The sequence below is a fragment of the Gracilinanus agilis genome, chromosome 4 (assembly GCF_016433145.1).
Source record: "Gracilinanus agilis isolate LMUSP501 chromosome 4, AgileGrace, whole genome shotgun sequence".
Taxonomy (NCBI): domain Eukaryota; kingdom Metazoa; phylum Chordata; class Mammalia; order Didelphimorphia; family Didelphidae; genus Gracilinanus; species Gracilinanus agilis.
In genome coordinates this window covers 388354664-388493619 of record NC_058133.1, presented here as the reverse complement: position 1 = coordinate 388493619, position 138956 = coordinate 388354664, and the positions used below count along the sequence as shown (strand labels likewise).

General features: G+C 35.7%; 2 protein-coding genes across 9 annotated transcripts; one reads left to right on the top strand and one right to left on the bottom strand.

Annotated features, from left to right (window-relative positions):
• The first annotated feature begins 21701 nt into the window (after positions 1–21701).
• Positions 21702–87810, top strand: MED23 (mediator complex subunit 23). 7 transcript variants are annotated; one of them, XM_044676984.1, is made up of 30 exons: positions 21702–21936; positions 23746–23777; positions 23966–24053; positions 27571–27695; positions 29301–29412; positions 35253–35351; positions 36064–36165; positions 37780–37849; positions 39426–39538; positions 40260–40355; positions 40985–41002; positions 46326–46367; positions 47275–47418; positions 49749–49894; positions 50540–50785; positions 51911–52053; positions 54665–54839; positions 55499–55662; positions 56952–57076; positions 57880–58085; positions 58173–58353; positions 61273–61443; positions 62051–62267; positions 62976–63212; positions 64000–64165; positions 64571–64643; positions 77183–77397; positions 78994–79114; positions 80309–80440; positions 85871–87810. In XM_044676984.1, the coding sequence occupies exons 1-30, from the start codon at positions 21889–21891 to the stop codon at positions 86042–86044; spliced, it is 3981 nt and encodes a 1326-aa protein (XP_044532919.1). In that variant the 5' UTR covers positions 21702–21888; the 3' UTR covers positions 86045–87810. The 7 variants fall into 7 exon arrangements, with proteins under 7 accessions (XP_044532919.1, XP_044532917.1, XP_044532918.1 ...); XM_044676982.1 differs by having other exon boundaries at positions 46167–46367; XM_044676983.1 differs by lacking the exon at positions 40985–41002 and having other exon boundaries at positions 46167–46367; positions 61273–61305.
• Positions 87811–87915: 105 nt separating this feature from the next.
• ARG1 (arginase 1) lies at positions 87916–106286 on the bottom strand. Of its 2 annotated transcripts, none has more exons than XM_044676989.1 (8): positions 106181–106286; positions 96768–96840; positions 94305–94479; positions 91230–91389; positions 90179–90273; positions 89358–89462; positions 88994–89130; positions 87916–88704 (listed from the first exon to the last, which is right to left on the bottom strand). In XM_044676989.1, exons 1-8 carry the CDS (start codon positions 106235–106237, stop codon positions 88559–88561), a joined length of 948 nt encoding a protein of 315 aa, XP_044532924.1. In that variant the 5' UTR covers positions 106238–106286; the 3' UTR covers positions 87916–88558. The 2 variants fall into 2 exon arrangements, with proteins under 2 accessions (XP_044532924.1, XP_044532925.1); XM_044676990.1 differs by lacking the exon at positions 106181–106286 and adding an exon at positions 105087–105307.
• Between the last annotated feature and the right edge of the window lie 32670 nt (positions 106287–138956).

Below are 138956 nucleotides of genomic sequence, written 5' to 3'. Positions count from 1 at the left end.
TGGTTTCTGAGCCTCACTTTCCAATTGCAAGATTCTACCTTTTAAACAGTTATTTTCTTGCCAGATCTCTTCCATTTTCCTCAAAATCTCAGTTTTGAACTCTTCCATAGCTTGTGAGGAGTTTTCCTTATTTGAGGAGGGTCCGGATACTTGTTTGTTCTCCTCCTCTGTTTGCTCGGTTGTCTGGATTTTTTCTGTGTAAAAGTTGTCAAGTGTTAAAGACTTCTTTTTCTTGTTGTTAATCTTTCTCTTCTTAACTTCCTGAGACTGGGTAGCCATCGTTAGCCCAGCAGCTTCTCAGGTTTATCCTCGAGCTCAGGGTCAGTCCATGGTCAAGCCCCCTGGTGGACCCCCTTGCTTGATCCTCTGCCAGAGGTTTCTTTACAAGTCTCAGGGTGCTGTTTTCACAGTCGTATACCCGTCTGCACTGGTTCCCCACTCAGGGTTTCAGAGCTTTAGCTCCTGGCTGTGTCTGCCTGCACCCAGGCCTCCGCCCATGCCTGTGCTCTCAGCCCGTACTCTGTGTCCTGCGTCCGCTCTTGGCGTCCTGCTCCCACGCTCAAATTTTGTGTGCGTTTGTTAGCTTTTTGGGGTCCTAAATCTTGCTGCTCTCAGGAACAGGCCCCGGAGCTGTCAATGACTCGATGGGTGCCCCAAACTTGCTCTATTTATTTTTAGCTGGCTTCGGCGCTATAGGTGTTGTGTGTGGAGGGGTTGGGGGTGGGGTGGTTGCTCAGCCCGCTATTTAGTGAGAGCTGTTTCACCCCTTTATAGCATGGAAATGCCTCGATTCCACATACCTTCCACGCTGTGTCCTGTTGTGGGGTTCCTCCATTCGTCTGGACTTGTTTTTATGTCCCCTTGAGGAGTTTTGTGTGTTTCGGTCAGGAGAGGTTAAGAGCTGCTTCTTACTCTGCCGCCATCTTAACCTGGAACCAGTCACCAGAATTTCTATTGTTTTTGCTGAGCCCCCAAAATGTGTCATTGTGCTCATTATTTCTCTGTAAGGGAAGAAACTGGTACTACTGATTATCTCCTAAGCTTCTATAGCTTGGGTATCTAGAGGGATAGAGGCTCAGTTTGGTGCATGGATGAGTACAAAATATAGCTTTGGGGTAGCAAGATAGAGTCCCTGGACACCAATATGATGCTGCTGTGGAAGACTGTGAAAAGGGAAGTCTACTCTAGAATAGCCATAGGGCTACCTATTTGATTTAATTATTCTTTTAATTTACACAATAGGCTACATAGGCCCAGGTATTAGGATACCCTTCTCCTCCACCACCACCAGCAGCACCACCACCACTACTCCCCATTTAGCCCTCCTATCTTTTCCTTTATATCTACCTCTCCTTGGAAGCATAGAGCTCTACTTTAATAACAATTAATATCTCAGCAGGTTTCAAAGACTGTTATTTATACATATATATATATATACATATATATATAAAACTTATTTATATACATATATATTACCTTATTTTATCCTCAACACCATGAGGTAAGTCTTTTTATTATCCCCATTTTACAGGTGAGAATGCTGAGACTCAGAGACTTTAACTGACTTGCCCAGAGTCATGGTGTATGAGTCATAATTCTAAGTCAAGTCTTCCTGACTTCAAATCCAGCATGTAGTTCATTATACCATGATCCCTTACTTGGGAAAGGTACGAGGTTCTTCCACTATATTGAGAAAACTTAGTAGATGGTTTACTAGGTTCTCAAGGTCTATTGCTCATATAGCCCCAGCCTCCTACATAAGACCAACAATGCTCCAAAATGGATGGGGGGCTAGGAGTGGGGCAGAAGCGCCAGTACCAAAAGACTTCACCCTAACAACTTATAGGGAGAAAGGCTGGGGGACGAATTGAACAGGACATATATCTCACATAAGGATCTCAGCTACCATAAGTTCCTACTCACCTCTACATCATGAAGAACATACTCTTACTCCCTTAAAAGCCTAGTTTCACAGAGGGGAAAGAGAGAAGTTTTTCCTGAGAGCACCTAATTTGTAGAGTACTATATTTCAGGCTTCTATTGAAATGGATGTACTCCCAGGATCCAGCTACAGGTCCACGTATAGAAGAGTCAAGAAGTCTTGTTCAGAATCTCTAGAAATATTTCTATCTCCTCTTCTTCCTCCTCCAGTTAAACCTGATTTTTTAAAGTATCAAAAAATAAAATATTTTGAAATCCCATTTCTTATGAGATATATGTGTGTTTATATAAATATTTATATATATAAAACACAAATCAATTGCTAGTATCACAACACTACTTTTATTGCAAATATATAATGCTTCTTTCACATTATGTCAAAAAAATTTAAATGGGTTAACATAGGAAATTATTTTAGCTTTCTTTTCTCTTTTTTTTTAAACCCTTACCTTATGTCTTCTTAGAATCGATACGAAGTATCAGTTCCAAGTCAGAAAAGTATTGAGAGCTAGGCAGTTGAGGTTAAGTGACTTGTCATGGGTCACACAGCTAGAAAGTGTCTCAGGTCATATTTGAACCCAAGACCTCCTATCTCTAAGCCTGGCTTCTATCCACTGAGCCACCTACCTTCCCCTTTATCTTAGCTTTCTAATTCAAAGTTTCAATGGGAAATATATTCGAAATCAAAACTACCAAATGTAAAAACTAGTCTTTTGGGAAAAAAAATATCTCATTTTAAAGTTGAAGGTTTCAAAATCATTTAGTCTTTAACCAATAAACACTCCTTCTGATCCTTTGGTAATCATTTAAAATAACTCTTGGAAAGTCTAAAATAATTATGTATGTATCTTTCCCTTTATCTAAAACTTTATATAGCCTATCAAATAACTTTAACAGATTAATCAGAATTGACTTCTCCTTTCAGAAATTATGTTCATCAGTCTCATTGGTTCAAGCCTCTTTAGGCACCAAGAGAGATGTTTGAGCAATAATCACAGCATTTTTTTTTCCGTCTTGGAGTCAATACTGTGTATTGGTTCCAAGGCAGAAGAGTGGTAAGGGTAGGCAATGGGGGTCAAGTGACTTGCCCAGGGTCACACAGCCGGGAAGTGTCTGAGGCCAGATTTGAACCTAGGCCTGGCTCTCAATCCACTGAGCTACCCAGCTGCCCCCTCACAGCATTTTTTCTGATCTGAGTTGTTTAACCATAATTTTCTGTACCTCACCTACTATATTCTCACCTTGCTTACCATTCCTTGGTTCTTCAGCTATGCGACTTATGAAAACACGGAGACTATGGGGAGGGCATGTATGCATTTGTTCCCCATATTTTGGAATATTCCAACAAAGAGGCAACATTTTAAGATTACAAGTACTTTTAGTGTAAACAAAAGTACTATTTTATCTAATATTTATTACACTAAGAGAATTATCGTTAGTGATTTTTTTTGAGACTAGGTCTTCCTATTCTACCCAGACTGGAACTGCAGTAAACACTGATGGGCCAAATTTCAATATTATTTAATCTTTAACCTGACCTGTTTTCCCACCTGAGGCAATTTCACCAACAAGGAGCCCAGTGGCTCTCTTCTCTCAGGGATTCATCATACTGATGCCAGACTTAGTGAGGATACCCCATCAGCTTTTAGCTCTTCTACAGCTCAGATCTCCTAAACTCAAGTGATCCACCAGCTTCAGTTTCACCCACAGTAGGAACTACAGGTACATGTACTACCACTCCACACCAGGCCACTAATGATACAAAGTAAAAATGTAAATAGATTCTAAAACTATTCAGACAAATTCTTGGATAGTGCTAACTACATAATATATTAATATTTTAATGCTTCAAGCATTTGTCATTATGTCTCCTCCAACCTCAATTTGCCTTCAGATCAGCCATCTTTATGAATTGCTGTGGTCAATACAGCACATAAAATTTATTTAGAATCTTCCTCAAATTACAACTACAGATTTTCTTACTAGGCTTATACTCAAAGATATTCCAGCTTGGAAGGATTTGCCAGAACTTGAACTCCACTGACAAAATTACACTGTACTCCCTCAGATTTTCCTATTTCTTGTGGGGGCACCACCAATATTACTCACTTAAGATGACCCAAGAGCCATTTTTGACTCTTCTTTCTTCTTCATGACTTCTTCCCCATGTGTATTTAGTTGTCAGACCCTATCAGTTCTACCATTCCTTTCTCTCCTCTCCTTTATCCCACTATTATTGTTAAGGTCTTTATCTTCTCCCTCATGCTATATTTCTAAATTATTCTCCTGCTTCCAGGTTTCCCCTCTATTTACCATCAAACTCTAGTCAGTGGAGTGCCAAACTAATATTTCTAAGTCACAAGTCAGATTATGTCTTTTACCTACTCAGAAAATCTTCAGTAGTTGCCTGCTACCTCTGAGATAAACCCAGGGCCATAACTAGAACATCTGGCACCTTTGGGAAACATTATGAAATATGGCTCTATGCAAGGATCATGAAAGATACTATCAAATTGGCTTTCCAAGACAAAGTATAATTGAATATGAGAGAGAAAGGAAACATGGGGGGGCAAAGTAGGGGTAAGGGGAACCTTTAGACAAAAAGCCCTATTTTGAGAGATACCCAGAGAGGTAATCCCATAGAGAGGGACCCTGAGAAATCATAAGGAAACTGCTGGTGAGGCCCCATTAAAGGGGAGAAAGTAAGATAAGGTTAGAAAAGACCTTACCTGGAATATAGTCTGAGAAGCTGAGAAAGAAAAAAAGGAAACTTTTCATCTGGAAGGTCAAGGAGACTAATGGTAAATATTAAACTGTTTATGGGGAGAAGAACATACAATACACTTTTCAGGTTAATCTGCATCATTAACATTTTCTTCATCACTTTCTTAAGCCTAGACAATCAAAGAAACAATAAATTAAGTTCTGTTTTGTAGTGTTTGCCAATTTCTGAAGGTTAAGTGGTCATACTGAAATTTTAAATTTACTTTAAATTATAATTTCTTTCAAGCAGGTATTACTGGCGTCAGCATGCCATTGGATAGGTTTCTACCTAGTTACTAAAGATATTTGTTTCTACTTGAAAAGGGGACACAAGTACTGTTAACATCCTTTAACATTTGGCAGCCTGGTTCAAAGCCCTTATCACACCACACCAGTTACGATTTTGGATAAAACAGAACAAAAAAAACCACACTCATCATAACATTTAAAACCCTCCATAATCTGATTCTGGCCTATTTTTTTAGATTTTTTTCATACAGTTCACCCTTCTCATACTCTACATTCTAAACAAAAATTGTATACTATTATTCACAGAGCTTAACATATCACTTCAAGACTCTATGCTTTTGCATAAATTAATGCCAATATCTAGAATGCACTCCCTTTTCATCTCCTCTTCTTAGAATACCTGGGTCCTAAGTTCTCCCAAAGCTCCTCTGAAAAAAATCTTCATTAATTTTCTTCTTCTTTTCTCTCCATAAGTTTCTAATATTGTTTCTCCTTCTAACTATCATGGCTATGCATTTCTGCTTACATGTTGTTTTTCCCTTCGAAAATATTAAGCTCCTTGAGAGAAAGGGCAAGTTCTTGTTTTGTATCCCCAATCAAGCACAGCCTAAAGCAGATACAATAAATATTTGTTTAATTGAACAACTTCTAGGGACAACACCTTGTCATAATGGAGTTTCATAGTAGTTGCTTTGAAATACTTATTAAGTGATTAATCCATGGCCCACTAGGGAAGCTAGTAACATATTTACAGAATGCCCTTAACCATCATCATAGGCTCCAAAAAATGTCTCTTAGTGTCACTGAAGGGAATAGAATAATGGGCTAAGTATTTTGTGATTTGATACAAAATGACAATTTTGAGGTAATATTTTTACTAACTTAGAAACTATCCAAAATAAATACTTAGTATCTAGAGCAACAATAACTAGTTTTTTTACAACAAATGTCAGCCTAATGGCATGTGATACATTTTTAGGCACCATATATACCTTCACTTAGCTGTTAGTTCTTTAAATGGAGACTTTTGTCCAATTACCAATAAGAGGCTGTACTACTGAAAGATGTCCTAGACTTTATCAATCTTGAAATCCCAATAAGTGAAACCAGAAGTAATAAATACATCAGAGTTAAATGGAATGGTAGATGTCATATGGGAATCATTTCTGAATCATCTAACTATGTGTAGTCAGAACATTAAATCAAAAGTCAAAATCAATAACAAATTAGAAGAAAGAATTAAGAAAAGGAGACATTATATATAGTTCCAACATGATCTACTTAAATAAACTATAAAAACTGAAAATTGGAAATCAGAAAAGAAAAAAGACATTGATGCTCTTTACCACCATTTCCTACACAGTTTAATCAATATAAATGACTTACCAATACAAGGAGGTTAAAAGAGATTAGAAACTCTCCATCAATAAATACTTTATCTTATTCCCAAATAGAGCCATTGTGATCAAGATTAATTCTACATAGACATAGAAATATTTCCATACCTATATATGCATATATATACATATATACACATATCATATGTTTAAAGGTAACTTGGTATTGTAGACGATAGATTGATGGACTTGTAATCAGAAAAAATTGTATTCAAATCCAATCTCAGATATTTATTAGCTATCACTTGCCCATTGTCTGCCTCCATTTCCTCAACTGTAAAATAGGGTGGATAATAGTACCTATCTTACAGCATCATTGTGAGGATATGGAAAATATTTGTAAAGCATTTAAAATAGTGCCTGACCCGTAATAAATGCTTAGACTCTCTTCTTCCTTTCCTCCCTCCCCTCTCTTTGCTTCAGTTTCCTCATCTATAAATTAGGAATAGTAATAGCAATTCCTTCATAAGTTAAGGAAGATCAAGTAAGATGATATATGTAAAATATTTTGTAAATTTTAAAGTATTCTTCAATCTTATTTATGAATATCTAGAGATATCTTTCCATAGTGTAGATTCTATAAACATAAATATATTCCTATACATGTATATATCCAACCTATAATTATATATACATAATTTATGTATGTAAGTTTATATATGGTGTGTATACATGCCTATACACACAGAAATGTATGTATGTATGCACACATGTGTTATGTGCATGTATATGATGCCCGTATCATCTGCATGCATGTATGTATATACATCACACATCTGACCTTTGTATTTCAGAATTCAGCTCAGCTCTACATAATAACTGAAATCACAAGTGATAAGAACTATTTCATTTCTATAAGAAACTCCCATATGAAGAGTCTTCAGCCAATGAAAGTTGGACCCTCTAAAACTGACAGTTTTCTTACTGACTTGCCCAGGGATAACTAGAGATGGTTGTCTCTCATTTCTCTATTTAAGCCAATGACTATAGTGATATTCTTATTTGTCAAATATAATATAGCAGGATGTAAGATTATAAGCAGTATTACCTCCTAAAACTTCAAAGAACAGAAGAGAGGAGAATAAGCCTAGAGTTTGTTTTTAATTAAAATCTGGTGGGTGCAGCTGGGTAGCTCAGTGGATTGATACCCAGGCCTAGAGATGAGAGGTCCTAGGTTCAAATCCGGCCTCAGACACTTCCCCCCTGTGTTACCCTGGGCAAGTCACTTGACCCCCATTGCCCACCCTTACCACTTTTCCACCTATGAACCAATACACAGAAGTTAAGGGTTTAAAAAAAAATAAAATAAAAATCTGGTCATAGACTTAATGAATTTATTATGAGTTATGGATAGATAGGAGAAGGAAGGGAAGAAAAGAGAGAGAGATAATTTCCTAATCTAGTTTCCCCATTTCAGCTGATTCTTCTCCAGCAGCTCCTTGGGCAGCAACTGCACACTGAAGTAAGTACAGAGAGTGCACCTACTTCCTCTTCCATCATTCATATACTCCCCTTGATCCCTGCCCTCCATACAGGCCTTCACTCTAACATCTCTGTTGAGGGGATGTTGCTAAGGAATGATGTCACATTTGCGACACCACAGGGGGAGGGTAAATTTCCTTCACACAAGTTGGACATGAGACCTATCTAGGCTCAGTTATTCTAAGAGTATAAAACTAAGAGGAAGACAGAAACTAGACCCTAAATGGAATTAATGTACTAGTGTTTCTGTATTCGTCCATTTGCATCTTCTGTGGCATTCAAATCACTATGTTTGGACTCAAAACTTAATACTTGATATGCAACAAGAGGAATCAAAAATGGAACTTAAGAAAATAAAGTAAAAAGGACCAGACCAAGTATACACAGAAGAAATTTATCTTGCAGTTGATAAAGCTTTGATAAGATTTTTGAGGGACCAATTTACAAGGTATTTGTCAAGGGGAAGATAATGGCAGGAAGGTTGAAAAGGATCACAGAAGGTATCATGACTAAAAAATGGAGAATGAAGAGGCATCAAAAATTATCAGTCCATGAGGACATGATTGGGGATGTAGACTAGAAACGACCACACCAATGCAACTATCAATAATATGGAAATAAGTCTTGATAAATGACACATGTTAAAACTAGTAGAAATGTGCATTGGCTATGGGGGGGGGAGAGAAGGGGGGCTGAAGGGGAAAGTAAAAACATGAATCATGGAACCATGGAAAATTTTTCTAAAAAATAAAATTAAAAAAAATTATCAGCCCATATACTTACTTTCTTATCAGCACATGATCGCTATGAAAATTATCAATATATACATTCTTCTTGGTAGGAATATAAAGGAGATTTATACTTTACATAAAAGTTAGACTAGATTGCTAAGTCCCTTCCAATTCTTGAATTCAATGATTTTATAAGACTTTTTAAAAATAATAGTTGTTTCACTTTATTATTGCTCATTATATAAATTCTCTTTCAGTCTTCAATCCTATGACTATAAAGAGAAATTAGAAACTCAGAAAAAAAAGCTTTTTTTTACATGTCAACATGAAATATTATACATTTATATCAGTAGCGATTTTACAAGAAAAGGACGTAATATCAGTGGAACACAATAAATAGCAAATTCAATAATAGTTTGGAGGCTCTTTTCAATCTCTAAATTCACCATAAGATATCTTTACCAAAATTTCACATTGCCGAACCATGGCTCAGTCCACGTTCCAAAATAAGATCTCATAGTTAAGGGTTTAAAAAGATGATTTAAACCAAATTTTTCATTCAGCAAATATTTACCAGGTCCATATCATATTTAAAATAATGTGCAGGGGCAGCTGGTAGCTCAGTGGATTGAGAGCCAAGCCTAGAGACGGGAGGTCCTAGGTTCAAATCCAGCCTCAGCCACTTCCCAGCTGTGTGACCCTGGGCAAGTCACTTGACCCCCATTGCCCACCCTTACCACTCTTCCACCAAGGAGCCAATACACAGAAGTTAAGGGTTTAAAAAAAATTAAAAAAAATTAAATAATGTAAAAGAGGCTTTGGAAGTTACAAAATAAAATACAGTCCCTTCTATTTAGTAACATGTAGTCTCAACCAGACTGCACTCCTGTAGCTGTCTTCCTTCAAAAGAGGGTCTTTGATACAGCCTGCACCTCTACAATCCAATTAGCCGGTACATAACCAAAATATATATAATACCAGACTGAGATAAAAACCTTGTAGCATTTTTAGCCTATTGAAGCATAATTATCACATAACCTAAAACAGAAATGCCCTTCTCTATTAATGTCCTCCCAAGAAATCACTTTATATATCAACAAAAGCAGAATACTTAATAAAATCATAACTTACCCTGGAGTCATGTCTTGCTGACCATTCCCAAGCACACCAGACAGATTCATAAGCTTAGAGGAAACTCCATTGTCTGCAAGCATAAAAAAGGAATATATATTGGCCACATTCCAAGTACGGAAAAATTCTTCATTGTTTGCTTTCCTAGATTATAGCAATGTGACACATACCCTGACTCTCTTGCTGCTCATGATTTTCTATATCTGGCAAGGAAATAATGTAAACATTATATATTATTATGATATTCTCTTATAATGTTATAAGATATAAAATGTCAAGATGAGTGATTTGCAATCCAAAGACTCCCCAGTCTAAATTACTATGATATGAACAGAGTGAATGCATTAGAACAACATAGTTCCCTACTGAAGTTAGAGACCTCTATTTTTCTGATTTCTGTATAAAACTGTGGGGCAATAGTTGGAGAATGGAATGGAAGCTATTCCTGAATAACTGAGTTAAAGTGTTTTTTTTTTAATTTCGTATGTGATTGGAAATAAAAAATGAATATTCTCTTTCAACTCCCTTAGCTAAAAATAAAAAAAAAATTAAAATTTTCCTTTTAGTCTCAGTCAGCATATTTAGTATTCTCTTGAATTCTACATTCTCCAGCTACTTAATAAATATTCATTATTGATTTTTAATTTTTGCCCCCATAATCACCATAAGGGGCTCCTATCTTTCTAGTAAGCATTATTATACCCTCTCTTTTCAAGGGTTTTAAGCACAGGGCACTATTTCTTCTTAAATATTAATATCATTATTATGATTTCCATAATAATGACTTTATCAATACCAACTATACATATCCTTTCTCTCTTCCTCATCCACAGTCCTTTCAAGGCTGGGAACTTTTCCCTCACACACAAAATCTACCAAAAGTTCTAATGACAACAGTGTCTCAATACTGAAAGAATCTTTAAGTTTTTACTTAAGTCATAAAATTCAAACATTTTAGAAGTGGAAAGTACCTTTTAGTTCATCTACTCTAACTCCTTCATTTTACAAATAATAAAAATTTGACCCAGAAATGTTCAATATTTGCTCGATTACATAGTTAGTAATAGAACTAGGATTAAATTATAGGCCTCCTGATTTTTCCCTCAGTAAAACAAAACAAAACTTTTAATGGCTCCTCATTCACTACGAGGTAAAGTTGAAATTCCTCATTTGAGCACTCAAGGGCCTCCTAACACTATCTATCCTTATACACCCCCCTACAGGAAATATATATGATAGCAAAAATTGTGGAAATAACTTCTCTCTGAGAGCCCTAGAAGAGTCTCAAATAATATATGACCAGAAAGAAGTCTGTCTAATTTTTTTAATGGAATAACAAGATATATAGAACCACATTCCCTGGCTTAACTGAATAATTTGCTCTGTGAATCTCCACTTCCTCTTGTTATTAAATGCTTTATCAACAATTTGTTTTATTCTTTTTCTCCCTTTTATCAAAACCCAAAATAGACTTCTTTCTTTTGTGGGAACCTGAATCATTCCTCCTTTTTCTTTTCCTATGACCTGACAAAGCAATGGAATACTCTGTGTGTCATCCTCTGTTAGAATGCTACCTCATCAAGTTTTTGGTAAATCATGCTAAAGCATTATAGATTATAGAACTAGAAAGGATCTTGGAAATAACCTAAGGATCACTTTACTTTAAATAAACCAGACTGCAAAAGATTAAATAGCTTGCTCATCATTATGCAGGAAGTAAATGATAGAGTTGACTACTGACTCACTTTTGATATCTATTGATTCACTTCTAAGAAAGGATTAGACACTTTACAATGAAATAACTTCTATAATCCAAATATGCTAATATCAGCAATTCCATTCAGGTCCTCAGGACCTAGCTATCTGTTGTTCTTATGCCATATTACCTCATGGACCCAGTTACAGTGTGAGTATGCTGTAGAACAGTGATGTAAAGCTCAAAAAGAAAAGGGGATTACTATCTGTACTTAAGGATCCCTGTGGACCACATATTGACAGTTTTAAAATGTAATGTTATCAATGATTTATTGTATTTTTATTTATGTTGTTAAATATTTCCTGATTACATTTTAATCCTTCCTTAAACATTTAAGGAAGACCTCTTCCTTTCCATGTGTTTGGCACCTCTCTATGTAGAAAGTGGGATATGGGATGTTTGTACTATATAATCTGTTATATGACCCCTTGATATCAGTTCCAAAAATGCCCAAGAAAATTTTGAAATCCCTATACTCAATTCATTACAATCTCTTTACAATCTCTAGAATAGGCCATATGCATTCCTTCCTCCAGATTTCTCTCAACTCAGAATGTCCTTCCCCTACTTCCCTTTACAATTGAAAACTAAAATTCTTTGAAATTTATCTCAATTTCTATACCATCTAAGAAGCTAACAAAAAACTCTGGCCCATATTGATCTCTAACCATCTTTAATCATGCTTAATGATTTTTTTATTGGACATTCTACCACTTGACTATACTTCATGCTTTTTGCCCAGTGTTTTGAGTGGGCAATTCTTGTTTGCCTGATAAGATTAAGAGCTAAAGTCCACAATAGGAATGATTCGCTAGAAGCAAGGACCATAAAACATGTGTCGGGGAAGCAGTGTGAAGTGCATCCTTAATTGCAAAGTAGAGCTAAAAAGGTATACTACGTGACCTTTAGAGATTAGATCTAGACTGTGACACCATTGGTCACCACTGACACCACTGGGCACACACACTTTGTGAGGATCAGAGCAAAGCAGGAAAGGACCTCATCTCATATCATCAAGTGGCTTCCAATTTTAACTAATTAATCTTCCTAACTAGTTGCTAAAAGCCTAATGGTTTTGCCCCCCACCCCCATGCTGAGGAAGTGCTATCAGTATCCTCTAAATTGAGAGATAGCTCCAGATACCCCAGTCTGTTTACAGCTAGGTTGTAGATTTTTTGAGAAAAAGAACAATATTCTTATACTTCTTTTTATCTAAAGCAGCATTTTAAGCAACACTGGATAAATAGTACACGTTTAATTAGTATTTATTTAAATAGATTGGATTCAACTAAGGAAAGGATACAGTTCTTCATGATGTTCCAGAAGGAAGGAGATGGATAAAGCCAAATAATATGGTTATTCTGGTATTCTGAAAAATTCTGATTAGTGTACAATGAAGCTAAAAAGGGAGAGTACAAATAGGACTCTTGCTTACTGTAATTACAAAATTTATAAAGTCTTCTTGATGGCTTATTCCACAGGTTCTATAAAAAATAACCTACACCATGATGAGAGGTATAGTGACCTGGAAGAAGCTAGTGTCCTCATTTGGGGACACTATAAAATACTGTGGGCAAATTATCCAACTCTGTAGCTTGCTCTTTGGCAAGCCAAAATCAGAGACTTACCACATTCTCAGACCAAGGCAGAAAAGTTTTGCCACAGTATATGCTTCATTAAATGTACGTCGTTAATAGATTAATATTCTATCTGTTGTTCTCACAAATCATTGTGTTTTTCTACTCATTAAGCTACCTTTAGCTAGAACTTTTATTATGATAAAGTAATCAGGCCACAAGATAACAAGTTTACATCAAAATCCAAATGCCATCATTGACACAAAATTCTTGCTTTTCAATCTTCTCTCGGGACATATTTTATCTATGTTGCAACAACGGCACATAGTGGTTATTGGTGGATATTACAGTCATAAAGGAAATACATTTACTTGTATTAAAAATAACCTCAAATTACTTGATGATTTCTTCAACAAAAAATGAATTTCAGTTTTGGAAGGGATTTTATAGGTAGTCTAGTTCAACCCATATTTGACAAGGAACCTATACTACAAAATTCCCTATAAGTGGTTATCTGGTTTCTACAAAAGACTTTTAAGGTAGGCAAATCCACTATTTTCCAAGGTAACCCATTCCATTTTGGATAACAGTAATTATTAGGAAGTTTTCCCTTACCTGGAGCCTAAATATTGCAATTTCCATTCACAAATCCTAATTCTGACCTCTAGAATGAAGGAGAACAGTCTAATTCTTCTTCCATATAACAGTCCGTCATATATTTGAAAACAACAGTTGTGCTCCCTTTAACTTCTCTCTTCTCTCTGCTTGACCTCTCCATGTCCTTCAACTGATTCACATACAGTATATGTGGAATTCAAACTCTAGGCCTTTCTTATTTTGTTGCGTCTCTAATGAGATTGACATCATTTCAAAAAAAGCCTGTGCGTAAACTAGATACTACTAACATGGGAAAGAATGCTGTCTCCGGTCAGGACAATAAAAAGCACTTTGCCCAGTTTTCCGAACTTGCACAGAGAATGTTACAATCACAATTCAGGTCACTGGGACCTACTATCTATTCATCATCAATCTCTCAATGTTGTACTTCCCTCTCCCACTATTGTACTATTAACTATTCAATGTGTAACTTTTACTTACTCCATTTTAGTCTTTGTCTTCCAAACCCAATTATAAGATAATAAATTAATGCAACTTGGTTGCAATAAAAAGTAGTGAAACAAATAACTGTAAGACCAGATTGTGTTTTCATGGTCTGATCCTCCTCTTATGTATACTCGCTAAAACAAAAAGAAAAAAATGCCTTTAATAAGGCACAAAAATGCAAAGTACAAAATTTTCAGTTATGGTCAAAGTAGTGATTTATTTGTTTTTATTTGTTGGAAAAAAGGGGGCAGTTAGGAGAGAATTATTGGGAAATAATAGTCTTGTAAAACAATTATCTTATTATTAAAAATAATATTTTCAAAAAGTGATATGTTATGGTCATGTATTAATGGCCAGCAAATAAAGTCCAGAAACCTCTCTTTCTACCCATAGACTTACAGTTCTCCTCCCTCCAGTACAATCATCAGAAAAAAGGGGGGCCCACTCATTTAGTAAGTGCCTATTGTAAACATTCTTGGTTCTATCTTGACAGCTATTCAAAAGGTTCATCTTCCTTCCATGATAAGTAGATTAGATATATATTTATTTGGATGTTCCAAATATCACTTTGGAGATTGCATTGGACAAACCTCCAGGAGTATGCTCATGAAGACTGGGCCCTCAGTACACGAATAAATTCTAAGTGTAGACAGTAATTTCAAGGAGGAAAGAGTATCAGGAGCAGCTGGGTAGCTCAATGGATTAAGAGCCAGGCCTAGAGATAGGAGGTCCTAGGTTCAAATCTGGCCTCAGACATTTCCTAGATTGTGACCCTGGGCAGTCACTTAACCCCCATTGCCTAACTTTTACAACTCTTTTGCCTTGGAACTAGTGCATAGTATTGATTCTAAGACATAAGGTAAGGGTTAAAAAAAAGAAGGAAAGAGTATAAAAAACTGATGGGATCCAGAAAAGCCTCATGTAGGAGCTATTATCTTCTGTATCTTCTTTGAGGATAGATAGAATTTCTCCTATGGGGAGATGAGTTAATGAATTCTATTGTGCAAAGGCAGGAATGGAAGGAGATTGAATGTTGAGTACTCAAAACATTTAGCAGACCATTTTGACTGTGACAGAGAAGAAAAGGACTTTAAGTACCAGGCTAATGTTTTAAGTTTTATTCCTGTGGCAATAAGGAGATATTAAAATTTTTTTGAGAACTTAAGTAATATGTCAAGATATCAAATTGACAGCTGTGTGAAGGATAAATTAGAGTATCAGAGCCTGAAGGAAAGGAATCCAATTTAGGGGACTAATTGCAACCATCTAAGTGAGAGGTGATGGAGGAATAAATAAAGTACTCAAATCTGTGTGAGTAGAAAGAAGGGGACTGACACAAGGGATTCTGTAAAGGTGGAACTGGCAAGACTTGACAACTGTTTGCATGTAATGGTTGAGAGAGAAAGAACACAAGATGACCCCCATGTTGTAAAGTTGGGTGACTGGAAAAATTATAGTACCTTCAATATGTAACAAGGGTTGCACAAAACATGTGCCAAACTTCCCTTCCTGATTCTAGTTGATCACTATCTCAGATGTGCTATCTCAGAGAATGAATGATTTAGGGATGATTAAAAAAAAAAAAAAAAGCAAAAATGGTTGCTTCTGGCCTGTGTAACTCTGTACTTTGAGATAAAACAATCCCCTTGTTAGCCTCCAAACAGGAAGAATCATAACTCATGACTATTTTATCATTTTATTTATTTTCAATTCCAAATTCTTTCCCTCTCCCTCACTCTTCCTCCATCCACTGAGAGGGTAAAAAAAACTTAAAGCCATTCTAAATATGTACAGTAATCCAAAACAAATTTGTACATTTTCATGTTCTTAAAAAAAGACAAGAAAAGAGATAAAAGAAAATATGCTTCAATCTATACTTTGAGGCAATCATTTCTCTATCCCCTTTTTATTCCTACCATGGAGATGGATAGCATGTTTCATAATGAGTTCTTTGAAATTGTGATTGGTCGTTATGTTGATCAGAGTTCCCAAGATTTCCAAACTTGTTTGTCTTTACAACATTGTTATCAATGTATATATTTTCAACTGCTTCTCCTCACTTTACTTTGTATCAATTCATACAAGTCTTCCAGGTTTTTCTGATATCATCCCTTTCATCATTTCTTAGAACACAATAGTTTTCTGTCACAATTATATGCCATAATTTATCCATTTCCCAGATGATGGACATCCTTTCCACTTCCAATTCTTTGCCTCCACAAAAAGAGCTGCTATAAATATTTTTTGTACATTAGGGTTCTTTTCCTCTTTTTTTCCATCTCTTTAGGATATAGACCTAGTGGCGGTATCACTCCATTGTCAAATGCTTGTCATCAGAAGGGATTATCTGACCACACTGGTCCCATGGTCAGAGCAGGCCCTGTGGTATCTCTAAAAATGTCCTGTTCTATACCTGGAACCCTTGGAGCCACTATTCGGACCAGATGTCTCCACTCCTGAGTCTTTTGGTTATTTTGCAAAACAACTTAATCTTCCTATTGTTGCTCTTCTTGAACACTCTTCCCTTTTGAAGTTGTGCTGCCTGCCTTATCTCCCACTATTTCCTCTATTCTGCGTATTTAAACTCTAACCTCTGCTTCTCCTGAGCACTTCTGTACTTTAGTGCTGTATGATACTAGGGATTGTATTCTCCTTGCCTCTATTAAAGACCTTCATTATTGCTTCTTTGGTAGTCCTCTTGAATTCAAGTGGACAGGGTATTAGTTTATTATTATTAGTTTATTATTATTACAGTTTAGCAGCTTTGTGATCATAATTCCAAAATGCTTTCCAGAATGGTTGGACTAGTTCACAGGATGTATTTTTCCACATCTCCTCCAGCATTTGTCATTTTCCCCTTTATCCACCTCTAAGATTCATGAAAGATTCAATGGATATTTAAAGTAAGTGTTGTTCAGTCATTTCAATTATAGCTGACTCTTTGAGATCCCATTTTGGCATTTCTGTGGAATGATTTCCCATTTCCTTCTCTAGCTCATTTTACAGAAAAGGAACTGAAGTAGGACTTGCCCAGTGACAAACAACTAGGAAGGTTCTGAAAACACATTTGAACTCAAGAAATTGAATATTCCTGACTTCAGGCCTGGCATTCTTTCCACTTTGTCATCTAGCAGCCGGTTAATGGAAGGGACCAGCCCTCAATTTCTAAGGATGAAGAATGAGTGTAGAAAGAAAGAAAGCAATTGAAGGATAGTAGCCTGCCATTTAAGAGAATAATTTAAGAGTTCTGGATCACAGAAGTAGATTAATTATTGGTGTTAGAACATCAACATAGCTTATATTTATGTTACTTTAAGGTTTGCAAAATACTTTACATATATTACCACATGTGATCCTCATAACAGCTTTTGTACTATTATCCCCACTTTACAGATAAAACAATTGAGTTTGAGAAGATTAAAGTGACTTGCCCAGAATCAATTAATCTAATTAAGTTCCTACTAAGGACCAGGTACTATGCTAGGCACAAGGGATAAAAAAAAAAATGAGACACTTCCCACTATCAAGGAGCTTACATTAGAAAGGAGATAAAACATACATAAATATATGTATTATAAAATGAAGAGAAATACAAAGTATTTAAATATAAGGTTGTTTAAAAATGAGGTCATACAGCTCACATTTGAATCAGGATTCAAGCTTAGTTCTAAAATTCTAGCCCTCTGTCCACCAGGAAACCTCTTCCCCCTATCAAAGCAACAGCCTCAGGACTCATTTCCCCAGGCTATTAGGAAAGGTGTGATAGTCTACTATAGAGATCAAACTCTCCCCTCACCTCCTTCTGAATCTCTCAGATGTAAGAGTAGAAAGAAAGCTTCCTAGGTGAAAACTCCATTTCTTTGATAGTCTATTGTTATTCAACGCAGCAGAATGCCTTGCATTCTGCATTTCCCTTCCTTTGTATCCTTAAGAAACCTGTTCTATTTTATAACAAACTGCAGGTGGTATTAGACCTCTTTCCATCTCCCACAGGCTTCTTACAATCAGAAAAATCTGCCTCCCTGGGAAAACACTGCCTCCAATATGTTTGGAGTACTTTAAAAGTTTGAAAAATTCTCTTGTGAATCTATTATGATCAGAATTTGTTTTTCTTTGGTAGTTTCTTTACAGCTAGTTGTATTTATTTTTCTGAGGTTGGATTACTTAAAATGTTTATTTGGTTTTTGGTTATTTGAGACATTATATGCATATGTACATATATAGTTGAAGGTAGCCTTCTATTTCTTTCGTTTCCTCAGTTTTGTTAGTTTATAACTGTGCAATAGGTTCTGATTATTTCACTTTATCTACATTTGCTCTTTTGTTATGATTTTAGGTCTGCATTCTTTTAATTGACTTTTTTTTCTATATTCAGAAATTATAGGCAATTTTTCTTTTTTATAATGTCTTGCAATTATAATGTTTGGGTTTTTTGACTCGTGTTCTCCTTAGGTTGTCTCTATACATCTTGTCTTTGAAATCAATGTTTTGCTTGAATATAGAGCATTCTTTTAATGTTATTATTTCTCATTGAATGTTTTTATTGTTATTGAATGTCTTTCACTTCTGTGTATTTACTTTCCCAATTCATTGTCTTCTTTGGTGAGAATTGCCATCATAGATTCAAGTTTTTCTGTTTTGTCAATTATTTCTGCTCTGTAGGTCATAAATTCTTCTCTCAAAATTCTCATTTCTTTTTTAAAACCACTGGAGGGAGGGGGAGTCAGCTGAGTGGCTCAGTAGAGTGAGAATCAGGCCTAGAGATAAGAGGTCCTAGGTTCAGATCTAGCCTCAGACACTTCCTAGCTGTGTGACCCTGAGCAAGTTACTTAACCCCCATTGTCTAGCCTTTACCACCCTTCAGCATTGGAACAATATTGATTCTGAGATAGAAGGTAAGGGTTTAAAAAAAAAAACAATCCAATAAATAAATAAATAAATGGAAACCACTGTCAGGGCAATGTGTTGTGGTTTTATGATCTACTTAAAATCCACCAGGTCTTCTATCTTATCAAGTGTTGAATCTTTTCTACTTTGTTTGGTGGTATTTATTCATAGATGTCATAACACTTTAACTAGATCTGGAGGCCATAATTCTTTCTGCTATAAATGTTTTCCCTATTTATTTTTCTGCCTTTACTCAAGGTCTTTGAGTTTTCTTCCTCAAGAGATCTTTGATAATTTCAATCTTTTTTTCCCTCTTGATTTCCACTGTTGCTCTCTGCTTTTCCTCTAATGGTGGTTTCCCTGAGATCTGAATATCAAAATGAGTAATTCACAGTTCACCAGCCTAGGTCTCTGCCTCAAGTGACTTTTAGAAGGCAGACCTGAGCCCAGGTGGAAACTAGGCTCTTTTCCTCAGACTTAATGGGTTGTCACACAGATCCCAAACATAGTGTCCTGTCCTGTTCTCTCTCAGTTCTCTGGCCCAGCATTGTCTTTTTTTTTTTTTTTAATTATTTTAAACCCTTAACTTCTGTGTTTTGGCTCCTAGTTAGAAGAGTGGTGAGGTAGGCTATGGGGGTCAAGTGACTTTCCCAGGGTCACACAGCTGGGAAGTGTCTGAGGCCAGATTTAAACCTAGGACCTCCCTTCCCTAGGCTTCTCAATCCACTGAGCTACCTAGCTGCCCCTTCAGCATTGTCTTTGAAGCCCAGACTGATATCTGTCATCTGGAATTTGGATCTCTAGGGAATCTGGGAGGAGTTAGGAAGAGGGGGGAAAGGTCAGATGTGGGATTGAGCTTCTATTTCAAGCCTAGACATGTGTCCTGCCCATTTTCCTTTTGGAGGAAATTTGGAGATGTGCTCTCCAGAGCCCTGGAAAGAGGGAGGTGGGACCAAGTGTGAGTTGCTTTTTGTTGCAAGCCTATGGATTAGTCATCTAATGCAACTTGTTGCCAGTAAGGAGGTGGGTTGTGAGGGAGTTCTCAGTAAGCTCTATTTAGGTATTACTTCAAGGAGTTTTTTAACCTTATTTTGTATTCCTGGTATCCTAGACCATAGAGAGAGCTAAAGTTTAACTTTGACACCTTATTTGTCTTGCAGAGATTTAGTAGGTAGTGAAGATCAGAGCAAATATCTAATCTTCCATTTTGTTGGTTGTGTGACCCAGAAGTAACTATTTTAATGTCATTACTTTTTGCTTCTTTTCTTCCAGGTTGTCCTTCATTTATTTATTTGACTTCTAAGTTATCTTCCCTCCCGCCCCCCTCCCTCCTTTGGTGAGCCTTGCTACAGTAGATTCAAGTGTCCCTATTCTGCCAAATTCATTGTGCTCTGTAGTCCATAAATTTGCTTTCAGAATTCTCATTTCTCTTTTAAACTATACAGAAGATTCATGCCCTCTTTTTAGAATCCACTGTGTCCTCTGTCTGCCTCAAGAGGGGCTAATTTCTTTCCCTTGTTTTTTAATACTCATTCATTGGTGACTGAACTCATTCACTAGATCTGGAAACTATATTTCCTACTGCTATTAATAAATTACCTATTGCTTAATTAATCTGCATGGGCTCATGGTCTTGAAATTTTCTCCTTTCTGAGATCTTTGATGATTTCTTTCTCTTTTTGTCCCTTATTTTCCCCTATTGCTCACTTTTGCAATATAGAATTTTTAATACTTTCTAACTCCCTCTCCTCTGAGGGTGGCTTCCATGGGGGCTGTTTCTCAAAGTGTCTTTGGTTTCTTCCACATAGGTTTACAGCCTTGGTCTCTGCCTCAAATGACTTCTGGAAGAACAGAACTGACTGAATCTGAATGCTGGGCTCTTTCTTTTAGACTTAGTTGAATGTCACTTAGACAGACAAACACATACACACACACCTCCCATGTCCATTTCTTTTACTCTTCAGCAACAGAGAGAGCTGCCATGCTATTATTGAGGACTGAGCAGATTTCTATCATTAGGTATTTGGGTCTTCTTGGCATTGAAAGGAAGAAATGAGGTTTGTAGCATTTAGTTCTTTTATAAGCACAGATATGTATCTTCCTTTGCCCACAGGCCACACTGTTAAATTTCTGCCATTTGGAGTTAGGATCTGGAAGAAACAACTGAACAACAAATTCCTACCTGAAGGCCCAGTGCGCTATTCGCTGTGCCCAATATCAACTAAAAAAATAAATAAATAAAATAAAATTCATTTTGAAAATTAACATCACACAAAGGTGCATTACAAACAATGAAACAACAGAAATGACAATCAACAAACACTTTTTATGCCCTTACTGTGTGCCAGACACAGTGCTAAGCGTTGGAGATACAAAGAAAATGTGCGAACTGTTTTCCATTCTCTAAAATAGAATGAAAACTATTCTACAGGAGATTGTGGTTGGGGTGGACACGATCTATAAAGAGACCAGGGAGGAAGGGTTTCACAGAAAGAAGGCAAGTTACGAAGCACAACTGAGCTGTAGAAAGGCAGAGGCTCTTGGGGGCGGGGTGGAGAAGCCTCTGCGTGATTGGCTAGGAGCGCTCACCGCGCCTCTCCCTCGCCTCCCGGAAGTGCCCGGTCGTTGGCTCACGGCTCCGCCCGGCGTTTCCGGGAAGAGAGCGAGCAAGCTGTCCCTTCCGAGGCGCGCTGGGTACCCGGCTGTGCAGGGTCTCACCCAGCGTTCGGCGCCGAGGGAGGGGCCCAGGCGCGCGGCGCCGCGAGCTTGGCGGCGTCCACGCTCCAGCCGGACCTCCCGGGGCTGCCACTGCGGAGCCCGACCCGCGATCCGAAAAAGAGTGCTGTGGGCCTGTCGCCCTGGCCGCCGCCATGGTGCAGATGGAGACGCAGCTGCAGAGCATTTTCGAGGAGGTCGTGGTGAGTCCGGAGCCGGTGCCCAGCAGCTATATGGGAGTAGGGAGAAGGGAATAGAAGGTGCTGTTCTCTCCTTTGGCATCGAGCAGGGGCTTCTGGGCTCCTGGCCTGATAGTCCACAAGCATCAATTAAGCGCTTACTGTGTGCCAGGCACTGGGATACAAAGAAAAGCAAAACCCGGCCCTGTCCTCAAGGAAGCCACACTCTCTTGGGGGAGTCAGCATGCAAACCACCACCCACAAGCAAGATATCCTGGCCAAATGATAGGGAATCACCGAAGGAAGTTGCTAGCAGTAATAGAGAACAGGAAAGGCTTCTTGCAAAAGGTAGAATTTGAGCTGAATCTTAAAGGAAACCAGGAGGCCAGAGGAAGAAGGGAGAGCATGCCATTCATGGGGTATAGCCGTGGCAAAGGCATGGAATCTGGAGATAGAATATCCTTTGTGAGAACTAGCAAGAAGCCCAGTGTCTCCAAATTAAAGTAGAAAGGGAATAACATCTAATAAGACTGGAAAGAGGAAGGGACAGAATTGTGAAGGGTTTGTTTTCTTTTCTTTTTTTTTTTTCATGACAACCATAAGATTTTATATTTGATCCTAGACTTCTAGGTGGGAATGAGATTCATCATGTCAAACTAAGTTATTGCAGTTCATTTTAATGTCTTCAAAGCTAGACAATAGCTTCTGGGTAAAACTTTGGAAGACCAGAGGCAATTTGTTTGGGAACCACTAGTTTATTGAGTTGAGAGATGATATAGTTAAATCTTCTTGGTGCCTAGAACTGAGGACCATACTCCAGACTTATAAGAGGTTTGAGAAGAACAGAGTTGGATGGGATTTTCACCTCCTTTTGAAAGCTTAGTCCCTCTTAATACAATCCAAAATCCCATAAGCCTTTTTGGCTTCCACTCACTGTTAACTCATCGCATTGGGCTCATAGTTTACCAAAACCTCTAGACTATTTTTTGGAACAAAAGTTGAAGCAATCCCAGTTGAAGCTGAGAACAGCTGAGGGGTCAAACTGATGACAGGTATTTGGAACTGTCAAGCATGCTCTGAACCAAGGTTGCTGAGCCGCAATGGGAGCTTTCACTGCTTTTACTTAACAACACTAAGAGATAAGGTCTTCCCTTCTGGGGGAAAAGTCAGTATACCACATTCTGGATCATAGCTTAGGAAACAAATCCCTGGCCTTTCCACCAACCTCAGACACTAAGAGTTCTTCATTCTCAGATGATCTCCCTACTCCCCTCTACCTCTTCAATTCCTAGTCCTTCAAAGCTCAGCTCAAGTGCCACATCCTATATAAGGCCTTACCTGTTCTTTTCAGTTATTGGTATTAACTGTCCTCCCAAGTTACTTTGTATTTGTTCATATTTTTCATGTAATCATGTTCATAGAGTGAGAAGGAACTTTTGAGACATCTAGTCAAGGCCTCTTATTTTATAGATAAGAAACTGAGTCCCATCAAAGGTAACTGACTTGCCTGAGGTCACAATGCTGTTTCCTCTGATAGAATAGAATATAAACAAATTGAGAACTGATACTGTTTCATTTATTTCTTTGTATACTTAGTATACTTGACTAAAAATGTAGTAGGTGCATAATAAATGCTTGTTGATTATTCACCCCAAACTAGTTTTTGCCCTTTATTTTTTTTTAAAGATTCAATTTCACCGAATCTGACAGAAGTTAAGAACTGTAGTTTGTAGAAGGTCTCGCAACAAATAAGAGTATAAGATCTCAGACAAACTTGGAATACATTTGAGTCCACTTAAGATTTAATGGAGTATTTGCTTGTTTATTTTACAGAAAACAGAAATAATAGAAGAGGCATTTCCAGGGTAAGTATAATGGAAGATAAATCCTTTATGTGGTATCTAGTTGTTGTTGTTTTTTCCTTCTCTAGTTTCATGCTACCCTGAATATACTTTAGTCAGCATTGTTTTTGGTAGATAATGAGGAACCTGTCTAAGGATACTTTTGATTATGATGGTGGCCATTGGATGATGACAATATTTTCTTTCTTTAGCATGTTTATGGATACACCAGAAGATGAAAAAACAAAACTTATAAGCTGCTTGGGAGCTTTCAGACAGTTTTGGGGTAGCCTTTCTCAGGTGAGCACTGAAGTTAAAATAACATCTCATATGTAATATTGTGATTTAAAATATTTTCACATGTGCAAGCTTTTTGATTCTTACAAGCACTATGAGAATGAAGTGAATAGGATGAGGATTTTCTTTTAAACTTCATTTAGCAGATGAGAAAGCAGTCCCAGAAAGGTAAAGTTACTTGTTCAGAATGAAGAAGACAGGACTAAAATTCCTATACATTTCATAATATTGTTATAATATAACCAGCTCTCCATACTGTTTTTAAAGAGTCCAGGGAATGGGGTTTCTATAGCCCATTCTTGTATTTAAACATGTTTTGGTGATAATAAGTAGGAATAAGATTCATCATTTCAAACTAAACAATTGCAACTCATTTTAATGACTTCCAAATCTGTACAGTACTTTTCCTATAAAACTTTGGAAGACCAGAGAGGCAGTTTACAATTTATAGCATAGAAGCCAAGCATCGTTTTCATTTCCTTGCATTCAGAAACATCCGGAGTCAACAGTGTCATGAGTAAGGATATTTGTACCAAGAATACAAAAGATAGTAAAGACTCTTTTAGTTGGAAAATGAGGGAAGACAGGAGGAACACTGATGGATGTAGAATCAGGGGTTCACCCCTATGAATTATCTACAGAATCATATCCATCTTAAAAGGTAGGAGATTTGGCTTCTAATCCTAGCTTTGCCTTGTGTTAGCTGTATGACCTTGGGTAAATCACTTGTTCCCTCCAAACCTCAGTTTCATCTTTAAAATAATAGGATTGGATTGGATCAGGGTTTGTTAGCCTAGAGCCTGTGAACTTGTCTTTGAAGAAAATATTTTGATATATATTCTTTGTAATTTTAATGTATTTTATTTTATGTATAAAACATTATTTGGAAGGGGAATGCCAGGGGCTTTACTAGACTGCCAGAGGGGTTCGTGACACAAAAAAATTAAGACTTTAAGACCTGGAATAGACAATTTCTAATATCTGTTTGTCACTCCTAACATTCTGTCTGCTTAGCCACTGATTTCCCCTACTATATATGTATGCATATAAATTTAACTAATTTTTTTCCCAATAAGAACTTAGCAGTGATAATGGATTGTATTTATGAAAAAGAGAAAACAAGAATTAGCAAGGTATATCATGAGACAGGATAGTATATGGGAAATAGTAGCAAACCCAAGTTTTATTTCTTATACTCCCAAATGGCTCATAAATACTTGTGTAACTTGGATAAACCATTAGTCTCTTTGTGTCTTAGGTTCCTTCTCTGTAAAACTGGGCCTGACAAACTTCTTCCTATCTACCTTCTTGTTAAAACTATAACCAATACATAGCAAAGGCTCTTTGTCCTAGATACAGCCAATTACAGAGGTCAACAGATTGATGCTATAGCCATAGGGTTATTCCACTAAAGATGACAATGTAGAGGACTAGGAAGAAATAGTTTTCATCTACTACTGCCCTCCCACTAAGGAACTCCTGGGCAAACATCCTCATCCTACAATTTGACATGATTCCAAAAAACTAGTTGTTTTCCTCCCAAGCTGAGGCCAGGAGTAGGTACTCAATCTTTAAAGGATAGGATCGTGTGGGCAAATCTATGGCATACATGCTGGAGGGGGCTGCTCCCTTCCCCTCTCCATGCATGTCTGAGGACATTTCTCACATAACCCACCCTTCTGCCCAGCAACCCAATGGAAGTACTTTTTTCCTCTCCTATCTGGGATAAGGTTCAGGGCTCACATGTAGCATGAAGGTTACAGCTTGGGCACTTGGTCTCTAAAAGTTTGCCATCACTGGGTTAGGATGTTACCTTACCAATAAGTAGCAGGCTTGAGATTGGAGAATTAAGGTTGAGGAAAAAGACAAGAAGACCTGTAAATCAGTGACATCCTAGTGCCTGACTGCCTATGGGATATAGGGTCAAGAATCCTCTCATCAGACAGGATTATCTATTGTAATGCCCTATTCCTACAGTGATACCCTCCCCTCTGTCAATATAGAGGTGAGGCAAAACTATTTAACCTAGGTCTTTTGTTAGGGAGAGCTGTAACAGGAAAGTGTGCATTTGGGGAAGAGACAAGAAATGCATCCCCATCTGGGTGGGATGAGACTCAGTGAAATTAATTGCATTTGGAATCTGAGTGCTCACCACTATCTATCAGTAGTTAGCAACTAATTCAACAAGCATCTATTAAGCACATACAAAGACATAACAAAAAACAGCCAAAGACACTAAAGATTATTGAAACTATAAAACATCCTCTTGTCCCCGTCCTTTTCTGTGATGAAAATTGTTGAAAGCTATCCAACATCTCCAGATAATCTGATAAGAATGGCTTAGTTGATAAGAAAGTATCAGGACATGGAAGATCTTTCTGTTAGCTCATAGCTGCTTCTACTAAGTGCCATTGAATCACAAATTTATTATATACTATTTTCACACAAAGAAAAATTTTACAGCTACATAGAGGTTACAAATTATAAAAAACAAACAAACAAACAAACAAACAAACAAAAACCTTTGAGGCTTCAAAGTAGAGATAGAACAGGGTCCAAGGCCAAACTCTAGCCACCTGGCTATCAGAAAGCTAATTCTGCGAATAGTAACTATATTCTATAGATATCATAAATGAATTGAGTCTTGTACTTTTTATTGGGAGGACCGCACCTGGTTGAAGAGGTCTTGTCTAGCTTTGGCCTTGGCTGTCTTAGGAATATTTTTAGAGTTCAGGCATCTTAATTTTCTTGGAGATAAGTCGTTAACTCAGTAACTGCTGGTTTGCTAAGAACTTAAAGCTTTCCAATAAGACTACAATGTTTTTTCAATAAGAAAAGGTGTGGATCTGAAAAGGAGTCAAAAGAGGAGTCTCAGATTTTTATCTATTTGAGACTCTAATTTCTCTTATTGGCCTCCCACATATTCCCGCTATTCTTTTAAATTAAAGTGATTTATTACACAGCAAAACCTTTATTAATGAAAAGAGTCATAGAATAGTTACAACCATCAGATATAGCTGGATCTGATGGGATTCACCATTTAAGTTATTTCTCTATGTCTCACAACAGAAAATAATTTTGTATTTGCAGGGAAAGTTTAGCCTGATCACTGTTATGTCTTTTGCCCAACTTTAAAGTAGTAATTATCCTCAACTCTATTTATCTTTCCTTCTTAAACATAACATAAACTCTCAAAGAATCCATCAAAATAGCACACCATGAAAAAAAATCCTTATTTTAAGAAGAAAAGGGATGGTTGTAGTATGTGCATAACACACCTCTTTGCTTTACTCAGCTCCAAGTATTTCTTTTTCTTTGTTAGTTTTCAACAGAAAAACTAAATGAAGACCCTGTCTCCCACAGTCCAAGAGTATTGGTCCTATGTAGTTTATTATAATTGAATCTTCTAATACCTTAATAATTAAAATTTTTTATCTTGATTAATTTTTTAATCCTTAGAGATGAATATTTCATGGACCATTAGCAAATTATAATTGTAAATATTTGTTTTCTTTTCCAGGAATCTCATGAACAGTGCATTCAGTGGATTGTTCGGTTCATTCATAGCCAGCATAGCCCTAAGAGAATATCTTTTCTCTATGACTGCCTAGCAATGGCAGTGGAAACTGGTCTTCTTCCACCCAGGTCTGTCTAATACTAAGAAAGAACAATCCAGGATGCCTTTGCCTATATTGACACTTATTATTGATGACATAGTATAAAGGATTTGGGTGGGAAATTTTCAAAAAATGAATGTTGTGTTCTCTGCACACTGATGAAAGTAAAACCCAGTTACTAGAGGAAAGACACCATGAAGAAAAGCTTTCATCTAGGGCCACAGTTAGTCATGACACAGCCGTCCCAGTTTCTTCATATAGAGTTCAATTTCACTGCTAGCAGACATTGCTCAGTGTCCTAAAAACAGTGACTCTTATCCACATAAGGGATATCACTCTAAAATTTCCTTAGCAGAAGGGATTTATTTCTACTTCAGTGATGCTAATTACTTTATAGGACACCAACATTCAGTTTTCAGGTGTCATCATTTTTATAATTGGAGTTTTGGTAAATTCTTATAATTAAAATCTTAAAGTTCTAGTCTACATTTATATGAGGGCAAAATGTTTTATAGAAATTGTTTTATAGAAACCTTTAAACAGCTACATTCATTCAATTAAGTTAAAGCACTTTGTAAAAAGTAATTACTAAATTTTAAATTTTAAAAATTTTCATAAGTATACCATTAAATTAGAGCTGCTCACTTTAGCAGTTGGAATGAGAGCTCTCTGAATTCTAGGAGTTTAAAAATGAGAGGGAAACTTCATCAGTTTCTCCCAAACATTTCAGTTCCTTTATTTAGCGCATAACCTCTAGAAAAGAGTGATTATGTAATCAGATGGCCACACTGGTGAAGGGAAATTAAAGAAAACTCAAAACAGATTCTTTATAGCTGGTTCAAGGCAAAAGTGGGATTCTGTGGGCTTTCACGTCTCCATTTAATCAGTGGTGGAGTGGATCCTTGGATTTAATCCTTGGATTTAAGTAGTGATGTGTTAGCTTTCTCTTTTTGTCAATCAATAAATGTTTATTAAATACTTGATCTTAAGCTCACAATCTGATTTATATTTGGGATATCCTGTTTTTGAAGAGTTCCAAGGTGATGATTGATGGATGCAAAGTATAATTGTACTACCAGATCTCTTTGCTTTTTGGAATCTTTTAGAAGAATGGTAATTTGAGATTGGGAATATTTCCTTATTTATTCAATGTGAGCTAACAAAAAGAGTTAGAGAAGTTCTTATCTATGACCTGGGCTTGAATTTTCCTAAGGATTTTTGCCTTTTAAATTGCCTAGAGTTGCTTTAGGTTGTTCTCTCAAGTAAGAAATCAAATTTAGATTTTTTTCATCTTTGAGTTCCTACTGATTCCACAGGGAGAACAAACTTCCAACATATAAAGATTGTCTAATAAGGGGGAGAAAGTTTTTTATAAATGCTTGTATGCATGAAAATATTTTGTGACAAATAATAAAATGATGCAATTACATTTCCTTCGAGGGAAGACAGTTCTTGTAGTTTACAATTCTAGGGAGCAAACATATTCCTGTACACATAAGAAGAATAGATTATAGAAATGAACAGTAGTAGTCATGATAGACCTTACAACATCTATAGCCTTGCTTTATTTTAGATATGTCTTGTATCTTAAAATATATAAATTTGTCTTAAAACTGGAACTTCTTTTCTATAGGATGGTTTGCGAATCCCTGATAAACTCTGACACACTTGAATGGGAAAGAACCCAACTTTGGGCACTGACATTTAAACTGGTTCGGAAAATAATTGGTGGTGTGGATTATAAGGTAACATAACTTTAAGGTAGTTTTTAGATAAAGTGATTTTTAAAGTGATTATTGCTTTTTGATAAGCAATTTTTAATGTGGATATTTCATTCTCAGTGACCTAAAACTTATAAGGTAGTTTATTTTCTAATTTCCTTAAGGGGGCTCTAAAAATAAATTTTAAAACTGAGTGCAAAAGCATATTCTGATTGTTGTGCCTTGTGATTTTTTAGACCAGTAGAGAGTACACAAATCTATAATGCCTTTTATGCTCTCACTGTCTTTGATCTTATGGTCTACAATTTTCACAATTCTGGAAAGGGGTCTGGCACCTTAGAATATTCAACAGAGTATGCATTGATATTTTTGTTAATTTAGTGTAATGTAGAGGATGGCAGCATGGAATTCCTGCAAAATACAGGGACCCACCCTGGAGAACTTTGGGTGAGGCTTGACCCTGTATTTTGCAGGAATTCCATGCTGCCATCCTCTACATTACACTTAGTTATATAAAAATGCATCCTAATACATAGAAAAGTGTTTGAGTTCTTTTTGTGCCAACCTGCTTTAATACTGTCAATTCATCATCAAGCATTTATTCACTGCTTTCTTTATGCCAGACACTGTGATAGTCACTGAATGATAAAAAGACAAAAATAAAATAAACCCTGCATTTTAAGGAGTTTATGGTGATTTGGAGCAGAAAATAAGTTTTTAAATAAGTATGTTGAGAATATATACAAAACACTAGGTGGATTTTGGAGGAAGACATTAAGAGCTGGGTTGATCAAGAAAGGCTTAATGTAGAAAATGATAGTTGAACTGTGTCTTAAAAAGCAAGAGATTCCAAGAGTGGACATAACAGGGGAATGCATTCCAGGACTAGGAGACAGCCAGTATGGAGGCATGTAGAGAGGAGATGTTCTGTTTGAGTATTTGCAAAAAGGCCAATTTGGCTAAAATTTAGAATGTGGAAAGAGGAATAATGTAAAATAAAATTAGTCTTATGGGGTCAGGGCTCAATTGTGAAGGGCTTCAAATGCCAAAAATGGTGTGTTCATACTTGATCTTAGAAGCTATAGGAAGTGTCTGGAGTTTATTGGGTGGCAGAGTGACATGGTCAGACCTGTACTTTAGGAAAACCTCTTTGGCAGCTTTGTGGAGAATGATTAATCACTGAGAGATGGGGGGTGGGAGGGAATGGATAAATGAATCAGGAGACCTGTCAAGAAATTTTGCAGTAGTGAAGAGGGCCTGACCTATGACTATGAGTAGAGGAAATGGATAAGAAAGGAAGAAAAAGGGAGAAATTATTAAGTGTCTACTATGTGCCACTGTTAAATAACTTGCCCAGAGTCACACAGCTAGTAAGTGTCTAAGGCTGGACTTGAACTCAAGTCTTCCTATTTCTAGGTCCAGAACTATACCACCTAGCTGGATGTGAAAGATATTGTGGAGATAGAAATAACAAATACTTGATAATTGAATGGATATGTAAGGTGAGGGAAAATGAAGAGTTGGGGTTCATTTCAAGATTTCAAGCCTGATTGACTTGAAGGATGGCAATGCCCTTGACAGAAAAAGGAAGTGTGAAACTAAAGTGTGTTTGAAATAAAAGATAATGAATTTTGACTTGGACATGGTGAATTTGAGGTGTTTACAAGGCATCTTTTTTGAAATACAATACCTAGTTTTGTTGATGCAAGACTAGAGCTCAAGAGAAAAACTAGAGTTGGATAAATAATTCTGAGAGTCATAGGAATAGTTATTACATTAAACCTATGTGAGCTAATTAGGTCAACAAGTGAAAAGTATAGAAAGAGAAAAAAAAAAGATCTTGAACAGAATCTTAGGAACTCTGTACTGTGCTTTGGGGAAGTTTTATGAAGAAAAGTCCTGCTTATAATTGAGTTTGTATAATTGAAGAAAGACAATAGGCTTGAATCAATCTAAGAGCAATTACAGAGCAAATGAACAAGCACAAACTGTGATTAAAACCAAAAATCTGATATTCTTTTAACTTCTTTATTCTAGTTTCTCTCAAAATACTTTCTGTCCTTAGATAATTAGAGAGAAAGAGTAAATAAAGTAAGTAGGGCTAGTCAGAAAAAGTTTCTTTTAGGTAAATTTTGTACCAAGTCATCATTTATTAAGTGCCTCGCATATCATGGGCAAGGAATGAAATATGAGTTCAAAGAGGGAGAAGAGGATTTCATGTGAGGAGAATAGAGTAGGCAAAAGCAATGAAGGAGAAAACTCAAATTTGTTCAGAGGACGAAAATAAGTTAACTTTGTTATAGTAGAAAGGATTATTAACGGAGGAATTCAATATGCTTGAAACTTTTTTTTCCAATTTCATTTTTTTCCCCCTTAAATCCTTATCTTCTGTCTGTCTTAGAATGGATATTAAGTGTTGGTTCCAAGGTAGAAGAGTGGTAAGGACTAGGCACCTGGGGGTAATTGATTTGCATAGGGTCAGACAGGTAGGAAGTGTCTAAGGCCAATTTTGAACCTAGGACTCCTGTTTCAGGACTGGTACTCTATCCATCGAGCCACCTAGCTAACTGCTCTCTTAATTTAATTTTTTTAGATATCATCATTTAGATACCAGCCAACTCAAATCTTGCCATATATATATATTCCTTTTAACACTCCTCAAATAATAATAAAGCTATTAGAAGTTACAAATATCTTTCCATGGAAGAATGTAAACAAGTAACCTTTTTGAAGCCCTTTGGATTTCTCTTTTCTTTTTATATTTTTATGTTGTTCCTGAGTCTTATGTTTGAATGTAAGATTTTCTATTCAGTTCTGATTTTTTTTTTTTCATCAGGAATGCTTGAAAGTCTTCTATTTCATTTCTTACTTTTTTTTAAACCCTTAATTTCTGTGTATTGGCTCTTAGGTGGAAGAGTGGTAAGGGTGGGCAATGGGGGTCAAGTGACTTGCCCAGGGTCACATACCTGGGAAGTGTTTGAGGCCGCATTTGAATGTAGGACTTCCCATCTCTAGGCCTGACTCTCAATCCACTGAGCTACCCACCTGCCCCATTTTTTACTTTCTTCTGAAAGATTATACTCATTTTTGTTAGGTGATTTTTCAGTTGTAATCCTAGCTCCTTTGCTCTCTGGAATATCATATTCAAAGCCCTCTAATCCTTTAATAGAGAAACTGCTAAATCTTGTGTTACTCTGACTGTAGCACTGTGATGTTTGAATAATTTTTGTTGGTTCCTCTTTTTTTTTCCTTGATCTGGGAGCTCTGGAACTTGGCTTTAAGATTCCTGGGAATTTTCATTTTGGGATCTCTTTCAGAAGGTGATTGGTAGATTTTTTCAATTTCTACTTTGCCCTTTGGTTTTAGGATATCAGGGAAGTTTTTTCCTTGATAATTTCTTGAAAGAGGATGTCTAGGCTCTTTTTGTTTATCATGTCTTTAAGATAATCAAATAATTCTTAAATTATTTCTCCTTGATCTGTTTTCTAGTTCTTTGTTTTTCTAGTGAGATATTTCATTTTCATTCTTTTGATTTGATTTTATTGTTTCTTGATGTGTGATGGAGTCATTAGCTCCTATATATCCAGTTCTAAATTTTTAAAGAATTATTTCTTCAGTGAGCTTTTGTACCTCCTTTTTCATTTGGCCAATTCTATTTTTTAAGGAGTTCTTTGGTGAATTTTTGTAATCTTTTTCTATTTGGTCAGTTCTGCTTTTTTTAAGTTCTTCTCTTTTTGTGTCTTTTACCATTTGATCTATTCTGTTTTTAAGATATTATTTTCATCAGTATTTTAAATAACCTTCTTTGCCAAGTTGTTGACTCTTTTTTCCTTGATTTTCTTGCATAATTTTCATTTCTTTTCCAAATCTCTTTTATATTTTATTTTTAAAGCCTTTTTGAGCTCTCTAGGAGTTCATTTTGGGCCTGAGGCCAATTCATATCTTTCTTTTGAGGCTTTGAATACAGCAGTTTTGATTTTGTTGTCTTCTGAGTTTGTGTTTTGGTCTTCTTTGTCACCATAGTAATTTTTCTAGGGTCAGATTATTTTTGTTGTTGTTTGTTCATTTTCCCAGTCTATTTCTTGATTGTTAACTTTGTGTTAAAGTTGGGCTCTGCTTTAAGAGTGGATGGGCACTGTCGTAAGCTTCAGATTTTTCATGTTGCTGTTTTCAGAGTTAGTTCTTCAACTTTATAAATTTTCAATTCTTCCTAGGTTGTATGATCTAAAGATAGATGTGGTCACTGTTCTCCTGGCCTGTGCTATACAAGCACTCTTTTCTACTCTGGATTTATGACCAGTTCCCATTCTTCTGTGATTGAAGGCTCTAATGTGGTAGTGTTTCTCCTGTCCCCTGAGACTGTGACCTAGAACTGCATATGAGCAGTACAATAGAATATTGAACTCAGTGCCAGTAAAGGGTCACTTACGTAGTTTCCCAACCAGTTGTCTTACTCCCTTGTCTGTGGACTGAGTTTCAGAAGCCACTGCTGCCAATTCATTTGCCCCCACAGCCTGCTGCTGGCTTTTTGGGGCTCAGCCTGCATTTTGCTCTGACTTTAGTGAGACAGACCTTTCCTGCCAACCTTTTAAGTTTTGTTGAGCTAGAAATTTTTTCACCCTATTCTTTTGTTGGTTCTGCCTCTCTAGAATTTTTTTAATTTTATGGTTTTTTTTTTATTTTTAAAAATTTTCCATGGTTTCATAATTCATGTTTTCTCCATCCCCCCTTCCGGAGTTGACAAGCAATTCTACTGGGTGTATATATATATATATATATATATATATACACATTATCGCTCAAACACATTTCCATGTTATTCATTTTTGTAAAAGAGCAGTCCTTTAAAACCAAAACCTTAAATTACATACTCATGTAGGCAAGAGTCCCACAGTTCTTTCTCTAGATGTGAATAGCATTCTTTCTCATAAGTTCCTCAGAATTGTCCTGGATTGTCACATTGCTTTTAGGAGCAAAGTCAATCACATTTGATCATCCCACAATGTTTCAGTCTCTGTATATGATGTTTTCCTGGTTCTGCTTATTTCACTGTGAATCTGTTCATATAGGGCTTTCCAGTTCTTAAAGAAATCCATCAATTCATCATTCCTTATAGCACAATAGTATTCTGTCACTATCATATACCATAGTTTGTTCAGCAATTCCCCAATCAAGGGACATGCCCTCTTAAAAAGTTGTTTTGAGTGCAGTTTGGGAGAGCTCAGAGGAGTCCCTTCCTTTACTCTGTCACCTTGGTTCTGCCTGGTTTTGTTCTTTCTTAAGCATGAAACTTTTAAGGCATATTCAAATATATTCCATTTTTTCAACAAAAGTTTTTTTGTAGAAATTTTTTTTCTCCTAGATTCTTTAAAATTCTTTATTCTCTGCAATATTATCAGATCAGCAACTCAGTTCTTTCTAACTGGCTTGAACTTAAAATATAATCCTTTTATAAATTGCAAATACTAGGACTGGGTCTAGCATTTCAGAGTAGTTCTTTAATATAATATATAATATATAATATATAATAACTATATAGTTTCCATGAACCTGTCTACTTCTATTTCGTTTCTCAGTAAACTTGTTCTTGTACTTAACAAATATTGGATTATTTTTGTTGTACTGTACATATCTTCTTGAATTTGGATAGGCCTCAGTTTAAATCATTAATGTCCAACTGGGTTTAGAAAAACATCAACTGAGAGGTAGTTTCTGATTTTGAAGACTATGAAATGAAAAGCAGCTTCTGTGTTAGTAGAAATTTTCTGTACTTTTTTTTCTTTTAAAAGACTGAGTATAGATTTCTCAGCTTTAATCTGGTTCTTTTTTCCTCCCCCCCTGTATTTCCTTCCCATAACCATCAGGGTGTACGAGATCTCTTAAAAGTGATTTTGGAGAAAATCTTAACAATACCCAATACAGTGAGTTCTGCTGTGGTACAGCAGCTTCTAGCAGCAAGAGAGGTAACTATACACATGAACTTGATTTTTATTTCTAATTATCATTCCAAGGAACCCTCCGATCTATTCAGTCCACTCTAGACTCAATGGAATACTGGAACCAAAAAAAAAAAAAAATCTCACATACTACTTTTCTGTTTTCTTTTTACTTATCACAAAAAAAGATAGAGGGAGGAAAAAAAGCCTCATTAATACTTACATAATTGAATTACTCTAAAAATCATTCAGTAATCATTATTATGTAATCCAGTGATTTATTGATTCTTGTCATTCTTATAATAGTATTAATTTGATAAAGGCAAGCATAGATATTGGCATATTATAAGAGGCTTAAGAACCTTGACTACTTTTGTAGACTCTTTGCTGTGCAGACTTAACTCTTTGAGAACCAGTAATCTCTCTCTGCTTACATCATTGGCCCTATTTTATTCTTATTTTTTGTTTTTAAATTTTTGTTTATTTTGAGACTGAGTATCCTTATCTTTTTCAGTCTGGAAGTACACCAAGAAATCAGTTTGTCAATAACCTGTTCCAGTATTTTAATAATTCTCATTATATGGAGACTGCTTCTTTGTAGCTAAACTAAATTCTTTGTGCACAAATTAATTTAATGTTGCTAGTTATGTCTATTAAAATCTTGGACAGTGATATGACAATGAAAATTTTGTTAAGGAGTATTTAATTCAGCTTGAGTCAAATTTGTATCTTGTCACAGGTTATAGCTTACATTTTGGAACGAAATGCCTGTTTACTACCAGCTTATTTTGCAGTTACAGAGATCAGAAAATTATATCCTGAGGGAAAACTTCCACACTGGGTAAGTTTTATTAGTTCCATGATTAAGGTTTTTATTGAACTTGCTGTTGAGTCGTTTTTCAGTTGTGTTCAACTCTTTGTCAGATTCCTCCCTATTTAGAATTTCCTTCTCAGATATACTAGAGTGGTTGCCATTTCCTTCTCCAACTCCTTTTACTGATAAGAAAACTAAAGCAAACAGGAGAAAGTAATTTGCCCAGGATTATGTACGAATATAAAAATTTAGGTTTTCATGCTAATATTAAAGTTCTAAAGTAATATTGTGGTCACTGATTTTTAAAATATAGCTTAAGTCAAAATGACTTTTAATAGCTTTATTTACAAAGAGGTAGAAAGAGTGAAAGTAGAGAAATATAAGAAGAGGGTAGAGAAATTTTTAGCCTTTCACCCTAAGTGTTGCTCCAGTGTCTGGCTCAGCCCTGCCAGGGCTCAGTAACCTTCAACCAGAGGACCGGGTGGTGTCTTCAGCAAGGGTTCCACCAACAACGTAGCCTCCTTGAGGAAAGGAAGGCCTCTCCAGAACCATCTCTCCAGAAGCCAGGAAAGGTAGGCCAGCTACTCACCCACCAAGCCAACACAGGATTCAGGGAAAGAGACTTCTCCCTTAGTCTAGCTCACTGACAGAGAGTCTCCCAAGACAAACTCCAAAAGAAATGACTGAAGGCGAGATCCAAAAAGGCAAAACCCAAAAGCAAGGTCATCCTCCTCCAAAGAAGTCCAAAGGAAAAGGTCCCCGGGCAGGAAGTTCAGGAGTTTTTATAGTACTTTTTCCATGTCACTTCCTGTCTCTTCTTCCACTTTGCAAGAACCAATTGCAGTCTTTCAATTTGCCTAGCACTGCCCAGGGGTAGGGCAGTGGCCTCTGGAGTTGTCACCCACTTTAGCAAGTGATGTGAGAACTCTCTTACTTAGTGTTAAGTAGGGGCACTTAAGTTTTTGGTTGATTAATTTAAAAGTTGCTGATTGATAGACAAAGTTTAATTCACTCTTCACAGTGACACAACTAGTAAGTGTGAGGCCAGATAATTAACTCATGAAGATGAGTCTTCCTGAGTCCAGGCCTACACCTTGTCAATTAGTTGCCCTCTTTGGTTAGGTTTTAATATCTAGTTCTGGTATTGTCATACTAATTTATGTTACTAAATATTAACCATAAAAATACTACTTTCCATCACTCTTCTCATACTTTTTCTTCTCATGCCCATAGAGGATAGAAAGTGCATTTAATTTTGTTTGTTGATTTTTGAGAGCCTTTCATTTGCCACAAGATTGTCTGTATATATTCTTATTTTTCTTTTTTATATCAAATAGTTAGAAATGTGGGATGTTATAGGGGATAGAGAGTCTCCAAACTAGGAAGTACTGGGTTAAAGTCCTTCCTTTGATGTGTATTGGCTTTGTGATTCTGTGCTCTAGGCCATCTCATTAGTGGTGGGATTTTCCTTACCTGGAAATTTCCCATGACAATGAAATAACAAGGTCTCATCCCTGTCCTAATATACATATGGATGCCATAGATTTATGCACTTCAAAGTGATGAGTAAATTTTAAGTAAATGCTCTTTGAGATTGAACCTTGCATGCCACATCTGCCTTATTTGTATTTTCTTTTTAAGTTATTAGGCAACCTTGTGTCAGACTTTGTGGATACCTTCAGGCCCACAGCAAGGATAAACTCCATTTGTGGTAAGACTAAATTAAAAGGTAAAATGTTACCATCTCTATTGGTTTTCAGATTTATTGTGTAGCTGTTAAATTGTAGCAGAAGGAAATGTCTTTCTCTAAGTATTTGCATTTTGGTAGTGATATTTTAGTATCTTCCAAAGCATAGGAACATTAGTTTAATATAGGGTTTACATTGGGTTGTAGAGAATACTGTTATAGAGCAAGTAAGAGAAAGAGAAGAAAGAAATCAGCTGTCTACAGTGGATCTTTGTTGTTAGCTTCAGTTTAAAAACATGTTGGGAGATTTTGTTCCCAGTGATAGAGAAACAAAGTTGTTTATAAGACTTACAGAGAATCCCAAAACATAGGGTAAGTTCCTGGGAGTCTGCAATCCATTCTAAGTGAAACTTGTTCTTTCTCTGATTCTTCTAATTCAGTGGTTCCCAAACTTTTTTGGCCTACCTCTCCCTTTCCAGAAAAATTATTACTTAGCCCCCTGAAAATTAATTTTTTTTAAATTTTAATAGCAATTAATAGGAAAGATAAATGCACCTGTGGCCATCACTGCTCACCTAGATCGCTGCAGCCCCCACCAAGGGGTGGTAGCACCCACTTTGGGAATCACTGTTCTAATTTGACAGTCTGTTGGGTGTCTTATATATTCTGGAGGAATGTAATGTAATTTTCCAATTTGTACCTATATACATTTTTAGAGATTACATTATCTTCAGAAATGGCTTAGATTCTTCACATATAGGCCAATAGTCTTCCAAATATCCAAGAAATTAAGAAATGGCATGGCTGCCTCTAGGCCCTATCACTCAGGAGCTCATAAGTATTTATTAGGATGCAGAGGAGGGCTAAAATGTCAGTGATATACTTCTTCCATTCCAAAATGGGTCTCATTCCTTTCTACCTTCATAAGGGTAGAACTAGAGTAGTAGAAAGGCAGTAGGTGTAAATTGATAGGTGAAATGGTAGTTGTGTCAGAAGAGTAGTCTGTCATTGACAGGTGAAAATCATGAAGGCAACTAACTGTATTTGTACATTCATAGTTTTAAGACTATGCAATCTAATTATTCATTTTTTATTTGAGAGTTAAGATTCGAGAATTAGAATTTAAAATTAATATGCTTTGACTTTGGAAGAGAAATTTTTTAAAAATTCCATTCATTTTGTTTTTTCCTTAACTTTTTACACATGGAAGAACAGAACAGAATCAGAATCTTTTTCTTAGCTCATTTTTTATTACGAGATTCTTTGATTCTGAATTTTCAAACCTTTTGTAGCTTCTCTCTGCTTGAGCAGTTCAATTTGACTTGAAATTCCTTCCTCATCCTTTATTTGACGTGCTATTTTTCTTTTATCAAGTAAGACATCCCTACGGTGTCACCTGGACAAGTATGAGTGGTCAAGGAATATAACTTTGAAATACTCCCACGACTTCTCTTAGGTTTTATTTGATGGTTTTCAAGTAAATAAATCATCATTTGAGGTTAAAAATAACAAGATTCAATTTTTTGGCCTTCAGAGGTGAGGCACCATGCATTTGCCAAGCATTACATTTACTCACATGCATTTTGTGTAATACATGCAGGGCGCTGTAGTCTCCTGCCAGTGGTAAATAACTCTGGTGCCATTTGTAATTCCTGGAAATTGGATCCTACAACACTTCGTTTTCCTTTGAAAGGCCTTTTACCATATGATAAGGTATGTTGTTACCATAAGGAATTGAATTTAATCAAACTTTTGGTCCATAAAGTAAGCTTTAGTTATAAAAGATGTTCTGTACAATTGCCATCTCCATTAAGCATATAGCTAAAAATAGTCATAAGTCATAATCAGATTGGTAATCTCTGATACCATTACTCAAAAGATGCTCAAATAATTTATGGTATTTTTGCCTCTGTGCCAGTGACCCTTTTCTGGCAGGGCATTTTCAGGTAGAAGGTTAGCATTCCTTTTAGAGGCCATTTAGGCAAAACTGGCAGGCCAAATGATAGGGATTAAGAAAACCAGATACTATCTTAAAAAAACTTTTCACAAGATGATTTAGCATTTCAGTCATTCTAGATGAGAAAGGAACATCAATTTTTTTGATGTGTCAGAGAGAAAAGTCCATTAAGAATAAACTAACCATGTGGCCAATAGTCTATACTTGTAAAACTATTGGTTAGAGTTGACATGCTTTCTTATTTTTAATCTATTCTCGTGCAAAAATTATAAATACAGAGAGATAAAGATACTTGTCAAAGAACACATAGCATGTTAAAAATAAAACAGTATTATCTTTCTCAATCTGGTTTACTTTCTACTAAGCATTACTCAGAAGTAATGAAAATGCCCATCAGACTAGTTAACCTTTTTTCAAATCATTTAAAGTTAAAACTAATTTTGATCTTGAAGCAACAATTTTCTTTATTTTTTAAAGGATCTGTTCGAACCTCAGACTGCTTTGTTGAGATATGTGTTGGAGCAACCTTATTCCAGGGATATGGTCTGCAATATGCTAGGTTTAAATAAGCAGGTACTGTACTATGCTGTAAACCTAGTAAATTCTGCATAGAGTCTGCACTATTCTTTTCTCTTTCTTTGCTATAGCTAACTGAGCAAAACAGTTTAGGACCATTCAGTGATTCTCTTTTTATTTAAAGTAACATTAGGTTTATTGAACACTATATTGTTCCTATCGTTTATTATTGCTTTGGAGATGTTTAAATTGAAAAGTAGATATTTCGAAAGTTGATTTTTTTTGCATTGCTTTTTTTTCTATAAGGCCAGCCTCAAGAGTACCTTCTGCCAGATAAACCTACACATGACTTAACCATAATATTTTGTTCTTAAAGTTTTTCATTCTGTTGTAATGTTGTGGTTCTTGTTTTTTTCCCCTATTGTTCTGGTCTCTAGTTTTTTGCAGGCTTATTTATACCTTTGTCATTTTTCAGTATTACATCATTGGAAAGTTGAATTTTCTTGGTTCCCTTTTCTTTTTTTTAGTTGTTTTGTTTATTTAAAAGTAGCTTGACATGTGGGAGGGCTTGTTCTGACTCTGGGTTTCTTGAGGCTGGCCTCATAGTCACTGTTTTGTCTTTTCTTTTTTTCTTCCTTTATTTTTGTTCTGTCCTGTCTTGTCCTGCCCATCCTCCAATGCTCTAGACCTTGAACATTGCTCAGGTATGTTCACAACCTTACTGTTGTATTGTGACTAACGATACGCTGGCCGCTTTGTAGCCACTGATTCCATTTAGAGAATACGTGTATGGTCGGGGCTTGAAATTGGCAGGACCATGCTGAGACCAGGGCCACTAAAAAAATTTCTTCTTGGGATGTGAGAGTTGTTTTTTATAGCTTTGGTTTTTGGTGGTTTTTTTTTCCTTTTTGGTGTTTAATTTTTTCTTTTTTTTTCTTTTTTTAATAAGAATATAGTCATTACTCATTAAAACCTGTCATTTTTGGATGGGTTGTTTTCCCTTCCCACTCCATCTTGTTTTTCAAACTCTAAGGCTGAGCTAAGGTTTTAGCTAGCCTAGTGGAAAGATTTGTGGTGGCCTTCATCTTTCCTGACAATTGAAAAAGTCATACCCCAAAACAAAGTATATCTTTCTGCTGCTTTATTAAATGAAACACTTTAATAGAGAAATGCTATCTTTAAAGCTGGAGTGGTTAAACTGCTACAGTGAAGGATTTTTTGGAAACACGGGGCTTCACTAAGAAAGGTAATATTCTTAGGTAGCCCCCCACTTACTTGGCCACTATTCTTCTGTGTCAGTCTTTGCCAAAAGTGGCCTCCTTCAAGAGTGAGTTCCTCTGTACATCAAAGCTGACCTGTCATGGGGGAAAACACACTATGGCCGAACTCTATAACAAAACTCTTATGCTGTCCCAAGTCTATTTCCAGGACTTTTCACCTTTGACATTTTAAGGAAAATAGTGGTTCCAATTGTTTTTGTTTAAAAATTTTGAGCCCAACATATTAAAGTAGACCAGTGAAAAACCTACTTTTTTATTTTAAAAAGACATTATTGTCTAGGTTATATAAAATAGCGTTGCTGTTTGCAATACTATAGTGAAGGTTGTGCCAGTGCTTCCATTTATAAAACCCTATTTTTAAGGACATATAGCTTGGCCATAAAACTTGCTAAGTGTTGAAACTTTGCATGCCAAACCTCACCCTAGTAGCAGTATCTTTTTTTATTATTTTAATTTTTTTATTCTTAGTAAAATTTTACCAAGTTTCCTCTTTTGGACAAGCTTTTGTACACATGTAACTCAAATGATTTCACACTACCATATATAATAGTTAACTGATTGTATATTCCCATTTAACATTTTAAACACCAAACTTTCCCTTGAGCAGAGGTAAGTATTTATTGAACCTTAAAAAGATGGTCAAAAAAATGCCTAAATCCCAGTTTTTTGTGGTAGGCCTTTCACCTCCTTTTTCATAGTTTCCTGGATATTATACATATAATACATATGATAGTTAAACTGCATGAGATTTTCCTCAAGTAAATCACCTATACTAGCCTTTTCCTTTGGGAGAACAGCTTTTCTCAAACCAGAAGTTACCTGATACAGTTCCAAAAATGTTGGTTAAACAAGTGTAAAATCTGGGGCTGATGATTTCAGTACCAAGTTTCAACCTAAAAAAATTTTATGACTAAGAAATAATTCCATAAAAAATAAAGTTTATAATGGAAATGCTGACAGAACATTTACCACATCAATCCTACTGTAATTTATGCATCATCAAAATTTTATACTTCATCAATAATTGCTTTGTAGAAACTATAAGTAGACTGAAACAAACATGCTAACTTGATTTTTAATAGTATATTTTTACCCGTTGGAAAGTAGAATAGAAATAAGAATGTACACATTCAGGTGACTTAAAACATTTACTAGGTTCATTAGTGTCCTCTTTTTAGTTATATAGCACTATGTACTATACTATACTTTCTTGTTCTTTTTCTGCTCTTACATAAATATACCTAATGCTTAAATATCTTTCAAGAGCTATCTTTTTTACATTTTCCAGTAGGAATTAGGCTGATTTTTTTTTTAAATAAATGTTTCACATGATATCCTAAAGGTTAGTAATATAGAATCCAGCTATTAGCATCCAGTTGAAGGACAAGACTTATAAGTGAAAGGATAATCTATACTAAATAGACTTGCATAAACCAGATAGATGCCTCTCTGTTATTAGAGATTTTCATAAAAATAGCTCAGAATCCTATGATTTGTGATTTTTAGAGTACTTGCTTTAAAACATGGATATAGTTAGTGTAAAAGTCTCCATTATAGATCTATATCAAGAAGTTGAGGCTTAGAGAGACTAAGTGATTTCCTCTTAGTAATAGAACTAGTAATTAATAATCTCCTAAAACCCAGGTCTTCTGACTCCCAGGTACAGTGCTTTTTCTGCCACACCATAGCACTTAAATTGTAGCACTTTCTAAAAGTGAACAGACAGTGCTTAACTGCTTTACTCAACACAATCATAAATAGCAGCCAAGTACCTTTTTTAATGGCCAATAAACCATATATTATATGCATAGAATATTGAATTAGTGCCTAGTTTCAAAATGGATCTTGGGATTTTTTTTAAGGTCACCCAATTCACAGAGTAAAGTTGGGTTTTTTGTTTTGTTTTGTTTTAATGTTTTGTGACATGATTTTCTAAACTAAAGGTCTAAAAATAAATATCCTGAAATTTAAACTGTTAAAAGTAGAAGTTAAAATGGTTTAACTCAAAGTAAAAATCCACTTCAAAATAAAATATGCTAAAATATACAGATATATACTTTGTAAAATCTAACATTGAATGAAGATGATTTAAGTTTCTTGGTAGCATGGCATCTCCTTATTTCTAGTACCTGCAGGGTGATTTGCACATAATAGGCATTTAATAAATATTTTTAAGTTCCAGTCTTGCTAAGGCCTTCAGAAATTTCGAAATGATTAGCTACAGAAATGAAATTTAAAAGTAAGGTGCCTCTTTTCAATGAATCTTTTAGAGTTGTCTTAGCATAATGATAAATAACATTTATTCAGAGATTTCTAAATGTTTTCTTAAATGGTAATTTGTTATACTTCTCAAGATTTTCTGCAGTGTGGTGAGGTGATGTGTTAATATTCCAATTTTATAGTGAAATTTAATGGCTAAACAGTTTTATATTAGTTATCCTGTGATTAGAGACAAATTAGGTAAATTTAGTATTTGATTCATAGTCACTTGCTTAACTCCTGGACAATATGTATAGTCTTTTGCTCTCTGTATGTTGAAGTTTTATAGAATAACAAAACAACATACTTAAGCTTTTTGAAACACTTGCAGTCTGAACCAATTAAAACTGGGAAATTTAGAGCTCATATTAATTGATGTTCTCCTCTAAAAATACTAGTATTAAGTTCTTAGGGAATCACAAGTACTTTGACCTCATGGCTGAAAGGTAGATATGATTTGCTTTATTCTAGATTCACTAGCTGGATGACCAATGTTGGCTTCCCTTCACATTTCCTAGTATTTCTCACTTTGTTAGAATCCTATTATTCACAGTAATAATGAACATTTTGGCTTTCCTCTTTAAATCATTCTACTGATCATAACTATTTTACCACCACAACCCTTCTGAGAAATAGGTAGGTAAGTATATCCTGATTTTTTTTTAACAGATAATAGATATTTAAAGAGAAGCTTGAGAAGATTGAGGTTTTCAAAATAGATTTCATTTAGTCTGTTCATTTATTGAAATAAGTTGGGGTGGGGGGAGAACCCATCATTTGGGAGGGAGGAATAGATCACTAATTGGTCTCTTTCTAAACTCCCTAAGCAAATACTAATTACTAGTGACAAATTCCTACTGGAAATCCTGGCTTCACTTCTTTTCACAAAATTTTCTGACTCTTATACTTGGAATGACTTCACTCTAAATTCGTGTTGTCTTGATACCCTTCTTGGGTTGTTGGTGGTTAGCAGAACTAGTGAATTTCAAGCCCTGTACACAGTAGTTTTGCATGCTGAATTACAAAATAGTCTGTAGTGTTGTCTGTTGCACTTTGCTCTGCTTCATAATGATTAGTTTTGGAGGAAAAAGTACCGTATTTTCAATTGGTGGTGTTAATATTGCTATTTGTAAACCTGTAATGTGGTTGAACTGTGATCATGGCATTGTGTTTTTGGAGAGAACATGAAACAGCAGTTGATGCTTACTGTTTTGGTTAATTGTTCTGTTTTTGCATGCCTTAAGAAAGTGCAGCTAGATTTGTAGCTTTACAAGTTTTGAGCTGGCAAAAAGCATGCAAAAGAGGATATGCTGTTCATTGTATATTATTCAAATTTGTCCCCATTTTTGTACTTTTCTCCTTAATTCAAATAAATTATATCCCTTTTTCATGGCAAAAGGCAAATAATAGCTTCTTTAAAATGTAGTGAAAAAGCATCTCTCCTTTAACAATTCTATTTACTAAAAAAGGCTGTCATGTCAACTGCCTGGCTACTAAGACATAACTTGTTTGTTAAGAAAATGCAAGAACAACTAAACAAATTTTGTGGATGTGTGGGTGTATTTTTTTTAATGAGTATGTTTTCAAAAGACAATTTGAAAAAACAAAGCACAAATCTTTTTGCCTCTAGAAAGGGAATTTGCATTTTCATTTTTAGTGTTTAAGCTCAGTTCTTTTCTTTTAAAAAAATAGTTTTTTGCTTTGTTTTATAATTAAAGCTGCATTATGTTTGAGTTGTAAGAGGAAAGTATACATTTAATTGTTTTCTGACCAAATTTTTGTACACATGGGTCAGAGATGTGGTTAATTCAACATATAGAAAATATCTTTGTCCCATAAAATTAGGTAGTTTGTTCAAAAAGACGTGACCTATCTAAATGACTGTGCATACAAAGGTTTAGACAAAAAATAAAAGACTTATTAACTTTAAAGCAAAGCAGTTGGTTTACTGTCCTATCATCATTAACCATCCTAGGTCTTTGAAATCCTAGATTTTTATGTAAATTCTGATTCCTCTGAATAAACAAGAATCTCCAGATAATTTTGAACAGAAACAATAATCAGGTTAAAAATAAGTTTTTCCACTTGGATTTAAATTAGAAGTTTAGTGGGAGGTGGTGTGGAAGGTTATAGAGCTTTTTATTGAAAAGAAGTTGTCTTCTTGACATAACATGGTGCAGCTTTAATAAACCAGCCTAACTTTAACTTCCTAAGTTCAGACTTCATTTCATGCTTCCCAGCCTCTTGTTTAATATTGTCTGTTACCTGATTACTTCTAAAGCTAACAAAGAGGTTTTTTGGAATACTGTATCTAATCTCTGCCCCACAGCACAAACAGCGCTGCCCAGTGCTGGAGGACCAGTTGGTGGATCTGGTGGTTTATGCCATGGAACGCTCAGAGACTGAGGAGAAATTTGATGATGGGGGAACCAGTCAGCTTCTGTGGCAGCACCTCTCAAGCCAGCTTATTTTTTTTGTACTTTTCCAGTTTGCAAGTTTTCCTCATATGGTCTTATCTCTCCATCAAAAGGTATGTATTAGGCCTCTTTTTCAGTGGGAACTACTAATTTAAGCCAGTGATGGGCAAACTTTTTAAAGAGGGCACCAAAGGAAAGGAAATGCTCATCTGTCAGTCTGTTTCTGAGGCAACTCTTTCCAAGTTTCATCGTATTGTATCCTACTCATTGTATTCATCAGATTAGGAATAATGTTGAGTGGGCCGTAGTTTGCCCATCACTGATTTAGGCTTTTGTTTTCTATTTTTAAAAAGCCTGCTGTAATTTCAAAGAGCATAAATTAATGATATAGTTTTAGCATTCACAAATTCTGAGACTAAATTTCATCTCCAATATGTTCTTTGGCAGATTATTTAACCTGATAAGGTGGGTTAAAAATTCTGCCTCTCAGATGATAGTTCAATAATATAATAAACTCTATCATTGTTGCACATATAATTTTTATTTTGGAATGGATATATTCCAGCAAAAAGGATTGTTAGTGTAGATTTTTGTAAACTCCCTTTCCAGAAAGTTGGCTGCCAGAGGACACCAGGTTTTTTTTAACCATAACACCTCATGGAATGGACATGGGAATGGATCTTCAAGTCCCTGAAATTATGAATCTTTGAAGTATTTAAATATTTCACAAATATTAGATACTTTTCTAGCTGTGTGACCCTGGACAAGTTACTGGACCCCAACCACCTACCCCTTACCACTCTTCTGCCTTCAAACCATTACTTAGTATTGAGTCCAAGGTGGAAAGTAAAGGTTTAAAATAACAAACAAATACTAAATTTAGATCATGAGCTTTCTCAGAGTAGAAATTATATTCCACTGATTTCTGCAATCCAAATTATTCTGTTTTGTAATGGACACTCCCATCACTTGTTAATAAACTGAGAACTAATGATCTGTGCTTTCAAACATCTTTTACAGTTAGCAGGACGAGGTCTTATTAAAGGCAGAGACCACCTAATGTGGGTACTGCTACAGTTCATTTCTGGAAGTATCCAGAAAAATGCATTAGCTGATTTTCTCCCTGTGATGAAACTCTTTGATCTTCTTTATCCAGAAAAAGAAGTAAGTTTGATTATTCAATGAAAAGCAATTGAATTTACATTAATAGAGTGCAAGGGAGGTGGCATTGCAATAATGGAAAGAACACAGACTGGAAGTCAGATGCCCTGGATTCTGGTCCTAATCATGACTAGCTGTGCAACTCTGGGCTTCTGTTTTCTTATCTGTAAAATGAAGGAATGGACTATTTGGTTTCTAAGTTCTTTTACAGTGATAAAACTAAAATATAAAGTGGTTGTAATTTGCTTGTGGTTGTGTAACTGGTTGAGTATTGGAATCTAGGATTTATAACACCTAGTCCAGAGCAAATTTAACTAGTTCCATCTTTTAACACAAAGTTTATCTTTAAATTCTCTTAGTTCTTTTTTTTAAAAATAAATTATGAATGCTTTTTTGTTTATTTTTTTAGTCATCAAAGTTATTTCCATTATGTATTAAACAAGCAAGCATTTATTAAAGCACTTACTTTGTGTCTAGATAAGTGTGCAAAAGCAAAAATATAACCTTGCCTTCAAAGACTATATTTTTGGGGGAAGCATCATGCATACGTATCAGTAAATACTAACCACTGAGGAGAATCAGGAAAGGTCTCAAGTATGGAGTGGAATTGAGCTGAGATGTCTTTAAGAAGCATAGACAGAGGTAAGGAGAAGATTGCCTTCCAGGCCAGGGAAACAACCTTTATAAAGGCCCAGAGATGGGAGATGGAATGCCATTTATGTAGGACTGCAAGTAGAACAGCTTGTTTGGACTTGAGGCTACTCAAAAGAGAATAATGTATAATATTCCTGGAAAAGTGGGTAGGAGCCATGTTGTAAAAGACCTTAAATGATAACCAGAGAAGAGAGAAGAGAATTGCTCAAAATCACACAGCTAATAAATATCTGAGGCAGTATGTCAACTGATTTCAAGTCCATTATTCTATCTACTCTCTCACCTCACTAATCCTAAAGGCAGTACTGAGCCTCTCAAGTTTATTGAATAGGGGAGTGACGTGGTAGGTCCTTTATGCTTTAGGAATATCAATTTGGCAGCTGTTGTTATATTCATAACACTGTTCAGTAGATTAATTAGGTGATTTTTGCAATAGTCCATTCAAGAGTTAATTGGAGCCTTGAATTACAGTGGCGCCTTATAAGTGAGGTGAAGGGGATGTATGTAAGAGATGCTATGTTGGCAATTGATAGCATATGTGGAGTAAGTAAAAGAAATTAGGAAGAGGGATAGATTGAGTGGGTTTGGGAGGAGAAATTATTCTGTTTTGGAAATGTTGAGTTTGAGATACCTATGGAACACAGAGTTAGAAATATTCAGCAGATATTTGGTGATATGGGAGAAGCTCAGGAGAGCTAGAGTTGGATGGGTAGATTTGGAAGATACCTTTTTGGGGATGATAATGAATCCATGGAAATTGATGAAGTTAGGGGCAAAATGGCTCAGTAGAGAGCCAGGCCTGTAGTCAGGAGGACCTGGGTTCAAATTTGACATCAAACACTTTCTAGCTGTGTGACTCTGTGTGACACTTATTCCCAATTGGCTAGCCCAGGGTTGGTGAAGAATTGGCATATGTGCCCAGCCAGGTGGTGGAGGAGAGTTGCTCTCTTCCTCTTCTTCCCTGAGGACATTTTTTGCATGCCCCAACCCCTCTGTCCAGCCACTGAAAATGAGCACTTCTCCTCTCTTCTGGGGTATTATGGGGGGCTCACAAGCAGCTTAAAGTTGCAATTTGGGCATGCGAACTTGAAAACCTTAGCCAACACAGGCCTAGCCTTTATTGCTCTTCTGCTTTAGAACCAAATCACAATATTGATTTTAAGATAGAAAGCAAGGGATTAAAAAGAAAAGGAAAGAAAATTGATGAAGTCACTAGAGTATAGATAAAGAAGAAAAGATAATCCATAACAGAACAGTCACAGTTTAGAGGGACAGATTATGAATAATGAATTAGGAGTTCTCAGACAAGATCAAAGGAGTTATCGTCATTAAAACTCAGGGAAGTTAGAATATCCAAAAAGGGAGGATGATTAGTGAGGGAACATGTTGCTCACTTCACTTTAATAAGTTCAAGCAAGACTTCTCATTTTCCCTGGGTTCTTCAAAAGCTTTTCTTTTGACCTGATAGGCATACACTTTTTTCTAATTTTGCCTGCCAGTTGAAGAATGGACAAACAGGATAATATTCTGTTATTCTATTAGGAATATTCTTTTATGTGTTTATGGATTAGAATAACACTGAATCTATAGAATAATTACATCTATGATCCTCATTTGTAAGACTACCTAACACATGTTCCTTTATTTTTGTAATAACATGCAAATATACCCTTTCTTAGTGTATTCCTGTACCAGATATTAACAAACCTCAATCAACACATGCCTTTGCAATGACATGTATTTGGATACATCTAAATAGAAAGGCCCAAAATGACAACTCCAAACTACAGATTCCTATACCTCACTCGCTAAAACTTCACCATGAGTAAGTCAATAGCTTCATAGTGTTGATTTTTACATTATTTAGAAATTAGTGGAATTTGAGAGTTATTTTTGAAATTGATTCTTTCTATTTATGTAATAACTAATGTATGCATTAAAGCTAAAGTTGAAAGACTAATGTGTACAGCAGAGAACTAACAGCTTTAATTAGAATGGCAATAGTGCTTGTACCTTCAAAACTAATTTTTTACAACCTCTTTAAAGTTATTAGTATCACAAATGATGAAAATATTTCTTAATTCTTTATATAACACCTTTATAATAATGAGGCTTAGATGGCTCATAATAAAAATCTGTAGTTAAGCTATAGTATTATATAAGATTTCAAATGATAAATTGGCCTGTTATTTATGAATCCACAAATTACTGTTCTTTTCTGATGCTAGTCATGCTTACCACTTGATTGATTCATTTAGCCACCATGCTGCTATTACTGAAACATTACTATATATGAGTAAATTTTCTGTCTTTCAGAAATATCATTATATTCTGTATTATTTCAGTATTGAATTTCCATTGTCTCTTTTTTTATATTTTTAAGGACGTATATATAAATGAAATTTTAGTACAAGCATTTTTGTGGTATATTCCATCTATTTTCCTATTTCATTTAACTTAATATTCATAGGTTTTTGCAACAAAGTCTTCGAAATAAAAATTTACAGATGAATGACTATAAGATTGCATTATTGTGTAATGCATACTCTACAAATTCAGAATGTTTCACATTACCTATGGGAGTTCTAGTAGAGACCATTTATGGTAATGGAAATATGAGAATCTCTCTCCCTGGAATTAATTGCATGGCTTCAGGATCCATCACTCCCTTACCAATGAACCTGTTGGATTCTCTTACAGTGCATGCCAAAATGAGGTATGTTATTGCATTTCTTCTGGGTTCTGTATTATATTCAGTTGCTATCTACAAATTTTCAGTTTCTTTTTTTAAGTTTTTGTCTTTGTGCCATGGATTCACATGCTTTCCCTTATACTCTCACTCTCTATCTGCCTCCACTCACACATATGCATGCGCACACACACTTTACTCCATTTTATTTTTTAGTTTTTTTCACACTACTCTACATTCTGTATTACAACAAACTATTCCCCAATATCGTCCTCTTCTCTGGTTGCACCTCATGTACCATTTTTTATACCTAGAATAAATTCCTACTACATATTTATCAGTTGAAATCCTTCCCTGATTCTTCCCATATACATAAAACAAGCCTACTCTATACCCCTCTCATTAGCCTCCCTTATGTACTTAATTGCAGCCTAACACATTTATTTGTGTACATATCTTGAAGCCTTTCCTATTACTCTTATTTGGAAGTCCTTTAAAGACAGGAACTTTATTTCTTCTTTGTATCAGCAACTAGTATAGTACTTTGGTATGGAAGGCATTTAATATATGTTGTAAAATTGGACTCTCAGAGGACACAAGCATGTCTTCATGAGATTAGCAGTAGAAGGATCACCAAATTTAGGGTTTCCATGAATAACCAGCATTCAGTTTATTCAGCACTATTCCTGAAGCATCATGTTAAACATTTAGTAAATGTTTGATTATAATTAGATTGAAAACTATTTAGTATCAAGATTATACTTAAGTGGTTGTAGAATATGAGCAATTTAGCTCATTCAAATACTGTTAAATAAGAACTGAAGGAATTGATTCAGATTTTTATTTGGAAATGGGATAGCAATGATATAGTAGAAAGAGTGCCAGAACTAGAGCCAAAGACAGTTTCAAATACTACCACCACAACTTATTAACTGAATAATTATATTCAAATTGTTTGACCCATCTGACACTCAATTTTTTCATTTGTAAAATGGGGGGGGAAACATGTATATTGGCTACTTCCTTGAATTTATTGTGAGAAAAGTGCTTTGCAAACATAGTATAAACTTTTATTTATAAATTGAGCTATTAAGATTGTCAGTCATACCTAAAAATTAAACTTTCATTTTTCTTCTCTTCTTTTTACCACAGCTTGATTCACAGTATCGCTACCAGAGTAATAAAACTGGCACACGCAAAATCCAGCGTGGCATTGGCTCCAGCCTTAGTGGAAACCTACAGTCGTTTACTGGTTTATATGGAAATAGAATCCTTGGGCATCAAAGGATTTATTAGTAAGAGCAAATTTTCTTATTTATATAGATTATCAAAACAATAAGATTAAGAAAGTAAACAGAAACTAAATCCCATTGAAGGCCTTTTTTTTTCCCTAACCCTCCTTCCAGAAGATAGAGTAGTACAAGTTTATTAGGGAACTGTAACATTAGTTCATAAGGAAGATATCCTCTTCTACAGCTTTATTTTTGATGCCTCACCTCCCTCCCCCATACAGTGATTCTGGGTTCTCAGAGGTCTATGCCAGCAGAGAACAAGCCGTCAAAGATATTGGCACACTAAAAAGGCTTTGAGAATAGAGCCAGGTGATAGCTTTTGTTTGAGAATGAATCTAGCTAAATTTGGATAGGTTTGTCACTATATTGGCTTCAGAATTATTACTTTTTTTACCATAGCACCTTTCAAAGATCATCTATTAAATTAGGGAGATAGTTTCAGTCTATTTTTATAGAAAGCTCTAAAGGAAAAACTAGCAACAATAGGAAGAAGTTGCAACGAGGCAAATTTAAGTTTGATACAGGAAAATCTTCCTAACAATTAAAGCTGTCTGATAGTGGAATGGAATGGGTTCCCTCTCCTGGAAAGTTTTAAATAGAACCTGGATTACCATTCCTTTAGCATTAGTATCCCAGTTTTGCCACATCACTTCTGAACACTTATCATGTTTCTTTGCTATCATATTGGTCATATCTGATAGATGTGAGATGATACCTCAGAGTTTTAATTTGCATTTTTCTAATCAAGGGTGATTGAGAACATTTTTTCATAGAATTATTGATAATTTTATTTCTTTATCTGAAAACTAATTATTCTTATCCTTTGATCATTTGTCAATTGGAGAATGACTTATATTCTTATAAATTTGACTGTATATAGTTAATAAACAAAGCCTTTAATAGAAATTTGCTGTAAAAATTTTTTCCTGGTTTGTTGTTTCCCTTCTAATCTTGGTCACATTGGTATTGTTTGTACAAAACCTTTTAAATTTAATATAATCAAAATTATTCATTTCATATCACATAATGCTCTCTCTCTTGCTTAGTCATAAATTCTTCCCTTCTCCATAGATCTGACATGTTCCCTTAATTTGCTTAGGGTATCACCCTTCATGTCTAAATCATATCCCCATTTTAACTTTATCTTGGTATAGGGTGTGAGATATTGGTCTGTAACTAATTTCTGACATACTGTAAGTTTTTCCAGTAGTTTTTGGCTAATAGTGAATTCTTACAACAAAAGCTAGGGTCTTTGGGTTTATCAAACACTAGATTGCTATGGTCATTTACCCTTGTATGGTGTGTATCTAATCTTTTCCATTGATCCATCGTTCTATTTCTTAGTACCAGATTATTTTGATAATTACTGCTTTATAGTACAGTTTGAAATCTGGTATTCTTAGGCTACCTTGCTTGTCACTTTTTTTTTCATTAATTCCCCTTGATATTCTTGGCATTTTGTTTTTCCAGATGTATTTTATTTTTTTTCTTGTTCTGTAAAATAATAATTTTGTAGTTTTGTGTGGCATTGAATAAATTAATTAATATAGGTAGAACTGATACTTTTATCATTTTGGCTTGGCCTATGCATGAGCAATTAATGTTTTTCCAATTGTTTAGATATTACTTTATTATGGTTGCTAGGCCTTGTGGCTTGCAGCCTAATTTATTTAACATTTTAACCTTCTCTCTCCTTCCAGGCCTCTGCAGGCCTGGACTAGCCTCTCCCTTTCTCTTTATTCCCATACCTTTACCTTCCTAATTGTAAATAAAACTGCCTTATCCTGATGCTGACTTGGGTCTGATTTAATTACGGAATCAATCTGAATTGTTGATTCCTGGTGGCCACACTTTAAATATATATCTATAAAATACTTAAATTTCCTTCTTACACATGTGAATTCTGTTAGTTTGGTTATTGATATGGTCAATTATGTCTCTTAAGTTTTCCTAATATTAAACCTGGTATAAATTCTACTTTGTCAGAGTGAATTATCCTTGTGATATATTGCTATAAATCTCCTTGCTAGTATTTTACTTAAAATTTAAGGAAATTGGCCTATAATTTTCTTCCTCTGTTTTTGCTTTACCTGACTTAGATAACAGCACCATATTTATGTCATAAAAGGAATTTCATAGGACTCCTTTGTCTGTTTTCCCAAATGGTTTATATAGTATTGGGATTACTTGTTCTTTAGATGTTTGATAGAATTCACTTGTGAATCCATCTGACCCTGGGAATTTTTACTTAGGAAATTTCATTTTCTAAAATGGGATTATTTAAGTATTCTCTTTCCTTTTTTGTTAATCTGGGCAATTTATATTTTTATAAATATTCATCTCTAAATATGATTTTAAGGAGAAGTTATTTCCCTTATAAACAAACTTTTCCAGCTCACCCCATTCAGAATTTGGTTCAAAGAGGTATTCAGTTTTGGCTAGAGCTGATTGAAGCAATACTTTTCCTTCTATTCCAGTTTAGGTGCTACACCTCCTCCATGAAGCTTTCTTTTTCATCCCAACTGTTTGTAACCAAAAAGAATTACATAATAATATAGGAAAACAAAATCACAAATATAATTTTTTGCATATCTTTATTATCTTCTTTCACAAGGTCAACTCTTGCCTACTGTTTTCAAGTCTCATGCTTGGGGAATTTTACACACACTCTTAGAGATGTTCAGCTACCGTATGCACCATATCCAACCTCATTACCGAGTTCAACTGCTAAGCCATCTTCACTCTCTGGCTGCTGTTCCTCAAACCAATCAAAATCAGCTCCATCTCTGGTGAGTGTTTGAACATGCCATTTTCTTTTATTCTAGTATGCTTAATATTTTATTAGTTTTTAATTCCTTAGCTTAAATCAGTGTGCTTTTTCTGTCCATTCACATTAATATAAATTTCTTCTCTGCTGTTTTAGTATTTTCTTTTTAATTAAAAAATAACAAATGAGGCAAAGGTAGATGTCTAACTAGAAAAATTGGTTTTCTTTCAGTTAAATATTGCCTCTGAATTGGTGATTAATGCTTTACTCTCTTTTTCTCTACATCAGCCATTTAGAGCTGAAAAAAAAACAAAAATACTTTTTTGTTTCAGGTATGTTGCCAGATTTATTTTTGTTATAACCTTGGTGAAAACAGATGTTGAAAATTATGCAACTTTTGTATCCAAATGAAAAGAATTTTGTACTTCCATATCCTACAGACTTAGTGACTTTGACTGAAGTCAGCAAAATCAGGAAAAATACAATATGAACTCAGTTTGGGAAATCATAGAAAAGCTAACACTAGGACATTATCCTTTTGTTAAAGTACCTCCAAAGAAAAAGTTTAAAGAGCTTTCAATTTTGATTTTTTGGGGGGCTACCTGGTGAAACCATAAAAATGAAGATTATTTTTTCCCAGAAATGACATAACCTGGTTTACTCTTCTTTTTCCCTTTTCAGTGTTGAGAGCACTGCCCTAAGGCTCATAACAGCACTTGGCAGCTCTGAAGTGCAACCACAGTTTACTCGTTTCCTTAGTGACCCCAAAACTGTCCTTTCTGCAGAATCAGAAGAACTCAACCGGGCCCTAATTTTGACCTTAGCCAGAGCAACCCATGTGACAGGTAATGATGAATTTGTCAAGAAAAAAAGTGAAAGTATATTCAAAATTGTTTCGATTATACTGTATCATTGAAAACACACCTCCTGAAAAATTACTATCATCTATATTTGAAAATCTTAATTGTTAACCTGTTACTTTCCCAATATAAGGTATCAGAATATTGTAACTTTAATCAGTTTGTTTATCAATTTTGAGACTGGTTAATAAGTTTTAGAGAAATAATTCATGAAAATTGAATGCAAAAATCTAAAGTATGTAGTTCAGATTAAATTATCTCATTTTTGATAACAGCTTTATTCTAGAAACCTTTACTCATGTAATTTAGCTTTGTGATTTACTAGCAAACTTTTATGCCTTATTCTAGAGAGTAGAGTTTTCACCCTTGACCATTATGATCTTTAAATGAATAAACATAGTTTCTAGTTCATTAGAATATCTACCATTTATCAAATTATTTCTGCTATGAATTAAAAGGGAAATTATGATAAACCAAAATTATGAGGAACCAAAGCATCTCTATGAGACTTGAAGGAATGCATTTTTAGCTGAAATTAAAACAATATTTTCTGAGTAGCTTTTGAAATCATAGTGACTAACAGCAAAATCATTCTATCTCACTCCTAAATTTTTTCCTTTGATTACCTGAAGGAATCTAAAATATATTAAATTCTCATTTCATTGATTCTATATAATTATTTAGTTTCTATGCCTCCTCCAAATCAAAAAAATTCAAACTTATCTTAAGCTATAATTGCTGAGCTTAGTGGCTATAAACCATAAGGGTTATACAATAATCTCTAGGATAATATACAAACTCCTCAATCCACTATCCTTTAAAGCTCTTCATAATCTTATTACTTGCCTTTCCAAACTTACTTACTATTACTGTCCTTCGTGTCCTCTTTATTCCAGAAAAACTGGTGACTATTTGAATTTAGCATAATATTTTCTGTTTCACAGGCTGTCCCCAGTGTCTGAAATGCACTTTTACTCCTGTGTTAAAGACCTTAGCTTCTTTCAAGACTCAATTGGAGTGCCACTTCTTATATAAAACCTTTTCTAATCTTGGTATTTGAGTACTTTTTGTATTATATTAACTGATCTCTATATGTATTATTTTAGACCTCCCCTTTCTTCTTCCCCTTACTTCCATTAATAGAATAAAATCTCACTGAGAAGCAGTAATGGACTATGATATCTTTTTCTCCCTAGCATCTTATACATTTCCTTAGGTATGTAATAAAAGTTTCTCACATTTTAGTTGAATTATATAGCTTTTTGTTTGTTTAGATTTTTTTACAGGCTCAGATTCAATTCAGGGAACTTGGTGCAAGGATATACTTCAGACTATCATGAGTTTTACACCTCACAATTGGGCTTCTCATACTCTCAGCTGCTTTCCAGCTCCTCTGCAGGTAATTCTATCCTGAACCACCACTATATGGAAAAGATATGCTTTTTGTCATTTTATAATGTCAGTTTTATGGAGAATTTTAATAATTGCAATCATTGTTAACTTGATTGCACAGGAAAGAAGCTTCAATTAATATTAAATGTATCCTTTTCAGATCATGACATAATGAAAATCAATAATAAAGGATCATAGAAATAAAAAGTAAAAACTAATTGGAGACTAATAACTTAAACTTAAAGAATGAATGGGTTAAAGAACAAATTATTAAAGAGAATGATAATGAGACAATATTCAAAAACCCATGATGTAATAATCATGAGAGCCAGTTGCCAATGTTATGATAGAAGGGAGTGATAGAGAGTCTATATGGTAAGACTCTCTTCTAGCTCTCCCCTCCTACCTATTATACACTTGAAGACTTTGAGGGGGCGTCACCCTGAAATTGGGTGACCTGGATGGTTGTGCCACCCCATAGGAGTTGGGGGCAAGGCTTCCCTATAAGATGAGGTATGTGGTACCCCAAACTGATTCTGAATGAGGGTGGGATTCACACAAGTCTTCCCCGAGGTTAGTCAACTTCACAGTGGGTGGCAGTCTGATAAAACCTATGGATCTTCTCTCAAAATGATGTTCTCAAATGTATAAAATTAAATGCAAGGATTTCCCAGGAAACCAGTTATTGAAATATAGTTATCAAAATATATTTTTAAGTTCACAATTTCCACATTTATAACCCTTGATTTAGTGAGTCACTGCTTTTTCCAGTACACAAAATTATACCTAATATCTTGTCTTTTTCTTCAGGCATTCTTCCAGCAAAATAATGTACCTCAAGAAAGTCGTTTTAACCTGAAAAAGAATGTAGAGGAGGAATACAGGAAGTGGAAATCTATGTCCAATGAAAATGACATTATTACTCACTTCTCTATGCAAGGTTCTCCTCCCCTCTTCCTTTGTCTTCTTTGGAAGATGCTCTTAGAAACAGATCACATTAATCAAATTGGCTACAGGTGAATCAGTAGGAATATCTATAACTGTATTCCATTTCACATATAGTTGAGAAATAATAAAATTATTTCTTTCTCTCTGCTTGTTAGAGTACTAGAGAGAATTGGGGCCAGAGCCTTGGTAGCTCATGTCAGAACATTTGCTGATTTCCTAGTATATGAATTCTCCACATCAGCTGGAGGTCAACAACTCAACAAATGCATTGAGATTCTCAATGATATGGTATGGAAGTACAACATTGTTACACTGGATCGATTAATTCTTTGTCTGGTAAGTATACATTTCTAAGATCTCTTGTTCTTTCAGATCCTATGGATTGTTCCTTGAATCGCTATAGATTCTGATTCTTTGAGCATTGGTCTTAGAAGTCAGGAAGGCCAGAGTATAAATTCTGCCTCCCAGTACTTGTTGTAACTCAGGAAATTTACACTAGCTATTTTCCTTCCTTTTTTTAAAAACTTTTATCTCCTGCCTTAGTATTAGTTAGTTCTAAGACAGAAAAGCAACAAAATCTAGGTAATTGGGATTAAGTGACTTGCCCAGGATTACACAGCTAGGAAGTGTCTGTGGCCTGATTTGAACTCACATCCTACCAACTTCAGGCCTGGCAGTCTATCCCTTGTTATTCATTATCCCATTTTATTATTATTCATTATCCCATAATCAAATACTGCTTTCATCCAGATGACAGCTATTTAGCTTTACTACTCTAAAGAGCTACAAATTTCACATTAATGAATTAAATTTAACAAGAGTTTAATTTTCTTACCTAGCCCTTACAGGTTGCTGTTGGTCAGGGTAGGGGATGAGTAGTAAATATCTTTATTACTATTGTTTTCATCTTTTCTTTAGTTTCTAGTCACTGTTATATCTCAGAATTAACCTCAGCTAAACTACTTCATCTTCTAGCATTTCCCAAAAAGTTTAGAGAAGCAGTATCTGGCTAGGGTGGCAGACTTTGATTTTGCATGCTTCTGCTGTATGTTGCTTTGTCAGTGATTCATAAACAACCCTTATTGAACTCTTAACTTCCCTAAACATTGGTGATCATATTTTGGTGGCTAGGTTAGCCAACCTTAATTCTCTAAGGTTAGTTATCTTTAATTAGTGTTTTGTTTGGGAGTCAGATGAACTAGGTCTACCACAAAATCATAATTTTAACTGGTTCCTCACCTTTGCATGACAATCCTTTTGTCCTTCTTTGATTGATTCTAAAATAAAGTTTCTTGTCGTCATCTGTTTCTACAAATATATATGATTTTCTGAGACAACTAAGACTGTTTACAGCTTCCTCTTCCCTTCTTCTCTACCTATTGCCTTCCTGTACTCCTATCCCTGAAAAAGAAACAGTTAATTTCCTTGCCAAGACAAGGAACCTATAACTGCAAATCCCTACCCCTCCCCTTTCCAGTCCTGTCCTGTCCCCTGTCTCCCCTGCCCCCAAATTTCCTCTATGACTTTGCCTTCTCTCATTCTAATCTTTATTTCCTTCCAGAGAGAGTACTAGCATTTTTATGTCTACCCCATCCTTTAAAAAAACAAACAACAACAAAAAAAAAAACCTAATAGCATCCTCCAGTGTCTCTCTTCCCCTTTGTAGCCTAAATTCCAGAAAGAAGCCCAGATGTTCCTGCCTCCACCTCCTTATCATCCATTTACTGCTTAACCTACTGCAGACTAGCTTCTGATCACTACTCAACTGAAACTAGTTTACCAGTACTTGTTAAATCAGATGACTTTTCCTCAGTCCTCATCCTCTTTCATCTCTTTAGGTTCAAATATTTTTGACCACATCTCTTGAATATTCCCTTAGCTTTTGTAATACTATTCTCTCCTAGTCCTTCTGCTATTTTATTTTTCTTCTGAACTCTTCTTTGCTGAATTGTTAGCTATCAGTTGCTCCTTTAGTATTGGTATCAACAAAGGCTTTATCCTGAGTTCTCTTCTCTATTTTCTTTTCTTTACTGATCTCATTTGTTCCCTAGGTTCAGTTATCATTTCCATACATACGACTCCCAAATATATCTATATGTGTAGTTCATCTTTCTCTTGATCCTCTATTGTCCTCTCTCTGCTAGATGTTTCCTGGATATCCTATTAGTGACACACTGACCATAACCAAACTGGAACTCAATATCTTCCCCATTCCCAAACTTGTCTTTTCTTCAAACTTCCCTATTTTTGTTTAAGGGTATCACTATCTTCCCAGTCATCCAGATTTATAACCTTATTAAACCTTTCATCTCCATCATTTGTCATTTCCCAAGGCTTATTGATTTTTTTCTCCAAAAGATCTCTTTGATCTATTCAATTCTTTTCACTTAACCTAATCATTTTCTTTGTTCTGGCTTCACCATTGCTCACCTCAGAGATAGAAACGGAGATAGATAGATAGATAGATAGATAGATAGATAGATAGATGAAATAGAGAGAAAGAAACAAAGAAAGAATGAATCCAATAGCCTTATCATTGGTCTCACAGCTTCTATGTTCACTCCCTGATCCACACAGTTATCAAAATCATCTTCCTAAGGTATAGTTTTGACCATGTCACTTTCCCTGCAAATTCCTTAGCATGGCACTTAAAACCCTATGTAATCTGGCTTCCATCTAACTTTAAATTCTAATTTCATACTATTCTCTTTTATGTACTCTGTGTTTTAGCTAATCAGGCTACTGATTGTTTCCTAAATGTGCCACTACTTCCCTTTTCATGATTTATTTATACAATTGGATTTCCATGCCTAGAATGAACACCTTCTTCTTTTCTGTCCCTAAGTCTTTGTTTTTCTTTAAGACTTATTTCTCTGATTCCTCTTTTTCTCCATATTGGTACATTCTCTCCAAATTTTCTTTTAATAAAATATTGATGATTTTTATTTTTGTATCACTTTCTACTCCAAATATATTATTTCCCATTCCCAAGAGAGTCATTCCAAATCTCCTAAATTTTCCCTATGCTTGATTTGTGTTCACATTGTATCCTCTCAATTCATTGTAAGTTTCTTGCCATATTTCCTTTTTTGCATTTGACCACAGATCTATCTAGCATCCTTCCTCACAAGTAGTAGCTGCTTAATAAATCTTGGTTGAATTAAAAAGAAATATGGAAATTTCATAGTAACCCTCATTTTTGGAGTTATTTGGAGATCTTTTATCAATGTTTTCACTTTCTCTTTTTCTCTAAAGGCTATGCGTAGTCATGAAGGAAATGAAGCTCAGGTTTGTTATTTCATAATTCAGTTGCTATTGCTGAAGCCAAATGATTTTAGAAATCGAGTAAGTGATTTTGTGAAGGAGAACTCTCCAGAGCACTGGCTGCAGAATGACTGGCATACCAAGCATATGAATTATCACAAGGTACATTTTAATCAATGTTATCATTTAAAATGAAGGTTTCAAATTGTTCATTTTGTAAACAGTAATGTTATTTTCTGCAGTATAACTCCAATTGTTGCCTAGAAGACTTTCTGACAGTAGCTTTGTTTAATAGACTTTTAAGAATAAATTATGAGGGGGCAGATAGGTGGCTCAGTGATTGAGAGCCAGGCCTAGAGATAGGCGGTCCTTGGTTCAAATCTGGCTTCAGACACTTCCTAGCTGTGTGACCCTGGGCAAGTCACTTAATCCCTATTGCCTAGCCCTTATTGTTCTTCTGCCTTAGAACCTGTAAGCAGTATTGATTCTAAGATAGAAGATAAGGGCTACTGAAAAATAAATAAATAAATTATGAGCCAACTTTAAAAATATATTGGTCATTTATGTCAAATGTTATGCTTATGTTCTATTTAAAATATATATTTTAAAAATAAGATTACAGAGACCTCTAAAATTAATTGGATAATCTTCAATAAAACTGAAAATGTTTCTTTAAGAAAATTGGATTCCTAAATACTGTAATGTGCTTGCATCTATTTAGACCTTTTATAAAAGAGAAAAAACTTGAGCATCTATTCAACTCCCACAGAAATATCCTGAGAAGCTGTATTTTGAGGGCCTAGCAGAGCAGGTCAATCCTCCTGTGCAGATCCAGCTCCCCTATCTTCCAATCTACTTTGGAAATGTGTGTCTCCGATTCCTGCCAGTATTTGATATAGTAATCCACAGATTTTTGGAATTGCTGCCAGTGTCCAAATCACTGGAGACTCTTCTGGATCACTTGGGAGGTTTATACAAGTTTCATGGTGAGTTCTTTTTATTTGTAAACATACTTTTATTCATTCCATAATAAGAGGAAGTGTTTCATAGTAGATAAGGAGTTTACCTTGGAGCCTGAAACACTTGAGTTAGAACCTCACCTCTGACACAGACTGTATTATCCTGAATCTCTTAACCTTTCAGGGCTTTAAGAAACTCTTTAAGAAAACTCTTTGACTATAAGCTACAGGTAGGGTGCCCAATCTGTGTGGATAGAAGGAGCTCCCTCATCTAGAAGTTCTCCACATTGGTGAAATCACAAGTCCAATCTCTTTCCCTTTCTCAAATTCCATAAACATTGTTGGCCAGGCATAGCAATGCAGAAAGAATAACTTTAATTTCATAAAATGGTCTCATTTCATAGTAATGGACAAATATTTCATCTAACAGTTTTAGAAGAGGGATCAGTTTCTAATTTATGAGTGGTGAATTAATGCATTTGAAAATATAATGGATGTTAGCATCTTTATGGGATAGATATCCCAGTCTTGTTTTTCTCCCTTCTTCCCTGGGACATTGCTTTACCTTATGATTAAAAACCATCCATTGTTATGCTTTTTTTCCCCAGAGTTTGCTTTATGTGCCTCTGAGCTCTTTTTCAGAGAACTGCCTTAGGCAGAACAATTAGCTTTTCCTCAGTCATTAATTAACTACATGCAAGTGCTACTGTGATTACATTTTTCTTTCCTTGGCAGACCGTCCAGTAACTTATTTGTATAATACTCTGCATTACTATGAGAGGCACCTGAGAGAGCGCCCAACCCTAAAAAGGAAGCTTGTCCATGCTATCATTGGCTCACTAAAAGATAATCGGCCACAGGGCTGGTGTCTAAGTGACACATATCTCAAAAACGCTATGAATGCAAGAGAAGAAAACCCTTGGATCCCAGATGACTCTTATTATTGCAGACTAATTGGAAGACTAGTAGATAATATCCTTTTTCATTAATGTGTGTGTGTGTTAATGTGTGTTTCAGTGGGGGTGGCAGTGTTTTCAGGTAAAAAAAAAATAACTTTTTTCAAGATACTTTTATTATTAAGACATATTTCTGGAGCAATCTGCCTTTTTTCCAGCTTTTTGAGTTCTTTGAAAACCCAATGTGACTATGTTAAATGCCAGCAAACTATGTATTTGAAATTAGATTTATAGAAATTTTAAGTTTATATCCATCTATTTTTATTTCTAATCAGACTCATTCTAGATTGTATTGGTTATATTATTTGGTGTCAGAGAATAAAATAAATAAGCTATTCTGTTATATAAATTTTTCGACTTAGAGTAGTATAATGGATAAGTGGAGCTCAGGTGTGTTAGGTATATGTGTCTGATCTAAGGACTCTTTGTAAGGAATAAATACCTCTCCCATTATTGTGAAGCTCATGGGGTTTTTTTTTTCTATCCACATCTAATTTTTATTGTTAATTTTATTTGTATATTAATTTTTATTTAAATTCATCCATTTAGTATTTATTGTCTATATGTATTAAATAGGAAATGGATCCAGAGAGGTTAGATAACTTATAAAATCATAAATTGTAAATGACAGAACTGGGGTTCACACCTAAGCACTATCTGTCCAAATCCTGTCCTCTTACCACACTTTTGAACAGACTTAATATTTTTATTTTTAAAATAACTGATCGTCTGTTGTCTACATGAATAAAACACTTTTTCTAACATTTACTAAACTGAGTATTATTTGCCTTGATTAATCACACCTATGGCTGGCAAATCTCCCGGTCCATTTCCAAACTGTGACTGGAGATTCAATGAATTTCCCAATCCGGCTGCCCATGCTCTTCATGTTACCTGTGTGGAGCTCATGGCTTTGTCTGTTCCAGGAACAGATGTTGGAAATGCCCTTCTAAATGTTGTCCTGAAGAGGTACGTAAGTTGTCCTGTAGTTCAATAAGTGCAAGATGTTTCTAAACAAAATCACATTTGTGTGAGGTCTGTTGCATGCCTGTTTTACCAGTACTATTTACATATAGTCCCCAAAGTCCATGTTTCTCTAGTCTTCCTTTATAATGATTATCATCAAATGGGTACTAATGTCAAGGGAAAATATGCAAGTCATTGTCATAAACATTTTTCCACTCAAGTGATTCTACCAAAGGATATACCACAAAGTAAACTTTAATCTAATGAAATAATCTCATTTTAATTGATGTAGATTAGTTTTTATGCTATGATTAGATACAAATTTAGACTGCCATCTTCAGATATTGTATGAAATGTTCCATGAATGAAAAGCTATTTTTGTCTTGTCTTTTCTTTTTTTGCTTGCAGTCAGCCTTTAGTACAAAGAGAGAACATTACTGCCTGGATGAATGCAATTGGATTGATCATTACTGCCTTGCCAGTAAGTTAATGTTTTTAATTTGTTATTAACAGTGAAATGGATCACAAAGTTAAAAGGATATCAGATACCACCTGTACATGAGCAAGAATACCTGTACAAAGTATCTGACAAGTGATCCAACCTTTTTTTAAAGGTTATTGAGGAGAAACCTCTTACTTCCACAGACTAGCCAATTGCCTTTCTTTAATCCTATGAGATTCCTATTGTATTTTTCTTGGTCTTTAAAAGATTACTAGCATTAGCTAAGTAATTATATGTTTACTAGTTCTTTCATGACACTACTAAAAAGGATAATTGGGCCTAGTGACTTAAATTGAATCAAGCAGCACTAGGTACTCTTTCTACCTCCTTAAATTTTAATCTGATCAGTGAATTAATTCACTATAATTCCACAATGCTCTTTAACAGTATGGAACTTCTCTTTTCTTCCTTATTGGAATTTTATCTCCTGATGTCTTCAGAATTTCATCATTGCATGTATCCTATCTATCCTTTCCCTTCTGGTTATTGGATTGGTTTATATGAATATATTCCTAAAATATATGCTTTTCTGTTCCTTTTAAATCCTTTTGAATAAGGTGTACTCTTTGAGGATAATATTTAGTCATTGGTCTTCCAAATTTCAGTAATACCCATGATATCAAATTTACCTCCTTCATTAGAAAATCAGATCCAGAATATTAGCTTTTTTTGTTGTTCTCTTTATCTTCTGAATGATTAGTTTATTGTGCATACTTTTTGGCTGCCCCTTCACACTTTTGGGAGAACTATAATATGGAGAAAGAGCACTGAACTTAAGGGTAGAAGAAACCTGTACTTGAATAACTAGTTCTGTGACTCTGGGCAAGATGTTCTGAATTTTTTTCTTTTATAAAACCCTCCCTCAGAGGTTGGTTTTGAGGATAAAGCATTGAAAAACCTTAAAGCACTTTAGAAATACTACTACTTTTCATTGTCTCTCTTGTTACTTGTATTGTTTGAGGTTTTATTCATTTTGAACTTAATACATGGAGAGGACTTTATTTTCATCCTAATTTTTTCTGTTAAATTTGGTTTATTTATGAAAGTACCCTTTCCTGGTAAGTACTATAGAAACACTCACATCCGTACTTTCCATCTCCCTTTTTTGTCATATGCCAGGATCTTCATCTTTCTGTTTGCAGTTATTAAATCTGCATTTCAGCATATACAATCCGAAGATTACAGATTACCTCCATAAATTAATTTTTAGGTTAGCTGCTTCCTGGAGATACAAAGAAAGTTCCTTTATTCCAGTTAGCCATCTCTAGATTTTTATATTGTCAGTTAGGTCACTCCTAAGGAAAAAATTCTCTGTGGACAACTGATTCTGTTAGGAATAGATTTTCTTTCATTTATTTATTGATTGATTTAGAATATTTTCCCTTGGTTACATGATTCATGTTCTTTTCCTCCCTTACTCCCTTCCCCTTCCCGTAGCCAACAAGCAATTCCACTGGGTTTTACATGTAACATTGATCAAGACTCTATTGTTTGCAATAGAGTGATTGTTTTAGAGTCTACATCCCCATTCATATCCCCAATGAACTGTGTGATCAAGCATTTGTTTTTCTTCTGTGTTTCTACTCCCACAGTTCTTTCTCTGGATATGGATAGCCTTCTTTCTCATAAGTTCTCAGAAATGCCCTTTATCATTGCATTGCTGCTAGTAGATAAGTCCATTAAGTTCAATTTTGCCACAGTGTTTCAGTCTCCGTGTATAATGCTCTCTTGGTTTTGCTCCTTTTGCTCTGCATCAATTCCTGGAGGTCGTTCCAGTTCACATGGAATTCCTCCAGTTCATTATTTCTTTTAGCACAATAGGAATAGATTTCTTATTAATATCTCTTAGTCATAAATAACTTTCCCAACCTTTGCCTAATTATTAAACAAATTTTCCTTGTTGTCATAAACTCCTTTCCTATACCTTCAAGAAAAACAGTAATTGGTTTTATTTTGTTTTTTTACCCTTTCTGCTTTATTAACAATAGAGACAGAAGGACAAGAGGTAGGCAAGTTGGATTAAGTGACTTGCCCAGAGTCACACAGTTAGGAAATATCTGAAGCCAGATTTGAACCCAGGTCCTCCCTACTCTAGGCTTGGCTTTCTATCCACTGTGCCACCTAGATGCCCTGTGTAATTGGTTTTCATTCTGGTGTCACATCATACACAAAAATTTTAGTACTCCAAATGTTAGAAGATAGTTGTCATAAGTGTTTTCTTTTCCAGGATAAATAACCTTAAATTCCTCTATAATTCTTCATGTGACATATCTTTCAGAACTAGCCTAGTCTCATCTCTTTCCAGATACCTTATAGTTTTTCATCTTCCTTCTTAAACTGTAGTAGCCAGTACTGAACACAATATTCCTTAAGTATATTATGTGATTAATGCAACCTAATCAACTATATCTTACCTCTATCAGTACAACTTATTAACTCTTTGTCAATTGTGTCATTCTTCCTGAATTATATTGAACTCATAGCTTAAAATCCCTAAGCCTTTTTTCATATGAGCTATCATTTATAAACCTAAGAAATTATATATAAGTATAAGTTGTCATTCTATGCTTGTATGCTCTTAATGAAAGACTTCCATCATTTTTCTTCTTCAAGCTTCTTCTTGTTATCTTTGGCCCCTTGTTCCACCCTGTTAAGATTTTTCTTAATCTTCCTTCTATTATAGATATGGACTCTCTTTCCTAGTTTTATATCATCCTATCATTTGATAGGAGTATCCTCTGTCTTATCTACTGTGTTGATTTTTTAAAAGGAGAATAAGAATATGCCACTAAAGTCTTCTCTTTAGGTTGGGCTTAGTTATTGAACAAACACTACTTGGCCTCCAAAACTGTCTACCTCACCCAATCTAACTCTGGCCTACATAGCAGGTAGGTATCCTACCCTGCAGTCTAAACACAAAAAAAAAATGCACAAAAAAGACAATACCATTCACTATTAGGACATAGAATATGCACAGGCTTATAGGCAACATGAAATCCAGTAGACCTGAAAGACAAACAGCTCTTGTTAAGAGAGAACTCAGCAGTTATCAAATCCAAATAGTAATCCTGAGTGAAACAAGACTATTAGAGTGAAGGCCAATTTACTGAAGTCAGAGTTGGAGACACATTTTTCTGGAATGGTCACCGTAATAAAGCACATCATGAAGCTGGCACTAGTTTCACGATCAAATTTAATCTAATCAATAGTTTTATGCCTCCCTAAAGGAGTGAATGACAGGCTCACAACCAGGTGATTGTCACTTGCAATAAATTGCCAGACCACTATTACCAGTGTGTATGCTCCCACCAGGATGAACCCCTAATGAGGTCAAAGAAAAATTTTAAGAAGACTTGAAAACTCTCATTAACTGTGGGCCAAAAGAAGACAAACTTGTAATGCTAAGAGACTTTAATGTCAAAGTAGGCACAGACTGTCAGATGTGGTAGGAAGTCCTTGGAAGGAATGGAATCAGAAACAGCAACAGTATGAATCACTCACTGCTGAAGATTTGTTTATCTCATGACTTTCTCATTACCAACACTGAGCCAACACACAGATGGCAGCAGCAGAACAGAAAAGAAATAGGCAGTCTTCAGAGTTTTAATGTCCAGTGTTGCATTTACCTACCTGGGCCAGAATACTCCAAAACACAAGGATTGGTTTGATGAAAATGATGGCAAATGGTGGCTCAGTGAGTTGAGAGTCAGCCCCAGAGGGGGTCATACTGTGGTTCAAATCTGTACAACCCCCGGCAAGTCACTTAGCTTTAATTTCCTAGGCCTTACACCTGTTTCTTCTTCCTTGGAACCAGTACCCAGAGTTAATTCTAAGACTAAAGGTATGGGTTTAAAAAAAATAGAGAGAAAATGATAAGGAATTTCAGAAACTACTGAATGAAAAGAGAACTCCATAGGGTTTATCAGCAGAATAGTTCAACTCTAATAAGGCAGCATTTAATTCCATCAAAAGTGCAAATGAAGTTTAGGGAGATATAGGATTCTTGACTCAGTAAGAAGACAGATGAAATTGAGTTTTATGCTGATTCTCTAAAGGCTATTGTACACTTTCATGAGGCAAGTACTCACACAGGTCAGAAGTGATACAAGGACACTCTAAAGGTCTCTGAAAAAATTTGGTATAGATGAGAGACATGAAAGACAACTGGCACAGAACCATCCAGCATGGTGTGCTTGCATTTAAAGAAGGCACTGTACTCTATGAGAAAGCAGAATGATAGTAGCTCAAAAGAAACATGAAATGTTTAAATTTAGAGACCTCTATCCCAAATGTTCAGATTTGTTCCCAGCCTGTGGTAGAGTCTTCAGAGTTTATGTTGGTCTGATAAGCCAGTCAGATACATTGTGCATTGACCCAGCAGAGTGATGGCATTTTGGTCCTCTTTTACTATGAAGGAAAATAACTAGCTAACTTTGGATACAGTTGCTTAATTACCTTGCATCTTTTTAATTGTACTGTGTCATCCAAATCACATTTCTCAATCTTGTTTAGAACAACTTGCCTTCTTAGATACTTAGAAAGATCAGTAACTTCTCTAAGTTAGTACTTACTCTCTTGGTTCATGTCACAAATCTGCCATCTCATTCTCTGCCTTTGTTGTCCATGTTTTGTTTTGCTTTGTTTTCCATAAATCACCTATAAAGCGTAAGCATCATTGTTGATATTTATATAGTAGGGAGTTTTTTGGTCTGGATCTGTAGTTACATTGGGAAAGGGAACTCCCAACATGGAAACTCTTCACTAGTCCAGATCAGCAATTTGTCTATAGCTTTTTGTCTTAGTGAAATCTCTGGGGAACTTCCGGATTAAGATGGCTGCAGAGTAGAAGCAAGGTGAATTTCTGTCCTTACCAACTGATATAGCATACTTCCAAAGGACAAAAAAACCAAATCCATATGAAAGAAGGGACCCCATAATAGGGTGCAGTATTGAAGGTACTTGGGATTTGGGCACTTTCACACTATGGGGGGGGGGAACAGCTCCCATCAAAATGCAACCTGATCAACCCTCCCCCACCCCACCCACAGTACCAGAGGTAGAGGCTGTGCACCAGAGTTAGAACGAGCAGGGGCACAAAATCTAGCTCCTTGGCAGCTAACTGGCACTACTAGGAGCTTGCCCCTGAGAGCACCAAGACCTGAGATCCCAGGTGGCTGGAGAGCTCAGACCTTGGACACAGGAGTGAGGCTGAGAGAGGCAGCGGCAGCTCTGAGATTCAGGGGGAAAACCTCAGGTGGAGGAGCAAGCATGGGCCAATTTCAGGGCTCTGGCCAGCCAGCTAGGACCAAGGGGGCTTGATCTGAAAACAGCTAGACCAGAGACTCCAGGAGGCTGGGGACCACAGACCTTGGGTGCAGGAATGAGGCTGAGTGGGGCCACAGAGGGCAAAGGCCTAGTAGACATTGGAAGCCAGGAGACTCACAAAGTAACCCCAGGCAAAAACTGCTCCCTAACTCCATACAAAGAGAGTCAGTTTGCCTTACTCAGACTTCTAGCTGAGAAAGCATAATGATGCCAAGCAAGGCCCAAGAAATAAACAATAAGAAGGCCAAGAAAAAAATCTCTAACACCTGATAACTTCTGCACAGAAAAAACAGAGAACAAACAATTAAAGACATCCAAACCTTCCCCAAAAAATGAAAATTGGTCACAAGCTCTTGAAGAGTTCAAATCTGAGATCATGAGAAAGATGGAAGAGATCTGGCAAGAAAAGGGGGTAATAGTTCAAAAAGAAAATAAAAGTTTAAAAGGCAGAATTTCGCATTTGGAAAGTGAGGCTCAGAAATCAAATGAAATGATAAGCAAATTGAAGACCAGAAATAACCAGCTAGAAGCCTTGAAGAGCCAGAGAGATCAGACTGAAAAGGAAAACCAAAAGATTATAGCCAAAAACCAGTCTTTAAAGGCTAGAACTGGGCAAGTAGAAGCCAGTGATCTCACAAGACAGCAAGAATTAATAAAGGAAAGTCAAAAGACTGACAAAATAGAAGGAAACCTGAAATATCTCAATGAAAAGATAATAGATCAAGAAAACAGGTCTAGAAGAGACAACTTGAGAATTATTGATCTTCCGGAAAAATCAGAGACAAATAGAAATCTAGATATCATACTACAAGAAATTACCCAACAAAACTGCCCCAATGTCCTCAAACAAGAGGACAAAATAGACATCGAAAGGATCCATAGATCACCTCTTTACTAAATACTCAGAAGACAATCCCCAGGAATGTAAGAGCCAAATTCAAAAGCTTCCAAGTTAAGGAGAAAATATTACAAGAAGCCAGAAAGAGACAATTCAAATATTAAGGACCACCAATCAGGATTACATAGGATCTGGCAGCCTCCACACTATAAGACCACAAGGCTTGGAACATGATATTCAGAAAGGCAAGAGAATTGGATCTACAACCAAGGATTACCTACCTATCAAAACTGACTATATACTTCCGGGGAAAGGTATGGGCATTCAACAAGATAGAAGATTTCCAAGTATTTGCACAGAAAAGACCAGGACTAAATGGAAAGTTTGATATCCAAACACAAAAACCAAGAGAAACATAAAAAGGTAAATAAGAAAGAGAGGGAAAAGAAAGAAAACTCTTATCTTTAAATTGCCTTCTTCAAGGGCTTCAATAAGATCAAATTATTTGTATTTCTATATGGAGAAATATGTATTATTCTAAAAAACCGTACTCACTATTATAGTAATTAGAAGAATTGGTAATAAGAAGTTGGAGTACTAAATGGTCTGAGATGATATGGGGGGATATTGGGGGGGTGGGGGTGGGATAGAAGATAGCACCAAGAGTAACTTGAAGGAATGAGAAAAATAGGATAATCTATACCACACAAAGAGGGCATGGGAAGGGGAGGGGATGAATACTATTATAAGAAGGAGAGGGAGAGAGCGTTAATAGGAAATACTTAAACCTTACTCTCAGCAGAATTAATCCTGAGAGGAAAGAGTAGCTAGATCCATCGGGATATCAAATTCTATCTCCCTATGGATGAAGTCAGAAGTGATAAACCAAGGGTTTCAGTGGGGTGGGGAGTTCTTAAAGAGAGGGGAAGAGAGTGGGGAGGAAATTCATTAGGCCTTAAAAAATAATAACAGGGAAAGGGAGGGGACAAGGGGGACTGGTCTAAAACAAACCACTGGTTTAAAAGGAAATAGTGTAAGAAGGAGGGGTAGAACTAGGAGAGGATACCAAAATGTTGGGGAATACACAACTGATAATTATAACTCTGAATGTGAATGGGATGAAATTCACCCATAAAATGGAAGCAAATAGCAGAGTGGATTAGAAACCAAAAGCCTACCATATGTTTTCTACAAGAAACACACATGAGGCATGTGGACATACACAGGGTTAATCAATGGCTGGTGTAAAATCTTTTCGGCTTCAACTGAGAAGGAGGAGGCAGGAGTGGCAACCATGATTTCTGATAAAGCCAAAGCAAAAATAGATCTGATTAAAAGAGATAGGGAAGGTAAATACATTCTGATAAAAGGCAGTATAGATAATGAGGAAATAATAGTACTCAACATGTATGCACCAAATGGTATAGCATCCAAATTTCTAAAGGAGAAACTGGCAGAGCTCAAGGAGGAAATAGATAGTAAACTATAATAGTGGGAGATCTAAATATTCTAGATAAAAATCAAACCAAAAAATAAATAAGAAAGAGATAAGAGAGGTGAATGAAATCATAGAAAAATTAGAGTTAATAGATATGTGGAGAAAAATAAGTAGGGACAAAAAAGGAATACACCTTTTCAGCTGCACATGGTTGGTACATTCACAAAGATTGACCATGTACTAGGGCATAGAAACATGGCATACAAATGCAAAAGAGCAGAAATAATAAATTTAACCTCTTAAGATCATAATGGAATAAAAATAATAATCAGTAAGAGCACATGGACAGGCAAATCAAAAGCTAATTGGAAATTAAATAATATGATTCGCCAAAATCAGATAGTTAAAGAAGAAATCATAGAAATAATTAATTTTTCAACTAAGAGAATGACAATGATGAGACATCCTACCAAAATCTATGGGATGCAGCTAAAACAGTACTCGGGGAAATTTATATCATTGAGTGCATATAATAACAAGTTAGAGAGGGCAAAGATCAATAAACTGGAGCAAATCAAAAAACTAGAAAGGGAACAAATTAAAAATCCCTAGTTAAAAACTAAATTAGAGATTATAAAAATCAAAGGAGAAATCAATAAATTCAAAGTAAAAGAATTGTTGAATTAATAAATAAGACTAGAAGCTGGTACTTTGAAAAAATAAATAAAATTGACAAGTACTGGTCAACCTAATTAAAAAAAGGAAAGAAGAAAACCAAATTATCAGTATCAAAGAAGAAAAGGGAGACCTCAGCTCTAATGAAGAGGAAATCAAGGCAGTCATTAAAAACTATTTTGCCCAATTATATGGCAATAAATATAGCAATCTAGGTGATATGGATGAATATTTACAAAAATATAAATTGCCTAGATTAACAGCAGAAGAAATAGAATACCTAAATAATCCCATATTAGAAAAAGAAATTGAACAAGGCATCAAAGAACTCCCTAAGAAAAAATCCCCAGGACCAGATGGATTCACAAGTGAATTCTATCAATCCTTTAAAGAACAACTAATTCCAATACTATACAAACTATTTGACACAATATGCAAAGGAGTTCTACCAAACTCCTTTTATGACACAAATATGGTACTGATCCCAAAGCCAGGTAGATCAAAAACAGAGAAAGAAAACTACAATTTCCCTAATGAACATAGATGCAAAAATCTTAAACAAAATACTAGCAAAAAGACTCAAGCAAGTGATCAAGAGGGTTATTCATTATGATCAAGTGAGATTTATACTAGGAATGCAAGGATGGTTCAACATTAGGAAAACCATCCACATAATTGACCATATTAACAAGCAAATCATCAAAAACCACATGATTATCTCTATAGATGCTGAAAAAGCCTTTGACAAAATACAACACCCATTCCTACTGAAAACACTAGAAAGTTTAGGAATAGAAGGACCTTTCCTAAAAATAATAAATTGTATATATCCAAAACCATCAACAAACATAATCTGCAATGGGGATAAATTAGAATTCCCAATAAGATCAGGAGTGAAACAAGGATGCCTTTTAAATTGTACTGGAAACACTAGCAGTAGCAATTAGAGAAGAAAAATAAATTGAAGGTATTAAAATAGGCAACGAGGAGACCAAGCTATCATTCTTTGCAGATGATATGATCTTCTACTTAAAAAATCCTAGAGAATCAACTAAAAAGGTAGTGGAAATAATCAACAACTTTAGCAAAGTTGAAGAATAAACGCACACAAATCATCAGCATTTCTATATATTTCCACAACACATCGCAGCAGGAAGAGTTAGAAAGATAAATTCCACTTAAAATCACCCCAGACAATCTAAAATACTTAGGAATCTATCTACCAAAACAAACACAGGAATTATACTAACAAAACTATGAAACCCTTTCCACACAATTAATACTAGATCTAAACAATTGGAAAAACATTGATTGCTCATGGGTAGGATGAGCTAACATAATAAAAATGACCATCCTACCCAAATTAATTTACCTATTTAGTGCTATACCTATCAAACTACCAAAAAACTTTTTTACTGAATTAGAAAAAAACTATAACAAATTTCATTTGGAATAACAAAAGATCAAGAATATCAAGGGAAATAATGAAAAAAAATGTGAAGGAAGGTGTCCTAGCAGTACCAGATCTTAAACTGTGCTATAAAGCAGTAGTCATCAAAACAATATGGTACTGGCGAAGAGACAGAAAGGAGGATCAGTGGAATAGACTACAGGTAAGCGACCTCAGCAAGCTGGTTTTCGATAAACCCAAAGAACCCAGTTTTTGGGACAAAAACCCACTATTTGACAAAAACTGCTGGGAAAATTGGAAAACAAAATATGGGAGTGATTGGGCCAAGCCAACATTTCACACCTTATACCAAGATAAACTCAGAATGGGTGAATGACTTGAATATAAAGAAGGAAATGATAGGTAAATTGGGTGAGCACAGAATAGTATTCATGTCAGATCTCTGAGAAGGGAAAGATTTTAAAACCAAGCAAGAGTTAGAAAAAATTACAAAATGTAAAATAATAATTTTGACTACATTAAACTAAAAAGGTTTTGTACAGAAAAAACCAATGCTATCAAAATTAGAAGGGAAACAACAAGTTGGGGGAAAAATATTTATAACAAAAAACTCAGATAAAGGTCTAATTACTCAAATATACAAGTAGCTAAATCAATTGTACACAAAAATCAAGACATCTCCCAATCAATAAATGGGCAAGGGGCATGAATAGGCAATTTTCAGATAAAGAAATCAAAACTGTCAGTAAGCACATGAGAAAGTGTTCTAAATATCTAATAATTAGAGAAATCAAAACAACTCTGAGGTATCACCTTATACCTAGCAGATTGGCTAAATGCAGTGATTCCCCTGGTGGGTGCTGCAGCGATCCGGGGGTGGCAGTGATGGCCACAGGTGCATTTATCTTTCCTATTAATTGCTATTAAAAATTTTTTTAAATTAATTTCCAGGGGGCTAAGTAATATTTTTTCTAGGAAGGGGGTGGTAGGCCAAAAAAGTTTGGGAACCACTGGAAAGTGACAACAAGGGAGAGTAATGAATGTTGGAGGGGATGTGACAAAATTGGAACATTAATGCATTGCTGGTGGAGTTGTGAACTGATCCAACTATTTTCAATGGCAATTTGGAACTGTGCTCAAAGGGCTTTAAAAGATTATCTGCCTTTTGATCTAGCCATAGCACTGCTTGGATTATACCCCAAAGAGAGAATAAGGAAAAAGACTTGTACAAAAATATTTTAGCCATGCTCTTTGTGGTGGCAAAAAATTGGAAAATGAGAGAATGTCCTTCGATTTAGGGAATGGCTGAATAAATTGTGGTATATGCTGATCTTAGAATACTATTGTGCTCAAAGGAATGAAGAACTGGAGGAATTCCATGTGAACTGGAATGACCTCTAGGAATTGATGCAGAGTGAAAGGGGCAGGTCCAGGAGAGCATTGTACACAGAGACTGATACCCTGTGGTACAGTTGAATTTAATGGACTTCTCTACTAGCAGCAATGCAAGGATCCAGAGCAAGGCTGAGGGACTTAAGAGAAAGAAAACTAGCCACATTCAGAGGAAGATCTGTGGGAGGAGAAACAGAAGAAAAACAACTGCTTGAACACATGGGCTATTGGGGATGTAGACACTAAACAATAACTAATCCAACTATCAATAATATGGAATTCGGTTTTGATCAATGATACATGTAAAATCCAGGGTTTGGGGGAGAGGGAAAGAACATGAAATATGTAACTAGGGGAAAATATTCAAAATAAAAATCTTAAAAATAAATAAAATTGGTGTCAATCAGTGGGGGGGTGGGGGAGGGATAAATAAATAAATCCCTGGGACAGATTTATTGACTTGACCATGATAACATTATCAGAGGCCTTCCTGAGATAGTCTATCAGTCTGTCTCCTACACTATGCTCTCTCATGATGCTTTAACATTTACAAAAAATTTTTTTCAGTTTTATAAACATTTATCAGTACAATCTTAAGGTATCATTCTAGGCATTAGAAAATTAAATAGTTCTTGTCCTCAAGGACCTTACATGAGAAAGACATAATACATATACAGCATTTAACAAACAAATGAAAGAGCTGAGGCTTAGGGAGGTAAATGATTACTTACCCATGGTCACACAACTAGTAAGTATAGGAGATATGGATTATAAATAGAGGCAGATCTCTTCTAATTCCAATACATGAACTTTTTCTATGTTCTACTATCTCTAAAACCAAAGAAAAAAAAAGAACAACTATCCAACCAAATGCTGGATGCCTCTGCTGCTTTTATCTTAGCAGAACTAGTATAATACTGTGGCTAGTCATCCATTTTCCCATTCTCACTACATGACTATCCCATCTCCTTTTCCAATTACACATCTATATTATATGTTATCTTTTATTCTGCTTTTTAAAGAAAAAGTTATTATTGGTGATATCTTGTAGCCTCTTTGTATCACCAATACATTGGCCCATTGGGACACCCACAATTTTGATTCTTCAGAAATCATAGTATTTCATAATTCATAGCATTGTGATACCATAGCAGAATTTTAATGATAGAAAGATATTGTGGTGTTAGGGACCATCCAGACAACCCTTTGAAAGGCACTTTAGTATTTCTGTGACCATAGGAGTTCCAACTAAAGAATTTTTTTAAAAGAAATTCAGACCAAATTGAAAGCTAGAGGGATTTTATTTATTTTTTTGCTGGAGAGATTTTAAAAGGACTATATCTTTTAAGACTTTTGGATTAAAGAATTGAATGCATGACATGTTAGAGTAAATTATTTGTTTACGGAATATTTTTGTGATTTTGGCATTTCTTTTTAAGGAGCCATATTGGATTGTTCTTCATGATCGAATTGTGAGTGTTATTAACAGCCCAAGCTTCATCTCTGAGACTGAATGGGTTGGATACCCATTTCAACTTTTTGACTTTACTGCTTGTCACCAGTCCTATTCTGTGATGAGCTGCAGCTACACTCTGGCTTTGGCACATGCTGTGTGGCATCATTCTAGCATTGGACAACTTTCTCTCATCCCCAAGTAAGTGGTCTAGCTACTTTAGTAATTAAGTAAAAGTCACATAGCAAAAGTTTGATCAGTTATAAGAATTGGGAAACATAGTATTCTAATGATTGATGAATTGAACTTTCAGAATAGCTAAAAAGTTTTATACCTAAAAAAAATTTTTAACACTGTTAAAAATCTGTCAGTGTTTATATATATATATATATATATATATATATATATATAGAGAGAGAGAGAGAGAGAGAGAGAGAGAGAGAGAGAGAGAGAGAGAGAATATAGAATAATTATTCATGATATACAGATATATATAAATTGAACATTAAAAAAATGTATGGAAAAAGAAGCCAAGGACACCAGTTTCTTGACTTCTTTTTCCATACATTTTCATTATATAAGGTACAAGATATGCTGAAATACTGGAAACTGATTTGAGTATATCCAATCTCTGGAATTCTTATTCCTCCATTAACTAAAAATGATAATCCCTATTTTTATAACACTTCAAGGTTTGTAAAATTCTTTACTTGCAACTTCCTGTTGAAGTTGGTAAGGCAGATATTATTATCATTTTTAGATGAGGACACTGAGAATTCAGAGTTGAATTGACTTACCAAGTCATACACAGATAATATCAGAACTGAAACTTGAATCTAGATCTCTCCTAAATCCTGTGCCCAGTTTTCTTTTTACTAAACGATGGCACTTGTCTTTTTTTTTGTTTCCCCCCATACCTATCCCTCTTTGAGACTTCCCCATTTTTGTTGAGGGGACCACCATTCTTGTGGTCACCCTGGTTTGCAAATTCAATGTCAATTCTTCATTCTTTTATTACCTCTTTTATCTGTTCAGTCACCAAGTCTTGTCCATGTTTTTACCTCTACAACATCTATTGTAGTCACCCCCTTCTTAGTACTGATCAATCACTGCTTTAGTTCATGCTTAACTTCCTAATTGGACACCCTCAAGATTCTTATCTTCTGTAGCTGTTGTTATCCTTAAGTATAATTCTCACTATGTCACTCCTCTATTTCTGTAAACTCCAGTGGCTGTAAACTCCTATCTTTTCTAGGATCAAAGTATAAATTCCTCTTTTTGGTACTAAAGACCCTTTACCACCTAATCCCAACTTCTCTTTCCAGCCTTATTAAATATCATTCTCTTTCCCACACTTTGATTTGGGCCAATCTGCTTTCTTACTTGTTCTTCATAAATTTAACAGTCTAGCTCAGTGCTTTTGCTCTCCCCTATACCTAGGATGGTGGTCCTTTCTAAGGCCTGTTGCACAGAATACTTTGTTTCCTTTAAGAGTCAACACAAGCACTGATTTCTACATGAAGCCTTTACTATTATCTTTTCTACTCCCTCCCCTAGTGCTGCCCTTGACAAAACTACCTCATATGCGCGCAGGCGCGCACGCACATAGACACACTCACACACACTCTCTCTTTCTCTCTCTCTCTCTCTCTCTCTCTCTCTCTCTCTCTCTCTCTCTCTCTCTCTCTCTCCCCCTTTTCCTTTCCCCCTTCCTCCTCCTTCCCTAATGCTCAACATGGTGACTGGTTCATAATAAGTACTTAATGAATGTTTTGTTAATTTGTCTTTAAATTCTAGGTTTCTCACTGAAGCACTCCTTCCCATAATAAAGACTGAATTTCAATTACTTTATGTGTACCATCTTGTAGGGCCTTTTTTACAAAGATTTCAGCAAGAGAGAACTCGGTGCATGATAGAGGTAAAATGTGACTTCTTTTTGTATGTACTGTGTCTAGCAAACTAGAAATCAGAGCTAGAAAGTGTCAGAATAATTATTTAGTACATGAGTTACTCTGAGTGGCCTAAAGTAGCAATGGGGGCACCAACATGAACTGGAAGAGAGAAATGAGCCCATTGTATCTAATCTACTACCTTCATTGTTATCTGGTTGGCAAGAACATCCTATAACCCTTGCATCTTGTTATATCTTTGGGGGGAAACGCTGGTGACTCATTCAAATTTTCTGCAGAAATGCAAAGATGAGATGGCCACTCATATTGTGGAGAGGTTTCTTGCTTTGCTACAATTTGGATTAGATAGACTCTTCAGTTGCCACACAACTCTTAGATTCTTTGTTTCTGTAATTATTTTACTGAAATTGTTTTTGTCTATTGTCTTAAATCACATGGTAATGAAATGTAGGAAAACAGTTTTACAATGCTTTTTAAAATTAAAAAGTAGGGGAAATAACTAATATTATACAAAAAGAAATGAAGTCAAACCCTGTTCATAAATAGCCCTGTAAACTATGAAAGCACTTCTACTGCATTTCAAATTATATTCCTTTTTCTTTCAAATAATATATATCTTTCCAGAGTTAACATCCATCTTGATTTTATACTGCCAAATCTCAGTGGTTTCTATTAGTTCATATTTGTTTTTCTCTGAAAGAAAGAGCTATCATTTAAATATCAATATTCTTTTAAGAATAATGTATGGCTTTAAGTCATAGAATATTACAGTCTCAAAAGAATGAAAGTTGCAAGTTGGTCCCAAAGGAAATGGAAGGGGTTGCATGTAGGTGTGTCTACAGCATGTTATCAATGGAGAATTGTGCCTAAGAAGTGATATCATATCAAGATTGAAAAATGAGTTGTGTTCCTACAGTGAGGAATCTTGTACACTTCATTCCACCATGAGGTTGAACAACACTTATGGATGAATATGGATGAGTCATGTAGAATGATATATGAATTGGTGGTAATCTGTACCATTTAATGGAGTTGCCACATTGAGGAGATCACAGATCCTTTGAACTATAAAGTATAGATTCAACTCATGCTAGAACACAGAAATTTTGTCTCTGGGCTTTTATGCTATAATTAAATTGAATCAAGTAGATATATTAAATAATTAAGACCATTTTATCAGCTTATCTTTGTTTATTAAACAGATTGGAGTGGCATTTTATGATATGCTTTTGAATGTGGACCAGTGTAGCACCCACTTACACTACATGGATCCCATTTGTGACTTCTTATATCATATGAAATATATGTTTACTGGTGACAGTGTGAAAGATCAGGTAAGTGTTATTTAATGTGAATCATTTCTGGACCTTTAAACACAAAATAAAGATTTTTTGTAATGTGAGCCATATTATTCAGTACAACTGGCTTTCATAGGAGTACTTCACATAGAATGGTCTAGCTCAGTGCTTTTGCTGGCTCTTTCCTCTTCCTTGTAGATTAGATTCCCTTCTAATGTCTGCTGCACAAAATCAGGGAAGCATTCTAATATAATTTTTTTCTATATTGTTTTATTAAGGCATCATCTCTAAGTGCAAAGTAAATTATTTTATGTTTAAATATAAAGAAAATTATTTAAATGTAAAAAAATGGGAGGTAGAATGTGTTTGGGAGTCTTTGGGATAGCTTTGTTTATGTAGGAATACCACATCTGTTTATTATTTTCCCCCTTTCTTTTTTTTTTTTTTTTTAAAGCCTTACCTTCTGCCTTAGAATCAATATTATGTATTGGTTCCAAAGCAGAAGAGTGGTAAGGGCTAGGCAATGGGGGTTAAAGTGACTTGCCCAGAGTCACACAGCTTGGAAGTATCTGAGGCCAGATTTGAACCCAGGACCTCCCGTCTCTAGGCCTGGCTCGCAATCCACTGAGCATCTTTGTCACTATAACCATAGACCTTAATCTGTGTAGAGAAGAATGAACAATATGAATCCAATATCCTTGTGCCCCAGAAATTTTGTTTGTTAGATAGAGAAATGGTTCAAAATAAGAACATTTTACATTGAGAAATATTTTACAGATTGATTCAGATTTAAGTTTAATTATCTTTGAGCCAATTAAAAGCAGAGGGGAATAACAGTATAATAATAATAATAACAATAAATAGTAGCAAGCATTTATATAGTACTTCAGAGTTTGCAAAATGCTCTCCGTGTTACCTCAGTTGATTCTCACAACAACCCTGTGAGGGAAATACTGTTATTCTGGTTTTACAGATGGGGAAATGAGTCTGAGAGAGATTAAAGGAATTGTCTGAGATCTCATAGTTACTAAGTGTTTGAGGCAGGGGAAAGGAATTACTGTATATTAATTATTTTTCTGGATTCCCTTTTGTGCATTGCAATTTTTTTCAACCATCCATGATTGTCATGTTTGATTCTTTTCTCAACTTTGTCTTTCACACTACATCTTATTATTTTATTCTCCATAAATACCTTGGAAATCCTATAAATAAAAGGAGAAATTAATAAAATTGAAAGTAAAAGAACTACTGAACTAATAAACAAGACTAGGAACTAGTTCTATGAAAAAACAAATAAAATAGATAATGTATTGATTAATTTGATTTAAAAAAAGAAAGAAGAGAATCAAATTACCACTATCAAAAATGAAAAGGGTGGTTTCACCTCTAATGAAGAGGAAATTAAGGCAATTGTTAAGAACTATTTTGCCCAATTATATGACAATCTGACAATCTAGATGAAAATCTGACAATCTAGATGAAATAGATGAATATTTAAAAAAATATAAATTGCCTAAATTAACAAAAGACAAAATAGAATACTTAAATAATCCCATCTCAGAAGAAGAAATTGGACAAGCCATCAATCTCCCCAGGGGAAAATTCCCCAGGGCCAGATGGATTCACAAATAAATTCTATCAAACATTTAAAGAACAATTAATCCCAATACCCTACAAACTATGTGACAAAATAAGCAAAAGTGTCTTACCAAATTATTTTTAGGACACAACTATGGTACTGATATCAACAAAGACATTCTTGAATCCTATTTATCATCTGTTGTTTTGTTCCCAGTCTTCTTCCTTCAAACTAGCATTACCTTTCACCCGCACTATTGTAACAGCTTCCTAATAGATCTCCGTACCTACAATCTGTCCTTACTACCAACCCGGATTATTGCTATACTTTGTTGACAGATTCATCTTTTTTAATGCACAACCTTAATCATGTCATTCCACTAATTAAAAAAAAAAAAGTACATTCATTTTTCTGTTGCCTATCAAAGTCCAAACCTTTTTGCCATGCGTATGGTCTTAATTGTTTTAGGTAGATTCTGGAAGATTAGCCCTCACTGTGTTATTCTCCTGATTATAAATGTTCAATATGATAAAATATTGTCTCCATAAACTGATGTTTAAGGCCTTCAACCATCTTGTTGTTTTTTTTTAAAGGCCTAATGAATTCCCTCCTCCTTCTTCTCCCCTCCCTTTTTTGACCTCCCCACTCCCCTGCTCCCTTTGGTTTGTCTCTTCTGACTTTCTCAGTAGGGTTAGATAGAGTTTTTTATCCGAATGGATAATAAAGCTACTCTTCCCTCTCTGGGTTGATTACACTGAGAGTAAGGTTTGATTATTCCCTCTTAATGCTCTCTTCCTCTCCTTCTTATAATAGTATTTATCTCCTCCCCTTCCCATGCCCTCTTTGTGTGTAATAGAATATCCTATTTTTCTTATTTACTCAGATTTTTCTTGGTGTCCCCTACTATTCCCCCCCCCCCCTTTCCCATGTCATCTTAGACCATTCCAACCATCTTGTTTTGACTTCAATTTTTTTAGGTTGTACCCCTTCACACACCCTGAATTTGAACCAAATGACATTTAGCTTAGGTTTAGATTTAGCTTCATCCTATGAAGCTTTCTTTCTCCCCTTAAATACCTCTTCTCAGAATGGCCTTAGACTACTTTTTATGGAATCTCTCTTTTGCCATTTCACTCCTTCACCTCACGTATCTAGTCTGTTGTCAAAGTCTTGTTTCTATGTCCACATTGATCCTCTATTCATATCCCATTCTTTCTTCTGACACAGCCTCCACCTTGTCTTAGGTACTCATCACCTCATGCTTAGGATTATTGAAGTACTCCTATGGATGATGTTCTTGCCTCAAGTCTTTCCCCACTCTTACTACATTCTCCATTCAGATGCCAGGGTGATTTTCCTAAAACCTAGGTATGACCACATCACCACTTTCTCAGTAAACTTCAATAAGTTTATGTCTAGGACAGATATTAAAGGGCTTTGTTTGGCATTTAAAAACTCTTCCTAAATTGGTGCCCTCCTGCCTTTATGGTCTTTTTATACCTTATCATACTTTATTCCTATTTACATACTCTGTAATTTAACTACACTGGCCTCCAGTGTTATTCCTTGAATTCAGTCCTCCATCTCCTCATTCCCAAGTGCTTTTTTAGTTGTCCTTCATTCTTGGAATGTCCTCCCTTTTCAATTCTACCTCCTGGATTTCCTGACTACCTTGAATAACCTTCTCAAATTCCACCTCTCAAGAAGCTTTTTGGGAAAAGCTTCCCTCTCCTCCCCACTGCTAATGTCTTTCTCTAAATCTGTTTATCATCTCTGATAAGGACAGCTTAGTTGATAAGGAAGTAATGGACAGGGAAGATATTTTAGCTCATGCTTCCAGCTCTCTCTCTGGCAGCATGGAGTTTATTATATATACTTCAAGACTCATTTCACACAAAAGAACCCCCCTAAACTTCTCGTTTGTGCAGAAGTTACAAATTATGTCATATCAAAACACAAAGATTCTCAATGGCTTCCAAATAGAACAAGGCCAAGGCTGAATTTTGACTGCGTTCTTATCAGAAAGCCAAGTTGGGGAATATTTTGGTAGGACAGAAAGCCCCTGAATTTTTCAGCCTTGATTGTCTCGAACAACTTTTTTGAGACCCATCAGTTTATTCTAAATCTGGGCAAAGTGCCCCTGCTAAGGTTTTGGCCTTGGCTTTACCAAGCAGCTGCATTCCTGACCAAAGGAGAAGAATGTTAACCTCTTGACTGTTGGTTTGCTGAGAGCTTGAAGCTTTTCAATAAGGCCACAATACTTTTCAACAAGAAAGGTGTGGATCATAAAAGGGGTCAAAAGAGGAGTCTCATATTTTTATCTATTTGAGACTCTGTTTCTCTTATTGGCTTCCCACAGTCTTCTCTCTGAGACTACCTTCATTTACACTGTATAACCATACATTTATCTGGAAGTACAGTATTTTTGACCCTCTTTGCATCCCCTGCACTTAGCATGGTGCTTGGAACATAGTAAGCACTTAATAAATTCTTGTTGACTGACTGATTTATGTATGCCTCAATCTCTCCTTTCTCCCACTCCCAAAACATTATAAGATTTTGCAGTGACTTTATATGCAATATATACTTAATAATTGTGAATTCATTAGTTCAAAGTCATCCATCAACTTTTTTTTCCTTGACCTTGTACTCTTCCCCTTAACTTTAGCCAAAATATATTTCTTATTGTCACCCAAACACTTATTTAATTTAACACATCTGGATCTCTTATGCCTGGAATATCCTCCCCTAACTTTTGCACTTGATAAGTGCAAAATCCCATTTATCTGCTAAGACCAGTTCAAATTTTACTCTCCTCACTTAAAAAGTTTTCCCTGATTCTGTCCTCTATTAAAGTCCCTTCCACTCAGCCCGTTGAGAACTATGGAGTCATATTATTTCTCTCTTATGCATCTATCACAATTTAGTTTGTATTATAGTTATCTGTTACATGTTTTGCCTCCGTTAGCTTTTAAGTTCTCAAGGGCAGGGTCCTTGTCTTTTTATTTTTAAAACCCTCCCAAAGCCTAGCACAGGGTACATTGTATATAGTAGCCAGTTTAACATATGTTTATTTAATGAATATTGACTCATTCTTTCACTATTTTTTGGCAGTGTCTTTTCTTGACAGAGTTGGGAGACTGATAAATGGTGATAAGGTAGAGTCTAGATCTCTTCCCCTCTTAGTGATTTGTTTTTTTTTTTCAATTTGTCTGCCTTTCTAACCAAATTCCCAAAAAAGAGAAAAGTTGGGAAACTGATTTTGTATTCTAAAGTAGATTATAAGTAGTTTTTTTCTTTCAAATTAGGAAAAAAAAGAGGAGAGAATTATGATGGGAACATTTCTAGACATAATTGGAAATTGGGCTATAAATACACAATGAAAATAAGTTTCTTGAGTTGAATTAAAGAGAAGTAATAGTGAAATTTGATAGTTTTGCATAGTAATATGAATGGAAATTTTCCATTTCATTTAGATGCTAAGCCAAAACAACACCAGATATATAACTTGACAGATAAATTTCACTTATGTTACATTTTCATTAGGAACCTTGTAGAATATGAAGCCTTGTCCATATTCTCAGGAAGATGATATTCAAAGAGAAGATAAACCTGGTACACATAAAGTCACTTGGTGTTCTGGCTCATCTTTAAAGGATGGACTCTTTTTTTTTTTTTTTTTTTTCATATTTAAGGTGGCAGGAAGAATCTAATCTCTGATTTCATTTGGAGAGAAAATTATTTTCATCCTTCTTCCTAGTCAGGTGATTTAAGGATATATACAGATCTAGCCTCCTAAAATGTATTACTTACAGACTGAACTTCTTTGTCTAGAATTATGAATACGAGTAAAATCTAATATTTTTGTATATGTTCTCTTTTCTTAGGTAGAGAAAATTATCTGCAACTTAAGACCAGCTTTAAAACTTAGACTGCGATTTATAACACATATCAGCAAAATGGAACCAGCTGCGGTGCCTCCACAAACTATAAACAGTGGGTCCCCGGCTCCTCCGCCCACTCAGGTGACAGTCAATGTGGCTTTGCCAGTAACTCAGTAAGACCACTGGTCCTGTGGTGAAAATTGGAACACTAATTACTTTGGAAATAGCAAGAAAAACCCAGTTGATCTGAATACTTTTTGCTGCATAACATCATACTAGAAGAGGATAATCAAACTAATTTTTAATTCATATGGTGGATCTGCAAAAATATCTGTCATTATTACCTCCCTATCTGGATTTATCTCAAGAGAACAGAGGAGAAATTGTTGCACACCATCCAGAAGAATTTATCAGTGGCACTGTAGGACGTAGTGGTGGTAATGATCAGTTAAATTTTATTTATTAGGCTCAAGTCTTCCGTTATTAGTTGAATATTTTAATTTTAATTTTCAGTAACATATTCAGAGTTACTGGATTATCTTAAGTGTAACCCAACAGCAAAACACTTCATTTTAGATCAAGTGAGATAAATATTTCTAAAGCACTTAGCACAGTGCCTGGCACATTAGTGGGCACTGTATACTTATTCCTTTCTCCTTAGTTCTCTTATTCTAAGCCAGTTTAATTGGTAATAATATAACCTTTTCTCACTAAATGTATTTGGTAAGGAAGAGTAACAGAGTTTTTTATTCTTATTTTTTAAAAAGGATCATTGTAAATTCCATTTGCATATTTTATTATCCATTAAAGAAGATACATTGGCAATAATTTTATTTATCCATGGACCTGAGGTTATTCTATGAGTGATCAGAAGGCATCAAAGAGAATAAAACCTAATAGGTTCATGGGCCCTATAAAGAAAATCATGTTTCAAAGAAGAATAATCAATGCTTTTTAAGTTTCAAGGTTAGCCTCAAGTCAAGGTTGATCTATGCAACTAGATAACGGTGTGATTCTACTGTTTAGTCTTAATTGAATTTTTATTATATTGAAACCTTTATATTTGTATAATAAAAATTTTGTGGGATTTTGTGCTGTATACAGTTTAACTTTAACATGCAAACAATGGAACCAATACCTGTAAGAAGTGTAAAATATTGTTTAATTAAAGAAGTTTATTAATAATTGGTGATTTGAATTTACTTCTCAGTACAGTGACTAAATTTGAAAGAGCCATTGGTGATACATAACCTAGTACCCTAAAAAGATATTCTTGTACCTATAATGTATTATATAAGATCTCAATTTCCCCCCGGGGGTTTTTATATAATAATAATACTAGCATATATTACATTTTAAGACTTATAATTTTTTTCCTTCACAATCTTGTTAAGCAGGGAATACAAGAATTATTCTCATTTCACAGGAAAGTGACAATCTGACTTGCCCAAGGCCATATAAGTTAGTTAATATTGGTGCCAGAATTTGAACTTGAATCTCTTCACAAGTCCAGAACTTTTTCTACTACCCCATTCTACCTTTAATAAACAGATTTTTATAGTGAAATGATAAGTTGGTTAATATATCCACAGGCTTAGGATCCCAGGACTTTATCCTTCAAAACACCATAACCCTCAAATGTTGACGTGTTCGTGTGAAATAATCAAAGTGTTTGGTATTTACATCACAGAATGTAGACTTTTTTTTTTTTGTCTAAAATATCTTTCTTAGAAAATCGCTAATTTGTCTTTAACCCCCTAGAAGTGTTAAGGAATCTATTAATCTTTCTTTGAAAAAAAAAAAAGGCCTTCAATATTTTCAGTTCATAAATACTAATATTTTGATGAAAGGTGATATTTTACTATGCTTATGATAAAGGTGATATGATATGGTCCTTTGTGTCATAGTCAATGAGAAGAATAAAGACAAAATGAAAATGGTAATATGGAAGAATGCATGCTTAATCAAATGCATTAATACTACTTTAAATAAATGCATATTAATTATCAAAAAAGTCAAATGTTTTTCTAAAAGTTATCTGCTTTCAATTTCAAGGATGTAAGCAAATTTTATTAGCAATGTTAAAATAAATTTGACAAGGTACTTTTTATTAGTAGTCAGACATTTTTGAAGAAACTTTATTATAACAAGCCATTTCTCCTACACAGACTTAGTGACATAAGTTTAAATTATTCAAGCAAATATTTCTGAAGATGAAAATCTCTCATATTACTGTTGAAAGAATGGGAATGCATGAGTTCTTATTGAGGCTATTCTTCCTTATAAAAAGAACTAAGCAAAACTCAAATGGATGAATATGGTCCTTGGGATACCTGTTTAGTATTGGCTTAAGTTTACTCTCTAGCACATATTTCATATACAAATATACATGACAAATAACAAATTAATGCTGTTTGCCTATTACCAGTTTTCACAATATATAAGTTTATGTTGTTGCACTAGCTAACAGCAAATTAATGAATTAGACTTACAAAAATATCTTTGATTTCACTCTAAAGAAGAGATCAAAACTTTAATTATAGGCAAAAGGTTTTGGGGAAACTGTAAGCTTAAGCACAATTTTTGGAGCTGCTCATTTTTAACCAGCATTGATTGAATTGATAAAGATCAATTGTCTGCCCCCCTACCTTCACCTCCCACCCTCCAGTTTCTTTTCAGAGTTATTTACAGTCACTTGGCACTATGATTGCCCTCTCGAGCTACTCCAAAACAGGATAAAGTTATTGCAACAGCAGTATTCACTGTCCGGTTTACTTCTTCTGGTGTCTTCCCAAGGGATGGATTGACTTCCATTATGTCTAATCCCGAGAGGAGCCCTATAACAACAGTTGGTAAAATACATTTTGTAAGAAATGAAAAGATTTTAAATTCAATAAAAAGTTGAAGGACTAACCAAAGGAATAAAAACAGGAAATGGATATCTTGCCAAATTTCCACTTACTATAAAAATATATGTCAATATCCTTAGAATTATCATTCACAACATTTTTTAATGTATCAACAACTTCGAAGTGGAAAAATATACAATATTTTTTGTAAACTAGCCTCCAGAGGCTTTTCTTGCCTTAAGTTTATATTTTTTGTTTTCTCATATGTTGGGCATACCTGTCTTATAGATTTCTTCTGTAATATAGAGACCTTCTCTGAGAGTCAGGCCTCCAGGGACGGGTGTGCCAGTAGCTGGTGTCACAGATGGATCCAACCCATCCACATCGTAACTCAGATGAATTGGTCTTTTCTTCCTTCAAGTGTAAGGGAAAAAAAATCAGATTAAAAGCTGTTACACTTAGAAGAAAGGGTCTATACCACTTAGTTCAATACAGTTCAGTAGCATTATCAGAAGTCATTAAATGTTGTCTTCTTAAAAGGATTTTCTATATTGATTCTAAGTGTATTTAATAATAATAGCAGGTCTTATGTATAATTATATCATTAACAGTATTTACATCAAAAAATACTGGTGTCTTACCTTCCTATTAAGTAGCTTAGTGTTTCCTCCATCACTTTGCCAATCCCAAGCTTATCCACTTCAGTCATTGAAAAAAATTTAATACCCAGATCTTTAAGAATTTGACTGTAAAAAAAGAAAAGATAATTGAGCCAAGTCAGTGGAGACTCATAGTAGGCTATAGTATATTACCAATGAAGAACTGGCCAGAAGAAATGATATCAAATATATCATCAGAGATATCAAAAAAAAGTGGGGCAGCCATGTAGAAAGAGTGAAGGATAAGCCACCGGCCAGACTGTTCCATGGATATTTCATTCAAGTAGAGCAGTGGTTCCCAAACTTTTTTGGCCTACCGCCCCCTTTCCAGAAAAAAATATTACTTAGCCCCCTGGAAATTAATTTTGTTTACATTTTAATAGCAATTAATAGGAAAGATAAATGCACCTTTGGGAATCACTGAAGTAGAGGATAGAGAGCAATGACCAACATGTTAGGTGGAGCCCTATTTAAAATTTACAGGTCATTGACTGCACCCCTAGAGAGAGGACATACAATAAGATCACAGGTCCATCAGGGTATCCCAGAAGCATTTGTATTATATTAATAGTTGAATAGAAATCTAAATTTTTAAGAAAATATTTAACTAGTTACTTGTATAGAAGGATGGCTTAGGAGTGCTTCCACTTTCTCCTGGGTTTTATTTTTTTTTTTTATAAATTCAATTCAATTAAAAACATGAAACACATATTGTATTGGCTATCTTTGTATCTGCCTAAATTAGCTTTTTAAATTATCAATAACAAAAGTTATAAGAAATAATAGGACAGAGAAATACTTACTGTTCACCAGGATCCACATCTCTCAATCCAATATATACAATGTCCTTGGCTGATAAACAAGGTGTCACCCAAGATAATCCCGGAATATCAGGGATCTAAAAAAATGATGTTTCTATTCATTCCACTGGAGAATGGCTAAACAAATTGGGGTATGTGATGAATATGGAATACTATTGTGCTATAAGGAATGGTGAACTGCTTGATTTCTATATGAACTGGAAAGACCTCCATGAACTAATGTGCAGTGAAATGAAGTGAAACCAGGAGAGCATTGTACACAGAAAGCGAAACATTATAGGATGATCAAATATAATAGACTTTGCTACTGATAGCAATGTAATGATCCAGGACAATTCCAAAAGATTTCTGAGAAGGAATGCTATTCACATTGAAAGAAAGAACTGTGGGAGTAGAAACACAGAAAAAAACATGATTTATCATTTTTATATGGGTATATAATTGGGAATTTTGGTTTTAAAAGATCACTCTATTGAAAATATGTGATAAAGATTTTTTTCTCAATTTGTTGCTTCCCTTCTAATTTGGGTTGCATTGGTTTTGTTTGTACAAAACCTTTTTAATTTAATGTGATCAAAATTAGTTACTTTACATTTTGTAATTTTTTCTAACTCTTGCATGGTTTTAAAACCTTTCCTTTCTCTATTGAAAATATGAATAATATGGAAATAAGTTTTGATTTATAATAAATGTATAATCCAGTGGGGGGGAGCATTTATTAAGCTTCTATAGGGGCACAGGTGATAGAGAGCAGGACCTGGGTTCAAATCTGGCCTCAGACACTTCCAGCTGTGTGACCTTGAGGAAGCATCTTAGCCCAAATTATCTTGCTGTTGTTCTCTTTGAATATGTGCTAAGACAGAAGGTAAAGGTCCTTTTTTTTTTTTTTTTTTTTTTTTTTTTTTTTTTTTTAAATACATGGTGGTTGAGAGCCCTGCTAAAAGCAAGGTTGGTCCTGGGGAAGGATTTCTGCCATCTGCCCAAATTTCTAAAACGAATTCAGACTTGACAGAATTCAAACACATTTGCTTACCTTTCCCTTTAGTTCCTTCATAAGGAAAGAAACAGGCTGTCCATGCAAGTTGCCAGATGTGGTTGTCAGAGGAGTGTTGATATCACTATGTGCATCCACCCAAATGACGCAGAGATCAGGGTGAACCTTGGCATGGCCAGAGATACTTCCAATCGCCAAACTTTGGAAACAGAAAAGTTGTGTAAACATAAAGATTACACCATCTGTACACAGTCTGTGGCATGTTTACTCTCCAAAAGACCCTGCTCACCTTTCCTTTGAACATCACAATGACTTTGAAAAAAAGAGTCGTGTCCGGTGGGTCATTCCAACAAACAAGATAGATACCAGAAAAAAATGATTAAGATTATGTGGAGCAATGCTGTGTATTCATGATACTTAGTGATAAACAGTAATCACTTGTGTTGATGTGGACCCTCAAGTTACTACTTTGTGTGATGGCAATTTTTTTTATCTTGTCCAATATAGCAATTAAAAAATCAGTGAAATTATTAGAGAGTTATAATTCATCCATGTGACAATCTTATTCTCACATTAATTTTTTGCTATTGTCTAATTTCATCCTGCCCCACTTCATAACTATTGTCCCTAATGTCAGTTATTTAAGGATAAATCTTTCACTGCTATCAGTGTTATGACTCTTGAAAATCTAAATGGCTTTTATTTGACAAACATTTTCCATTTCTTGTAAATGCTAAATAGGCTTAGCTTTTGCAGTTTAAGATGGAAGGTTCTGAGTATCTAGAAGAGTCCATGTATCTTGGATGACCCCTTCTCCTATTCTACTTGGAAATTCCATTCTTAACTGTTTTATTCTTCCTTCTCAACTTAATGGATAATCATAGCCAAGTTCATATCATTGGTTGAATCCTCAGTGCCTCTGACATTATTGATCTCTATAATACCCATCCACCTCAGTTGTCCTGGGACTTCTATATGGATAGAAGAAACGGGGAATATCTTGGACAGAGGTAAGAGATTTGATTAAATATAGAAGACCCAAATCTACTTCCCTTTTGCTGCAATTCAATTAACATTTAGCAAAATAGAGAGGATAGGCTTAATAGTGAGCACTGGAGTCAGAAGACCTGGACTTGAATCCCAGCCCTGATGTTAATAACTTGGATAGTTTGGGGCAAGTCCCTTAATATCTCTCTAGACCTCAATATTCTTATCTGTAAAATGAGGAAATTAGACTAGACAACCCCTAAGTTACATTCTCACCTGTCTTGTGAGATACGGATTTTTAAAAGGAATTTAGAGCTGGGTGAAATGATAAGAGCACTGGCTTTGGAGTCAGATAATCTGGGTTCTACTCTCAAATCTGTCATTTACTAAGTACCCATGTGAAGATGGATAATTCTCTGGATTTCACTGGACTTTAGTTTCCTTGTCTGTAGAATGATCTAGTGGTTTAGGTTAACTCTTAAAGTCCCTTCTAGTTATAAATCCTATATTTCCAAATTGACTGAAATCTCTCCAAGGGAGTTTAGAAATGCTGATTTGGATTACTTTTAACTTTGACAGCTTGGTTGCTCACCAGTGTCATTGAGATGTTGTTGTTCAGTCATCTCAGTCAGGACTGACTCTTTGTGATCTTATTAGGGGTTTTCTTGGTAAAGATACTGGAATTGTTTGCCTTTTCTACTGCAGCCCATCTTCTAGATGAGCAAACGGGGTTAAGGAACTAGTAAGTGGCTGAGATCATCTTTATACAAATATTGCAAACTTTTAGAAAAGCCATCAGGTTTTATGACAAACCAACATTTATATAATAAATTATTACAAAATATCTTTTCATATATATTATCCCATTTTATTCTCACAAGCTAAGATATTATTACAAGTATTACTAATGCAAGTATCGTCATCCCTACTTTACATTTGAGGAAACACTCAGAAAGCTTGATTGACCTGTCTAAGGTCCTGCAACCTGCTATTGTGGCAAAGCTGTGCTTCAAGTTCTGTGAGAATGACAGAGAATACTGACGTAAATAGTTTTTTGCTTAACCCTAATGGATATTTTTTAAAAATAGAAGTATTTGCTGATTAGAATAGAGGTGGCACAGTTGATAGAGCTCTAGGCCTGGCTGTAGTCAAGAAGTTGGGTCATTTCAATCGTGTTTGACTCTTTGTGACCCTCTTTGTGGTTTTCTTGATAGAGATATAGAAAGGGTTTGCCATTTCTTTCTCTGGCTCATTTTACAGATGAGGAAACTGAGGCAAACAGGGATTAAGTATTTTCACAGGGTCACCCAACTCATGTCCAAGGTTAGATTTGATTCAGGAAGATGAGTTTTCTGGACTTCAGGCATGACCCTCTATCCACTGCACCACATAGCTGCCTTAACAACAACAAAAGGATGAGAAGAAAACCATTTCCTTCAGGATTCTCCATCATTCTCCCCTCTATTCATTACTTTCAGAGTGTATGGAACAGAGCTTTTGCCACAATAGTAAGTATGACCTTGGACAGGCCAGTCTCTGGCTTTCTGAGTGTTTCTTCATCCAAACAGTGAGGATGACAATTCTTGCATTAAACCCGAGTCCAAATCCAGCCTGACACACTAACTACGTGATCCTGGGCAATTGACTTCACCTCTCTTTGCCTCAGTTTCCTCAACTGTAAAGGGAGTAAGGGGTAATAATCACAACCATCTCACAGAGTTCTTGTGAGGCTCAACTGAGACCATGTTGGTAAAATACTTAGTACAGTGCTTGGCACATAATAGGTGCTGTGTAAATATTTATTCCCATCCCTATTCTCCTGGATTTCAATTGAATATGAACTTTCCAGCTTCTCTTAGCAATATGTTTATAGTTTAAAAAGCACTTCATTGAAGTCTAAATAGATGGGTTCAAATCCTTTTTTCCAACACATAAGAGCTATGAGACAACAAGCAAACCACTTCAACTTCTTCCACTGTTTTCTCATGTGAAAAAATGGAGTGAACAATACCGAAATAAACTACTTCACAGAATTGTGAGGACCTCCCTTTGAACACCCTGAAGAGCTTGACGCATATGATCTACTGTTTCCTAGAACAGAACAGTTAAAACTGTATAAAGAGAGACCTGTGATCCCCGCCAAGTACCAAGCTGGTTCTCCCATTCTTCTTCACTTCTGCTACTACTCCAGCCAGCTGCTCGTTAGCCTTGCCCACAGTCCTTGGATTCTTCACAATTTGAAAGGGGGTATCATTGGGCACATCAACAAAGGTCAAGTTCCCATAATCTTTCACATCACATTCTGCAATGGAAACAAACAAAAAAAAAATGTACGTTATCCTCGATAGCTCTAAACCTAGGCTTTTTTAAATGTACTGCATAGGGGGCAGCTGGGTGGCTCAGTGGAGTGAGAGTCAGGCCTAGAGATGGGAGGTCCTAGGTTCAAACCCAGCCTCAGCCATTTCCCAGCTGGGTGACCCTGGGCAAGTCACTTGACCCCCATTGCCCACCCTTACCACTCTTCTGCCTTGGAGCCAATACACAGTACTGATTCTAAGATGGAAGGTAAGGGTTTTATTAAAAAAAAAATAATAAATAAATAAAATAAGATGTACTGCATAAGGTCACTGAATCAGGGGTTTTACTGAAATAATACCTGGTGTAATTTTGTTATTCTGTGAGGAAACACAGGCCCTCCTAAAGCCTGAGCACATTTTTTTGTTGAGTACAATATTTCTATTATTTTTTAACCTGTGTCCAGTATTCATTCATTTTTTAAAGAAAACCTAAAACGCTTTAGCCTCCACTGAAGTCTTGATCTGATGCCTCATTATATCACTAGGATGATCCTGGGTTCTTGAAGAATAAGTCACTGGAGTACAAGATCTGACACATACCAGAGACCTGGAGAGATTTTGAATATGGGCCCAAATATTCAGTACATCAACCATATGCCAGGAGCTATACAAAATATCATCTTATTGGATCCTTATAATACCCCTTATAATAATAATGTAATAACAAATAATAATAAATAAATATTATAATAACTGTGAAGTAGGGCACTGTTGTTATCCCCATTTTATATCTGAGGAAACTGAGACAAGCAGAGATTTTAAGTGATTTGTCTTAAGTCAAAAAGCTAGTAAATGTCTCAGAATGGATTTGAACAACCCCATTTTAATGAGGAAATTGTGGCACAAAACTCAAAATCTCTCTCTTCTTGTTCCATTTTAATTTGTAATACTATCCACTCAAAATCAACTAAAAAATTTTTTTTCTAAATCCTTACTAAGTATTATACTATGTATTGGTTCCAAGGCAGAAGAGCAGAAAGGGCTAGGCAATGGGAGTTAAGTGACTTACCAAGGGCCCCGCAGCTAGGAAGTGTCTGAGGTCAAATTTGAACCCAGGACCTCTTGTCTCTAGGCTTGGTTCTCAAATCACTGAGACTCCTGGCTGCCTCCATAATCAACCTTTTATACTGTTTTGCTTGATTTCAGGATTGCCCATAAAGGGTATGATTGTGAGTTAAAGGAGATTTTGTATATTATGTTGAAAGTAAATTCATCAGTTAAAAAAAAAAGACAATCCTCCAGATAAAATGGAATGTTATGTGCTAGATGGTCATATAGGCAAAAAAGTAGGTTTGAAACTATTTGAATGACTAGCCCCACAATGGTGATTAATAGGTTAATGTCAACCTGGATGGAAACAGCTAATGTGGAATTAGACATGGCTGTCCTTAGCCCTCTTCTGTGCAATATTGTAAGTAGTTCGGATGAAGGCATAGATTTCATGCTGACCAAATTTCAGGCTGAAACAAAACTGGGAGGTGAGAGATGACAGATCTGTAACTCAAAAAGATCTCTCTACCAGTTAAAATAATGAGCTGAACCAAATAAGATAACATTTAACAAGAATCAATGCAGAATCCCGATTGGGGTTCAAAAAATTAATTGGGCGGATCAGGAATAAAGAAGCATAATTAGGAAAATGAAAAATACTTGAGAAGTATAAAACAATGATAAGGCAACAAGGTGACAAGGGTGGATAATCTGCCCAGCCCAAAGTTGGGAAGGCCTATCTTCCTGAATTTAAATCTGGCTTCAGATGCTTACTAGTTATATGACCTTGATCAAGTCACTCAACCCTCAGTTTCCCCATCTGTGGAGTGAGCTGGAGAAGGAAATGGCAAACCACTCCAGTATTTCTGCCAAGAAAACCCCAAATGAGATCAGAAAGAGTTAGATGTTACTGAAAAGACTAAAAAGTTAACAACAATAAAAGATGGTTTTATAGAAAGAGGACCTCAGATATAGACCTGATCACTACTTGTCTTCTTATCTCAACCCGTATGAGGCTTGAGGAAATGGTTATTTCCAGGAATCCATTCCCTGATCATGGATATCACCCTTGGAGGATCCACTCATTCACCAGATGCTTCCTGAATACCTCTGCCTACTGCCCAGCTCACATTCCCTTTTCAAGTTTTATGCAGTCTCCAAAGCTCTACGCCTTTCTATTGGCTGGGGGGAATTGTCAGATCCACACCAAGACACTGTGCATCAGTCTTATGATGGAAGTTACCTTGTTCTTGAAGTCTTGCAATGATGCCAGCTTCTCTCAGTGCTTTAGGACCTTCTTCCACTCCTCCTCGTGGCTAAGGATTTAAAAAAATTAACAAATGATTAATTCAGATCACTAATTATTTTTATATCTCAATCTGGAAAGAGATGGATGTCACCTATTGCATATATTCTCTCTCTTTTTTAATCCTTCTCTTCTGTCTCAGAATCAATACTGCGTATTGGTTCCAAGGCAAAAAAGCAATAAGGGTTAGGCAATGGGGGTTAACTGACAGTATTTGAGATCAAATTTGAACCCAGGACCTTCTGTCTCTAGGTCTGCCTCTCGATTCACCAAACTACCTAGCTGCCCCCTCCCATTCTTTTTTTTTTAAGTTAGAAGACCCTATTTAAGAAGCTAACAAGCCCTATGTTATAGTCTATCCTGTTGAGCAGTCTGCTTTTGGTACCTTTGCTCATACAACACTAGCTATGTTGACTAAAGTGATTAACCAATCATCTACCTCTTATGAGCCAAGGCACTGGATTAGGGGATACAAAGGCAAAGTTTAAAATTGTCTCTGCCCTCAAGGAATTTAGTTATGAAAGATACAAAAAAATAGTCAGTTTATAGGTCAGCCCTCCTCTGTGGCAATCTAGATTCGCCCTTTAATGAATCATTTCACAGGAAAAGTCTCAGCCTCAAAACAAACCAGACTAGTTCAAATTGCATTTGGTAACCTATGGTCATAAATCTAGACTTACCCTGCCCCCAAAACAAACAAACAAACACACACACACACACACACACACACACACACACACACACACACACACCCTTTCTTCCTAGCTCTCTTCTTTCATTATTTTTTTCTATTTATCTTTTTTATCGGTCCAATAGAATATAGCCATCTTGAAGGCAGAAATTGTTTCCTTTTTCTCTTTGTTTTCCTCACTGTTTCCTATTTGTCTTGATATCCCTAGCATCCAGCCCAGTGTCTTCTACATAATAGATACTTAATAACAGTCTGCTAAATTACATCTAATAATTTTGTCTTACTTCTTTCTCCTTCGTATTGCTCACTTCTTTCCTCTTATCTAGAGTGTCAATCTTTACTTTTTTCTCCCTTAGCCAATGCCAATTGTGAGAGCTGCAAAAACAGCAATTAAATTGGAGAGATGGTTTCTTTTTCTTCTCCCTCTATCTCATAAGCCTAGATACTCTCAGCAATGCAATGATCTGGGGAAATCCTGAAAGACTTATGATGGGGAATGCTATTCACCCCCAGAGGAAAGAACTATTGCAGTCAGATGGATGTGGATCAAAGCATAATATTTCATATCAGTGTATTTATGATTTTATTTGTGGGTTTTGGTTACGTATAAGTATGCCCTTACAACAATGACCAATATAGGAGTGTGTTTTGCATTATAATTAAAATAAAAAAGAATGAAGCCTAGAAGCAAGGAAAGGGAGAGAGGGGAAGGAGGAGAGGGAAAAAAATTAGTACCAATGAGTAGAAGAGTAACTGATTTTTAAAAAATTATTATGGTCATTGTGTAATTTATTCTTTATCTTTTACTTTCTTTCCCCTGCATCAGTTGATATGTCTTTACTTGCTTTTCTGAGTCCTTCATATTTGTCATTGCTTATGACACAATAATAATCCATTTCATTCAAATACCACAGTTCATATACCATTATACTGTGAAGATAGAATTAACTTTCCCTTTGTCTATTTTTAGTTAATCAAATCAAGAACTTAAAGTACCCCTACTTAGTAGCTAGCTAACCATTAGATAAGAGAGCTCACAAGTCACTTACTAGTTCACACCCCCAAAAGGCCACAAGCACTATCCCCTCCCTTAGGCAGTGCTAGGCAAATTGAAAGACAGCAGTTGGAGGAGAGACAGGAAATATCATGGGAAAAGGGGGTATAAAAGAAGAGACCAATATGGTCTAGTCTCTCTTTGCTTCCTTGGTTTTGGAGAGGCTGGTTCCTTGGAGGGACTCTTCCCCTTGGATTCTGCATTGGTGAGTAGAGATAAAGAGACACCCTTTTCCTTGAAGTTATTCTGCATTGGTGGAACTCTGGCTGAAGACACCACCAGGACTTCTGACTGAGGACTACCAGGAAATCTAAGTAGAGATCATGACTTGGGGAAGCCCCTGCCCAGGGCTGAGCTGGACTTCACCAGAGCAGCACTTAGGGCTGGTAGGCTAGACCAGGCTTTGTCTCCTTCCTATATTTCCCACTTTCACTATCTCTACCTTGTTGCAAATAAAAGCTGTTAACAGTCATTTTGACTTAGGGGTTAATGTTTTATAAATAATGACCACTTTTTAACATTCATACTGAATCAAAACTTAAAATTTAATTATTACAATGCTTTTTTTTGTTACAAGAGAGTGTTCTCTGAAGAGTGGGAGGGGTTATTAAGAAATGAAAGTGTATTTTTAAAATATCAATAAAACTTTTAAAAAATAGCAATGAGGGGGCAGCTGGGTAGCTCAGTGGATTGAGAGTCAGGCCTAGAGACGGGAGGTCCTAGGTTCAAATCCAGCCTCAGACACTTCCCAGCTGTGTGACCCTGGGCAAGTCACTTGACCCCCATTGCCTACCCTTACCACTCTTCCACCTAGGAGCCAATACACAGAAGTTAAGGGTTTAAAATAAAAAAAAAAAATTATAAAAAAAATAGCAATGGCATACCAAACAAAACAAAACAAAACAAAGGAATTTAGCCATTTTCATTGCTTTCTTACTCACTCACTACCTTCTCCTCAGCTTTCTCAAATTACTCAAAGGCACCATCTAAATAAAGGCTTCCTTTCACCACCATCTATATGCAGTGTGAAACAGTGAAGGGACTAGAGTGGAGCAATTTGCTTTCTTCACCACTTGTCTCTGTTGGTGGAGTATACTACTCTCCAAGTAATCAACAGAGTTGAGGTATTAATCCTAATATTGGTGACAATAGAAAGATGACTAGAGAAATACTATAGCAACACTTCCCACATCATGCCCTTCTTTGACTCTGGGAAAAGCAGAGCTGTTAGGTAAAACAATGTTATAGGGGCAACGAATTCTTTAGGAATAGTGTCATAACTGTCCAGTGACTTCTTTTAAACAAGGAAAAGTTGAGGACTTTATGGTGGTGGTGAACATGTTTAGTAGCATGTTAACAAGGTTGTAAAACAGCATGATTATGGGGAACATTTTGTGGGGCATGTCTACAAACAAAATAAAAGAAACTTAAAAACCATGTATTCTGATGTTGTCTTAAATTATTTCAGTGCCACCTGTATTAACTAAGCACCTACCATTAACAAGGTCCTGCGTTTGGTGCTGGGACCCAAAGGGGCTACAAATGCAAATTCAGACTCTAACCTTAAGGAGTTTACATGCTACTATGAGGCCAAAGCATGTACAAAGAAAAATAAACTTCAGGTGATTTAAGGGCAGGGAGAGAGAATTAACAATGGGATTCCTTTCAGGGGAATAGATCATGGAAGGGTTTCTTGGAGTTGGTGACACCTGAACTAAGCTTTAAAGAGAAGTAGCAGAAGGTAAACTTGTTCTCTCTGAAAAATCAAAAGCAGAAATTTCAAAGCTTAAAAGAAAACTACACTTCCTAGCTTTGTGACCCTGGGCAAGTCACTTAGCCCTTGCCCTTTTACCTTAAGAGTCGTTCTAAAACAGAAAGTAATGGATGAAAAAAAACCAAAACCAGGACACACTGAAGAGTTTTAGACGGCAAAACTACCCTCCATATTTTCCTTGCCCAGAGATGAGCAACATTCTTATAATTGAACCGAGTTGACATTCACTTTAAGGAAGTTGTGGATGCTTGATATCAGTCAGCTGATCAGATGTCTACTCCTGCTTTTTCTACTGGAAAAAAACAAAACAAAACTCTGTTCTGTTCCTAACAGTGTATCTGTCTTCCTCTCCTCTCTTACTCAAACCCTTTTCCATTGTTGGGTAGAGGTCAAACAGACAAGTTAATCAATAGCTGTTTATGTGTTGGCTAATGGGGTGAAGGTGATCAAGGCCAATCTCAGAGCTGACAATGAATCTCTGGCGTCTTCTTACTCTGTCCTTAGCATCACACTGCCACATCACAACTAGGTGCTCAGACTTTCTTCTCCCATCAAGCTCACTGCTGGAAAATGATAGCAATGATTTAAGGAAGGAAGGGATGGACTAGATGATCTTTAAGGTCCCTTCTAGTTCTAAATTCTATGAAACACTTTACCCTTTCCTTGCTAGACTCTAAATAGCTCCCTCAAATTCTATCTTAAGGCCTTAGATCTGAAATACCATTAAGGTTTTAATTACAACACAAAGCTAACATGAACAGCTAGGGGTACAGTAAATAAGAGTCCAGGGCCTGAAGTCAGGAAGGTTCATCTCTGAGTTCAAAATCTGGCCTCAGACACTTTCTAGCTGTGTGACCTTGGCCAAATTACATCACCCTGTTTGCCTCAGTTTCCTTATCTGTCAAATGAGCTGGAGAAGGAAATGGCAAACCACTCCAGTATCTTTGCCAAAAGAGAAAACCTCAAATGGGGTCACAAAGAGTCAGATATGACTGAAGAACAATAAATAGCTAAAATTTATATAGGTCTTTAAAGTTTGAACCCTATTTTCCAAAAAACCCCAACTCTGTAATAAAAAAATAATATAGGCACTATTATCCTCATATTTAAAATGAAGAAACTGAGCTCAGAGATGTTAACGTAATTTGCCAATAGTTGCCAAGCTTGTAAGCATCAGAAGATTCAAACCCAAGCTTGTCTAAGTCAGGCACTATAGCCACTGCAAAGAAATCTGTTGATTATCACAGCAGAGAGGATTCTCAGAAATATATCAATAATATGAACCCATTTCTTTGGTTCCTATAACTCTGAGAGTATAATAATATGATAATAATCATAATAACAATAACAACAACAACTGACACATTTAAGGCTTTCAAGGCATTTTATACTCATGTATTCAAGATCTACCAGAAAATCTACTTTTCTCAGCAACTCCTTTTTAAGAGAAAACTTCCTCTTGATACCCTGACTATTTAGCATTGGCTCAAATAAGTTGTTTAAGATGGTGAGGGATAGGGCAAGTAATCAGGAATGGAAGCTAGGACAGGAATAGGAAGGAAAATTCCAAGGATGCTATAAGCCACTCCCAGGAATTAGGGTTGGGAGAAAATCGTAGAACTTGTAGAACTTGCTTTAATGTGCCCAGAAAGCATTTCAGCTATGAAGACATTGCAAGTTGTCCATTTGCTTGATCTATTTTGTGTGAAAACAGATTATAAATGGGGAGGGGGAGTATAGTACAACTGGAAAACAAATTAAACATGTATGCTTATGAACAAGTCAATAGAAATTCTAATATACATTTAATACTGCCACAAAACTGGAACAATTTAGCTAAAAGAGTAGGATGCTTGATTCTCTCTAAGGTGGTGAAAATTTATTAGCCAGGACACAAAAAGCAAAAATCAAGTCTTCAAGCCAAAAAGAAATTGGTTTATTGAGAGAGGGCTGGTCTCACAATAAAACCAGACTCTGGTCAAGACCAAGAGTCCCAGAGCCTTGTGAGTGGCCTCCTTATATACCCAAAAACTTGTACAAAAGATACAATGACTTTTCAGACATGATTATAGTTCCCCAAGAATCCAGTTATTTCTATGGTTCATGAGGAATCCAGCAAAATCAGATAACATGGGCGTGTTTGAACCACAACTTGGCATAATAGAGCAAAGGGAGAAGTGACAGAAAATTCTATGCCTGCTGTGATTTTTCTAAATGATTCTTTCAGAATTATGCTTACAAAACATGCCTACATGATTAAGATACAGAAAATATTTCAGATAGAATGATATCTTGATTATTTTTAGAAAAGTTTAAGATCTATGATCACAAAATAACTAAATTAGGAAAAACTGCTGATCCTGATGTAATCACATAAGGGGTGGGGGTTGGAGGGCTAGGGGATTTCACATTCACAGTTGTTATCCTTTTATTTAGTGACCTATTTCCCAAGGAGTCATTTCAACAAAGAAAGCCATTCACTTTGCCAGTTGCAAAGCCCTACATAAAGATGTCTCCTAGGAATGGATCAAATAAAGTTAATAAATTAATATTTCCTTTCAAGGAAAATGACCAGATGCTATATTACATCTTCAGCTTCTTTCCTTCCTGATTGCCCCCAAAATGTAGCTAATTGACACCTGTTATACTTCACTGGGTCTGAATCCTTTCCTTGATTTCTTTTCATCTTTCATTTACTGGAATCAGTCTTCATGATTTAAACTTCTAATTTGGCAAGAATCATATTTACTTGTTAAAATATAGCATCTGGTTTTTTTTTTTCATTTTTTTCACATTTCAAAAGAAGGAAGGAAGAAAGGAAGGAAGGAAGGAAGGAAGGAAGGAAGGAAGGAAGGAAGGAGAAAAAGCTGGTCAGCAAAATTAATCAATGCATCAGGCAAATCGAAGTCCCATTTACCTGTCTTTATTGATCTTTCTTCTCTTGAATCCATTTGTATTAGAGTTTTTTCCCCCTCTCCGAACAATGTGCAAACATCTTCATTAGATCAATGTACTTTTGCTAAGTTGGACCCTGCCCCACAGGGCATAGGAGAAAAATCTGCAAGGCCCATCACCTATCAGTCCAATTACTGTCAGTTGGTTGATGGGGTAATCAAAGTATTATGGTAGATAAATGACAGTATGTGCACCCCTGGGAGCCAGATTTAGTTCTTTTATTTCTATCTTTCATATAAACTGTTCCATGACACAGGCTAACAGAATTATGTTTTGTTTTTGATGGAAAAGACCGTTTTTAGTATTTTTCCCAGTATGGTACAGTAGAAAGAAAATAGAATTGAGTCAGAGGACTTGGGTTTCAAATCTTGACTCTGCTATGGCCAAAAACTAGCAGTGTAGTTCCTGCCCCTTTCCTTGTCTGTCCTGGCCCCATATCCACACCCCCAGGCCTCAGTTACTTTATCTTTTAAAATGATAGGCCAGGAGGATGCTAAGTTTCCATACAGTTCTAAATATATGATCTCAAGAAACCCTTTTGTTTCTACAAAAATTCCCTTTTTCTATTTTGTAAATCCAGCTACCCTTTGAAAAAGGAGGTTTTGAAAAGAATGGCAGTCCTGATTTCAAATCTAGACTTAGATACTTACTAGCTATGTGACCCTAGATAAGTCACTTAACACTATTTACATTGGTTTCCTCATCTATAAAATGAACTGGAGAAGGAAATGGCAAATTACTCCAGTATCTTTGCCAAGAAAATCCCAAAGGGGTCACAAAGCATCAAACAAACTCAACAACAACAATTGCTTTCCTTATGATCTTTGCCAATGTCAAGCTTGTCCATGAAAAATGAAAGGTGTAACTGAGAATTCAAAACAAAAAATGTCCCTGTTAGGGGGCAGCTGGGTGGCTCAGTGGACTGAGAACTAGGCCTGGAGACAGGAGGTCCCAGGTTCAAATCTGACCTCAGACACTTCCCAGCTGTGTGACCCTGGGCAAGTCACTTAACCCCCATTGCCTAGCCCTTCCCATTCTTCTGCCTTGGAACCTATACACAGAACTGATTCTAAGACCGAAGGAAAGAGTTTTTAAAAAATGTCCCTGATATCCAAGGAAAGAAATGGTCAAAGATAAAAGGACCTGAAGAATTCCTAAAAGTGAAGACATCTTTTTTAATTGTTATTGATATCTTTTAGCTTTATGTTTTCTTTTTCTTGAAAACCCTTACTTTTCATCTTAGAATCAATATTGTATATTGGTTCCATTTCAGAAGAGCGGTGGGGATTAAATGACTTGCTCACTGTCACATAGCTAAGAAGTGTCTGACTTCAAATTTGAACCCAGAACTTCCCATTTCTAGGCCTGGCTTTCAATCTGCTGAGCCTCCTAGCGGAACCCTTACCTTCCTTTCTGAATATTCTTCTTCTTTCCCTTCCCTTTTCCCCCTGAGAGCCATCCCTTGTACAAAAAATAAAAAATTAAGCAAAGAAGAATAGAAGGAAGGAGAAAGAAAGAGAGAGAAAGGAAAAAAGAAAAAGAGAGAGAAAAGAAGAAAAAGAGAAGGAAGAAGGAAGTAAAGGGGGAAAGGAGGGAAAGAGAGAGGGAAGGAGAAAAAGCTGGTCAGCAAAACTAATCAATGCATCAGGCAAGCTGAATAGTAAATAAAATATTTCGCACCCATTACCCTACAAAGAAGGGAGAGAGGGAGGTACATTTTTTCCTCTCTCCAGAAATATCTATTAAGAGAAAGTATCATGTAAATGCTTTTCTACTACTTACTCCTTTATTCATACTTGGTTTTTTCTTTTTCCACATTTTAACTAGCGACCTATTATCTGAATGAACATCATCTTCCTGTAGATCTTCTATGTGACATTATCCTCAGTGAGCAGAAATCCAATTGTCAGTGAGTTCTTGTCTTTTTGACACATTTCCAAGTAGGAGGCACTGAAGTTCCCTGGGAGGGGCAGGAGGGAAGCTCCTACAGAGCTTAATTAGCCCATGGAAAATGTCTTATCCTAATAGGTGTTTGAATAAAATGGTAAAAGCCTGAAAGCATAATATGTAAATACTATCATATGACCAGTAGAATGGATAGGAGAGAGGACAGGTCATTTAACCTCTCTGTGCCTCAGTTTCCTCATCTATAAAATGAGAAGTTGGACCTGATGGCTTCCAAGGTACCTTCTAGTTCCATATCTATACTTCTATTATCGATTGGAAATAGAATAGAACTCCAAGTGGCCAACCTGGTATTTATGTTACTATTGGTTTTTTTTTTTCTGAAAAGGAATTCTATAATTCAATAAAAAGATTCCATCTATATGCCAAGTGGCCTAACAGTTACTAATTCTAATTAAAATGCAATGTCAAAGATGAGTCATTTAAATAAAAAAAGTTAGATATTGTTCAAATTATGCAAATTAATAGTCTAAAAATGACTTAATTGAGTTTTAACATGAGTTTTTCTAGGCATTAAGTAACTAAAGCCAACATTTTCTTACATTTAAAAAAAGCCACGTTAGCATGGGAAATTAAAATGCAAAGATTCCATTTCAATTAAGATGAATTTACTTCTTTTTACATTTTTAAATACCTGATGAAAAGCCAGAGCGCCAGGCAAAAACAGTTAAGTTTGGCAGAGATCAGAAGCAGCTGAATTCGTTGGGCTGTGACCCAACTCCCAACTATGTTCCAGAGAATTATTGTGACTTTCGGAGAAATGACTGCAGGCGGGCAGGGCCACTTAGGCAGAGAACATCAAAAAACGCTAGACAGGAATTTTAAAGATTCAAAAACCTTCCACGAATTCCAAAGACTAGGCTATAATACATTTGAAAGGAGGAGAATGAGAAATGGGGCTATTTATTCACCTGTCCTTTGGAGAAAGGAGCTCCGATGATCCCAATTGACTTTGGCTTGGAACTCATGCTGTTCTGATCCTCCTCTTATCTGTATTCCAAAGGAACAGCCAGGTAGTTCTCCTCCCCGTGCCAGCTGCAGCTCTGAGTGATTGAGGGCACTTTAGGCTCCATTTATAATGGGGTTGAGGCTGTTTACCTTTATGGTGATGAGAAAGAAACTCCCTCCGCCTCCCGAGCAGGATTGCACACACGTGTCAACAAAATTCCCCCATCTCAGCTAGTTGTCCTTGAGCTCACCATAGGCTGAAATGAACACGACTACAGGAATCTAAACTAAGTCAAAGCGTCCCGAAGTCTTTTTGCCCAGCTGAATGGTTAGACGCGCTTTCCCTAATAGACCGCACATATTCAGCACCAAGTAATGTGATGGATCAATCGCATAAACATCTGTTAAGCACCTACAGAACTGTTTATTCAGAGGCTAAAAAATCCAGTCAGAAAACAAAAGGAGTCACTACCTTCAAAGCGCTTGCATTCTGCCCAGTCTCTTGTTAAATCTAGAATACAAAGTTAATCGTGATGGGGGCAAAAGAGGATCCGGCAAAATGGTCTAGGAAAACTTGAAGATGAGGAGATTTCTTTTGGGTGGTTGAGATCTAGAGAGGAAATCTCTGAGATGAGCCTTGAAGGAAGAGAAGGATTGACCCATCCATCAACAATTGTTTAAGTGCTAGGTACCGGGGAAACGAGTACAAAGAAAGAAATCTACCCTACTCACATTGTTTCCATTCTAATAACAAGTATAAATTAAATATATATATATAGTTAAATATCAGGGAGAAGGGGTCTTAGCAGTTGGGAAAAGATAGAGAGAGTGCATTCCAAGTCTGGGTGTGTGCCTGGAGGAGATTGGGGGGGGGGGGGGTTGGAGTATCCTGCTCATATGGATAGATTTAAAGATTTAGCAACTGGAGATAGCAAGAATTTTAGGAACAATAATTCAGTTTGCATAGAATATAATGGACATTGCATGACTAGGAGTAATGTGAAATATAGCTGGAAAGGTAAATTAGAGACAGATTATGAAAGACTTTAAATGTCAGACTAAGGAATTTTTTTTTTTTATATACATCATAAACACCAGGGAGCAATTGAAAGTTGTTGAATAAGGGAGAGGCTTAATTAGGTTCAAGATTAAGGAAGACTATTTTGGCAGCTGTGTGAAAAGGACTGGGAGAAACAGGAGGCAGGTAGACCCAGAGAAGGCTGGTAGGGATATTATCGGATGGTGGTTGGCAGAAGAAGGTTTAAAGGAAAAGCAAGAGAGACATTGAAATGGAAAGCAATTCTTCCTTTATAAGATGAGCATTCCACTCATTAAGAAGGGTCTCAGGCTTAACTAGTTTAACTGCATCTGAAAAAGCTGGGAGACAATGGACTTGCCTCTAGTACCTAGACTGCATTCATTATCTCTACTACTCATCTGCATAAGAGTTCTAAAGGAATCTTGAGGGGTAACTCAGTTGGGATGCTGTTGTTCAGTCACATCCAACTCTTTTGACCTCATCTGGGGTTTTCTTGACAAAGACACTCAATATGTCATTTTCTTCTTCAGTTCATTTTACCAATGAGGAAACTGAGGCAAACAGGATTAAGACACTTGCCCAGGTCACACAGCTGGTAAGTATCTGAGGCCAGATTTGAACTCAGGAAGATGAGTTCAGGCCCAGCATTCTATTCACTGTGCCATCTAGCTTCTCCAACTGAAGTGGGATTAATTCTCATGAGTCAAGGTAGAGTATTTTACCAAGTAAAATTGACTTTTGGTGACTAGATTTCTTCTGTATTCTACCAAAAGAATACAAACCTTTGGGCTGAGGCAAGGGGAGGTTTTTGCCAACACTAGACCAAAAGTTGTTACTGTAATTGAAAGATCATAGCAGCTTTGTAGTAGTAGTAGTAGTAGTAGTAGTAGTAGTAGTAGTAGTAGTAGTAGTAGTAGTAGTAGTAGTAGTAGTAGTAGTAGTAGTAGTAGTAGTAGCAGTAGTAGTAGTACTTGTACTTTAGTGGTGGTGGTGCTGGTGGTGGTGGTAATGAGAAGTTATGATTTGTTAAGGATTATATAGTCTAGTACATATCGAAGGCAAAACTTGAACCCACATTTTTTTGGCTTCGAAGAAATTTCTCTATATTTACCACACACTATTATACATAGTAGGTACATAATATTTTTAAAATCTAATTAAATCAAACTGACCTATTAGTGATTCTGCAACTAGTTAAGAAGAAACATGTGAGGACTAGTTTAAACTTACTGATAAATGATGAGAAAGTGTTCCTTTTTCCTATCCCCCAGCATTTCTTCCTCTAGAACAGTGATTCCCAAAGTGGGCGCTACCACCCCCAGGTGGGTGCTGCAGTGATCCAGGGGAGTGGTGATGGCCACAGGTACATTCATCTTTTCTATTAATTGCTATTAAAATTTTTAAAATTAATTTCTAGGGGGCTAAGTAATATTTTTTTTTCTGGAAAGGGGGCGGTAGGCCAAAAAAGTTTGGGAACCACTGCTCTAGAAGAACAGCTTTCTCTGTGGTCTAACTTTCTCTGTGATCCAGTATTGTAATCACCTAAGGATAGTCTAAGTCAGTTGGTGGGACTATACTGGGCAACTGAGTCACTGATTAATTCTACAAAGATTTGGTTTCCCCTTTTCTTGGTGCAGATCAAATCTCCAGCCCCACTAAGAAAAAGCTGAGCTGGGACATAACTGGACAGCACCATTGCCCAAGCACGAAATTGCGTACTATGTAAGAGAACAGCAGGAAAAGTTTACTGAATTCTCACTATATGTAAAACACTCTTAAACAGAGTGGGGAAAATAAGTGTGATTGCTAGGGTATTCCCCTCTCTCTAATAGAACTCCCCCAAATCCCAGCTTCAAAATATTCTGTGGATCACATCTACTCAAAACCAAAACTCATGAGCCCCCACTGACATATTTACTTTTTCTCTAATCAATCAGAGGATATAATTGAATTAAAGAAAAGATATTTAATAAAATACTATGTTAAGGAAATTTGCCCTCTTCCTTTCCCCAGTAGACCTAGGGAACCCTATCCCACAAATAGACATCTCATTAGTGGAAAGAGTGAACATGTACAGGGATCACACTGAAAGGGTATCTATTTGGGGAATGTATGAATAAAAGGGCAACTCGTATTTCTGAAGCTGCAAGATGCTAACATTTTGAAGTGATGTTGCTGAGCTACTCTCTACTTGACCTGTTTCCCACTGAACATGTGACTCCAATGATTTCTGCTGGTCTCATAAGTCTCTGTTAGATTCCAGGCTTCTTTGTTGGCAGCATTGCTCTGCTGGTTCCAAATAGGCTTCGATGATGGGTGCTCTGAGATTCTCTTGGAGTCATTACAAACTGCTACTTTTTAGGTTCATCTCTTTAGGACCAGTCAAAGGATCTCAGTTTGTTTTCTAGTGTATAGTGATTAAAACCTGGCTGGAACCAGATAAAAGCAGGTTCACAGTTCTTTAGTGATAGCTACTTTATCCAGCTAACCACCCCCTCTAAATGAGGAGAATGCCCCCAGCTTATGATTAGTTGGGGTTTTTTTCCTTTTTCTGTTAGGTAAGGGTGGAGGTTAAAACTCTGTTATAAATGACTAGATTTAATGTTAACATGAAAGTTGATTTGTGCTCAAACAAAAGGTAAACTGAGAAGACAAAGCAATTGTTCTTTATAGCCTTAGTTCACATTATATTGTACGTATATCTGTCAGCCTCAAAGACTGATTGTTTTGGTGTTGTATTTCCATCAATAAATAAGAAAATCTCAGGCTCCTTATACTCCATCCCTACACAATTTACATGACATAGTCTCTATCTAAAAAAAAAGTTTAAAATGTAGTACAAAAATACAACATGTCTACAAGTCTTATAAATTGGCATAATCATCATTTAATTGATATAGCATATGAAGGTATGCAATGCACTACATGTATGTATTTATATATAATTACATTTGAAATAAAATATATGAAAATATAGAAAATATATGAAAGGACAAAAAAAAATTCTCTCTGACTAGGAAAATCAGGGAAGGCTTCATGAGAGAGAGAGCAGTTGAGGTGAGTCTAGAAAGTTGGGTAAAATATTGTCAAACTAAGAAAGAGAGAAGGGAGTGGAAGTATTCTAGGTATGAGGTAAGAATAAGCAAAGGCAACCTGGGACATGTTTAGAAAGTGACCAGTAGTTGAATTTTGTTTGGACATAGGTTGTTCAGGAGAAACAAACAAAGTGAACTGGAAATCCTAATGAAAGGAAGCAAATTGAATTTCCATAAGCATAACTGAGACTTATTGAGATAAGACCATATTCTGTGACTAGAATATGGTAGTGGGAATGCATACCTTATTCAAAAGCAAAAAAATAGATTTAAAAAAAGGAAGAGGTAGGGAGAAAATAAGTATTAGAATATAATAGTCAAGTGAGGAGATACAGGAGAACAAGGGGTAGAGGATGAGGGAGTGTGAAGGAGAACTCTTGTTGAAAATCAGAGACAGAAGTGATATTGACCTGGAGTATACTACTGACCAGCTGGACAGAGGGAGGTAATTGATGAAGAATTTGGTAAACAAAACACTTGTTTGGTACAGGGGCATAGTATAATAATGATTTTGATTGTGTTCAGTCATTTCAGTCTTGTATGACTCTTCTTGACTCCTTTTGAGATTTTCTAGACAAATATATTGGAGGAGTTTGTCATTTCCTTTTCCAGCTCAGTTTTGTAAGAAGGAAATTTAAATAAGCAGCCCCTCCTTTGTATTAGCTTATGAATCCCTTTAGTTTGATACCTTGTGATTGTGTGCTCACTAGTAAGAATTAGTTCTAGCAAGCGCCTGTTTATGTAACCAGATTAAGAAAATAGTCCCAGGATAACACCTAAATTATAATTTAAAGTGCGTTTATTATTATAGTAATTTTTCGTGTGTACGTTGCCATATTAATTATAAGTAGGTTACTATGTCTTAATTGTAAAAATCCATTTTAAAATATACTTTATATCAAATTAATTCATGTAAGAGGCTACAGGGACCAGAAGGCCACCCAAAGGTCACGGAAGACAGGAGCCCTTTGAGGGCTCAGGGAGTTTGGGATTTACGATGTCAAGAATGACCTATAAAAAAGCTCAGATCAAAAAACCTGACTGTGACCTATTTGTCACTATTACTCACATCAAGAGTGACGCCTGTAAGTCTTCATCCCAACTCTGTAAGTTCCTCTTTTTGCCTTTAAAAACCTGTAAATGTCAATGGTCAGGGTTGCAGTTTTTTAATTGGGAAGAAACCTGCAGACCTCTGCCCTGTGGTTTCTCTGTCACAGTAAAAGTAAAACCAAATCTTTACCCCAAAGGCTCTCCCAGCATCTTATTTTTACAGTTTATCAATACGGAACTGAGATATACAATGTTGAACAACTTGCCTAGAATTACAAAGCTAATAAGTATCTGATACCAGGTTTTAATCCATGAAGATATATATATCTTCCTGACTCCAGGCCCAGCTATCTGTTGTACCACATAGCTAACCTATAGTAAAGATAGGAAGTTTCAATTATTCAGACACCTCCTAGTTATCATTCTGCCAAAAGCAGAGCAGCTAAAAATATCTTGACTTACTTGGATGATATTTTTTTAAAAAAAAAACCCTTACCTTCCATCTTGGAGTCAATACTGTGTATTGGCTCCAAGTGACTTGCCCAGGGTCTCACAGCTAAGAAGTGACTGAAGCCAGATTTGAAACTAGGACCTCCCCTCTCTAGGCCTGGCTCTCAATCCACTGAGCTACCCAGCTGTCCCCTGATGATAATTTAAAAAAAAATTTAACATTTGTTTTTTCTTTATTCAAAGATATTTTATTTTCCCAATTACATGCAATAACAATTTTCAACATGTGTTTTCCAAAATCATAAGATCCAAGTGATCTCCCTCCCTCCTTTTCCTCTTCCCTCTCAGAAATGGTAAGCACTTTTAAAATTTGTTTTTTAAATTTTTGAGTTCCCGATTTTCTCTTTCCTTCTCCTTCCCCTACTCTGAGAAGGCAAGCAATTTAATATAGATTTAAGTGTGAAGTCATGAAAACATATTTCTGTATCAGTCATGTTGCAAAAGAAAACTCAGACCAACCTACCCACCCCCAATAAAGAAAGTAAAAGCTGAACTGCATTTAGACTCTGTCAAATCTTTCTCTGGAAATAGATAGCATTCTTCATCATAAGACCTTCGGAATTATCTTAGATCATTGTATTTCTCAAAACAGTTGTCATTCTCAGTTGATCTTAGTACAAACATACTTTGTACAGTATTCTTTTGGTTCTTCTCACTTCACTTTGTATCAATTCATGTATCTTCCCAAGTTTTTCCAAAACCATGTGATGGCAACTCAATCCTTCAAAAGCTGGAGGAATTGATAAGAATCGATAGTTTATTTCCAATTCTCATCAACAAGGAGGAACTATTTACTGTGATGAAAATGATGGAAGCCTAACTACAATTTCAGAAGACCTATAATGACTTCCTGAGAGAGTTATGATGGACTCATGTTGCGGAATAAGACATTTTTGACATGGAAAACATAGGAATTGGATTTGCTTTGTTATCTATATTTGTTATGAGAGTTTTGCTTTTCTTCATTAGGTAAGAAGAGGTAGAAGGGAGAAGGAGGCTAAGAATAGAAACCTCTTACTCCATGAAAAAGAAAAAGAAACAACAAAGGGTCACTGAAGCATTTAAATAAACAAAAGTCCAGAAGGAGGCACAGACAAGCAGGACAGCTTTGAAAATTACCTGTTGAATTTATTTTATACTTAGATAGAAAAGCAAGTTGTAGATAATAGAGATTCACAGATTCATGTAAAATCCTTTTTCTGCTATGTCTATGGAAAGTTCTGTGTTTGGGAGTTAAGTTTAGAGTGTCAAAAACAGAATAAATTCTAAGAAAATAGAAGTACTGGTGGGAATCTTGGGAGGTATTAACTTCTCCCTATTAGAATTTGTGATAGGGATGAAGAGGGGTAAGATATGTACCCTTTTCCTTAAAACTGTTACTTTCTATATTAGTAACAACTCTAAGACAGTAGCAAGGGTTAGACAAATGGGGTAAAGTGACTTGACCAGAGTCACACACTAGGAAGTATCTGAGACCAGATTTGAACCCAGGTGTTTCCGACTTCAGGTCTGGTGCTTTATCTACTGTACACCTAGCTGCCCCCTTACCCTTAGATTTTAAGAGAGCAGATTTCAAAGGTCCAGAGAAAGATTAGGTAGAGACTCCATGTTTTGATATTCTATGCGGGAAATAAACTTAGGACAGATGGAAAGCACTCAAGAATTAAATTCTTAATACACAAAGAGAAAAAAAAATCTAATAAATACAAAGGATTGCCTAAAGATGTAAATGAATAAGCACAATTCATTGATTAATCTAGATTTTTTTTTACATACAGAAGATAGAAGACAAGGAAGATAACAATCCTGTAAGAATAAAGTCAGAAGTGCTGAGGTTTAGAAGGAGCTGAGGAAAAATCCTAAATATAACAAAAGGAAATTCCCAATAAATGCAGAAGGAAAGCTAAGGACAACAAAGGGATTTTTGTTTTTGGTTGTTTTTAACTAGGCTACAGAAAAGAGGATGGAAAAAAATCGGATAGAACTGACTGATGCTCAGTCTCACAAAATAAGGATGGTCATTAGTAAAGAGAAGGAATGGGCTATTCTATCCCTATTTTTCTCTCTTTTCTCAGTCAACAAGAATCATCTTTGTATTGGAAAGGGATAAAAATAATGGCTAAAAAGGATGCCCAAGATGCATATGGAGACAGCAAGAGAGTAGCTAGCTTTCTCAGTAGCTAGCATTTATATAGCCCTTTAAGATTTGCAAAGTGCCTTACAAAAAGTATTTCATTTATTTCTCACAAGTACTCTGGCAGGTAGGGGCCGTTATCATCCCTACCATTATCCCTATTATTTCTCAGCAACTTGCTCAGGGTCTTATAACTAGTAAATGGCTGATACAGTTTTCAAACTCATTTTTTTGGTTTGTTTTTTTAAACCTCTACCTTCTGCCTTAGAATCAATAAGGCAGAAGAGCAGAGTGGTAAGGGCTAGGCAATGGGGGTTAAATGACTTGCCCAGAGTGACACACCTAGGAAGTATCTGAGGTTAAATTTGAACCCAGGACTTTCTATCTCTGGGCCTGGCTCTCAATCCACAGAGCCAGTTAGCTGCCTCCTCTTCCAGAATTTAAAAAAAAAAAAAAACAACAAAACACTTAAAAGACTGAATTGACTAAAGTGACTATGAATAGGTTTCCTCTAGCTCCCAGACAACACCCCTCTGCCCTTGGAGGACTGAATCAGAAGAAGACAATCAAATAAAAATCTCAACAATCTGAGATTCATGCTAAGTCATCCTAGCCTCCAAAAGACAATCAACTGTCACATACCTCTCAATGACCCTTGCTTCTAGGGAGCAGTGAATTCAGTTGTCACCCTTCTTCCTCTGCTAAAATCCACTTAAGCACCCCACCTTCTGTAGTTCATCAGGAAGTCTCAGATCTTTTGGCCTGTGTTCCTCCCTGAGAACATAATCCTCCCAGGGCAGTGGCTCTGTGTATTCTTTCTTGATTATATTTTCCTTGTCCCAATTAAAGACCTGTTATTATAATTACTCTAGTAGTTCTGATTTTTTTAAGGTTGACAGGTCAATAATTAAACATTTATTATTTTTTAAAATTTGAAATAATTTTTATTTTTTAGAAAAGTTATCATGGTTACATGATTCATGTTCTTACTTTCCCCTTCACCACCCCCACAACTCCTCCCCCCTCCCATAGCAGATGCACATTTCCACTGGTTTTAACATGTGTCATTGATCAAGACTTATTTCCAAATTGTTGATAGCTGCATTGGTGTGGTAGTTTTGAGTCCACATCCTCAATCATGTCTGCCTCAACCCATGTGTTCAAGCAGTTGCTTTTCTTCTGTTTCCACTCCTGCAGTTCTTCCTCTGAATGTGGGTAGCGTCTTTTCCATAAATCCCTCAGAATTGTCCTGGGTCATTGCATTGCTGCTAGTACAGAAGTCCATTACATTCTATTTTACCACAGTGTATCAGTCTCTGTGTATAATGTTCTTCTGGCTCTGTTCCTTTCACTCTGCATCAATTCCTGGAGGTCTTTCCAGTTCACGTGGAATTCCTCCAGTTTATTATTCCTTTGAGCACAATAGTATTCCATCACCAGCATATACCACAATTTGTTCAGCCATTCCCCAATTGAAGTGCATACCCTCTTTAAACTTTTATTATTGATTGACTTTTAAGGAAGGATTTTTACTTCAGAGATGTAACAAGAAAAAAATGTACAAACATTCTCCCCCATACCTCAAGGACATATTCTTACCTACACCAATTCAAGCTCTCCTAGTCTCATCAAATTTACCTCCAAAGTTGGCATCACTGCTAGATGAGTTCTGCTGGACGTGGGTCCTAAAGGCCACCCTCAAAGATCACATCTTGTTCCTTGGGGTATTGATTCTGGACAGCTGCATCACTTAATCTAGATTATTCTCAGATTTCTCCACCAAGTTACTACAATCTTGGGCCCTTAAAACATAAAAGAACAAAAAATCTCAGAGATCCAGGCCCATTTGTCAAGAGTCTAATGTCATCTAAGAAAGAAAAGGCCGTGAAGCTTTTTTCTTTAAAGCATAGCATTCCTCATAAGCCATAAATGAAGGAATTGCCTGGCTCATCCAAACATGAATACAGCAGAGGCAACTGAAGCTGAGTTGGGCCCTTTTGAATATTTGGTTTTCATTCTGTTGAGTTATGGAGAAGGGCAGATTGTCAAGCCACCTTTGAAACTAAAAAGAAAAAAAACCCTCTTAACCACATGGTTATATTATAATAATGTCCATGCATGCCCCAGATCATCCCATTATGCACCATCATATGTGATGAGACAACATCTCAGGCTATCTGGGCAAGCAGATAGGACATGCACATGACCAGACTCACTTCATAAAGATTCTTTGATACAGCAGCCTCAATCAGAAGTCATCAAGTCTTTGTTTAAAGATCTTTTATAAAGGGAGAAAGCTCTTTCTCCAGGGGCAGTCCAGGGGTAGTCCAGTACATAAAGAAAGCTTTATCATTATTAGAAAATTTGTTCTTACATGGAGCCAAAACCTGCTTCATGACTCTTCCACCAAACCTTGCTTCTAGTTATACCCCTAGAGCCAAACCCAACAAGTGGAATCCCTTATTGAATTAGTTTAAGGAATTAGCTTAATATATAATGATCCTTTTTGAAAAAAAAATCTAGGTTAATTTCTTGGATTAGAATTTAGCAATGGTTTATCTCAATGAATTTCAGTTACTAAAGAGGTACTTCAAGAGAGAGCAGCTAAAGCTCAACCCCAGTGAGAAAAATGTGAATTCTGAGTTAAGAGAAAATTTCCAAAAGCTTCTCTTCCTAGCCCTCTTCTTCTACCAATTCCCATAGGTCATCATACATTTTAATTTTCTCAATGGAAGAGAAGTGGGGGTATAAAACATTCATCCACTGTGAGAAGCAAGAAAGGAGGTTTGCAACTCACCCTTCCTTGAAACGACCAAACGACAAGGACAAGGAATGGGAAGAAATAGAAATATAGGAGATCATTGTTGGGAATTTCAATGTGCATTTAATGGAAGATGAACAGTTATGGGTATAAACAAGAGCCTGGCTGTGACCATTCTAATCCTAATCCTAATCTTAATTGAGGTTGGGCAGCAGATTATGGACACTGAATAGACTGAGGAACAGGCAGTTTGAGGTGTTTAAGGGAACATCAACACTTATGGTTGAAATACCCTAGTTAAAGGGCAGGAAATCAAGATGGAGAAGTGGATGGCGAGCCAAGTTTAATGCATTGCCATTGCAAGTCTAGTTTATTTCATAATTATTATTGTTGTAGAATCATGTCCATTTTTCACGACCTCATTTGAGGTTTTTATGACAAAGATAATTGAGTGGTTTGCTGTTTTCTTCTCCAGTTTTTCAGATGAAAAAATTGAAGCAAATAGGGCTAAGTGGCTTGTCTAGGATCATCCAGTTTATAAGTATTTGAGTACACATTTGAACTCAGAAAGATAAATCTCCCTGACTCCAGGCTCAGCACTCTATCCACTGGCTACCTGTAGCTGCCCATGTTCATATTTACTGAGTTCAAAAATGTTTCATGATTGAATAAAAGGGTCACTTTAAAAATTTAAGCATAAGTGAAATTGAGAATTGATTGAATAACCAAATTCCTCCATCCAAAATAAAATTAAAAGGTGCTAAACTCTGCTACCTTAACTAGATGAGAGTGTATCTCAATTGAATAAATCAATCAAAGGCATCCCCAATTGTGTAAAAAGTCCTTAATCATTTGTCAAGGGTCACAAAGCTAGTACATATCAGAGGTGATATTTGAATTCAATTGAGCCTACTTAACTCCAGGCCTGGTGCTCTATTGCCACTCCATGGTACATCAGACACCTCTAAATTGATCAAGGACTTTTCACATTTAATTGGAATTACTTTGATTCAATCATGAAATATTTTTTATCTCATTAGGTATGAATAAGAGCAGCTAGATGCATGGAGAAGGTATTGGCAAAACTTTGTTGATATCTTGTATTTCTTCTTTAGAAAAAAAGGTCTTTTCCAGGTTTGAACCAATTTATCAATTTGGAAATGTCTCCTTATACAATTGAATTAATTCCTTAGCCATCTTGGAAATGAAATTTTTTTTTAATTTTTTTTTTTTAATTTTAAACCCTTAACTTTTGTGTATTGACTTATAGGTGGAAGAGTGGTAAGGGTAGGCAATGGGGGTCAAGTGACTTGCCCAGGGTCACACAGCTGGGAAGTGTCTGAGGCTGGATTTGAACCTAGGACCTCCCGTCTCTAGGCCTGGCTCTCAATCCACTGAGCTACCCAGCTGCCCCCTGGAAATGAAATTTTAATCAGCAAAACGTAAGCAAAGTTTTTGTTTTTTCCAGTGAACTGTTTCCCTTTTTATTTTGGCTGCATTGATAGTCTTTGTGCAAAAATGGTTTAATATTATGCAATGGAAATCGCTCACTTTAATCTCTGAGACCTTTTGATGCCTTGCTTGGTCATGGATTCTTTTCCTGCCCATAGACATGACAAGAAATTTTTTCCTTTCTCTTCTAATTTTTTTTAATATGAGGATTTATATCAGTGATTCCCAAAGTGGGCACTACCACCCCCTGGTGGATGCTGCAGCGATCCAGTAGAGTGGTGATGGCCACAGGTGCATTTATCTTTCCTATTAATTGCTATTAAAATTTAAAAAAATTAATTTTGAGGAGGCGAAGTAATATTTTTTCTGAAAAGGGGGCAGTAGGCCAAAAATGTTTGGGAACCACTGCTATCTCTAAATCAAGTTCTCCATTTTTAGCTTATCTTATTATAAGAACTAATTCCACTTAGATTAAACACTTCTCTTTGAAACCCTTGGAACATGTACCATAGAGTCTCATAAGAAAAAATACCTTGTTATGCCAGAGATCTGGTTTTGTTTCAGGTCAAATTATAGTATTGTAAACTTAAATCTGGAAGGGAATTTAAAGGTCACTTAATCCAACCCTATCATTTTACAATGATGAAACTGAGACCTGGAAAAATGAAAAGACTTGCTAAAGATCAAACCAGTTATAAGTGGCAGAATTAGGTTAGCTGATGCCAAACCAAATGAATCATTCCTCATGTGATAAGTCTTTCATTACAATATCAAAACACTTAAATTTGGCTCATGTATTTTTACTTTTCTTCGATTAGCAATATTGTAATGGCATTTGATTGTATTTTTTTTTATCTCTTTTACTTGTTTTGCATCCCTCTGCATGGATACTATATTTCTGATCAAAAGGATAACCACCTAAGGAAGTAACTTCAACTTCCAATTGGAAAGTCTAGCTACAGCAATGATTTAAAGGAAATAGTTTCCTCAGAGAATTTAGAATATTTAAAAAGTGCCACAGAGACTACAGGGCAATCAAGTATAGCAATAGCTTGTAAAATTCTCAGTCACAACATTGTCTACATTCTGGAAATAAAATTTCTCTCCCAATCAGGGCAATGTCATATTCAGACAAGTTGAGAGTTGAGAAAAACAACTATCTGGACATAGACACACCTTGATTGCAGTGAATCAGCATGAATTACATCGAAGGATAGGCAGATGACTCAAGGAAAGGTATACATTCTTTTGTAAAATTGAGATTTATACTTTTGCAAATATTTTTATTTTTCTGACTTTGAACTTATGCTGTTGTACTAGTTTTTTAGGGCAGAGATAATTAATGACTATTCTGCTAATTCCTTTTTTTTAAACCTTACCTTTTGTCTTAACATTGATCCAAGTATTGATTCCAAAGCAGAAGAGCAGTAAAAGTTTGAAGATTAGGATTAAGTGATTTGCCCAGGGGTCAAATTTGAAACCAGGTCCTCCTGACTCTAAGCCTGGCACTCTATTTATTGAGACACCTAATGCCCTGTTAACTCCTTTTTTCATAGCATTGTGTCAAGGGTGATACAGCAAACCACTCCAATATCATTGCCAAAAAAATCCCAAAAAGTATGGAGAAGAGTTGGACTTGACTGAAAGAAGACTGAACGACAGGGGAAAAAAGTGAAAGGCGTGAGGAAGAGGGAAGAAAGTGAGAGATTATCTTGGAAGAGGGGGTATATTGGGGGCTTAAAGCCTTTGAGGATTGCCATTCAGAGATTTCTATTCAGCACGGGGGCATTGGGTTCCTGGAACTAGGAGAGAGCTATAAAGATGAAGGCAGGAAGACAAAGACAAACTTTGAAGTTTTGCCTAAGGTACAGGTCAAGGTGACATTTTCCATCCTACCACACACTGTAGTCAATAAAAAATTTCCTTCCTTAAGGAACTTGATGAGTTTTACAAATATTTGTGTTCAGCTTTTATCTCTTTGTCACCAAACTGGGGAATAAGGGTATAGTTGGCTAGAGCAGTCATCTTGGTTTCATTTTTGCTCTCAATTCAAGATCTAGATGAAAAATTAGTATTGCTGATGAGCGTCTAAAAGTATCAGCCAAATAAATATGCACATATTATAATAATAAAATAGTTATATATAACAAATCAATAAACCCATATTGTTTACAATATTCTTTTCTTTATTTTTTAATTGTTTAGTTTTGTTGCCTCTTCTAAAGTTCTACTCTGTTAAAGTCCCACGATTCATTGTGTCTTAGATCTAATTCTGGGTTCTTGAAGACTATGCCAGTAGAGTGTAAGTACCTGGAAAATGCTGCTAAACCATGTGTCCAATGAGTATGGTTATTAAACACTGTACTTCTGTTGTCTGAGGACAAGCCTAACTTTTTAGAGATACTCTTTACCAGATTGTTGATAGGGGGATGAATTTTTCAGCTCAGGATTTCTTGAAGACCAGCTCTAAGTTATAGAAGGGTTTCAATTTGTATCAAGTCAAAAAAAAAACTCGGAAATACTGAAATGTAAGTTTAATTTGTAAATCCATTTTTTATGATGGTGCATGTATATATGCTCAGGTTTTCAGGACAGAAAATTTTGAGATGCATTTTGAGAGCCAATATCATTTCATTTTGGGCAAAGCATGTTGTAGAAATGTGATATTAAATTGTTTTTGTGCTGCCAGATTGTGGATAGAGTGAACTGATCAGGTTAGGATGTCCTGACCAGTCAATTACTTATTTTTAATATATACATATATATGTACTTATTTTAATATATACTTAATATATACTTATATATGTGTAATTATTTTATATTTTAATATATACTTATATATACTTATATATGTACTTATTTTTAATATATGCACTTATTTTTAATATATATATTTATTTATATATTTATATATTAATATGTATTACTATATATTTATTTATATATTTATGTATTAAATATATATTTATTTATCTATGATTATGCTGTCTTCTCTTAGTAGAATATAAGCTCTTTGAAGTCAAGGACTGTTTCATTTTTGTCTTTATTTCCTCAATATCTAGTATAGTATCTAGCACAAAGTTGATACTATCTTGGATTAGATTAAAATACCTTCGCATTTATTATCAACAAATACAAGCAAGGTGGGAAAATGGAAACCTGTCACAATTGTACCTTTTTCAGCAGTTCTCTTCCTCCTTCTTGCCTTAATGCCATTTGAATATGGAAAGCTATAACTTGACTATATTCAAGATATTTTGAGTCCTTGCTACAGAGGAAGCATTTCACCTATGAAATTTTTTTGATTCGCATGCAGAAAAAAATCCATAAATTAAGTCTCACAATGGAAAATCAGTGTGATGATAAGTCTGAATTATAAGCTAGTTTTAAAGAAAAAATTATTATTTAATTACTTTGAAAATAATACACTAACAGTGTTGCCAAGAGTTCTCACGTTAATATGACTGCCTTGTACTTAACATGTTGATCATATATAGATATGTTTTGTACATGTTTCAGAATAGTTTGTTCCCTTCTGTAAACTAAGCATCCCTTCATATATAGCTATTTACAATGATTACTCTGAGTATTAATCCCCTCAGAATAGATGATGGAAAAACAACTTTCCAACTTGTTCAACTTGAATTATACAAAATCAAATCAGTGACATTGGAATGAAATTGTTTTATAATTTAACTGAATAAAATACACAATAATGTCTATATATCATAGCTATTTAAATAAAATTCAGATGAAGACAAGTTATATTGGGTATTAAGGGAGGACTAGCATGTTGTCGTAAGGACCTGCCAAGCTATTTTCAGGGCAGCTCATCCATCTTTGGTGTCCACTTTTCACCCATCTCTCACTTGTGGCTGTGGCTACAGCCCAGTAAAATCATTTTAGCAGATGAGTTAAACCAGTTTGAGGGCAACCAACAGGCCTCAGACCCCAAGCATGTTAGCAGAATGGATAGATGAGAACAATTTGTTCCAGCAACCATGAAAGCACTGGACTTTGATGAGTGAAGCTGACAACTTTGTGAAACTCTGCCTCATTTAATACAATTCATGTACAAGTCAATACATTACCCCATGATGTCATTGGCCTTCTTTGAAAATGAAGGATGGACAAACAACAACACATGAATCCATATATATATATATTTTTTTTTTTTAAACCCTTGTACTTCAGTGTATTGTCTCATAGGTGGAAGAGTGGTAAGGGTGGGCAATGGGGGTCAAGTGACTTGCCCAGGGTCACACAGCTGGGAAGTGGCTGAGGCCGGGTTTGAACCTAGGACCTCCCATCTCTAGGACTGACTCTCACTCCACTGAGCTACCCAGCTGCCCCCTTGAATCCATATATATTTTAATATTTCAACTGATCTAAGTTCTTGTTGATGTGGGAACTCTCCCTTCCCCATTCATCCAATGGTACAGAATTTACTCATATTGTCTCCTTGTGAGAGTCCATGTAAGTGTCTTTTGTTCTAATTATTTTCCAGTATCAACAACTTATTTAAATAGGTTAGGTTGGAATGCCACAATTGTGCAAATAATATTCTCACTATTATTTTTTCTTCCCATTTCTTAGATTTTGATCTTTGCTGTGACAATTCAATTCACTTCAATAAGCATTTATTAACTGCCTACTATGTACAAGGCACTATATATAGATATGTTTCAGAAATTTCTCCCACATTTATAGTCATTTCTTATATGTGAAAATATAATATATTTTACTTTTTATGATTTTAGTTGATGCTCATCATTACTATCACTTATCAAGTCTCAGCTTGTAGAAAATATTCATAATCTGTGGGTGTGAGACTTCAATGCAGAGCCCCAACCTTTGAACCATTTCCATTTATTTCTCTCGATTCATGTTTTCTACTATATTTTTAGCATCCTCTCTTATGTCTGTTTTTGCATCGGTGTCATTGAATATTCAAGAGTATTTTTATTTCATTTAGAAGATGTCAAAGTCTTCATGAATTTTTCTACCTTTTACCTTCATCAAGGGACACTGGTACCATAATTTATAATTATCTTCATGGCGATCTTTTTGTGAATGCTCTACAGTGACAGAAGACCAAATATCCCATGAAATGATTTTTATTGTTGGCTTTGGAAACATAATAAAACCAATTTCGCCAACTCCTATGTTTGCTTCTTTCAAAAGTACTTGTGACTCATCCTATATTAAGCTATAACTTTTTTTTTTTTTTAGTAATGATTAGGATATAACAGTTAACATGATTCATTTCCTTCAGTACTATTTCTGTTTGATGGCTGCTGGTCAAGAATATCAAATTTAGTGTCCACAACTAAGGTAATATGGATAGGATGCCTAGAAACTGTATCTTTTTTACATCGTATGCCCTCTTTTCTGTTAATTTTCCACTGTTGTTACAGAAGTAAAAGGGGCTTGCAAAGGACTAAAAAAATCATCACCCATAGTCTAAGCACTTTTGTGATTCCTTTGCCAGAGCTACTCAGGAAGCATATTAAAATATATATATATATATATATGTGCATATATATATAAATTTATGCTAATTATAATGCATAGCAGCTTATAAAACCTCATTTAGCTAAAACTACTTAAATAATTTCAATTGGCAGCATGTAAACCATACTATTAAAATATCTGATTCTGAGCTTAGTTTTATCATTAACTCACTGCAAAACCTTAGGCCCTTTTCCTCTGTGTCTCAGTTTCCTTAATTGTGAAATCATCAGACTAAATGATCTCCAAAGTCCCATGTGGTTCTGAGATTCTAGAATTCTTTAAAGCACATGATGAACCCTGGGAATCTCACCTCAAAACTTGGTTATGATTAAACCATGATCTTATTCTGTCATTTTCAAGTTACAGTTTTCTAGTTTCTTCTCTGACAGTTCCTTAGGTGGGAAATTATGGCCAAAAATTTGGTTGAGCCAGAACACAACCATCTTTATTTACCTTATTTGGTATTGATCAACAATGAAAAGATGATTTGGACAGACTTTGGTAACATTAAGAATTCCTACTAAAAGCCACATGTCTTTGTTTTTATATCACATTCATTTCCAAAGACATCCTTCAACTGTAAAACTAATACCTCCTCAGATATCCCTGTTCCTGGGGCTCCTTTCTCTCTCTTTCTGGTGAGAGGGAGCTTTTTGGAGTGGGTTGAAGGGGATATCTGTGAGCTTCTCCCTGATCCTCTAGCATTTCAGAAGAGTATCCAAGGAATTCTCCTGATCATTTTTTGTCCAACTAAGTTCCTGGACTTTGTCATTTCCAGAAACTCATCATTCTGCAAGATGACATCAACTGTGAAACTCCTATCTCCTCAGATCATTTCAACCCCAGCAATAGGACTTCATCATGTCCTCAACTAGGTAACAGTCCCTACTACTCCTTCCTTTTTCAGCTTCTTTTTCTGTTATTTCCCCCTTTAGATTTCTATTAGGAGGACGGGGATTTGTCTTTGTGTACCCAGCACTTAGCACAACACTTGGCATATAGTAGATGCTTAATTAATGTCTGTTGACTCTGACCCTTACTTTTCCCTTTCCCAAAAAACTATCCCTTATAACAAAGGTTTTAAAAGAGAGGGAGAAATATGAAATTCATAAATTTTAATGAATGTGTCAGTTGTGTCTAATAGAATATGTACTATCCTACAACCATATTCTCCTATGTCTGCAATAAATGATGTTTGCATCATCTCAACTCTCCTTTGTGGCCAAACTTGATCATCATAATGCAATGGAATGTTCCTCACCACCACAATCCTCTTCATTCCCCACCTAACAGAGGTCCCTCGAAAGGGTCTTTGTGAACTCAATTGTTGCTGTTCCAGTCACTGAATTGGACTGATTCTTTCCTCTCATTCTCTTGTGTGGTCCTAGGTAGAGTACTCTGGCTGATCTCAGCCTTGTTGCCTTTTATATTTCTGAATGTATTGATATTCCTTTGCGGGGTGTTCTTCTTAGCCTTTTGTCTTTTAATTGTTTCAATGTAGCATCTTGAAGTTGAAAAAGGGATAGAATAAGTATAGGTGAGGCCTGGACTCAAAATCCACTCAACCCCTGACACCTTGGGTGAAATATTTAATGTATTTGTGCTTCAGTTTTTTCATTTGTAGGAGTTTGACTAGATGAGATCTAAGATTTCTTCCAGTTTTAATGGTCTGTGAATCTATGGTAATATGATCTTTTTCTTAATTAACTTTCAAATAAAGATTAATGATACACTTGCAGTTTTTCTTTCAATATAATTAAATACTTAAACTCACTTTTTTGCAGTTATGCAATAATTCTTAAATTATTGCCTACCACAGACCAGTCAATAGCCAGTCAATTCAGTCAAACGAGCCATTTGTTCTTTCTCTTCCCTTTCCTAAATACTATGTTGCTTGGCCCCAAAAATGTCAATATCATTTACATAACCTCACTTTTTCATAGGCTCATTCCATTTATTTACTGGTTGTTCGGTCTTTTATAAATATATAAGGACTCCAGTGCTAGCGGATTCTATCTCTATATGCAGAGTAATAGTATCTGCAAGTTAATATAGAAGCTAGATAGTAGGGTAATGGTGCTTCATATTACTATATGACATAATGAGATTTTTAAAAAAGTTTCTCTGAAGTTTCAAATATTATGACCTTTTAGGGTTTTAGCTCAAGCAATAAGATGTAATCCTAAATAGAAATCAGTGTACAATTTTCTACCATGAAGCACATTTTTTAACAATTCCTTCTTTGGAAAGTTTTCTCAGTTGTAAAATGCCAATTAAAGAAAAGGGAGGAAAGTCACTATTATTTTAAGTCAATTATCTCTTTTTCTTCAAATAATAAAGTTTTCAAATCCCTTACATTTATTTAAATGAACATTTCCGAGTATCTTGAAATAGAAATGGTACAGAGTGAAATAAATATTTTTTAAAATTCATTTATGAGTGTATTTTAGGTGTTTTTAAATGTGTTTGGAAAATAGGTACAAAAAGCCTAACCCAATAAGTGTATGAGATTAGTAGATGCAGACCAGTCAGAAAAACCAAGAGAAAGAGAGTTGTATCTAACAATTTACATTAAAAATGGCAAGAAAATATTTTAAAACTACCTTAATTAGTATCAAGAAGTCCTGAAAAGTCATTCTAGATAAAAAGGGGAGATAGAATATAATTAATTCTACACTGAAACACTTTATTCTTTTTAGCTTTGAATAATTTTCTATTCTTTAAAATCTCTATTTAAAATATAAATATTCCTAAGAGGGAGAGGAGCACATCTTTAGTTAATATTTTAATTCTTATTTGAGGTAGAAAGGGGATTAGTTGGCACTCATTAGCAAAGTATATAGGCACCTAGAGGTGGCAGGGAGTGTGTGTAATGCTTCAGAGAAGGAAAACTTAGTACTAAGGAAGGAAGTCAAGGAAGAAGTTTCCTGCTTCCTAATTTTATCTTAGACAGTCTTGCGCATTTGCTTAAAAGTCACCTTCTCTAGCACCTTTGGCATGTATGCCACTATGTGTTGCCAAATTCAAGATTATATAATCTGAAGAAGTTTAGACAAGCAGCCCTGGAATTAACCTCTTAACCAAGTAATGGATGGCAGTGAAAGAAGGAAAAAATGGACTCTAACCCTTTGGAGTACTTACAGGCACCCTCATAGCTTTGCCCAGGAGACATCCATAATCTAGATGTTTTCCATAGACCACAACTACTTTCCTTGTCCCTTCTCCAAGTAGAGATTCGCTTTTATTCTTGAATCATCTGGGACTAGGTCCTCACGACTACTTCCTTCTAATCCAACTAAATTTATGGCAAAGAATAAGAGAAGGCAGTTGGGAGTCTTAGGACCAAGAGGAGCACTATAGTACAATGTCAAGTGAATTGGGATCTGGATCCAAAGAAACTTGCTTCAGATCCCAGCTCTTCTAATAACTATTTGTTTGACCTTCAGCAAATAAGTCAACTTCTCTGGATCCAACTTTCCTCATCTATAAATTAAAGGATTGGTCTAGATCAAGGATCTTTTATTATGGAGTACATATATTTCAGGGGATCCATGATCTTGGATGGGAAAAAAAGACATCTTTGTTTTCATTATCCTTTAACTGAAATTCAGAATTTAATTCTGAATGAAAATATTTCAAGAAAAAAATATATATTTAAAACCATATTCTGAGACAGGATAGTTAGGTGGAACAATGTTGAGCACTGAGCCTGGTCAAGAAGACCTGAGTTCAAATATGGCTGCAGACACTTACTAGCTGTGTGACCCTGAGCTAATCACTTAATTCTGTTTACCTCAATTTCTTCATCTGTAAAATAAGCTGGATAAGGAAATGACAAATCATTCCAGTGTCTTTGCCAAGGAAACACTAACTGGAGTCACGAGAGTCAGATACAACTGGAATGATTTAACAACAAAATTCTGGCTTCAAAAGACTTCCAAAGGGGTCCATGACACAGAATGGATCAAGAGTCCTTGGTCTATGTGATCTCTGTGGTCTCTTCCAGATGTCAGTCCCATGAGGCATAACTAGAATATTGTTAGTTATCATTTATAGACCTAAGATTATCTTTTTGTTTGTTTATCTAGGAAGCAATAAAGTTTGTTCTGACTGGATTTAAAGGCCATTTGTAATCTGGCTCCAATCTTCTTTATTACTTTTTTTTCACGCTGTGATTTCATCTATGGAAATATATGTTTGTCATGAGAAGGAATGTGTGATATTTTTTCAAAAGATTTGAGCTTTTTATTCTACTTTCATTTTCTACTTCTTCATAGACATTTCTCAGAGGAGAAAGTTTAATCCAGAAAATACCAAAATAAGGCTATTGGACGAAAAAAAACTTGCAAAGTAGAACTGTTGGAGTAAAAACTACTTGTTCTAAGGGGCTTTCTATCATCTTTGTGTGATCAAATTTAACAGTTGAATGGCTTGCCTGTCCAATCTACTTTTCAAACTTGACCTTCCATTAACCTCCAACCATGAATCTTCCACTATAGCCAAGCTTGTTTCATTATTATCCCCCAAACACACTTTGCCCATTATTACTTCTGACTACATTGACTACATTGGCTACACTATCTAGAATGTCCTCCTTCCTATCCCCAAACTGCTGATCTTTAAGGGATGTTTGTTGTTCTATTTTTCAGGTCCCTAACGAAATCCCACTTATTAAATGAAGCTTTCCATAGAGACTCTATTCCACAGCTAGCTCTCTATTGATTTTATTTTATACTTTTTTGATTACTATTGATTAAATACATATATATCTCCTAAAAATACTGAAAACTCCCTGATAGCAGGGACTAGGCTTTATGCTTCCCCTGAATATTCTTTGTCCTCCACTGAACCTATCAGGGTGCTAAGCACTCTGAACTTCAAGCCCGTTATGAATTCAACTTTTCTTTTAAGCAATGAAATAATAAATCAGATATAAAAGTGATATAAGCAAATTTTTTTAAAACCCAACATATTCAATGACTATAGAAATATAAACCAGAGGTTCTTAACCTCTTATATGACAGATCTTATGGCAATTTGGTAAAGTATACGGAAATGTTTTCAGAATAGTATTTATAAATTATTGAAGGAAATGCTAAATTAAAGTTGGTACTAAGTGTAAATTAAGATGTATTTTTCCCCTCCAACTTCACAGATCACCTGAAATCTGTCTGTGGAATCAAGGGGTCAAACTAGAAGAAAGAGTGAATTGTGTAGTGGACAAAGCACTAGACCTGGAGTCAGAAAGCCTCAGATTCAAATCTGGTCTTAGACGCTAGCTATATGATCCTGAGCAAGTCACTTATTTCTGTTTTCCTCAGTTTCTTCAACTGTAGAGATAATAATAGCATGTACCTTCAGCAGAAGCACACCTTCTTGAGCAGATCAAATGAGATAAATGCTTAGTATAGTGCCTGATACTATATATCTATATAGTATCATTGTCTGATACTATAAAGATATTATATCTATATAGTATTAGATATAGATATTATATCTATATAGTATCAAGTACTATGCTAAGCATTTATTTTAGTGTTTATTCCTTATCTTCCCTCTTCCATGGATGCCGGGTTAAGAATCTCTGGTATAAATGAAAAGACACTAAAAGGAAGTTGAACTCTTAGTAATTGTTATAACTAATCATCTTAGAGAACAGATAATAAAACCTATCTCTGTCCTATTGGCAAAGAGATGAGGGACCACAAGGGCAAATTAGTTGTAAGCATTGTCAGATATGGTTACTATATAATTTTTTTTATGACAAGGATATATTTGGTTTCAGGGGTGGGGAAAGGGTTGAGATTATCCAGAAAGTATTTACTGAAGATGTACAAACAAGAGGCACCAATAAAACTTAATTTTAGAAAGCAAAAGAAAGAAAGGTTTCTTTATGGGCTCTAATATACTTTCTGTTCTGTTCTTGATATAATTTACTTCAACTCACCTGTCCATGTAGCCAAACTGATCATTACTGGATTTTTATCCCTAGTGTTGGTAGTTATACTGCAGTCTTGTTCCTAGTGATGGATTGTTCCAAATATTTCCAAATTTGCTTTATTTCTTTTCTATGAATTGTTACGAGAAGGATTATGGGCACCTTCTCCTCCACAAGGCTCATTGCCTTACCTATTAGACTCTACCCCAAGGAAACAAGAGGCTTTTGCATGAGATGTTTGGAGAGCAATTAGATGGTGGTTGCAGAACTCTCTTTTCTGTATTAGGAAGGACTGGAATTTAAGAATACCGATTAGGGTCAAGTAAAGTTTTACATCAATTGGTGCCCTTGGTCCTCATGTTAAGAGGACAGAAGGCCTTCTAATATGTTTGGCTTCAGTTTAATCTAATTTCTATTATTGCTATAAGCTAAAAGCACTTCAACAAAGTTACAAGGGAAGGAAAGGAATAAACATTTATATAGCACCTACTATGTACCAGGTACTTTTTTAAACCCTTACTTCCTGTCTTAGTAATAACTCTAAGTCAGAAGGTTAAGAGTTAGGCAAATGAAATTAAGTGACTTGCCTGGGGTCACACAGCTAGGAAATATCTGAAATCAACTTTGAACCCAGGTCCTCCAGATTCCAGACCTGGCCTTCACTGTGTCACCTAGCTGCCCCTCGTTACTTAGTACTCTAAATGTATATAATAAATTATATATTATATGAAAATATATATGCATATATATATCATGTGATTCGCACAATGATCCTAAGAAGTAGATATTATTAGTGTCTTCATTTTAGAAGAAACTGAGGCAAAGAGAGGTTAAATGACTCGTCTTATCATTTGTGGTCAAATTTGAACTTGAGTCTCTGTGACTCCACATTTCAGTGCTCCATATATTTTCATCTACTGTGACCCTAGGTGTCCATTGATAGATTTCAGATGATCTGTGAACTTGGATGGGAAAACATTGCAGGAGATTATACTTTATTTATTGGACAAAAGCTTGCAAATGTCCTTTCAAATTCATTTTTTCCCCAAAGGAGACTAGGAATGTGATGATTAATGAGAACCAAAGACTAGCTTTTTCAACACATAGCCATTAACACATTAAAGTCCATTATAGAAAAATAATAGCTATAAAACCAGAATTCCAATGTGATATAGTAGGTAAGGTTCTAGTTCCAGAGGAATAAAGACCTAGGTTTAAATCCTATTTCTGACAGTTACTGATCGTGTGATTGTAGGCAAGTGATGTCTCAGTTTTCTAAAGTGAGGATAATACCCTTATTTCCTAAGATGGCATAATATCAATTTTTATAGATTACTAATAAATTTGCAAAACTTATTGCAATCAGGACAACTGATTTATGACAGATAGTATTACTATTAAAGTCAGCTCTGAGTTCCTCCTGGTGTAAATTGGTCTCTTTATAGCTCTTCCTTCTCCTTTTTTAAATAAAATCTATTTCATTTTCTGAATTTCCAGTCATATGAAAATGATGTAAATTATTTCTCCTGGGCTTTATGTAGTGTGTCCCAAAAGTCTTAAGTAGTTTAAGCTTGAAAAACTTAAACTACTCTTAATCTTAACCTGTATTGAATTCAAGTCCAAGAAATACTGGATGGGTAGAAACATTAAGAACTCTAATAAAACAAATCAAACTAGAGTAAAGTGAAAAAAACATTTATTATATATCTATGATGTACTAGGAATTTCCTTAGGTATTTTTCTAAAATGTTCTTTTTTGATTGATCTCAACAACACTTCAAGACAGGTGTTTTATTTTCTCTATTTTACACTTGAAGAAATGGAGTCAAACAGGAGTTTAGTGACTTGTGCAGGATCACAGAGGAAGTGTCTATGAACAGTTTTGAACTCAAGGTTTTCTAACTCTACGACTACTGTTCTATCCACTGAACCATTTACCAACCTTTAGACTATTTCTAACAATCTTCAATTCTATTCAACATTTATTAACTCCTTTTTGTATGCAAAGCACTTTGCTAGACCTTGTGGTTAAATACTGTCAATGTTTTCCTGGAACATTTAAATTAATAGGGGTGGATGACATATATTCAGATAATTACATGCCTTCTACTTCAATAGATATATGATCTCCTCAATGTGCACATTCTGTCTGTTGAAAGAGATAGTAATTCATCTACACCTTCTCATTCTAGATGTTTTCCCATTGATCCTTCATATCTATCTATCATATCTATCAAATATACTAGAAAGTCTTTATCTCTCTATGTTTTTCATTTCACAGAAATCACTACAGCACCTGACCTGCCCATCTGTTACATTTCACTCTTATTATATGAATTAATAAGTATATTTATTATGTCCATCATGTGCTAGGCACTGTGTTATGAACACTAAGGCCACGAAGGCAAAAAAAGTTCTTAAGGAGCTCATAGCTAAAGATTTAAGCATTATTTGATTAAAAGTTAACTTTATTATTAAGCACCCATTCAATTTGTTATTTAATAATTAATCAGAAATGATTTAATAAAGTATACCAAAATGCTGTTAAATTTATTTAAAAAATTTAATGGTAGGGGCAGCTGGGTAGCTCAGTGGATTGAGAGTCAGGCCTAGAGATGGGAGGTCCTAGGTTCAAATCTGACCTCAGACACTTCCCAGCTGTGTGACCCTGAGCAAGTCACTTGACCCCCATTGCCCACCCTTACCACTCTTCCACCAAGGAACCAATACACAGAAGTTAAGGGTTTAAAAAAAATTTAATGGTAATTGATGAAAATTAATTAATAATTTATTAGGTTATTATGTGCAAAGTATTGTGCTGAGAATACAAATAGAAAATCAGGATAGTTTCTTTTTTCAAGATGTTCATGTTTTTTTTTTAATGGAGAAAGCAACAAATTAGGAGGTGGTAGCTGCAAGTCAGATGAAAAGGCCCCATGGTCCTTAGGTTATAGTGGCAAATCAGATAATGATTCATTTTCATTAATGTTACTTCCACTAATAAAATAGTATATACTTATCATATTGAACTATTTTATGAGAATCAAATGGCTAAGAACTTTATTTTCTAGGCCTGTAGTAACTGTTGCTTAGGAGGCAAGAACTACAGAATCTACAGAACCATTTCCAGGTTACATCTCCAAAAGATTTGAGTCTCTGGATCATGGTTGTGGGGGCTGATCTGGAAGTAGGTTGTAGGAGAAAGGTTGGAAGCAAGGCTAGTGGTCTATGACTTGGGCCTTCAGCTTTCTCTATTATGGTCTACTGGAAGGGATTGGCCATGATGGTGGCAGTGGTTTGATTCACCTGGCACATGCAGCCTCCTGTGTCTCCCCCAGGGAAACTTGCTGATTCAGCTGGGCTGAGCTGTCTACTCTGTCATATAACAGGTTCATGTCAGCTTTTGATCTGATATTTGTTTTTTTTAAATTTGTGCCATTTATCCTGTATATGTAATAACTGGAAATGTACTATGGTTTGCTTATAACTGCCATGTATCTTTCCATTTCTTTTGTGCTAAAGGACATAATCTTGGATTTTTAAGAGTTAGTTTCCATTGATTGTTTCTGTTTCTTGTATCACCATTGTTGTCCCAAGTATTCTTCCCCTTCTTCTTCTCAGAGAGAGCTATTCTTTATAACAAATAGTATTTTTGAGAAAGGGGAAAAAGTCAGAACAATTGATTGCACTTGAAAACATGTATGATGTTTAATATCTCTGAACTTTCCACTTTCACAAAACAGTAAGTTGGGGGTGTCTTCTAATATCTCTTCATTTCAGTTCTGCTTTGGTTTTTTATAATTTTGTCATATTTACTTTTGATTTGGGGGTATGTGTTATTCTTTCCATTAATTTGCTATAGTTACTACTTAAAATATATTTTTTGGATATGTTTTCTTCACTCTGCACCAGTTCATATAGATCTTTCCATACTTCTCTGTATTTATCACAAACTTCATTTCTTACAGCATAGTAATATTCTGTTACATTCATGTTCCATAATTTATTTAGCCATTCCCCAGTTGATGAGCATTTACTTTGTTTCTAATTCCTAGTGCTCACAAAATGTGCCGTTATAAATATTTTGGAGTATGAAGACTTTTTTCTTTTTGGTGGCTTCTTTGAAGTAAAGCCCCAGTAACAGAACCTCTTTTCTGTCATTCTGTCCATCTCAAAGATACGGACATTTTAATTACTTTATTTGCATAATTCCAAATTGCTTTATGAAATGGTGGTACTATGATGTATTAGTTTGCCTATCTTTCCACAACCTCTTCAACACTGACTACTGCTATTTTTTCTCATTTTTGTCCATTTACAGGATGAGATGAAGGCTCAAGGCTATTATAATTTGCACTTATCCTCCTATTATTGATTTGGAGCATTTTTATGTGACTGTGAATATATTCCAGTTCTTTTAAGAACTATTTGTTCCTGTGCTTTGATCATTTATTTATTGAGGAATGACTATTATTCTTCTATATATTTATAATTTCTATTTCATGGATACCAAACTCTTTCAGTTTCAGATAATCAATGTTATCTATTTTGTCTTTTATTATTACCTTTATCTCTTGTTTGGTTAATAATACATCTCTTACAGCTGTGAGAGGTATATGATTTGTTTCTCTTCTAATTTTTTTATACTAGTATCTTTAAGGTTAAGGTCACATATCCATTTGGAATGTATTATGTAATGAGGTATAAGGTATTGGTCTAAGCCTAATTTCTTGTACAGTGCCTTCCGGTTTTCTGATCATTTTTTGTTTTCTATTTAAATCTATATCTATGTCTATATTTTATATCTATAGATATAAAACTATGCAGGATAATACCAAGATATTTATTTTTTTAAACTTTTAATGTGTCAAAGGCTAGCATGGTATCATTAAAAGCATAGCACATTTTCCCAAACATTATCCAACCTGTTCTCTTCTTTATATTTAATTCTTGATCCATCAAAGAAAAACACAATTTAGATATAAGTTCAACTAATATTCTTGGGAGAAGCTTTCAATCCACTGAGCTACCCAGTTGCCCCCTACTTATCACCTTCTGAAAGAAATGTCAAAATGAAAATTCTGGGGGCAACTATGTGACTTGGTGGATTGAGAGCCAGGCCTAGAGATAGAAGGTCCTGGGTTCTCATCTGGCCTCAGATACTTCCCAGCTGCATGATTCTGGGCAAATCACTTAACCCCCATTGCCATTATTTTTTTTTAAAGCCAGGCAGCTAGGCAATGCAATGGATAGAGCACTGGTCCTGGAATCAGGAAGACTTAATTCCAAATTTGGCCACAGCATAAATGACAAGGAACAATTTAAGATAAAAATTATAAAATAGGATAGTATCAGATTGTGGAAGGCTTTCAATGACAGGTCAAGTTTGAATCTTAGCTGGTAGAGTAGTGAATTCTGGATTTAGATGAAAAGAATCAAAGGAGCATAGATTTAAAGTTGAAAGGGATCTTGGCAGCAATTTATTCCACATCCTTCCCTCTCATGTTATAGAAGAGGATACTAAAGTTTACAGAGTTAGAGTGAATTCTCCACAGTCACATAGGTAGTAAGAGGAAGAAATAAGATATGAATACAGGTCCTCTGACTACAAATTCCATTGCATTGTGCCCCATTGTTTATCAGAGTCTTGATTTAAATCCTGTCTGTGCTTCCTTTGTAACTTTTGACAATTATTTTCCTCTCTCTGAAGCTCAGTTTCACCATCTGTGAAAAAAAGGGATAAGACTTAAGCTCCCTTTTAGCTTTAAACCCCATGGTTTCTAAGGCCCCTAATAGTCGATGGAGGTGGCTAGGGGACTCACTAAATAAAGTACTATCAATCAAGAGCTGGGTTCAATTCTGGCCTCAGAAAGTCACTAGCTGTGTGACCCAGGGCAAACCACTTAACCCTCTTTGCTTTAATCCACTGGAGAAGGAAATGGCAAACCTTTTGAGTCTTTTGCTAAGAAAGTCTTTGCTAAGAAAACCCACTGGACAGTATGGTCCACAGAGTCCTGAAGACTTGGACACAACTGAACAACAGTTTCTTAGTCTTTGCCCCAAACATGCAGGAACTGCAAATGTCAACATCAGGTATGAACTCAGAGTGTCCTGAATGTGGATATGGTGGCAAATACAGGCAACATGGGTCAAGAGGTATTTCAACACATTAGTGAGAAACTTTGCCCACTCTCTGTTATAGTCACTTTTTCTCCTGTTTTCTCTTGTGATGAAACTTTTGTGTAAGACTTCTTTTGCACATTAATGACAAGACTTTTAAGGAAAAATTGTTTTTAATGTACATTTAACAGTTAGGCAATAAGTGATGAGTACTGGCTGCATCATAGAAAAAGGAAAAAGAAAAAATAAACCTTATCTGCTAAAGTGGAAAATCATTAAAAAAATCATCTATGGTTTTTAGAAGGTAAAGTGGACTTGTTGGAGGAAGAAGAAAAGAAGGGAGGGAGGGACAGAGGATGGAAGGAAAGAAGGAAGGAAGGGAGGGAAGGAAGGAATGGAAGAAGGGAAGAAGGAAGGATGGAAGAATGGAAGGAAGGAAGGGAAGAAGGAAAGAAGGAAGCATGGAAGGAAGGAAGGAAGCATGGAAGGAAGGAAAGAAAGAAGGAAGGAAAGAAAGGAAAAAGGGAAGAAGGAAGGAAGGAAAGAAGGAAGGAAGGAAGGAAAGGGTGCTGTGCTGAGTTCTTTTCAAATATTATCTCATTTGATCCTAACCACCTTAGGCAAGTACTAAGTGTTGACAACTCTCAGTGCCTGGGGCCTTCTCTCTTTTAACAAATGAGGATGATGATTGCTTTCTATAAGAATAAATGAAACTGATATAAAAGGTCTCTAGGAAAAAGACATTATTATATAGGGTATCCCAAACATCTTAGTGTAGTATTAAGCTATTGAAGCATAAATAATTTATTTAATTTTTAAAAAGTTTTAATAGCTTTAAATTCCAGTAAGATACTCTACATAAATATACTAGATCTAGATTTTCCCTTTCTTATGTCAAGTGGACAGGACATAACCATTCTTTTGCTTTTGTCTTTTTTTTTTAAACCCTTACCTTCCATGTTAGAATCAATACGGTGTATTGGTTCCAAGGCAGAAAAATGGTAAGGGCTAATCGTTGAGGGTTAAGTGACTTGCCCAGTGTCACACAGCTGGGAAGTTTCTGAAGCCAAATTTGAACCTAGGACCTCCCATCTCTAGGCCTGGCTCTCAATCCACTGAGCCACCCAGCTGCCTCCATGCTTTTGTCTTGGCTAGAGCCCTTTGCTGATACTTTATACCATGAAATGGTGGTGGCCTAGGTGATCTGAGCCTATACTTGTGATATGAAAGCTCTATCATGGCCCTCCAAATATGTAAGGTGTCCAAGAAAGACTAGTTCAAGGAAGATTAGCTCCAGAAGGTTGGCCACCAGAAAATGGACTCTTGGCTATAATGACTCATTAAGGAGGGACCATCCATGCTGGCAAAATTCCAGATCTTTTGAAGTGGTGAAGTTTGAATAGGTTTTATGGGAGTAAGAATTGATTGGCAACTATCAGGTCCCCTTTGACTGAAAGTTTTCAAACAAAGGCAGATAGATACATTGTAGAAGGGACTTGTCCCCATTGGCGGACTAAGTGTCCACTGAGATCTTTTCCAACTCTGTGATTCTGTTGTCTGAACATTTATTTCCCATAGGCTGTTTGGACATAACACCAGGGAAAATAAAAGCTGAGCAAATATTCATTTGCTTTGAGAGACACAGAAGCCAATCAGATAATAGAGTCCCCCACATAGAGGTTTGTCTTTCCCTCAAATCCCTGGTTTGGCTAGGTTCATTCCTGAAAGGATTTAGCTAACTGCCACATCATGAATTCATGCGGTGGTGTATGAATGTAGCCACAGAAACTAATCCAGGTGCCTGTGGAGGGACAAGGCATGCTGGTAAAATCACAAATCTGTTCCTTTGTAGTTCATCAGCACGGAATCTCTGTGGGCAGTGAAGGATGAGATTGAGGAAAATGGAAGCTTTCAGGGGAGCTGGAAACCAAGTGAAACGTCATGGTCTGCAGTTATCTCAAACCTTCTGTGCAATAGTGCAAGGGATGTCTGGAGTTCTGTGGTCTCTCTCTTAGCTAGTCAAAGCTAGGATAAGAAAGATCAGGAATCAGCCTCAGAGTGTTGGCCAGGGGAAGCCAGCCCCCAAAGGGCACACTTCCTCACACCTAGACATCCTTTTCTGGCTTTGTATAACAGCTCTGAACCACAAGTCTCCAAAGATCTGTCTCTGGCTTTTCTTTCCTGCAGCCTATTTTCATACTGTACATCACACCCATCTCTTACCTCTTCCTCCTCCTTCCTCCTAGGGATAAGGCTTCATTGGCTATACTATGGAGGGCTCTTTAGAGATCAATATGGGATAGACTAATATTCATGATTTATAGGAGTCCAAGTATCAAATTGGCTGCCAAAAACACTTTAATATTATTGACTATGGGAATAAATGGCTGCCTCTATCTAATTTTAACTATAATATACAGACACCCAGGAGGCAGCTGAGTGGCTCAGTGGGTTGAGAGTCAAGCCCAGAGACAGGAGGTCCTGGGTTCAAATCTGGCCTCAGATACTTCCTAGCTGTGTGACCCTGGGCAAGTCACTTAACCCCCATTGCCCACCCTTACCAATACCACAGTATTGGTTCAAAGCCAGAAGGTAAGGGTTTTAACGATAATAATAAATAATAATATACAGACACTCAAGAAGTCAGTGATCTGAAAAAAAGTTTTCTAGGTGAACTAGAAACTTTATGTGAGTTAAAACCTCTTCCAAGTGAAGGTTTTGCCTGTGATTGTGAAATGGCCTCTGCCTCACAGAAACTGTTGGCAGAGCAGCTGTTCAGTAACAAGGATTGATCTGTTTGTCATCAGGGATTGCAATTGGAAGTTTAAAGCCTCCACCCCTCCAAATGGAAAATTCTCCCTTCCTCCCACTTTAAACAGAGCAGGCTGAATTAGGTAGCAAAGCTTTCTCTGTTGGAAAAAAAATCTTTCAAAGCAAAGCAATATGCCCTGAAATAATAGCAAGGAAGCAGGGGCGTACTGATAAATTAGACAGTTGGGAAGAGCGTTTTTGGTCATTAGGAAATCTGCAGTGTTGAACCAGGGCAGTCTCTTTCCTCTCTCTCTCTCTCTCTCTCTCTCTCTCTCTCTCTCTCTCTCTCTCTCTCTCTCTCTCTCTCTCTCTCTC

What these genes read in the sequence shown, in the direction of transcription:
- MED23 (XM_044676982.1), top strand. Translation starts at nt 21,889, where the DNA reads ATGGTGCAGATGGAGACGCAGCTGCAGAGCATTTTCGAGGAGGTCGTG. An exon ending in AGGGAAAACTTCCACACTGG is followed by an intron (nt 36,166 to 37,779) that starts GTAAGTTTTATT and finishes TTTCTTTTTAAG; the next exon opens with TTATTAGGCAACCTTGTGTC. An exon ending in GGGCATCAAAGGATTTATTA is followed by an intron (nt 52,054 to 54,664) that starts GTAAGAGCAAAT and finishes TTCTTTCACAAG; the next exon opens with GTCAACTCTTGCCTACTGTT.
- ARG1 (XM_044676989.1), bottom strand. Translation starts at nt 106,237, where the DNA reads ATGAGTTCCAAGCCAAAGTCAATTGGGATCATCGGAGCTCCTTTCTCC. An exon ending in CTCCTTTCTCCAAAGGACAG is followed by an intron (nt 96,841 to 106,180) that starts GTGAATAAATAG and finishes TTAAATCCTTAG; the next exon opens with CCACGAGGAGGAGTGGAAGA. An exon ending in GTACTTGGCGGGGATCACAG is followed by an intron (nt 91,390 to 94,304) that starts GTCTCTCTTTAT and finishes CTGTTTCCAAAG; the next exon opens with TTTGGCGATTGGAAGTATCT.